We start from the raw sequence: 144,179 nt of genomic DNA, 5'->3' as shown, positions 1-144,179 counted from the left end.
CTCCAGCTGTTGCTAAACTCCCAGCATGCCTGGACAGTCAGTGGCTGTCCGGAAATGCTGGGAGTTGTTGTTTTGCAACAGCTGGAGGCTCAGTTTTGGAAACACTGCTGTACAATACGTTTTTCATTTTTATTGGGGAGGACAGTGTAAGGGGGTGTTTATGTAGTGTTTTACCCTTTATTATGTGTTAGTGTAGTGTAGTGTAGTGTTTTTAGGGTACATTCACACAGGCGCAGGTTTACAGTGAGCTTCCCGCTAGAAATTTGCGCTGTGGCGAAAAGTTTGACGCGGCTCATACTTGAAGCAGGAAACTTACTGTAAACCTGTCCGTGTGAATGTACCATGTATGTTCACATGGGGGGGGGGGGGGGGGCAAACCTCCAGCTGTTTCAAAACTACAACTCCCAGCATGTACTGACAGACCGTGCATGCTGGGAGTTGTATTTTTTGCAGCAGCTGGAGGCACACTGGTTGGAAAACCTTCAGTTAGGTTCTGTTACCTAACTCAGTATTTTCCAACCAGTGTGCCTATAGCTGTTGCAAAACTACCACTTCCAGCATGTACTGATTGCCGAAGGGCATGCTGGGAGATCTAGTTATGCAACAGCTAGAGGTACGCAACTACTTTTCCCAGCATGCCGAGGCAGCTGTTTCGGCATGCTGGGATTTGCAGTTTTGCAACATCTGGAGGGCTACAGATAGAGACCACTGCACTGTGATCTCCAAACTGTGGACCTCCAGATGTTGCAAAACTACAAATCCCAGCATGCACAGACAGCAAACTGCTGTGTGGGCGTGCTAGGAGTTGTAGTTTTGCAAGATCTAGAGTGCTACAGTATAGAGATCACTGTGCAGTGGTCTCTAAACTGTAGACCTCCAGCTGTTGCAAAACTGCAAATCCCAGCATGCCCAGCAGCTGTCTGGGCATGCTGGGAGTTGTAGTTTTGCAACATCTGGAGGGCTGCAGTCTCAGACTGTAGCCCTCTAGATGTTGCTAGGCAACTTATTGGCTTCCGTCGGATCCAGGGAGCCGTCCTTTTCTGCCGCACGACATCGCGGCCCCCGCCGATCACCGCCACCGATCCCGTCCTGCAGCTTCCCCCGACAGGTAGGTGGATCTTCGGCCTTCGATCCCCGTCGTTTCCCCGTTCTGCCTCGCCTATTGTGGGTGGGCAGAACGGGGAAAACGAAAGTAAACCCCCCGTCCCCGATCTGCTATTGGTGGTCGCGTCTAGACCACCAATAGCAGAGATAGGAGGGGTGGCACCTCTGCCACCTCACTCCTATCGCTACAGGGGGATCGTGGGTCAACCGTGATCCCCTTTATATTCCGGGTCACCATAGACCCGTATGACCCGGAATCGGGTCACTTGCGATTTGCGCCGATCACCGACATTTGCACAGGGTGACATTTGCACGGGGTGCCGATATCAGCAGTCACCCCAGTCCGGTCCCCCGTCCGGTGCACGGCGGGGACCGAAATTCCCACGGGCGTACAGGTACGCCCTGGGTCCTTAAGGCCCAGGTACAGAAGGCGTATCCATACGCCCTAGGTCCTGTACGGGTTAATGAAACTGGGCTGCAATACCACACAAAACCTAAGGAAAGGGGGTGTGCTGTTTATGGATGAAATTAGCTCGGTTTTCTTCCTAGACAACCCCTTTTTGCTAAGAGGGTTATCCAGGAAGTAGACTTCAAAAACAAGTATTGTCTTACATCATGTAACTGCTCCAACAATGCATTAAACATCTGTCAAAATAATTTAGAAACCATTTCTATCACATACAATATCATTGGGAGGAATTCAATGTTACCTTACTGACTTCTTACGGCCAGTTGCCTCCTATATATCAAACCAGGCTAAAAATGGCAGCAAAAAAACACTACATACTTCCTCCTCCAACATACAGTGACCCCACGACCTACGATGACCCCGACATACGATCATGTCAACATACGCAGCATCAACATATGACGCTTTTGTATGTCGGGGCCATCGCATAAACGGCTATCTGGCAGCACAGACTGCTTCAGCTGCCACCGGATAGCCGTTTACGGTGCCCCGTGTGGTTCGCTGACGATCACTTACCTGTCCTCGGAGCTCCGGCGCGTCCTCTTCAGGATCCCCTGCATCGTCATCGCTCTTCATCGTTGTCATCACGTCGCTGTGCACGCCGCCCCATCATCCAATAGGAGCGGCGTGCGTAGTGACGTGATGGTGGTGACGGAGAGCAAGGATTCCGGGGAAGCAGAGGCCTTGCCGGAGCGTCGGGGACACCCCGGGGACGTGGCGACAGCAATGGAAGGCGACATCCAGGGCAGCGGTGACGAGCGGTGACGGTCCGGAGCGGCGGGGACACGTGAGTATAACTTCCAATACCAGTGGTCTTCAATCTGCGGACCTCAATATGTTGCAAAACTTTAACTCCCAGCATGCCCGGACAACCGTTGGCTGTCTGAGCATGCTGGGTGTTGTAGTTTTGCAACATCTGGAGGTCTGCAGGTTGTAGACCACTGTCCTCTACTTTACATTGCACGGATCCCTCAACATACTATGGTTTCAACAAACGATGGTCCATTTGGAATGTATTACCATTGTATGTTGAGGGACCACTGTACTTCTATACAAATAAAAACAGACTGTAATATGTACAGATGTATGCATTTAGTCTAAATGTATACGCTAAGAATTCATAGATGTGCACAGAAAAGTCAAACTTTTGTATATACTTTTTAGGTCTACATTTTTTTTAGGTTTACTATGTGCCATGAACAGAGGTTTATACTCTTTCCACGTGCACCAAACAGGAGGAATGATGGATCGCAGTTGACATTTTTGAGAAGCTGTAAGTGACCAAGTCAACTGATAAGAATAAGAAAGTTGTTTGCCTAGGGATATGAAAAGTACACAGACAGAAGCCTTGCAATATCTTTTTTGTACTCTGCCTATTGCATTATGCAAGGGAATGGGAATGTGTTGACAGAATGACTAACCCATGCATTGATATGACTCTTAAGCCACACGATATGTCTGAATTCATAACCTCATAAGAATAAAGAGGAAGAATTCTTGATCTTCTACTGCCTCAAGTCTTGAAATTCTATTGACCTATGAAGCTCTGTTGTTATCAAATAATTATCAGTAGTGTTCAGGAACATCAAGATGATAATACCCTGACCTAGCTGATAAGTCAGCGCCAAACAACGCTTCATTGTCCATGGTACTTTTCTAAGATGACATTTAAATACATGGTACGATTTACTTTACATGCAGTTTAATACAAACAGAATACTGCATGATTATTATAACCATTATTATCAGCAGGGAAACACAAAGTCACCTGATGCCCATATGTAACCAGACTTACCTACTATGCCATAATCTCAGCTAAATTGTCCTCATTATAGCAGATCAAAACCAAGGTGGTGGTTATGTGTTTACGATATAAAATTTTAATGTAGAAAACCTGCAGAATTTATGGGATAGGATTTTAGGAAATCCCTTTAGTAGAAAAAAAAAGACACAGAATCCATACAAAAATTGATTTGCAATGTGTATTTGAAATAAACAGCATATTATTTTACATTGAATGGCCACTTTATTAGAGGATAAAATCTAGTGAGCAAGTCTATTTATCAGTTTTAGTGCACATGTACATTAGAAGGGGATCTGAGCGATTTCAGACAAGACATGGCCGAAAGTGCTAGACATGCCTGATTAAAACTGTCAACCTTGGTTTTTACATGTAACGATGTAAAGAAAAATATCCAGGGAGGGATCTTGTAAAGAAAGGAAACCTGTGGACAAAAGGGGTCTGAGGAGGACATCAAGAATCTTTGCGAAGAGGTGATAAACTGTCGATTAAATTGCTGCCAAATATACAATGCTTCTATTTTAACTGTGTCTGAATGCACAATTGGATATCATTGGATATTCCCAACACTGACTTCTTTTCTACTACACTGACTGCTCCGCCATGCTGACTGCAACTAAAATGCTTACTGCCCCATCCTTAATGCTGCCTGAGTACCTTTTTCTGCTGACTAACCCATCTTTCATGCTGACTGATCAACTAGAAGTACTTCTTAACAAACGGCAGAAATGGAATGGAGTTGGACACGACCACAGGTAAAAGGAACAGGAATGTTTATTGGACCATCATGCAATGCATTTCACCCTGCTCAGGCAGCTTCATCAGGCTAAGTCACTTTCATGCTGATTACCCTCTCCCTCATGCTAACTGTCACTTTCATACTGATTAGAGGGAGGCTGTGATGAGACTAGGGGAGGGGATGGCACTTGGGGGTCTGTGAAGAGATTGGGGGATGGGACTGTACATGGAACCTGTGATGAGACTGGAGGGAGAAGATGGTACATGGGGGCTATGATTAGACTGAGGAGGGGAGGGGATACTGCAGAGACTGGAAAAGGGATGGCACTGGCTATGGAATTTTAAAGTGCTATTTTAGCTTGCTTTCGGCCACAGAAAAACAAAATGAAAGCATGTAAGGAAATAGCACAGTAAGGAGTATAGGGGAAATGTATCAAGACCTGTGCTGAGGAAAAGTTGATCAGTTGCCTATAGCAACCAATCAGATTGATTCTTAATTTTTCAGAGGCCTTTAAAAAAATGAAAGAAGCAATCTTATTGGTTGCTATGGGCAACTGGTCAACATTTCCTCTGGACAGGTCTTGAAAAGTCTCTCCCTATGTGCTTATGAGACTAGTTTACAAGAGTCAGTTTAGGTGATAGAAACACTTTTAGGGTAGGGTCACACGTAACGGATCCGCAGTGTATTTTACGTTGCAGATCCACTGGTGACCCGACCCATTTTTTGCCTAAAAATATGCTGCAAATCCGTTACTAGTGTCGCTACCCTAAGAAGTTAAACAACAATATGATTATTGCTGTATTTAGAAAACATGAAAAGCTATCATCTTTATATCCTGGTTACCTATATGTAAATATATATTACCTATATGTAAAAATATATACTACCATGTTACTAAAACATAGATTTTGTCTCATTTTTTTTTACAACAATCCCTGTAAGGCTGGGTTCACATATATCAGTCGTCCGGCAAAGTTTCCCTCCGGCGTGCACCGGAGGAAAACTGATGCTAGAACTGATCCCATTCATTTGAATGGGACAGTTCACAATCATCCAGTGTCTCAATTTTGACGCCGGATGGTTGGACATGCCGGAGGGCACCGGACAGGGGAACGCAGCTTGCTGCGTTCCGCTGTCCGTTGCCCAGAAACAATGGATGCCGCATGCCATACAAATGATGACAAGTTGTCATCAGTTGTGGCATCAGTTGCGTCGAGATTTAGGCTGAGTTCACCTATGCCGGATGCCGGACATATGTGAACCCAGCCTTACTAATACATTATGAGTTAAATGACTATAGAACATTTTACATCCCTGTGATTGGCTCAAATACTATTGAATAATTTGTTCCTTTTTATTAGACTGCAGTTATGACTCTGTTGATGTGCTTATCATACAAAACCCACAGAGAAGTCAAATGTTTTGTATTTTATTGTATATTATTTAGATAAATATGTTTCTTTGGAAGCCCATCATAAGTGCTTCCTAAGAGAGTTGTGCTATGTTTTGTTTTTATTAGGTTTCTTACTAAATAGGTCAACTATCAGATAATATTATTTTGCACCAGTCCAATAATATAAAGATGATGTTGTTTTAGTTGTCTTTGGTCCAGAGAATAAAGTGTAAAAGGGAAACAGCAGTTTACAGTTCTTCCAGCTATAGATGATGCAAGTATGAGTTTATATTACAATATTTATTTTTATTGCCTCTGCGAGGATAGTGCTGCAGAATGTTTTGCAATTTTTTTTAAGTCTTTAGTTGTTCATTTGCAGTTTAACAATCTTTCATAATCTACAAAATGTATCCAAAGTCTATACATTCCCCCCCCCCCTCTCAAAGAAGAAAAAAAGAAAAACAATTAGCAGAATGTTTTTGATACAAAAAAAGTATGACACATTAAAATTGACTGAAAAAAGCAACAAATCATATTGCAATTCAATTTTAAATATAATAAAATAAATAAATATATAAATAGATTCAGTTAACGCCTTAAAAATTTCCACGTATATGTAGGTTTCTTGGTAGCCAAAGGTGAGGAATTGAATATATTTTCAATTTGTATTCAAATAATTTAGTTTCAAGTTATGTATTTGACTAGAAAAAATTATATTTCTGCATCTTATACAGTATAATAAATATAATTTTTGACATAAAAACATTCTCCATGTGTTCTTCATTAAATCACAAATCACCACATTGCTCTTAAATCTTCTCAAAGCCTAGTGCTGCACCTTTCTGAATTATAGATCTATGAAACTGACATAATACTGTATGATGTCAAATAAAACTGTCTGTAGCGTGATTTGTGATGTGGGATTGTAAGCATCCACAATGTATAATTTTAATAAATTGTAACCCATATTGTTACGCCGAGCGCTCCGGGTCCCCGCTCCTCCCCGGAGCGCTCGCTTCTCCTCCTCCGCTGCAGCGCCCCGGTCACGTCCTCTGACCCGGGGCGCTGCGATCCTGCTGCTAGCCGGGATGCGATTCGCGATGCGGGTAGCGCCCGCTCGCGATGCGCACCCCGGCTCTCCTACCTGACTCGCTCCCCGTCTGTTCTGTCCCGGCGCGCGCGGCCCCGCTCCCTAGGGCGCGCGCGCGCCGGGTCTCTGCGATTTAAAGGGCCACTGCGCCGCTGATTGGCGCAGTGGTTCCAATTAGAGTTATCACCTGTGCACTCCCTATATTACCTCACTTCCCTTGCACTCCCTTGCCGGATCTTGTTGCCTTAGTGCCAGTGAAAGCGTTCCTTGTGTGTCCCTTGCCAGTGTTTCCAGACCTTCTGCCGTTGCCCCTGACTACGATCCTTGCTGCCTGCCCCGACCTTCTGCTACGTCCGACCTTGCTTCTGCCTACTCCCTTGTACCGCGCCTATCTTCAGCAGCCAGAGAGGTGAGCCGTTGCTAGTGGATACGACCTGGTCACTACCGCCGCAGCAAGACCATCCCGCTTTGCGGCGGGCTCTGGTGAAAACCAGTAGTGGCTTAGAACCGGTCCACTAGCACGGTCCACGCCAATCCCTCTCTGGCACAGAGGGTCCACTACCTGCCAGCCGGTATCGTGACAGTAGATCCGGCCATGGATCCCGCTGAAGTTCCTCTGCCAGTTGTCGCTGACCTCACCACGGTGGTCGCCCAGCAGTCACAACAGATTGCGCAACAAGGCCAACAGCTGTCTCAACTGACCGTTATGCTTCAACAGTTGCTACCACAGCTTCAGCAGTCATCTCCTCCGCCAGCTCCTGCACCTCCTCCGCAGCGAGTGGCCGCTCCTGGGATACGCTTATCCTTGCCGGATAAGTTTGATGGGGACTCTAAGTTTTGCCGTGGCTTCCTTTCCCAATGTTCCCTGCATCTGGAGATGATGTCGGACCTGTTTCCCACTGAAAGGTCTAAGGTGGCTTTCGTAGTCAGTCTTCTGTCCGGAAAAGCCCTGTCATGGGCCACACCGCTCTGGGACCGCAATGACCCCGTCACTGCCTCAGTACACTCCTTCTTCTCGGAAATCCGAAGTGTCTTTGAGGAACCTGCCCGAGCCTCTTCTGCTGAGACTGCCCTGTTGAACCTGGTCCAGGGTAATTCTTCCGTTGGCGAGTATGCCGTACAATTCCGTACACTTGCTTCAGAATTGTCCTGGAATAATGAGGCCCTCTGCGCGACCTTCAAAAAAGGCCTATCCAGCAACATTAAAGATGTTCTGGCCGCACGAGAAATTCCTGCTAATCTACATGAACTTATTCACCTAGCCACTCGCATTGACATGCGTTTTTCTGAAAGGCGTCAGGAACTCCGCCAAGATATGGACTCTGTTCGCACGAGGCGTTTCGTCTCCTCGGCTCCTCTCTCCTCTGGTCCCCTGCAATCTGTTCCTGTGCCTCCCGCCGTGGAGGCTATGCAGGTCGACCGGTCTCGCCTGACACCTCAAGAGAGGACACGACGCCGTATGGAGAACCTCTGCCTGTACTGTGCTAGTACCGAACACTTCCTGAGGGATTGTCCTATCCGTCCTCCCCGCCTGGAAAGACGTACGCCGACTCCGCACAAAGGTGAGACAGTCCTTGATGTCTACTCCGCTTCTCCACGTCTTACTGTGCCTGTGCGGATGTCTGCTTCTGCCTTCTCCTTCTCTACAGTGGCCTTCTTGGACTCTGGTTCTGCAGGAAATTTTATTTTGGCCTCTCTCGTCAACAGGTTCAACATCCCAGTGACCAGTCTCGCCAGACCCCTCTACATCAATTGTGTAAATAATGAAAGATTGGACTGTACCATACGTTTCCGCACGGAGCCCCTTCTTATGAGCATCGGATCTCATCATGAGAGGATTGAACTTTTGGTCCTCCCCAATTGCACCTCGGAGATTCTCCTTGGACTTCCCTGGCTTCAACTTCATTCCCCAACCCTGGATTGGTCCACTGGGGAGATCAAGAGTTGGGGGTCCTCTTGTTCCAAGAACTGTCTAAAACCGGTTCCCAGTAACCCTTGCCGTAACTCTGTGGTTCCTCCAGTAACCGGTCTCCCCAAGGCCTATATGGACTTCGCGGATGTTTTCTGCAAAAAACAAGCTGAGACTCTACCTCCTCACAGGCCTTATGATTGCCCTATCGACCTCCTCCCGGGTACTACTCCACCCCGGGGCAGAATTTATCCTCTCTCTGCCCCAGAGACTCTTGCCATGTCCGAATACGTCCAGGAGAATCTAAAAAGGGGCTTTATCCGTAAATCCTCCTCTCCTGCCGGAGCCGGATTCTTCTTTGTCTCCAAAAAAGATGGCTCCCTACGTCCTTGCATTGACTACCGCGGTCTTAATAAAATCACGGTTAAGAACCGCTACCCCTTACCCCTCATCTCTGAACTCTTTGATCGCCTCCAAGGTGCCCACATCTTCACTAAATTGGACTTAAGAGGCGCCTATAACCTCATCCGCATCAGAGAGGGGGACGAGTGGAAAACGGCATTTAACACCAGAGATGGACACTTTGAGTATCTGGTCATGCCCTTTGGACTGTGCAATGCCCCTGCCGTCTTCCAAGACTTTGTCAATGAAATTTTTCGTGATCTATTATACTCCTGTGTTGTGGTATATCTGGACGATATCCTAATTTTTTCTGCCAATCTAGAGGAACACCGCCGGCATGTCCGTATGGTTCTTCAGAGACTTCGTGACAACCAACTCTATGCCAAAATTGAGAAATGTCTGTTTGAATGCCAATCTCTTCCTTTTCTAGGATATTTGGTCTCTGGCCAGGGACTACAGATGGATCCAGACAAACTCTCTGCCGTCTTAAATTGGCCACGCCCCTCCGGACTCCGTGCTATCCAACGCTTTTTGGGGTTCGCCAATTATTACAGGCAATTTATTCCACATTTTTCTACCATTGTGGCTCCTATCGTGGCTTTAACCAAGAAAAATGCTGATCCCAAGTCCTGGCCTCCTCAAGCAGAAGACTCCTTTAAACAACTCAAGTCTGCCTTTTCTTCAGCTCCCGTGCTCTCCAGACCTGACCCTTCCAAACCCTTCCTATTGGAGGTTGATGCCTCCTCAGTAGGAGCGGGAGCTGTTCTTCTACAAAAAAATCCTTCCGGGCATGCTGTCACTTGTGGTTTTTTCTCTAGGACCTTCTCTCCAGCGGAGAGGAACTACTCCATCGGGGATCGAGAACTTCTAGCCATTAAATTAGCACTTGAGGAATGGAGGCATCTGCTGGAGGGATCAAGATTTCCTGTTATTATCTACACCGACCACAAGAACCTCTCCTACCTCCAGTCGGCCCAACGGCTGAATCCTCGCCAGGCCCGGTGGTCTCTGTTCTTTGCCCGATTTAATTTTGAGATTCACTTTCGTCCTGCCGATAAGAACATTAGAGCCGATGCTCTCTCTCGTTCCTCGGATGCCTCAGAAGTTGATCTCCCTCCGCAACACATCATTCCACCTGACTGCCTGATCTCCACTTCTCCTGCATCCATCAGACAGACTCCTCCAGGAAAGACCTTTGTTTCTCCACGCCAACGCCTCGGAATCCTCAAATGGGGTCACTCCTCCCATCTCGCAGGTCATGCGGGCATCAAGAAATCTGTGCAACTCATCTCCCGCTTCTATTGGTGGCCAACTCTGGAGACGGATGTTGGGGACTTTGTGCGAGCCTGCACTATCTGTGCCCGGGATAAGACTCCTCGCCAGAAGCCCGCTGGTTTTCTTCATCCTCTGCCTGTCCCCGAACAGCCTTGGTCTCTGATTGGTATGGATTTTATTACTGATTTACCCCCTTCCCGTGGCAACACCGTTATTTGGGTGGTCGTTGATCGATTCTCCAAAATGGCACATTTCATTCCTCTTCCTGGTCTTCCTTCTGCGCCTCAGTTGGCTAAACAATTTTTTGTACACATTTTTCGTCTTCACGGGTTGCCTACGCAGATTGTATCGGATAGAGGGGTCCAATTCGTGTCTAAATTCTGGAGAGCTCTCTGTAAACAACTCAAGATTAAATTAAATTTTTCCTCTGCATATCATCCCCAGTCCAATGGACAAGTAGAAAGAATTAACCAGATCCTGGGTGATTATTTGCGACATTTTGTTTCCTCCCGCCAGGATGACTGGGCAGATCTCCTTCCATGGGCCGAATTCTCGTATAACTTCAGGGTCTCTGAATCTTCCTCCAAATCCCCATTTTTCGTGGTGTACGGCCGTCACCCTCTTCCCCCCCTCCCTACCCCCTTGCCCTCTGGTCTGCCCGCTGTGGATGAAATTTCTCGTGACCTTTCCATTATATGGAGAGAGACCCAAAATTCTCTCTTACAGGCTTCTTCACGCATGAAGAGGTTCGCGGATAAGAAAAGAAGAGCTCCCCCCGTTTTTTCCCCTGGAGACAAGGTATGGCTCTCCGCTAAATATGTCCGCTTCCGTGTCCCTAGCTACAAGTTGGGACCACGCTATCTTGGTCCTTTCAAAATTCTGTGTCAAATTAATCCTGTCTCTTATAAACTTCTTCTTCCTCCTTCTCTTCGTATCCCTAACGCCTTTCACGTCTCTCTTCTCAAACCACTCATCCTCAACCGTTTTTCTCCCAAATCTGTTCCTCCCACTCCTGTTTCCGGCTCCTCGGACGTCTTCTCGGTCAAGGAGATTTTGGCTGCAAAAAAGGTCAGAGGAAAAAATTTTTTTTTAGTAGACTGGGAGGGTTGTGGTCCTGAAGAGAGATCCTGGGAACCTGAGGACAACATCCTTGACAAAAGTCTGCTCCTCAGGTTCTCAGGCTCCAAGAAGAGGGGGAGACCCAAGGGGGGGGGTACTGTTACGCCGAGCGCTCCGGGTCCCCGCTCCTCCCCGGAGCGCTCGCTTCTCCTCCTCCGCTGCAGCGCCCCGGTCACGTCCTCTGACCCGGGGCGCTGCGATCCTGCTGCTAGCCGGGATGCGATTCGCGATGCGGGTAGCGCCCGCTCGCGATGCGCACCCCGGCTCTCCTACCTGACTCGCTCCCCGTCTGTTCTGTCCCGGCGCGCGCGGCCCCGCTCCCTAGGGCGCGCGCGCGCCGGGTCTCTGCGATTTAAAGGGCCACTGCGCCGCTGATTGGCGCAGTGGTTCCAATTAGAGTTATCACCTGTGCACTCCCTATATTACCTCACTTCCCTTGCACTCCCTTGCCGGATCTTGTTGCCTTAGTGCCAGTGAAAGCGTTCCTTGTGTGTCCCTTGCCAGTGTTTCCAGACCTTCTGCCGTTGCCCCTGACTACGATCCTTGCTGCCTGCCCCGACCTTCTGCTACGTCCGACCTTGCTTCTGCCTACTCCCTTGTACCGCGCCTATCTTCAGCAGCCAGAGAGGTGAGCCGTTGCTAGTGGATACGACCTGGTCACTACCGCCGCAGCAAGACCATCCCGCTTTGCGGCGGGCTCTGGTGAAAACCAGTAGTGGCTTAGAACCGGTCCACTAGCACGGTCCACGCCAATCCCTCTCTGGCACAGAGGGTCCACTACCTGCCAGCCGGTATCGTGACACATATTCATTTCTGTCTGCAGCTTGCACATTACAGTCTATTCCCACTCGCTTGTCTTTGGAATTTATCAAGTACCTTAAGTACAATATACTTGCAGCTGCAGAAGTATTAAAGTACTATTCACAGTTTATATGAATATAGGGGCAGCCATCTTGCCTAAACTTCTGCACTTGACTGTGGTCAGAAGTGTCATAGTTTTATAGAAGCCGCATAGGAAACCTCAGTTAAAAAAAAAGTGCGTTTTAAAAGAGCAGGAAAATAATCGGCAACTCACCGCAACCAGCTGAATGAAATATTCTTTTATTACATACTCACAAATGTGTTACATGGGAAGAGGGTAGTGGGGGGACACAGGATGGCGACCAAGCTCCGTTTCGCACGGTGATCGTGCTTTCTCCGGCCGGAGGAAGCACGATCACTGTGCGAAACGGAGCTTGGTCGCCATCCTGTGTCCCCCCACTACCCTCTTCCCATGTAACACATTTGTGAGTATGAAATAAAAGAAGATTTCATTCAGCTGGTTGCGGTGAGATGCCGATTATTTTCCTGCTCTTTTGAAACGTCTTCATGCACTATTGTCAATCAGAGCACCACCTCCAGCATTCCTAGTCCAAGTCTGCCATTTCATCATTGTTCTATACTCAGAAAGGGAAGCAGTGCCGTGCTGGCTATCTATAAACTGTGCCTAAAAAACAAGTGCATTGACGCCTAACATGCCCGGAAAACCTTTGGAATTGAGAGTAAACATGGCATTGCCATCCAAAGTACAGTTATGTGTATTTTCTGGGTTTAATCTAGTATAATATTTTTACACCGATTGTGCATAAGTACGCTGTTAGAAGTGTTGCGAGAGGAAGTTGACTACATGGTAAGTGACAAATCACCCCTCCCCCCTTAAAAATACGCCCAAATCTTTTAAAATAATATACATATATATAAAAAATATATATATTTGATAATGGAATCGTTGGACAGAATAGAGGACAGAGCACCCTGCCATGTCCTCTGCCAATAAGAATATTAGTGGCAGTACCAGCACCAGTACTGATAGCAGCAGCAACCAGGTGCCCGATGGAAGTAGTAGCAGCTGCGTTAGCAAGCATAAGTTCTCATTGTCGTTTAGTGGTTGTTGGGTTTGTGCACTGACTTGTTCAAATTCTTCTTAGGAGGAAGAGGAAGAGTCTGACAATATGACATTAAGCTAAGTTTCACTGGATTTCTTATCATCTACAATCACATAGCATGGTGGAAATGTCTGTCCTAGATGGTCTGGTTTATCATCTCTGCCTCCCTCCAATACTAAGCAGTAGTTTAGCATTAGCCACGAGGCAAAATTGTTTCACGATCAGCCTTTGGAGTGTGTTGCTGAAGTGGTGAAGGTGAAAGCAGTGGTCAAGTATAGCGCTAGTGAGACTAGCAATTTCTCTAGTGTGTACAGACTTGTTGCAACTCCAAAAAAGGGAACATTTTGTATAATTTTCTCAGATTTCAAAATTTACAAAAGTGTTTTCTTTACTGTTGTCAGATTCCTCACTATTTTGAGACACAGTCACCAATCTTGTTGCAACTCACAAAAAGGAATAATTTTTGGAACACTTGTAAAAAGCCAGTGTGTCTTCCAATATCTTATGTGTGCTTTTTAACAATGGCAGGTATCTTATCTACTCTCCAATATAGCATCAGTGAGAGTGTTCAGCATGGCAGGCATGCATAGAAAAATCCATAATGTCTTCATGTATTAAAACATGGAAAACATCCTATATAATTTAGGGAGTGGAGTGAAAGAGACTAAATTGGAGAACATGAACGGCCTGCGCTAAGCTTTCTGCACCTTGGGAGATTAATGTTTTCTCTACAATGATTGAATGAATATAGACTGTAACTGTCTCTTAACCCCTTAAGGTCACAGCTCATTTTGGTCTTAAAGAAGTTATCCACCATAATGGGATTTTAATATGTACCCGACAGACAGTAATAGACATGCTTAGAAAGGATCTGCACTTGTCTTGAGGCTAAATGGCTATGTTGTGAGAATACCATAACGTTGTGGCTATCTTTTTGTGAACTGGCTATTTCCTGTTGAAGTTTGTTCCCTTAAACTACAAATCCCATGATTCCTTGCTAGTAAGTGTGAGGTCCCTTTTCTCCCTCTTATGCATCAGCCACCCCACCAATAGAAAAACACATGGGATCCCTTCAATGCAATAGACCAGTGTTTTCTGACCGGGGAGTCTCCAAGCTGTTGTGCCCAGCTCCACCCATTAAAGCAAATACAGGCTCCCTCTGATCACCTGACTAGTGATGTCTCGGGCCACACTGCAACCTGGGAAAACCTGACACGACACTCTTTTTGTATGCTGTTAAAAATAAACCTTGGGGCAAAAATCACAGATGATTTGCGAGACAACCATGAAACACAGGTACAGACGCTGTCTTATGAGCTACACTAACTTTACAGCGTAGTCAAATAAAAAAAAAATACAATTTCCTTTTTTTCTCCTCGTCTTCTATAAGGCATACATTTTTTATTTTTTCCATCCACAGACCCATATGGGGGCTTGGTTTTTCCGCAACCAGTTTCACTTTGTAATGAAGATTTTAATTTTGCCATAAAATGTATGGTGCAATCAGAAATATAATATTTGTGTGGGGAAATTGGGGAAAACCACAATTTTGCAACTTTTGGAGGGTTAATATAATACTACCACACACTGCACTCTCTGAATATAACTTGCTGTGCAGTGCACCCTCTGGATAAAATACCCAAATGTATTGTGGCCCATGAAAAAAAACATACCACCCCAGAAATTCCTATACTATATACAATATACTTCTGAAATGCAGAACACTCTGTGCCTTCACATATAGTAATAATGCCTCATCTTGTGCCCCTACATATAATAATTATGACCTGTCCTGCTCCCCCCGCATAATAATAATGCCTTGTGCCCCAAACATCTATTGCCCCCTGTGTTGTGCACCTCACATATAATGCTCCTGTCATATGCCCCACACATATAATGCCCCCTGTGCTGTGCCCTTCACATATAATGCCCCCGTTCTTTGCCCCTCACATATAATTCCCCAGTCATGCGCCCCTCATATATAATGCCTCCATCATGCACCCCTCACATATAATGCCCCGTACTGTGCCCTTCACATATAATGCTCCCGTTCTTTGCCCCTCACATATAATGCCCCCATCATGCGCCCCTCAAATATAATGCCCCCTGTCCTGTCCCCTCAGGGGGCATTATATGTGAGGGGCACAGCACAGGGGGCATTATATGTTTGGGGCACATGACAGGAGCATTATATAGGAGGGGCACAGCACAGGGGGCATTATATGTGAGGGGCGCATGGTGGCGCATTATATATGAGGGGCGCAGGATGGGGGCATTATATGTGAGGGGCACAGCACAGGGGGCATTATATGTGATGGGCACAGCACAGGGGGCATTATGTGTGATGGGCACAGCACAAGGGGCATTATATGTGTGGGGCACAGCACGGGCATTATAAATTGAGGGGCACAGCACAGGGGGCATTATATGTGTGGGGCACAGCACAGGGGGCATAGCACAGGGGGCATCATATGTGTGGGGAAAAGCACAGGGGGAATTATATGTGTGGGGCACAGCACAGGGGGCATTATATCATATAATGCCCCCTGTGCTGTGCCCCATACATAAAATGCCCCCTGTGCTGTGCCCCACACATATAATACCCCCTGTGCTGTGCCCCCCACACATATAATTTATATGTGTGGGCACAGCACAGGGGGCATTATATGTGAGGGGCACAGCACAGGGGGCATTATATGTGTGGGGCACAGCACTGGGGGCATTATATGTGAGGGGCACAGCACAGGGGGCCCCCCTGGCATGTGCTTTTCACATATAGTGCCCCCAACGCTTTGCCCTGCAGCCCCTCACATTAAAAATTCCCCTTTCTCTCCCCCCCCCCCCAAGTTTTTAAATCCCCCTCCCCCTCCTCCTGTACGATATAGTGCCCTTAACAGTGGCACATATTCTGTCCCCCAAATCCCCTGGGCCCTGAGCATACTCTTTAGTACAGTATGCTGGCCACGGGGACGGGATCTCCGGGCGCCGGCGCGATGATGTGACGTCATTGCGCCGGCCTGCAGTGGATCGCATCCCCGCAGCTCACACTCTGTATACTCACAGCGTGTGACAGCCAAGGTTAGTGAATGGTGGAGCGGGAGCTTACAGCTGCGGCTCCACCATGCTAGGGGGCAGCAATCTCAGGGGGGCAATTGATCAGATGCCATGATCAGTATTCATTCACAGCATCTGAAGGGTTCATGGAGGACATCAGCGGGATTGCTGATGTCCGCCTTTATCCAAGAGGACCCGGCTGCTGTTAGCAGCCAGGACCTCATAGATAAAGGCAAATATCAGCTGGTTACAATCACTGTGTTGGGCGATGTGGTGATTGCAAAACTGTGCGCTAAGTCCCAGGGCTCCGTGGCATACATGTACGCAGCTGTGTCCTTTAGGGGTTAAAAGAAGATAAAAACTAAAGTTATAGAAAACTTGTAGAAGTCTTTTGTCTGCGTGATTGTACATGGATTTGTCTGGATTTAGTGGAGTTTAACAGAGCCTTTGCCCTATTCATGCTACACCTGAGCTCTTGAGGCTTCATTGCCACACCCATGTGAATATATCTGCCCCTTGGCTATGTTGCAATTACACATTACAAAAGCAACTTAAATGGGCACTCTCATGAAAAAAAATTTTGCTACTGCAAATATTTACTTATGGTAAATAAAAAATCTTTTTAATATACTTTCTAATGAGGGTGTTACGCCGAGCGCTCAGGGTCCCCGCTCCTCCCCTGAGCGCTCGCAGCATTCTCCTATTCGCAGCACCCCGGTCAGACCTGCCGACCGGGTGCGCTGCGATAATGTTCCCAGCCGGGATGCGATTCGCGATGCGGGACGCGCCCGCTCGCGATGCGCATCCCGACCCACTTACTAGACTCGTTCCCCGTCTGTGCTGTCCCGGCACGCGCGCCCCCGCTCCCTAGGGCGCGCGCGCGCCAGGTCTTTGCGATTTAAAGGGCCGGTGCGCCACTGATTGGCGCATGGCTTTTAATCAGTACCTTCACCTGTGCACTTCCCTATTTATACCTCACTTCCCCTGCACTCCCTTGCCGGATCTTGTTGCCATTGTGCCAGTGAAAGCGTTTCCTTGTGTGTTCCTAGCCTGTGTTCCAGACCTCCTGCCGTTGCCCCTGACTACGATCCTTGCTGCCTGCCCTGACCTTCTGCTACGTCCGACCTTGCTCTTGTCTACTCCCTTGTACCGCGCTTATCTCAGCAGTCAGAGAGGTTGAGCCGTTGCCGGTGGATAAGACCTGGTTGCTACCGCCGCTGCAAGACCATCCCGCTTTGCGGCGGGCTCTGGTGAAAACCAGTAGCAACTTAGAACCGGTCCACCGACACGGTCCGCGCCAATCCCTCTCTGGCACAGAGGATCCACCTCCAGCCTGCCGAATCGTGACAGTAGATCCGGCCATGGATCCCAGCTAAGGTCCCGCTGCCAGTTGTCGCTGACCTCACCACGGTGGTCGCCCAGCAGTCGCAACAGATAGCGCAACAAGGCCACCAGCTGTCTCAACTGACCGTGATGCTACAGCAGCTTCTACCACAGCTTCAACAATCATCTCCTCCGCCAGCTCCTGCACCTCCTCCGCAGCGAGTGCCCGCATCCAGCCTCCGTTTATCTTTGCCGGACAAATTTTATGGGGACTCTAAATTTTGCCGTGGTTTTCTTTCACAATGTTCCCTGCATTTGGAGATGATGTCGGACCAGTTTCCAACTGAAAGGTCAAAGGTGGCTTTCGTAGTCAGCCTTCTGTCTGGGAAAGCCCTGTCATGGGCCACACCGCTCTGGGACCCAAATGATCCTGTCACTGCCTCTGTACACTCTTTCTTCACGGAGATTCGAAGTCTCTTCGAGGAACCTGCCCGAGCCTCTTCTGCCGAGACTGCCCTGCTGAACCTGGTCCAGGGTAATTCTTCTGTTGGCGAGTACGCCATCCAATTCCGTACTCTCGCCTCCGAATTGTCCTGGAATAACGAGGCCCTCTGCGCAACCTTTAAAAAAGGCCTATCCAGTAACATCAAAGATGTGCTGGCCGCACGAGAAATCCCTGCTAACCTGCATGAACTTATTCATCTTGCCACCCGCATTGACATGCGTTTTTCCGAAAGGCGTCAGGAGCTCTGCCAGGATATGGACTTTGTTCGCACGAGGCGGTTTCTCTCCCCGGCTCCTCTCTTCTCTGGTCCACTGCAATCCGTTCCTGTACCTTCCACCTGTGCCAGTACCGAACATTTCTTGAAGGATTGTCCTATCCGACCTCCACGTCAGGAAAGATGCACTCCGACTCCGTACAAAGGTGAGACAGCTCTTGATGTGAACTCTGCTTCTCCACGTCTTACTGTGCCTGTGCGGATTTCTTCTTCTACCTTCTCCTTCTCTGCTATGGCCTTCTTGGATTCCGGATCTGCAGAAAATTTTATTTTGGCCTCTTTCATCAACAGGTTCAACATCCCGGTGACCAGTCTCGCCAGACCCCTCTACATCGCCTCTGTTAATAATGAAAGATTGGACTGTACTGTGCGTTACCGCACGGAACCCCTCTTAATGTGCATTGGACCCCATCACGAAAAGATTGAATTTCTGGTCCTCTCTAACTGCACTTCGGAAATTCTTCTTGGACTACCGTGGCTTCAACGCCATTCCCCAATCCTTGATTTGACCACCGGGGAGATCAAGAACTGGGGTACTACTTGCCACAAGAACTGTCTTAAGCCTGCTCCCTGTACTGTCAGTCAAGACCCTGTGGCTCCTCCGATACCTGGTCTCCCCAAGGCCTATCTGGACTATGCTGATGTTTTTTGCAAAAAACAAGCAGAGACTTTTCCTCCTCACAGCCCTTATGACTGTCCTATTGACCTCCTCCCTGGTACTACTCCACCCCGGGGCAAAATCTATCCTCTGTCTGCTCCGGAAACACAAGCCATGTCGGAGTACATCCAAGAGAATTTAAAAAAGGGGTTTATCCGCAAGTCTTCCTCCCCTGCCGGAGCTCCTTACGTCCTTGCATTGATTACCGCGGACTTAATAAAATCACTGTAAAAAAACGCTATCCCCTACCTCTTATCTTGGAACTCTTTGACCGCCTACAAGGCGTCCACATCTTTACCAAGCTGGACTTAAGAGGTGCATATAATATCATCCGCATCAGGGAAGGGGACGAGTGGAAAACCGCATTTAACACCAGAGATGGACACTTTGAATATCTGGTTATGCCCTTTAAGCTTTGCAACGCCCCTGCCGTCTTCCAAGACTTTGTAAATGAAATTTTTCGTGATCTTCTATATACCTGTGTTGTGGTCTACCTAGACGATATTTTGATTTTTTCTGCTAACCTAGAAGAACCCTGCCAGCATGTACGCATGGTTCTTCAGAGACTTCGGGACAATCAATTATATGCCAAAATGGAAAAATGTCTCTTTGAATGTCAATCTCTTCCCTTCCTAGGATACTTAGTCTCTGGCCAGGGACTCCAAATGGACCCAGATAAACTATCAGCCGTATTGGATTGGCCACGCCCCTCCGGACTCCGTGCTATCCAATTGGGGTTTGCCAATTATTACAGACAATTTATTCCGCATTTTTCCATTATTGTGGCCCCTATCGTGGCCCTAACCAAGAAAAACGCCAACCCTAAGTCCTGGACTCCTCAAGCGGAAGATGCATTCAATCATCTCAAAACTGCCTTTTCTTCTGCTCCCGTACTCTCCAGACCTGATCCATCTAGGCCCTTCTCGCTGGAGGTAGACGCCTCCTCGGTGGGAGCTGGAGCAGTACTCCTACAGAAAAATTCTTCCAGACATGCTGTTACTTGTGGTTTCTTTTCTAGGACCTTCTCTCCGGCGGAGAAAAACTACTCCATTGTTGATCGAGAACTACTGGCCATAAAATTGGCGCTTGAAGAATGAAGGCACCTGCTGGAGGGATCCAAATATCCAGTTATTATATACACTGATCACAAGAACCTCTCTTATCTTCAGTCTGCCCAACGGCTGAACCCTCGCCAGGCTAGGTGGTCTTTGTTCTTTGCCCGGTTTAACTTTGAAATTCATTTTCACCCTGCTGACAAGAACATTAGGGCTGACACCCTCTCTCGTTCATCGGATGCCTCTGAAGTGGAAGCTTCCCCGCAACACATTAGTCCTCTGGACTGTCTGATCTCCACTTCTCCAGCCTCCATCAGACAAACTCCTCCAGGGAAGACCTTCGTCTCTCTACGCCAGCGCCTCAGGATTCTCAAGTGGGGACACTCCTCTCACCTCGCAGGCCATGCTGGCATCAAAAAATCCATCCAGCTCATCTCTCGATTTTATTGGTGGCCTACCCTGGAAGCTGATGTTGTTGATTTCGTGCAGGCTTGTACAGTCTGTGCCCGGGACAAGACCCCTCGCCAGAAGCCTGCTGGTCTCCTCCATCCTCTGCCTGTTCCTTAGCGACCATGGTCTCAGATTGGTATGGACTTTATTACTGACTTACCTTTATCTCATGGCAACACAGTTATTTGGGTGGTCGTTGATTGATTCTCCAAGATGGCACATTTTATCCCTCTTCCAGGTCTTCCTTCTGCGCCTCAGTTGGCGAAACAATTTTTTATACACATTTTTTGCCTTCACAGGCTTCCTACGCATATTGTCTCGAATAGAGCAGTTTAATTTGTGTCAAAATTCTGGAGGGCCCCCTGTAATCAACTTAAAATCAAATTAAACTTCTTGTCTTCTTATCATCTCCAATCCAATGGGCAAGTGGAAAGAATTAATCAGGTTCTGGGTGACTATTTGCGACATTTTGTTTCCTCCCGCCAGGATGACTGGGCAGATCTTCTACCATGGGCCGAATTCTCGTACAATTTCAGAGTCTCTGAGTCTTCCGCTAAATCCCCATTTTTTGTGGTGTACGGCCGTCACCCTCTTCCCCCCCTTCCCACTCCCATGTCTTCTGGTTTGCCCGCTGTTGATGAGGTGACTCGGGACTTCTCCACCATCTGGAAAGAGAATTCAAAATTCTCTCTTACAGGCCTCATCCCGGGTGAAGAAACATGCCGATAGGAAAAGAAGAATTCCCCCCATTTTTTCTCCCGGAGACAAAGTATGGCTCTCCGCCAAGTATGTCCGCTTTCATGTCCCCAGTTATAAACTGGGACCACGTTATCTTGGTCCTTTCAAAATCAAGTGCCAAATCAACCCTGTCTCTTACAAACTCCTTCTTCCTCCTTCTCTCCGTATTCCCAATGCTTTCCATGTCTCTCTCCTTAAACCACTCATCCTTAACCGCTTCTCTCCCAAGGTTGTTGCTCCCACTCCAGTTTTCGGGTCCTCTGACATCTTTTCGGTGAAAGAAATTCTGGCATCCAAGACGGTCAGAGGTAAAAAAAAAATTCTTGTTGATTGGGAGAATTGCGGCCCAGAGGAGAGGTCATGGGAACCCGAGGACAACATCCTTGACAAGAACCTTATCCTCAAATTCTCAGGCTCCAAAAAGAGGGGGAGACCTAAAGGGGGGGGGGTACTGTTACGCCGAGCGCTCCGGGTCCCCGCTCCTCCCCGGAGTGCTCGCAGCGTTCTCCTATTCGCAGCGCCCCGGTCAGACCTGCCGACCGGGTGCGCTGCGATAATGTTCCCAGCCGGGATGTGATACGCGATGCGCATCCCGACCCGCTTACCAGACTCGTTCCCCATCTGTGCTGTCTCGGCGCGCGCGGCCCCGCTCCCTAGGGCGCGCGCGCCGGGTCTTTGCGATTTAACCCCTTAACAACGCAGGACGTATATTTACGTCCTGCGCCGGCTCCCGCGATATGAAGCGGGATCGCGCCGCGATCCTGCATCATATTGCGTCGGTTCCGGCGCTCATCAACGGCCGGGACCCGCGGCTAATACCACACATCGCCGATCGCGGCGATGTGCGGTATTAACCCTTTAGAAGCGGCGGTCAAAGCTGACCGACGCTTCTAAAGTGAAACTGAAAGCGTATTTTGGTCACTTTTTATACCATTAAAAAAATGAATAAAAAGTGATCAAAAAGTCCGATAAAAACAAAAATCAAACCGATAAAAACTTCAGATCACCGCGCAAAAAATGAGTCCTCATACGGCCCTGTACGTGGAAAAATAAAAAAGTTATAGGGGTCAGAAGATGACATTTTTAAACGTATAAATTTTCCTGCATGTAGTTATGATTTTTTCCAGAAGTGTGACAAAATCAAACCTATATAAATAGGGTATCATTTTAACCATATGGACCTACAGAATAATGATAAGGTGTAATTTTTACCGAAATATGCACTGCGTAGAAACGGAAGCCCCCAAAAGTTACAAAATGGCGTTTTTTTTTTTCGATTTTGTCGCACAATGATTTTTTTTTTCTGTTTCGCTGTGCATTTTTGGGTAAAATGACTAATGTCACTGCAAAGTAGAATTGGCGACGCAAAAAAAAAGCCATAATATGGATTTTTAGGTGGAAAATTGAAAGGGTTATGATTTTTAAAAGGTAAGGAGGAAAAAACGAAAGTGCAAAAATGGAAAAACCCTGAGTCCTTAAGGGGTTAAAGGGCCGGTGCGCCACTTATTGGCGCATGGCTTTTAATCAGTACATTCACCTGTGCACTTCCCTATTTATACATCTATTCCCCTGCACTCCCTTGCCGGATCTTGTTGCCATTGTGCCAGTGAAAGCGTTTCCTTGTGTGTTCCTAACCTGTGTTCCAGACCTCCTGCCATTGCCCCTGACTACGATCCTTGCTGCCTGCCCTGACCTTCTGCTACGTCCGACCTTGCTCTTGTCTACTCCCTTGTGCCGCGCTTATCTCAGCTGTCAGAGAGGTTGAGCCGTTGCCGGAGGATACGACCTGGTTGCTACCGCCGCTGCAAGACCATCCCGCTTTGCGGCGGGCTCTGGTGAAAACCAGTAGCAACTTAGAACCGGTCCACCGACACGGTCCACGCCAATCCCTCTCTGGCACAGAGGATCCACCTCCAGCCTGCCGAATCGTGACAGAGGGGTGTGTGCAGCCTTATCCAATCATAGCTCATCTCACACTGAACTGCTCTGGGCTGTGTGTAGCAGAGTAAAGGAGGAAGTTCTTTCCTGTATAGCTTCAGATGATGTCACACCTGCTGGGTAATGCCCCTTCCCAGTCTGTGAATCCGACTGAGACTGATCAGAAAATACAGAGCAATATCAAGGTAGAGAACTGAAAAATAATAAAAGGGGGGGGGCAGGGGGTGGTTTCTCATGATATGGGCAGTGAACTGGGAGGATTATGAAATTTAACAAAATCGTGAGAGGTACTCTTTAAGCTTCCACTTGCTTCTGAATTCTTTACTGCATTTCACATGTTCAATATCATCCTCATTTCTGCATGTAGTTAAAAAAAAACTGCATGACAATAAAGTGTGTAAGACTTTTGAGGCTAAGAAATGTCTAAAGAGTTAAGTGAATTCTTTTCATCATTTCTCTTTTCCCAGGAGTCACTAGGTGTTGAAGATTCATGGCTTATTTCTAGCTCCCTTTTGTAGGTCAAGGTCAATAACGGTAGTCTTTCACAGAAGACCGTATGCAGCGTGTGTCATGGAGCAGACGTGTCAAGATGTAGTCTAATATTGAAAAATCTGATCAAATAAATTGAATTTGGAAAAGGCTGAAAGTAGGGTTCACATCCTATATGGACATGTATCTGACAGGGAAAGTATGTTCTTTTATCTTGGAATTTATCTGCACATTTTTTCCAAAGATTCTAATTTTATATTTGATAATACATGTAGGCTCAAAAGATAAATGATAAGCAGCTGAAAATTATGTACTTAAGAACTGAAGATGACATATCATACTCTCTATAATTTTGGTTACACTGTAAATTTGGACATTTGCATGAGAGTTTATAAAAAAAAGCATTACATTTTATTTTTGAATGTTAAGAAGTATTTAAAGTAAACTTGACATTACTGTAGCAAAAAAAAGCTGCATTTAATAAATTGAGCATCACTGATCAAGATAAGGCCTGTAATTGAGTACCGTATTTATCGGGGTATACCACCCACCGGCCTATAACACGCACCCTCATTTTACCAAGGATATTTGGGTAAAAAAAGTTTTTTACCCAAATATACATGGTAAAATGAGGGTGCGTGTGTGCGCGTGTATACCCCGATATACCCCCAGGAAAGGCAGGGGGAGAGAGGCCGTCGCTGCCCGCTTCTCTCCCCCTGCCTTTCCTGGGGTCTAGAGCCCTGTTGCCGGCCCTTCTCACCCCCTGGTTATCAGCGCCGCTGCCCATTCTGTCCCCCTGACTATCGGTACCGGCGCCCCATTGCCGGCGCCGATAGCCAGGGGGAGAGAAGCGGCAGCGGCACCCATTGCCGGCGCCGCTGCCCCGTTGCCTCCCCCCATCCCCGGTGGCATAATTACCTGGGTCGGGTCCGCGCTGCTCCAGGCCTCCGGCGTGCGTCCCCTGCGTCGTTGCTATGCACGGCGCGGCGCACTGACGTCATGCGCCGCGCCATGCAGCGCATAGCAACGACGAAGGGGACGCACGCCGGAGGCCTACAGCAGCGCGGACCCGACCCAGGTAATTATGCCACCGGGGATGGGGGGAGGCAACGGGGCAGCGGCGCCGGCAATGGGTGCCGCTGCCCCTTCTCTCCCCCTGGCTGTCGGCGCCGGTACCGATAGTCAGGGGGACAGAACGGGCAGCGGCGCCGATAACCAGGGGGTGAGAAGGGCCTGCAGCAGGGCTCTAGACCCCAGGGAAGGCAGGGGGAGAGAAGCGGGCAGCGACGGCCTCTCTCCCCCTGCCTTTCCTGGGGCGGTATCGGCGTATAACACGCACATAGACTTTAGGCTAAAAAATTTAGCCTAAAAAGTGCGTGTTATACGCCGATAAATACGGTAATTTTAAACTTAGGTTGCTAAGATAATTTATCTCAACTTCAGGAGCGCAGTGTAATATCTTAATGCACCAGGGATCAAAATTTGACTGGCTACATCCATAGAGATGGAATGGGCTCATAGGTCTCTAAAGTGGCTTAGTTCATGACACCAAAAGCACAAGGTTATTTTGTAAAGAAATATGTGCAGTATGCATGTAAAAGTAGAAGGGAATATGGAGTAGAAACAGAATTTGTCATCACTTTCATTCTGCTTCAATCAAAAGTCATCAAGGGTACTCTCAGTCCTGGCCACCTAGAATGATAGAGCTATTCCTGTTTGGATATGGGGAGAGATTTGTCAATTAAGGTGGGTAGAGCAGATTGAAGCCAACAGGGACTGCCTAGATGAGTCATGGTTTGGGCAGCATGAAAGTGATGACAGGCTCCCTTTAAATTAATCTAAAGAGCAGATGGGTACAGCCAGGGCCGATGCTACCAATAGGCATTGTAGGCACTGGCTTAGAAAACCCATTATATGGGTTACTGATGCCGCAGAGGTGGGGCCTGAGTCTGTTAATTTCAAATTTTTGGATAGCGGGTGCTACCAATGAGCAATCTTTGTAAAAAATGTCATATATTGTGTTTTTTTTTTTTTTTTGGGGGGGGGGGGGATTGTGAAGCCCTGGTGTGTAGTGTACTAGTGCATCAGCCAACTCCACGCTGTGCCATTCAGCCACTAAATGGTCTCCTCTTGCTGCCAACATGTCCACGTTATGTCATTCTGTCACTATATGGTCTCCTGACACTGATGCCACCACCAGGCTCTATCGTTGTGCTGCTGTGCGGCAGTGATTCTAAGAGTGATGCCGGTAATCTGCATGCTATTCTGAATAACAGTATTATTTCACTACCCCAGCACACTCCATATGCGTTTTAGGACACAGCAAAGTGTTCTATACCCCTATAGAGGCTGTATGTAGGCTAGAAATAGCCTTTTTTTAATATTGATTCACCGCAAACATATTCAGATCGAAACAAACTTTTCGGGAAAAATGAATCGGCCAAATCGAATTTTTGAAAAGTTCGCGGCGAGAAAAAATATTAGGGCTCAAGGTCAAGGACATTAAATAATAATAGTTTTATTAGTAATTATGTTACATAGTTAGTACGGTCGAAAAAAGACATATGTCCATCAAGTTCAACCAGGGAATTAAGGGGTAGGGGTGTGGCGCGATATTGGGGAAGGGATGGGATTTTATATTTCTTCATAAGCATTAATGTTATTTTGTTCCATGAATGTATCTTATCCTGTTTTAAAGCTGTTAATTGTTCCTGCTGTGACCAGTTCCTGAGGTAGACCGTTCCATAAATTCACAGTCCTCACGGTAAAGAAGGCGTGTCATTATGTTATGCACAATAAAATGTTAATTAAATGGGATAGTGGAGTCCGTGTTACACAGGGCCCTTGTGAAAACACGGCATCGACTATATAAAATAATAAAATTGTGAGTACTAAAATATATGGATAAAATATAATATGTTTATATTGTGACCACCATAAAATAATATAATAAATTCTCAATAAAATATATTAAAAAATTCCAAGTTCATGAATATCAGCTCCAGAATCTAAAAGTCAGTTATTTTCCATAGAAAACCAGGTACCAAAAGTGTTTCAATTAATAAAATGTTACTGTAGCAAATCACTTGGCAATTATAGGCATAAGTCTCAAGTATTGTAGCCAATAACAACTGCCAATCAGAGAGATGTAACCAATGGCAACCGTCAGTTTTCACTTATAGGCACTAGTACTTTGCAACCAACAATGTTTCAGCAACAGCAGATCCTGTACTGTAATAAGCAATTGTCGGCAATAGATAATTTGTAGCAATGTATGCTACTTCTATGCTCACCACCCGGGATCACAATCTTGTATCCTTGCTCTGGGCTGCGATGTCCTCTGTTAGCGATGTTCCCGCTCTCGGCGCTGTGAGAGAATACCGCTGGAGAATTGGCCGTCTCCTATAGTGGTGGTGCGGGTACTGGTGGGCTCCGGATCGCGGTGCCTGCAGCGCTTGCAAGGAGGATCCTCTGGAGGTGGCGGCGGCATCCTCGTGGCAGCGAGGGCGCGCGTAAGGGCTGAATATCAGGCTGATTGTCCTTTAAAACAGGTAGCTATCCTGCACAATAAGTGCAGCGATTTAGCTGGATATAGGAATTAATAGTGGTTACAGAAATGTTCACAGGGGGCTCTGGACGCGTTTCAGGACCTTCTCGGTCCTTTCTTCAGCAGAGATGAACATATCTGTAGGGGGGTCAGTGCCTTATGCAATATATAGTGTTAGCTCCTCCTCTATCAATCAGATTGCGTCATATCCAGTGTAAACAGTGTAGTAGGGTGAATTTATGAATGGGGATGATAGTAAACGCTAAAAATGTTGGCAAATGTGCTGTGACATACTTCTTGTATATCAAATATAAGCTATATAAAATATAAATGTCTGGAGAATAATTAAATACATAAATATAGTATTTAGATAAAAAAAACTATATTGATATCATAGACTAAAATAGCGACACTAAATTAAGCTGAATATACCCACATATTTGGAAATGTTGCATGCTAAATGAACTAAATGCAAATATATATGGCTAATATCAGGCCAATAGCTGAACTAATTATATTATAATACTGAATATATATCTAATATATGTGTACATTTGTATAAAGAATACATAGACTTATACAGAACTAAAATTACCTATGTACCTACACCTATGCAAAAAATCAAATAATAGAGCGGCATAAGAATATTTTACTAAATATCATAAAAAATATGCATTTTAAAAAATATATAAAAAAATATACATAAAAATATATAAAAATACGTAAAAGTGTATAATTGCATAAAAATTCAGAGGGTGTGAGAAAGGGCCCGATAAAGGGTCCGTCGGAGTGCTGATAGTACAGCCTGACGCCGACGGTCCGTCCAAAGGGACCCCCCCATGTCTATTCCAAAAAGCCAAACAGTTCCATGTCAGTGTTAAGGCCCCTAGGTGTTAGTGATCCAAATTCTAAGATTTTACGAGATTCTGCTCTTGACATTTTACTTATATAATTACACCTTGGTGGACCTGTTGGAGAGCAATGTATAATCTAAAAAACACTTTTGGCACCTGATTTTCTATGGAAAATAACTGACTTTTAGATTCTGGAGCTGATATTGATGAACTTGGAATTTTTTAGGAATTGAATATTTTTATTGAGAATTTCTTATATTATTTTATTGTGGTCACAATATAAACACATTATATTTTATCCATATATTTTAGTACTCACAATTTTACAATTATATATAGTGATGCCGTGTTTTCACAAGGGCCCTGTGTAACACGGACTCCACTATCCCATTTAATTAACATTTTATTGTGTATAACATAATTACTAATAAAACTATTATTCTTTAATGTCCTTGACCTTGAGCCCTAATATTTTTTCTTAATTTACAAATCTGTTTAACTTTCTGGCAGCAGTTGACTTAAAAAAAAAAGTTGTCCACGAGAGTACCCCTTTAAAACCTCAACCATTCCAGTATTGTGGCCCCCATGGTCCCGACTAGTCTTTGGTAATTTTCCTGCAGTGATCGGATGCTTTACATCCACAAGCCCACTCCAGCCATTCATAGGCTTCATTGCTTTCTTACTGTTTATGCTAGCATCTTCGCTGAGCCCAATGATTGGCTACTGTGATCAAACATATGTATGTCATGTAATTACTGTAGAAAGCAAACAAATATGGGCAGGGACCGTGGTAGCCTTAGCACTGCATTGCAGGGGAATTTAACAGATAAATTATTGTTTTTATAGTTAACTATATTTTCTGCTGTTACATAGCTCCTTAAGGACCAAGTCCATTTTGGTCTTAAAGGGGTACTCCGGCCCTAAGACATTTTATCCCCTATCCAAAGGCGCTGGGGACCCCAACAATCTCTCATTCTGCGCCCTCCTTTGTGAGCTCTCCACAGCGCTGGAGGCTCCAAGTGTAAAGCGTTATGACCACGGCCATTACACCCCCTCCCATTGACTTGAATTGAGGGAACGGGGTGTGACGTCACACGGGGCGGAGTCGTGACGTCACGATACTCAAACCCCATGGTCGTAACGCTTCACACTCGGCGCCTCCAGTGCTGCGGTGAGCTTACAAAGGTGGGTGCGGAATGAGAGATTGCGGGGGTTTCCAGCGATGGGACTTCTGCGATCAGACATCTTAACCTCTATAACAATAAGATGTCTTAGGACCGGAGTACACCTTTAACCCCTTAAGGACTCAGCCCATTTTGGCCTTAAGGACTCAGACAATTTAATTTTTACGTTTTCATTTTTTCCTCCTCGCCTTCTAAAAATCATAACTCTTTTATATTTTCATCCACAGACTAGTATGAAGGCTTGTTTTTTGCGTGACCAGTTGTCCTTTGTAATGACATAACTCATTATATCATAAAATGTATGGCGCAACAAAAAAACACAATTTTTGTGGGGAAATTAAAACGAAAAACGCAATTTTGCTAATTTTGGAAGGTTTCGTTTTCACGCCGTACAATTTATGGTAAAAATGACATGTGTTCTTTATTCTGAGGGTCAATACGATTAAAATGAAACCCATTATTACATACTTTTCCATTATTGTTGCGCTTAAAAAAAATCACAAACTTTTTAACCAAATTAGTACGTTTATAATCCCTTTATTTTGATGACCTTTTATTTTTCCGTATAAGCGGCAGTATGGGGGCTAATTTTTTGCGCCATGATCTGTACTTTTTTTTATACCACATTTGCATATAAAAACTTTTAATAAATTTTTTATAATTTTTTTTAAATAAAATGTATTAAAAAAGTAGGAATTTTGGACTTTTTTTTTCGTTCACGCCGTTCACCGTACAGGATCATTAACATTTTATTTTAATAGTTCGGACATTTACGCACGCGGCAATACCAAATATGTCTATAAAAAAAATTACACTTTTTGGGGGTAAAATAGGAAAAAACGGACGTTTTACTCTTTTATTGGGGGAGGGGATTTTTCACTTTTTTTTACTTTTACTTTTAAATTTTTTTACATTTTTTTACACTTGAATAGTCCCCATAGGGGACTATTCATAGCAATACCTTGATTGCTAATACTGATCTGTTCTATGTATAGGACATAGAACAGATCAGTGTTATCGGTCATCTTCTGCTCTGCTCTGGTCTCGATCACAGACCAGAGCAGGAGACGCCGGGAGCCGGACAGAGGAAGGAGAGGGGACCTCCGTGCGGCTTTCTGAATGATCGGATCCCCACAGCAGCGCTGCGGGCGATCCGATCATTCATTCAAATCGCGCACTGCTGCAGATGCCGGGATCTGTATTGATCCCGGCACCTGAGAGGTTAATGGCGGACGCCCGCGAGGTCGCGGGCGTCGGCCATTGCTGGCAGGTCCCTGGATGCGATCAGCAGCCGGGATTAGCCGCGCATGACACGGGCATCGCTCCGATGCCCGCGGTTATGCACAGGACGTAAATGTACCACCGCACCAGGACGTACATTTACGTCCTGCGTCCTTAAGGGGTTAAGGACCAAGCCAATTTTCATTTTTGCACTTTTGTTTTTTCCTCCTCCCCTTCAAAAAATCATAACTACTTTCAATTTTGCACCTACAGACCCATCTAAGGTATTGTACTTTGTAATGTAATCAATCATTCCATAACAAAATCTACGGCAAAGCAAAAACATATATATTTGTGGGGTGAAATAAAAAAAAAAGCCATTTTGTAAATTTTGGGGGCTTCTGTTTCTATGTAGTGAACTTTTCTGTAAAAATTACACCCTATATTTTTCTTTAGGTGCATACGGTTGCAAGGATACCCAATTTACGTAGGTTTTATTTTATTTTACTACTTTAAAAAATGTATAGCTAAATGCACCAAAATTAGTATGCTTACAAATGTTCTCCTCTGACCCCTATAACTTTTTTATTTTTCCACATACAGGGCTTATTTTTTGTGTTGTGATCTGTAGTTGTTATCGGTACCACATTTGCTTTGATGGGACTTTTTGATTGCTTTTTATCATTTTTTTCTGGTATATAATGTGATTAAAATCTGAATTTTTGGTGTTTGAATATTTGGTGTTTATGCTGTTTACTGTGCGGGATCATAAACATTATATTTTAATAGTTTGGACATTTTCGCACATGACGATACCAAATATGTAAAAAATATATATTTTTTTACAATGGAAAAAATAATTTTTTTTTAGCAGAGAGGGTTTCATATAATTTTTGAAACTTTTTTTTTATTTTTTTATTTTTTTTACACTTTTTAAGTCCCTAAAGGGGACTTTGGTATGCAATCAGCATTATACAGTTTTATCGGCTATCCACTGATCTAGCCCGGCTAAGCCTGGCTACATCAGTTAGATCGGTGATCAGCGGCAGGAGGCAGGTAAGGGAACCCTCCTACACTGTTTTAGCTCATAGAACCCCCACAGTTACATTGCGAGGGTTCCGTGAGACCCTCTGAGTTACCAATAATCTTTCACTCTAGACGCCATAATTGGCATTGATCACAGCGTCTGAACGGTTAATGAACAGCAAGGGCAGGATCATAGCTGGTTGTCATTAGCAGTGTGTGTCCAGCTACTGATAGTAACCAACACTCATTGTTCTAGCGCAGCTCCTGCACTTGCTTTAAAGCAGCTTGAGGATTCAGGGCATACAGGTATGCCCTTGGTCCTTAAAGAGCAGGACACAAGGGTGTACCTGTACGCCCTTTGTCCTTAACAGGTTAAAGGGGTATTCTGGTGGGAAACAAATGTTTTTAAATCAACTGGTGCTAGAACTGGTGCTTCTTTTTATAAATAGTAATCCTTCCAGTATTTATTAGCTGCTGTATGCCCCAGAGAAAGTTGTTTAGTTATTTCCGGTCTAACTACACTGCTCTCTGCTGATACCTCTGTCCATGTCAGGAACTGTCCAGAGCAGGAGAGGTTTTCTATGGTAATTTTCTCCTGCTTTGGACAGTTCCTGACACGGACAGAGGTGTCAGTAGAGAGCACTGTGATCAGACTGTAAAGAACTACACAACCTCCTGTGTAGTATACACAGGTGATAAGTACTAGAAGGATTAAGATTTGCTAGCAAGATAAGGTAGGGACTAGTTTATATATCACACTATGAAAGTCACAAACTACCCCCTCCCAAATCCTGCAAGGAAAGCAAACCCACAGCATGAAAATTACATAAGCACCTTGCAAGCAGGATAGGGGAGGGGGTAGCTTCTACTCCTCAGTGTGACTTTGACACTGGGCGTAGGAGCTACCCTCTCCAGTATACTGCAAGCAAAGTGTACCCACAGCATTAAAAAATATATAAACACCTTGCTACCAGGATAGCGGAGAGGGTAGCTTCTACGCCTCTGTGTGACTTTGACACTGGGGCGTACAAGCTACCCCCTCCCATATTGTGCAAGCAAAGTGTACACACAACATGCAAAATACATCAGCCATTTGCTTACAAAAGTGAATTTAACCTAAAAAAGATCAAAAAACAGTCCAAGAAACTTCAGAACATACAATCCTGCCAAGACACTCTGCCAGCTTCTGTCAGGAAAAACTTCAAAATCGTCTCTGAGACGCATGACGGCCTGGGTTGATCTTCTTGATGCCTACTGTAGTCCATGCAGAGCTGCTTCCACTTCTTCTGGATCACTGGGGGGGGGGGGGTGAGGCTCCTTGGTTAGGATGAAGTTGTGGAGAACAATAGCTGTCTTAACCCCCTGATCAACCACATCCAGGTGCAGTTGGATTGGCCGTGTGAAGATTCGCCATTTGCCCGCAAAAATTCCAAAGGCACACTACACATAGCCTCTTGCACGTGACAGTCTGTAGTTGAAGATCCGGTGGCGGATCGAGTCCTCGGCTGGAGTAAGGCTTCAGCAAGTTGGCACACATCTGGAAGGCCTCGTACCCAACAAAAACAAAGGGCATTGGAGGTCCATCAGTCCCAGGAAAGGCCCTTGCTTCAGAAAGTCCCATCTGATCAGAGTAGATCTTCCTCCCATGGCAGAGTTCTTAAACACACGGGAGTTGTTGGTTCTTCCATATGACCCAATGTCCACAGCAATTAATTTGTACTGCGCATCCGCAATGGCCATAAGTATGGTGGAGAAGAACCTCTTGTAATTGTAATACTCTGACCTGGTGTACGCTGGCTTCTGGATCCTGATGCATTTCTTGTCAACTGCTCCAACACAGTTTGGAAACTGTGTGACTTCCTGGAACTTCTCTGTGATGCCAAGCCAATGTTCTGCTGAAGGATGTGGAAGAAAGTCTTCTAGGGACTCATTAGGGATATAGGTTGAACTTGATGGACTCTGGCCTTTTTTCAACCTTATTAACTATGTTACTATGTTACTAGAAGGCAATCCCACAGGGCCTTGCAGGTGATCCGGACAATCCCAGAAATGGTGGAAATTCCCAGGCGAAACTGGAAGTGGAGCGACGAAAAACTCTCACCAGATGCCAGGAACCTGAAAGTAACAAAAAATTAAGTAAAAAAAAAGTGTTTTAGTATTTTACAAAACACATTTGATGAACACTGAAAAAATATTATAGGATTTTGACTACATACCGGTGAGGAGTTCCTCTGGCAAGATGCTCCTTCTGAAATGGATGTCTTTGCGACAGATCCTTTCACTGATGCGTTAGAGAAGGTTATCAAAAGTTACTACAGACATCCTTAGGTAGCTTGCAAACTTCTCTGGGTGCTGGTGCAGCTCCACATACAAAGTACTGTGCACCCCATAGGTCATCTGTGCTGCAGTGATGGATGGATCCAATATCGTCAGCGACGTCTCTCATTATCTTGGGATCTTCTACTTCTTCTTTGGGCATGTCACAGCAGCATGTCGAAACTGTAGGAAAGGTGGATGGGAAACATGGTGAAATTCGCAATGGTAAAGTCTGACAGCAAGAAATCCAAGCAGCAGTACTCCCCCTCTCAATGCTGAAATTCAGACTGGTGTCAGATCATTGTGGCACCCTTTTATATCCTTCCTTTGGAGTAGGAGTTGGAGCTTCAGGTGTTGCAAGGTGTGACAGGTTTATAAAAAGTCATAACGGATGTAATAACGGGTACTAATGGGTAAAAACGGCCCGTTATTTGAAAGATTTCACAGTTCCAATAACGGGACTTTGAACCCTTATCACCCATTATTTCATCAATTTTTTAATGATCCATTAATACAGATAACGGGTAAATACACTGTAGTGTTAAAGGAGCCAAAGAGTTTCTGCACTCCAGCATATTGCAGCTCCATTCTGTGCAGAGCCGAAGGTTATGTTATGTTATATTGTGTGGAAATCGCATGTTGTATAATCACAAAAGAAGGATAAAACTTACAACATATCACTGAAATAAGCAATACTTACTGAAACATGTTTAGCTATCAGTTCCTATATATCACACCACACAAAATACTCACACTCCTCCCAACCCCAACATCACAAGGCCAGACCATATCCTACAAGAATTCTAGATATGACCTATTAGGCTAGATAAATCATATAATGTTATTAAAGGCTCTATTTTAATGTCCCATTAAAGGGATACTCCACCCCCTCCTATAGGCTTGCATTGATGGGGTGTGGCCATAACGCCACAAGCCTCCAGTGCTCGCTGCACCCAACGCTCTAAATGAACACTGGGTGGAGCAGGGAGATTGCAGGGGTCCTCAGCGGCGGACTCCCGCAATCAGACATCTTATCCCCTATCCAAAGGGGGCATGGCTGTGACATCATGAGTGGGGGTGGCCATTATGTCACAAGCCGCTGCGCCACATCGCCAGTTATCCGACAAGGAGAGAAGTTTGCTCCATGCACCCCAGACATCTGGTGCATGGAGCGAACTTCTCTCCATGCCGGATAACTGGCGATGCGGGGTGGAGGCTCGTGACATTATGGCCATGCCCCACCCATGATGTCACGGCCACGCCCCTCAATGATAGTCTATGGGAGGGGGCGTGATGGCACGAGCCTCTGACGCTGCACCCAATGCTCTAAGTGAATGCCGGGTGGAGCAGGGAGAGGGGATAAGATGTCTAGGGGCAGAGTACCCCTGTAAGTTCAATGGTAAGTTTAGCATACAGGCAGCACCATTCCTCCATTCTAATACGTAGTATAAATGGGAAAAAAGAAATCCTCTTATAGAAGCGATGCAGATCCCAAGTGAATCCATTGAAGATCAAATGTATGGTAAATTAAACTGTACAGGAATTATATTTCACAAAGTTCAAAGATTTACATCACACGTGAATCTGATGAAGAGGTATCTTTCCATTTCTACAATGTTTCTCTAAGGATTGGATGCAACCTGTTTCTGGTGACCCCAACGCTTGTCGGCACTTCCCTGTACCTTTTCTACCCTAGCGGCTAATGAGTAATTAAGCAAATCGTGACCTGTAGTCAAACAAAACTTTGGGGGGGGGGGGGGGTCATTTATCATTGTTTTCTTTGGAAAGTGAGTTGTGAAGCCTTTTATTTTTGTTTCAGTGTTGCCTATGTGCAACACATTTATCATAGTACTCAGGGGGGTTGATAAATTTGGCGCCCAAAAGCAAAAAACAATAAATCACTAAATCACACCATTTTGCATGTTTCTTTCTCCTCTTTGCGACTTTTCTGCACAAAATGCGACTTTTTGTGAGACTTTTTAAAAGTGCTTTTTTTTGGACTTTTTATTATACCTATGTGCGACATTCGCAATTCATATGTTTGTGACCACTGCAAGTGGAAACTGAAAGTAGCTTAAGCCGTGTACCCACAAAAGTCACAAAAGAAAAGTGCTTAGGCGCACATGCAACATTTTGTGCGCCCGGTGTAAGCAAGAAAAAAGCTCTAAATTCAATCATAAATCTCCCCAGTAATCTTTATCCATTAATATTACCAAAGCTATCATGATGTGTTCCCTGCCATAGTAAAGATCCTTATACAACATCTCCACAGATTAAAGTGGCATACTAGCTATTTAAATGAATGCTCATCCATTTAATACCAGAATTTGAGGGGTCCACCTGGGAAAGTGTAGCTTTCTGTGAGTAGCTTTCCCTATACATTAGGGGGTAATGAATGCCCCCTCCATCTGTTTACCCTAATAGAACATGTAAAAATGGGTTGCCTTGATAAGAAAATGTATTTAAAATCTTAGAAACGCAATGTCCTTGACTGTCCTTGAAATGAACCTTTATTATTTCTATTCCTGTCCGGAATTTGTTTTGATAATCTCAATCGCCGCAGGGTAAGCACCACATAGCATTCTTCTTTTATATGATTCCTCCTGATCTTTCCGACGACTGATCTTTTACCTCCCCAGCTCCCATGCTCAACATATTCACACACACACATACACACACACACACATATATATATGTATATAATGCACGTACATAAAGGTGAGCATATTGCTTCTACTCTACTACTTCATTGAATAAAGCTTCTCACTATACATACTGTAGCACCTGTACTAATTTTTCTTATTCGTAAATTGACTTACTCAACACGTAATGGAAGCATCACAGATGGAGGGTGCAGATTAGGCCCATTGAAGTGGGGTAATCTTTGTTCAAATATGTTGTTTTTATTGTCAAAATATCCTGCAAAAATCTGAGTTTACACTTGTAATATCTCTTGCAGCGTATATTTCCCCTAGGAAAAAATGGCTGTGTGAAAATACCCTGACTATTCAATAGAATTGTTGGTGCTTTCATAGGAAAGGTTAATGATATGTTAACTAAATCAACCTTTATCTCACAGGATTACAGTGTTTACTTCTACAGAAAAGCCAAACTTCTCTATCTCCATGGACAACAGTACCCTTAGCAACATTTTACTCACTCATATAACAAGATAACAGGTATATAAGCAGTGCAGAAAAAGGCATGAAGGTACCATAATTGTTTATGCCATATCTTATGGTGGTATGTAATACATGGATTATGCTAATTATAAAAATGTTGCTTCCCAGCATTATAAAGATCAAGTTACCATAAATATTATCCAATGTAGATAATGACAAAAAATATAAATTCAACATAAAAACCTTATTGAAACATACATTTATTACATTGTTTTCCTTCAAAATCTTGATAGATAATGATTAGTAATGAGTGAGCTGAGTCCAGCAAACCCGGTCTAGCTCTTTGAGGTGCAGTGACTTGCTGAACTAATGAACATTGCCAGGCTAGGCTCGTGTGAGACTGGCAACAGCGGTAATCATGGTAGAAGGGATGAGGAACACATGGCGTTTTGGATCAATAAAAGGAAAAAGTATTGGGAACTTTCAGATAACATCAGGGTAGCATAGCATACTTGGCACATATCAGTAAGATCACATGACCCCAGGTTATTCAATCACTGCTTCCATTTATGTGTCGTACAGCTCCCAGGCCAATTAGGACAAAGCATAGGGGTGGGTTTAGGAGGCTGATAAAGTGCTGCATTGTGGCCACCATTTTGAAAGAAAGCTAAAAGCATTAGTAAGAACTACGGATGCCAGGAAACCTTTACAAATGTAAAATAGTTTGTAAGCAAGATGAGCAAAATATTAATCAGTGGGCTGACTTCGGACAGTGACCTCCTGTGTCCAGTTGATGCACTACAAATCCCAGCCAGAAATGAACGAGCCCATAAAAGCTATTTAAAAGCGTTGAGAGTGAACATACCCATCTAAGGCTTCTTTCACGCTGTGTGTGAGGCTCTATTACAAACGGACGTTAAGGGCACTTTTTTTCTTCTTCACTTTTAGTGCCATTAACATCCGTTATTGTAACAGAGCCTAACGGTAGACATAACGGGCAAAGAGGATCCTATTCACTTGAATGGGATTCCACTTACGACTGTTATTATTCCCGTGATTCCGACAGAGGATAGCAGAAATTTTTCTTCTAATGGCCAGTACACTGACTGGTACCAATGTCAGTGTGAAAGAAGCTTAAGGACAAGTTGCGTCTATTTTCTGGGTTTAATAAAAAATACAGTATTCCTACCTGGGTAACTATTAATTTACAAGCATTGAGATTGAATATGGCATAGCCATAGAAAGACAAATTCAGGGTTTATTGATCATATAGTATTTCTATCTGGGTTTCACATAATGAACTAAAACAACTCTCAACAGTTCATCACTGCCTCCTGTCCTGTCCATTGGCTACTACTACTCCCACCAGTCCATCACTGCCTGTTCTATGCTGACTACTACAACTTACAATAGTCCACCACTACCTGCAGTAAGTAGGCTTCTACAACTTCCACCAGTTCACCACTGCCTGCTGTAAGTTGGCTACTATAACCCCCACCATATCACCACTGCTTGCTGTCCGCTGGATACTACAACTCCCACCAGTCCACCACTGTCTGTTGTCCTCTGGCTACAACTACCATCAGTCCACTAGATTTAAACAAGCTTTAAGTTATCATGGGTTACTGCATGCCGCCGTGACATTAACTTGAAATTAAAATGACTTTAAAACTACTTGAATCCATTTCTAGGTGACCCAACAGTGTTATACAGGGAATGTTTAACTTGTGTTCTGACGCTTATTTTATTGCCAGATAGTGGAAAACTTTTTCAGAAAGTTTGGAGAGCCCGCCAATCCAAACTTTAAAAAAGTTTGCTCATCTCTTAATAATAATCAGTATCCAATCTTTGCTAGATAATCTAAATGATTATTAGAGAATATATTAACCATTTTGTCTGTAATAAAGATGTGTACATATTCTTTGTAATGTGGAGCTTTTTTCACAATTTGCAATTAAAAAGAACAAGCTCTTTATCAGCTCATTGTCTTCCTGGCTTTATATTTTACTTTGTTAATATTTTCATTTTACTTTATTCTGTTGCAGTTTTTCTCAATAGCATTTTAAACCGAACATGAAAGATAGAAGAGTAAAGTACATCTCTTATAATGAAAACCCATTGCTATGGTGACCGGCGTCCACTCGTGCCATCAACTGAAATGGAGATTGCATTATATGCCAGATGATTAGCGGGGGCTGTGCAGGAAGATTTAGCTGCTGGATTATTATATCGGTATTCTTTACCAGTTTGTGTCTAAGATTCATTTAATGTTCATCCTGGGATTAGGTAAAATGTTAGCAATTAGAAAGCGTGCAATGTGTTACAAATACACTGCTCCAAAAAAATTAAGGGAACACTAAGATAACACATCCTAGATCAGAATGAATGAACTAATCGTATGGAAGTCTGGATATGGAGTCACACTCAAAATCAAAGTGAAAAACCAACTTTGATGTTATATCCTTAAAACAAATCAAAATGTGGCTCAGTAGTGTGTGTGGCCTCCACGTGCCCGTATGACTTCCCTACAAAGCCTGGGCATGCTCCTGATGAGGTGGCTGATGGTCTGCTGAAGTATGTCCTCCCAGACCTGGACTAAAGCATCCACCAACTCCTGGACAGTCTGTGGTGCAGACATGGGGTTGGTGGATGGAGCGAGACATGATGTCCCAGATGTGCTCAATCAGATTCAGGTCTGGGGAACGGGCGGGTCACTCCATAGCATCAATGCCTTCCTCTTGCAGGAACTGCTGACACACTCCAGCTACATGAGGTCTAGCATTTTCTTGCATTAGGAGGAACCCAGGGCCAACCGCACCAGCATATGGTCTCACAAGGAGTCTGAGGATCTCATCTTGGTACCTAATGGCAGTCAGGCTACCCCTGGCAAGCACATGGAGGGCTGTGTGCCCCCAAAAGAAATGCCACCCCACACCATTACTGACCCACCGCCAAACCGGTCATGCTGGAGAATGTTGTAGGCAGCAGAACGTTCTCCATGGCATCTCCAGACTCTGTCACATGCGCTCAGTGTGAACCTGCTTTCATCTGGGAATTGCCCAGGGTGCCAGTGGCGAATTTGCCAATCATGGTGTTATCTGGCTAATTCCAAATGTCCTGCACGGAATTGGGCTGTAAGCACAGCCCCCACCTGTGGACGTTTGGCCCTCATACCACCCTCATGGAGTTGTTTCTGACAGTTTGAGTGGAAACATGCACATTTGTGGCCGGCTTGAGGTCATTTTACAGGGCTCTGGCAGTGCTCCTCCGGCTCCTCCTTGCACAAAGGCGGAGGTGGCGGTCCTGCTGCTGGGTTGTTTCCCTCCTACGGCCTCCTCCACATCTCCTGATGTACTGGCCTGTCTTCTGGTAGCGCCTCCATGCTCTGAACATTACGCTGACAGACACATCAAACCTTCTTGCCACAGCTCCCATTGATGTGCCATCCTGGATGAGCTGCACTACCTGAGCCACTTGTGTGGGTTGTAGACTTCGTCTCATGCTAACACTAGAGTGAAAGCACCGCCATCATTCAAAAGTGGCCAAAACATCAGCCAGGAAGCATAGGAACTGAGAAGTGGTCTGTGGTAAACATCTGCAGAACCACTCCTTTATTGGGTGTGTCTTGCTAATTGCCTATAATTTCCACCAGTTGTCTGTTCCATTTGCACAACATCATGTGAAATTGATTGTCAATCAGTGTTGCTTCCTGAGTGGACAGTGTGATTTCACAGAAGTGTGATTGACTTGGAGTTACATTATGTTGTTTAAGTGTTCTCTTTATTTTTTTGAGCAGAGTAGGAAATCACAACTAATTCCTCACTTTAATGTTATGGAAAGTTTTTGGATAATGCTGTTAGGCATATATATATATATATATATATATATATATGTGTGTATATATGAAACCAAAAAATATTGCAGCACTACTCAGCCTGTATGTGGTTGGTGCCAGGGTCCTGATCTCTTGATACAAGTCCACTTTAAATAGAAAACCATAGATGGTGGCGCAGCACTCAAGTATCCAAGAAAAATAGTGAATTTAATTCTGTCACATCAAACAAGCAACATTTCTACTCCTATGGAGCCATTTTCAAGCTTGTATACATACATACATATATATATATATATATATATATATATATATATATACAATTGTAACAACAGAATACAAAGACTTTGCGCACTCACCGCACAGTATGTGACTCAATGCTTCTAGTCAGAGAGGCCGACAGACCCGGGCAGCAGACAATGCATAGCGCTCAGATAGCGAGGCGATTATCGGCAATTTCGTGCCGTATGTGCTTCTTCCGGCCACATTGAGTTTAGAGCAGTCCCCACTCAACAGGGATAGCCTTGGGTTCATACCCCTTTGAGAGTAGTGGCAATCACCTCCTTGACAAGCCATAAACTAAGATTGTGTTTGTAGATTGTCAAAGGGTTGCTCTGAATGGACATGAACCTGATGCTCCCCCGTTGAGGGCTGATTGGTGGAGAATAGATTGCCCAGTTAACAGTCTTTGGTAATATTTTATTTCAGTGGTGCTCTTCTCCAGTGGTTCTTGAATGTGGCACAATATAGCACCTCCTCTATGTTGTTGGTGCCTGATACATCTATATAGACACCACTGTAGATAAGCACATACACACTGGGAAATATTTTATTGGGGGGAGCAAAGCTGGGTGACAGGTTCACTTAAAAAAAGCATGCTTTACAAACAATTTTTTTTAGGCACCAACAAAATAGCAGCAGCTGTGAAATAGGTGTTTTACCTTGTAGAAAGCCCAAAAGAGAAATCAGTTTTTTCACAACCTGCATCAAATTTATATATAAATTCTCTCTCAAGTTTCAAGTAAAGAAAAAAAAAAAAAGATCAAAAGAAACATTGCTGGAAGGATGAAATGATGAATCACTGGAAAAAAATGCATTAGCATCAACAATGGGATTAATTAGGCTGAAGTTTTACAAGACAGGATTCTACAGACGGTAAATTGATACATTAGTTCTTTGTTTGTTGCCCTTTTGAGCCAAGAGGTGATTAGTCTTCGAGGGTGTCCATAATATTATGCTCTTCCAGTATAATACCGTAAGGTCTTTAAATGGGGCTCTGACCGAAATATTGTAGTTTTTTTTTTTTTTTTTTAACCACATAATAGAGTAGAAATTAAGTAACGAATAAGAGCTCAAAGGATGAGTATACCATCTGGCTGCGAGGCAAATGTCAATGGCACCTAATGAAAATCTTCTAATTTCTTCTACAAATTAGGATTATGTGCTATAGTCTTTATTATAGACAGCTGCTGTCATAGACTGATATAGCTCTGTGGTAAATTCTCTGATAACAAAACCTGTTGAAACCTAAGGGCCACTTCAGCCCTTCTTCCGATGTCCATAAATTAGTTGAAAAATAATTAAAAAAAACTATTATTCAACAGCTGACTCAGAAAATTTCTAGAGTGTATGTTGAGTCCCACTGAGAGAAAGTTGCAATGTAAATGCAAGTTATTATTACTTCTATTTCCACGCGGAAAGCGCTCAATCATACAACATTTTTGTGTACTTTGAGCTTTTCTCTTTATCTTACATGGAAAAGCTAGGATTTTGGAATGCTAACCCCACACAGAGATCTAACTCCCATCTTGGAATATCAATATTCTTTTCATTGCGCAATAGTGACCGTGGTGTTTCTATGAGGACTTAAAGGGGTACTCGGGTGGAAAACATTATATATTTTTTTTAAATCAACTGGTGCTAGAAAGTCAAACAGGTTTGTAAATTACTTTGATTAGAAAAAAAAACTTACTTATCAGCTGCTGTATAATGCCGAGGAAGTTGAGTTGTTCTTTTTAATTTGACCACAGTGCTCTCTTTTGACACCACTGTTTATGTCAGGAGCTGTCCAGAGCAGGAGAGGTTTGCTATGGGGATTTGCTCCTACTCAGTTCCTGACATGGACAGAGGGTTCAGCGGAGAGCACAGTGGTCAGACTGAAAAGAACAACTCAACTTCCTGTAGAGCATACAGCTGATAAATGCTGTAAGCTTAAGATTTTTTAATAAAAGTAATTTACACATCTGTTTAACTTTCTGGAACCAATTGATTTAAAAAAATATATATATATAGTTTTCCACCGGAGTACCCCTTTAATATTCACAGTTTAGTACCTGATCCTTAAAGGGATCTGGTTCTAGTTCTGATGATTTTTTTTTTTCTCTTAGTAGCCTCAATACCTTTTTGAAGCTAGGCCTCATGTTCTCTTATCCCTTTTTCAGTGCTTTTTACTTGTTTAACCCCTTAACGACACAGGATGTATATTTACGTCCTGCGCCGGCTCCCACGAAATAGCGGGTTCACGGGGTCACGTGATGTTGCCGCATCTGAAGTGAAAGTGAAACCTTCCCAGCAGCTCAGTCAGGCTGATCAGGACCACCGCGGTGAAACCGCGGCATCCCGATCAGCTGTACAGACGCCAGGAGGATCCCTACCTGCCTCCTGCGTGTCCGATCGGCGAACGACTGCTCCATGCCTGAGATCCAATCGAGTGGCGATAACACTGATCCATGCCATGCTATTGCAAAATACATGTAAAGCAAAAAAGATATCTTTAGTAAAAACCAAGCCAAAAAGTATATATACCGAGATGTACAAACACTCCATCCTGTTTGTGACTATTTGCATCTTTGCTGTTTTTGGCCAGTAATTCATTGCTTACTTGAAGGAGGGGTGCTGTCAGGAGGGGTCCATGGGTTCCATCAGTTGTGGAAGTAGGTTCCAGTAGGAACTCTTTTTAATTGTTTTTAAGTGTTTGTACACCTATGTAAATACTTTTTTGCTTGTTATATATTTTTTTGGGTTGTACATGTATTTTGATGTGCGCCTTTTTAGTGTTAGTCCTTTTTTACTTTGATATTTTTGCATGTAGTATTGTCTACACCAGGCAGCACCCTGTATCTAATACTGTTAGCTGAGCCCATCCCTTCATTGTATATTATGAATTATAGGTCAAATCCCTTTCGCCTTACAGCAATATTTAGAAAAAAAAATTTTTTTTAATAAGAAAATGCATCAAAACTGCACATAATGGGAACTGAACTCAACCTACATGAGTCTAATCAGTTCACTATAACTAGTAAGCACAAGGCATACTCAAAAACATGTATCCTCTAATAATATCCTGTGCTGCAATATATAAGCAAACAAATTCTCAGACTGCTTCTGTCCATATTAGGACATCATCAGGAGTCAGCCAAATAGCCATCATTCCTCCTCCCTCATCCTCAACATCAGAATAATCTCGCCTCCTCCGTCGTACATTATGTTGATCTCTGTCCTCCCTCAGCCAAATCTCTCTCCTCCTTCAGACATAAACAAAATGCTCCCACATTACACCCTCAGATTAACCTCCCTCATCCCTCAAACCTCAGACAAACCTCCGTCATACCTCAGACAAACCTGCATCACACCTCAGACAAAGCTCCATCATACCCCAGACAAACCTCCGCCACACCTCAGACAAACATCCATCATACCTCAGACAAACCTCTGCCACACCTCAGACAAACCTCCATCATACCTCAGACAAACCTCTGTCACACCTCAGACAAACCTCCATCATACCTCAGACAAACCTCCCTCAAACAAATCCCGTCACACCTCAGACAAACCTCCATCATACCTCAGACAAACCTCCGTTACACCTCAGACAAACCTCCGCTACACCTCAGACAAACCTCCGTCATACCTCAGAAAAATTTCCCTCAGCCCTCATCTCTCAGCCAAACCTCCATCATGCCTCAGACATCAGCAGAACAGCCGTTAACATTTTCCTTGATTCGTAGAAAACTGAGAGCGCATGCGCAGCATTCTGCTGACAGCGTAGGGCTAAGATAGGCAGCTTTAGGAGTGTAGCCCTGCGCATAAGAGGGCATGCGCAGCTTTCCTCTGCTACGCAATTTGCATATGTTACCGCATGCGCAGTTGTTCAGAGTAGTCTGTAGAAAACTGTGTGTGCATGAGTACGTAGTTAGAGTAGGTAGCAGGCAGGGAGAGAGGGAAAAGATTGTAGGGTTAGCGTAGTTTAACATGGGAGCTGTAGTTTAAAACAGGTATAGAGTGGTTAGCGTAGTGTTAGTGCAGTTTTAGCGTATTTAGCGCAGTGTAGTTTTAGCGCAGTTAGCGTAACGTAGTGTAAGTGCAGTTTTAGCATATTTAGCGTAGTGTTGTTTTAGCGCAGTTTTAGTGCAGTTAGCGTAATTTAGTGTTAGCGCAGTTTTAGCGCAGTTAGCATAGCGTAGTGTTAGCGCAGATTTAGCCTAGTTAGCGTAGCGGAGTTTTAGCGCAGTTTTAGCATAGTAAGCATAGCGTAGTGTTTTACACAGGTGTAGTGTAGTTAGCATAGCGTAGTGTAAGCGCAGTTTTAGCATAGTTAGTGTAGTGTAGTGTTAGCTTAGTTTTAGCATAGGTAGCGTAGCGCAGTGTTAGCGTAGTTAGCGTAGCATAATTGTACTTTTACACAGGTTTAGCATGGTAAGCGTAGCGTAGTGTTAGCACAGTTTTACACAGGTATGGCTTTATTTAGGGCTGGGGAGGGCTGGTAACAATGGTCCTCGCCCATCCTGGTAACGTCAGGCTGTTGCTGTTTGGTTGATATCTGGCTGAAAATGAAAAGACGGGGGGCCACACACATTTTTTTTATTTTATTTAGTTTTTATTTTTAAAAAAGGGTGTGGTTCCCTGTCTTTTCTTTTTCAGCCAGATACCAACCAAATAGCAACAGCCTGATGTTACCAGGGTGGGCAAGGACCATTGTTACCAGCCCTCCCCAGCCTAAATAATGCCCGCTTGTTACTGCCTAGGCCAAAGAGCGCCATATTTGGCGCTCTGGGCCTCTTAGTGTCGGCTCTTCCCGATACCTCTGTGGTGGTGGGTACCACGGTAATAATTGGGGGTTAGCGCTAGCTGTTTCCATTACTAAGCCTGTAAAGTAATAAAAAAAATAAAAAATACACACACGATAAAACATTTTTATTAAGAAAAACACTTCCACAGCCCTTGTTAACCATTTTATTAAAACAAAATAAATAAAAAAAATTGGAGGTCATCGTCGTAGTCCACCGAATCCGACGTATTCCTCCGCATTCATGTATCTGAAACAGAAGAGAAAAAAAACACAAAAAATGGGTTAGTAAATTTTTGGGGGTTCTCCCCCTGGAGAGACTAAGTTACCACCCCTGTTCCAGCTCTGTCATCTTCCTGTGTTGCTCCACATCTAGTGACGGAGCAGGAACAAAGGTGGGTAAGTGGCCTTCTGATCACTGTATACAGCCACCTATATAGAACTAATGGACTAATTAGTGCAGCTCAGGGCGCATTCACCTCTGCTACATTAACGTAGCAGAGCGCAATGGTCTCTATTACTTTTGCAAAACTACAACTCCCATCCTGCCTGGACAGCCTTTGGCTGTCTGGGCATGCTGGGAGTTGTAGCCCCTTCACTGTATGACTAAGCTAAACTACACCCTACGCTACACTCTCTAAACTGCTCTTTATCTGCCTGTAAAACTAAGTTAGCTACACTACACCTGTTATACACTGCGCTAAAACTACGATAACTATGCTACACCTTTGTAAAACTTTGCTAACACTACGCTACACGAACTACACTACACCTGTGTAATACTACACTAACACTACGCTACTCCAACTATACTAATACTACGCTATGCCAACTACGCTACACCTGTGTAAAACTGCGCTAACACTTCGCTACGCTAACTACACTAAAACTGTGCTAACATTACACTACACCTGTGTAAAACTACGCTAACACTACGCTAATTACACTAAACGTGTAAAACTACGCTTACACTACACTACGCTAACTACGCTAAAACTGCGCTAACACTACAGTGCACTAACTACGCAAAATCTGCACTAATGCTACGCTTCACTAACTAGGCTAAAACTGTGCTAACACTAAGCTACGCTAAATACGATGAGGCTGCGATAACAATACGCTACGCTAACTATGCTAAAACTGCGCTAACACTACACTACACTGATTACTCTATACCTGTGTAAAACTACAACTCCCAACATGCCTGGACAGCCTTTAGTTGTCTGGGCATGCTGGGAGTTGTGGTCCCTTCACTGCAAACATGCAAAACTACAACTTCCAGCATGCCTGGGTATGCTGGGAGTTGTATTCTCTTTACTTTAAAACCTATAACCTACCTCCTTTCACTATAAAACCTAAGCTACACTAACTGCTAGAGATGAGCAAACCGAATGGGACGAATCATAATTTGTTCCGAATTTCATGAAAAATTTTATTCCGACCGAATCCGAATTTCCACTCAATTCGAAATGACGGATTTCTTCATTAACTCCTTTTTATTATTACTCTAAGGCTAGGATTCCACTTTCACAGGAGTTTTTGCTGTAAATTTTTTTATTTAGCAACATTTTTATTTTCTATGACACAATTAGAAATACTTTTTAAACACGGACCAATTCATGTGGGGGCGGACAGGAACCTAAAAATTTAGCCAACAATAATAAAAATGTAGAAAGGGGCCATTTAAATGTACAAATAATATATTTTTTAGAATTCATTTTGTTAAACCTTTTATTAGTAATGTATTTTAATTATGTGTTTAATAAAGTGCGTGTGTTTTAAACTTTTTTCACTTTTTTTTCACTTTTTTTCTTTTAATTTTTTAGGTAGTACTACAACTCACGACATGGAACAGACTGTTTCATGATGGGAGTAGTAGTACCTGTACTAATAGACAGATCGCCCTGGGTGTCACCTCTGACACCCGTTTTGATCCTCCTGTAAAACGTATAGATGCGGGCGGCCAGCCGCTCTTCTGCTCAATCCTGCACTATGTTCTGCGATGTAAAGTTCTTTACATCACAGATTCATATTTCCCACAGAGAGCTGTGATTGGCCAAATGGTTGCAACCAATCACAACACTCTGCTGGAAATATGAATAATAGGTATATATACCGCCATGCAGGGGACCAGAGAAGAGCAGCCACGTCTCCACATCTATACATTATACAGGAGGATCATAACAGAAAAAGAGAATGGAGACACTTGTAATGTAAAAATTACATAATTTTATTAAATATACATTAAAAAATTGATTAATTTAAAATCACAAATAGGGAGAAGCATCCACAAAGAGGAGAGACAAAGCCGTTGCTCACAGACAGATCCACATTAATAAGTTGTATAAGGAAAAGTAACATGGTGCATAGTCACACATGTGTGCATTAACAGCACATATATAGGCACAACAATGCTCTAATTATCATACAGTACAATGCACACAGTGAAGACAATAGGCATACCAAACTGCAACATCCGGTTCCTAACAGGGTCTGCTGGAGCAAATGCCCAGGTGGGTGCTGAGAAGACACCCCCCCCCCCCCCCCCCCACGTTGGCAATCGCCGCATATCGCTGGTGAATTCAGACCGGCGATCTGTGGCGATTCCGGGTCATACGGGTCTCTGGTGACCCGCTGACCCGGAAAATAAGGGGGATCCGGAGAGTCCAAGACACCCCCGATCTCCCTGAAAGGATAGGAGTGCCACCCCCCCCCTATCCCTGCTATTGGTCGGTCAGAAGCAACCGACCAATAGCAGATTGGGGGGGGGGTAATGTTCGGTTCCCCCATTTTGCCCACCCACAGTGGTGCGGGCAGAACGTGGGAACTGTCCTGTGACCGGTGCCAGAGGTCCACTTACCATCGGCGGCAGTGGAGGCAACCATCGGCGGCGGCAGTGGGCGGCGATGACATACGGCTGGCTCTCTGGTTTAGACTACGGAAGCCAGTGAGTTGCCTAGCAACATCTGGAGGTATACAGTTTGGAGACCACTATACAGTGGTCTTTAAACTGTAGCCCTCCATATGTTGCAAAACTGCAACTCTCAGCATGCCCAGACAGTTGTTTGGGCATGCTGGGATTTGGAGTTTTGCAAAAGCTGGAAGGCTACAGTTTGGAGATCACTGTGCAGTGATCTCTAAACTGTGGCCCTCTAGATCTTGCAAAACTACAACTCCCAGCATGCCCGGACAGCAGTTTGCTGTCTGGGCATGCTGGAAATTGTAGTCTTGAAACATCTGGAGGGCCAAAGTTTGGAGATCACTGTGGGATCTTGCAAAACTACAACTCCCAGCATGCACAAACAGCAAACGACTGTCTCGCCATGCTGGGAGTTGTAGTTGCGTACCTCCAGCTGTTGTATAACTACATCTCACAGCCTGCCCTTCAGCGATCAGTACAGTACAGCCAACCAGTGTGCCTCCAGCTGTTGCAAAAGTACAACTCCCAGCATGCACGGTCTGTCAGGGTACATTTACACGGGCGGGTTTACAGTAATTTTCCTGCTTTAACCCCTTAAGGACCGGGGGGTTTTCCGCTTTTGCATTTTCGTTTTTTGCTCCTTGCCTTTAAAAAATCGTAACTCTTGCACCTAACTTTTGCACCTACAAATCTGTATTATGGCTTATTTTTTGCGCCACCAATTCTACTTTGTAATGACATCAGTCATTTTGCCCAAAAATCTACGGTGAAACGGAAAAAAAAAATAATTGTGCGACAAAATTGAAAAAAACCCCGCAATTTTGTAACTTTTGGGGGCTTCCGTTTCTACGTAGTACATTTTTCGGTAAAAATTACATCTTATCTTTATTCTGTAGGTCCATACGATTAAAATGATACCCTACTTATATAGGTTTGATTTTGTCGGACTTCTGGAAAAAATCATAACTACATGCAGGAAAATGTATACGTTTAAAATTGTCAACTTCTGACCCCTATAACTTTTTTATTTTTCCATGTATGGGGTGGTATGAGGGCTAATTTTTTGCGCCGTGATCTGAAGTTTTTATCGGTACCATTTTTGCATTGATAGGACTTATTGATAAAAAGTGACCAAAAATGCACTATTTTGGACTTTGGAATTTTTTTGCGCGCACGCCATTGACCGAGCGGTTTAATTAATGATATATTTTTATAATTAGGACATTTCCGCACGCGGTGATACCATATATGTTTATTTTTATTTACGCTGTGTTTTTTTTTTTTTATTGAAAAAGGGGGGTGGAGTTAAATGATATTCATTCACTTTTTTTTCACTTTTTTTTTTGAAGTTTTATAGGTCCCATAGGGACCTATAACACTGCACACACTGATCTTCATCATTGATCACTGGTTTTTCATAAGAAACCAGTGATCAACGATTCTGCCGCATGAATGCTCATGCCTGGATCTCAGGCACTGAGCAGTCATTCGGCGATCGGACAGCGAGGAGGCAGGTAGGGGCCCTCCCGCTGTCCTGTCAGCTGTTCGGGATGCCGCGATTAGCCGCGGCTATCCCGAACAGCCCGACTGAGCTAGCCGGCAACTTTCACTTTCACTTTTAGCCGCGCGGCTCAGCTCTGAGCGCGAGGCTAAAGGGTTAATAGCGCGCGGCGCCACGATCGGCGCTGCGCGCTATTAGAGGCAGGTCCCGGCTTCAATATGATGCCGGGCCCGCCGTGATATGATGCAGGGTTACTGTGTAACCCCGCGTTATATCAGAAGAGCAGGACCAAGGACGTACCGGTACGTCCTTGGTCCTTAAGGGGTTAAGTTTGAGCTGTGGCAAATTTTCCACCTCAGCACAAACTCCTAGCAGGAAACTCACCGTAAACCCCGCCTGTGTGAATGTACCCTAAAAACACTACACTACCCTACACTAACACATAATAAAGGGTAAAACCCTACATATACACCCCCTTACACTGTAAAATGAAAAACGTATCGTACGGCAGTGTTTCCAAAACAGAGCCTCCAGCTGTTGCAAAACAACAACTCCCAGCATTTCCGGACAGCCACTGACTGTCCAGGCATGCTGGGAGTTTTGCAACAGCTGTTGCAAAACCCTGCACCCTGTTTGGGAATCACTGGCATAGAATACCCCTATGTCCACCTCTATGCAATACCTAATTTAGTCCTCAAATGCGCATGGCGCTCACTCACTTTGGAGCCCTGTCGCATTTCAAGGAAACAATTTAGGGCCACATATGGGGTATTTCTGTACTTGGGAGAAATTGTGTTACAAATTCTGTTGTTGCTCCATACTTTTTATTTTCACAAGAGGTAAAAGGAAAAAAAGATCCCTAAATTTGTAACGCAATTTCTCCTGAGTATGGAAATACCCCATATGCTGCTGTAAAATGCTCTGTGGGGGCAACACAAAGGCTCAGGAGTGAGACCCCATTTTGGAAACTACACCCCACACGGAACATAACAAGGGGTATAGTGAGCCTGAACACCCCACAGGTGTTTGCCAAATTTTTGTTAAAATTGGATGGGAAAACAAACAAAAAAAAATTAAATAACTAAAATGCTGGTGTTACCCTAATTTTTTCATTTTCACAAGGGAAAATAGGAAAAGAAACTCCACAAATGGGTAACCCCTTTTCTTCTGAGTAAGAACATACCCCATATGTGGATGTAAAGTGGCTAACTACAATGCTCAGAAGAGAGGGAGCGCTATTGGGCTTCTGGCGAGAAAATTTGTGTGTTTAAAAAGCTTTCATAGTGCCAGAACAATGGACCCCCCCCATATATGACCCCATTTTGGAAACTACACCCCTCAAGAAATGTTATAAGAGGTACAGTGAGCATTTACGCCCCACAGGTGTCTGACAGATTTTTGGAACAGTGGTCCGTGAAAATGAAAAATTTTATTTTTCATTTGCTCAGCCCACTGTTCCAAAGACCTGTCAAACGCCAGTGGGGTGTAAATGCTCACTGCACCCTTTATTACATTCTGTGAGGGGTGTAGTTCCCAAAATGCGGTCACATGTGGGGGGGTCCACTGTTCTGACACCACAGAGGGGCTTTGTAAATGCACAAGGCCCCCGACTTATATTCCAACCAAATTCTCCCTCCAAAAGCTCAATGGCACTGCTTCTCTTCTGAGAATTGTAGTGCGCCAGCAGAGCACTTTACGTCCACATATGGTGTATTTCCATACTCAGAAGAGATCAGTTACAAATTATGGGTGGCATTTTCTCCTATTATCCCTTGTAAAAATGTAAAATTTGGGGGGAAAAATGCATTTTAGTGATTTTTTTTTTCATTTCCACATCCGACTTTAACGAAAAGTCGTTAAACACCAGTGGGGTCTTAAGGCTCACTGTACCCCTTGTTGCATTCCCTGAGGTGTGTAGTTTCCACAATAGTATGCCATGTGGGGTTGTTTTTTGCTGTTCTGGCACCATAGGGGCTTCCTAAATGTGACATTCCCCCCCAAAAAAACATTTCATTCTCCAAAATTCCATTGTCACTCCTTCCCTTCTGAGCCCTCTAGTGCACCCACAAAACACTTGACATCCACATATGAGGTATTTCCTTATTCGAGAGAAATTGGGTTACACATTTTAGGAAGATTTCTCTCCTTTTACCCCTTGGAAAATTTCAAAAACTGTGTCTACAAGAACATGCAAGTGTAAAAAATTAAGATTTTGAATTTTCTCCTTCACTTTGCTGCTATTCCTGTGAAACACCTAAAGGGTTAACATACTTACTGAAAGTCATTATGAATACTTTGAGGGGTGCAGTTTTTATAATGCAGTCATTTATGGGGTATTTCTAATATGAAGGCCCTTTAAATCCACTTCAAAACTGAACTAGTCCCTGAAAAATTCCGATTTAGAAAATTTTGTGGAAAATTGCTGCTAATTTTTGAAGCCCTCTGATGTCTTCCAAAAGTAAAAACATGTCAACTTTATGATGCAATCATAAAGTAGACGTATTGTATATGTGAATCAATATATAATTTATTTGGAGATGTCCATTTTCCTTATAAGCAGAGAGTTTCAAAGTAAAAAAATTTTTTTACATTTTTTTACCAAGAAGTATCGACAAAATGTTACCACTAACATAAAGTAGAATAAGTCAGGAAAAAACTATCTCAGAATCAGAAGGAAAAGTAAAAGCATCTAAGAGTTATTAATGCTTAAAGTGACAGTGGTCAATGTGCAAGAAATGGCCGGGTCCTTAAGGAGAAAATGGGCTGGGTCCTTAAGGGGTTAAAGACTTGGTTGGGTACCACGGCATCTACTCTACCTGTTATCTTCCCTTCAGTTTCACATGCTAGACAGCAGATTCGCAGAGTCGGTAGCAAGTCCATCTTTCAGTATGTTGTCTTTAACCCCTTAAGGATGCAGGGCGTACCTATACGCCCTGCGCCCGATCCCGGTGTTTAAAACGGGGTCACGCCATGACCCCGCATCACAACGGGTTGGTCCCAGCTGCTAATGATAGCCGGGACCCTGGGCTAATAGCGCAGGGCACAGATCGTTGTGCCGCGTGCTATTAACCCTTAAGACGCGGCGACCAAAGTTGATCAAAAAGTAAAGTGAAAGCTTCCCGGCAGCTCAGTCGAGCTGATCGGGACTATCGTGATAAAATCACAATTTCCCGATCAGCTAGGACGCAAGCGGAGGTCCCCTCACCTGTCTCTGTCGCGTTCCATTGGCGTTTGATTGCTCCGAGCCTGAGCTACAGGCTTGAGCAATCGAGCGTCTTTTACGCTGATCCATGCAAAGCTATGGCTTTGCAGGGATCAGGGTAAAAGATCAGTGTGTGCAGTGTTATAGTCCTCTATGGGAGTTATAACACTGCAAAAAAAAAAGTTAATGTTATTTTTAATAAAGGTCATTTAACCCCTTCCCTAATGAAAGTTTGAATCACCCCCCTTTTCCCATAAAAAAAACCTGTGTAAATAAAAATAAACATGTGATATCGCTGTGTGCATAAATGTCTGAACTATAAAAATATATCATTTATGAAACCGCACGGTCAATGGTGCACGTGCAAAAAAATTCCAAAGTCCAAGATAGCGTATTTTTGGTCACTTTTTACATGATAAAAAAATGAATAAAAAGCAATCAAAAAGTCTGATCAATGCAAATATGGTACCCATAAAACCCTCAGAACACGGCGCAAAAAATGAGCCCTCATATCGGCCCGTACGCAAAAAATTTAAAAGTTATAGTTGTCAGAAAATGACAATTTTAAACGTATAAATTTTCCTGCATGTAGTTATGATCTTTTTCAGAAGTACAACAAAATTAAACCTATATAAGTTGGGTATCATTTTAATCATAAAGACCTACAGAATAAAGATAAGGTGTCATTTTTACTTCAATTTTGTCACACAATTAACTTTTTTTTCCATTTTGCCATGGATTTTTGGGTAAAATGACTAATGTCACTGCAAAGTAGAATTGGTGGCGCAAAAAATAAGCCATCATATGGAATTTTACGTGCAAAATTGAAAGCGTTATGATTTTTAGAAGGTGATAAGGAAAAAATGAAAATGCAAAAATGGAAAATGGAGTCCTTAAGGGGTTAAAGAACTTGCAGGACTACTTTACACCTTTTAACTCCTTAAAGTCTGTCAATTCTGCATGGTTGACAAGGTATTTGTTATGCCGAGCGCTCCGGGTCCCCACTTCTTCCCGGAGCGCTCTCAGCGTTCTCCTGTTTGCAGCGCCCCGGTCAGACCCGCTGACCGGGAGCGCTGCAATAATGTCCCTAGCCGGGATGCGATTGGCGATGCGGGACGCACCCGCTCGCGGTTCGCATCCCGGCCCGCTTACCAGACTCGCTCCCCGTCTCTTCTGTCCCGGCACGCGCGGCCCCGCTCCCTAGGGCACGCACGCGCCGGCTCTCTGCGATTTAAAGGGCCAGTGCGCCACTGATTGGCGCCTGGTTCTAATTAGTGTGTTCACCTGTGCACTTCCCCATATAACCTCACTTCCCCTTTCCTTCCTTGCCGGATCTTGTTGCCAGTGTACCAGTGAAAGCGTTCCTTGTGTATCCCGAGCCAGTGTTCCAGACCTCTTGCCGTTGCCCCTGACTACGATCCTTGCTGCCTGCCTTGACCTTCTGCTACGTCCGACCTTGCTCTTGCCTAATCCCTTGTACCGCGCCTATCTCAGCAGTTAGAGAGGTTGAGCCATTGCCGATGGATACGACCTGGTTGCTACCGCCGCTGCAAGTCCATCCCGCTCTGGTGAATACCAGTGGCAACTTAGAACCCGTCCGCCGGCACGGTCCACGCCAATCCCTCTCTGACACAGAGGATCCACCTTCAGCCTGCCGAATCCTGACAGTAGTTTAAGTTTTCTCAGAGAGTCCTCTCTATGGTGCACAGCTATTTCTTATACTCTAGATTTCAGGGAGCAGGAATAGAGGCAGGAATATTCCTTTCTGCTGTACATTCATGGCTTAGAGAGTAGAGATTGCACACACAGTTATTGCTGGAGAAAATAGTACCATCTTAAGCAGGGTTCAGTGTAAGCAGTGCAGGGGATGATTTATTGTATAGTACTATACATGGGGACATTGGAGGTAGGATTGGGTTTTCGATGTGCAGCGCCTGCTCGGTGCAGTGTTAGTTGAAAGGAAACAAACATTAGAAGAGTGGTGTATAAGTTAGCTATGTATTACAGTCCCGCTCTCGCTGCTGATATCGTGAGTTAACATACTGCACCAACAAGATCTTCATGATAAAAAACACCATAGAGTTGAAACTAACAGCCACAAACACACATTTTTGTCATGAGTTCTTAATAGTTAAATAGAAAAGCATCTGTAAATATAGACAATGCTTATGTATGAGTGGAGGAGTGATGGGAACTGTAGTCCTTTTCAATGTAACCAACAGAAGGAATTGTCAGCATGAAAACAACTGAGCTGCACAGAGCTAGGCAATATGAGGAAAAATAAATTAATTAATTCTGTCTTAGGTGGCATCATTAAGTGAGCAAATATTTAGGTATTACACTATAAAGTAGACTTTTAAATGGAATGTGTCATCAACATTATTTTAAAAGTAAACATGTAGTTATTTCCCCTCCATGAAACCAGTAGATAGCTAAGACGCCATTGACAATTGCTGAAGCTCAGCTTCCCCCTTACTAAAGAATGACATCTGAAAAGGTCACAGAGAATGTCCATGTCATGTCTGGCCTGGTCTGTGTTCACACACAGCTATTGAATTTGCTGTGTGTGAACAGTTTTATGTTCCCTGGTCAGGGAATAGTTAATGTCTCTGGCTTTTTCAGCCTCAGCCTCTGTTGTCCAATAGCCTTTAGGGTGTGTCTACTTAAGTTCAGCACTGAGTAGCTTCAGTGCTGGTGATACTTCATTTGGACTTCATTACATCTTGCTACTGCCATGCTGCTAATGGAGGCTTTTGTTGAAACTCTTCTTATTTGAGCTTTTAATCTACCATCTCTGTTTTAGCATGCCCTTAGTATTTTCTGGTTTTAGCCATGTTAGGTGACATGCTCTTAGCTCTGACCACACTGGTGAGTGTGCCGCTGGCCAGTAGTCTATTTGTATTTATTATTAATGGCTACTTCGATAGTGAAATGGAGTGTCCAGTGTGTGTCCAGTGTGAACAGTGTCCTATGTTTGCATCCCTGTTACCGCTCCATGGGGACCCAGAGGGTATTGCTATTCCTGCATCTACTGGAGGTGCTCTGAAGGGATTGCGATTTTATTCCTGTCTTGTGTTCAGTGTGAACAGTGTTCTATAAATATATTCTGTGTTTCTAGGCATCCCTATTACCTGTCCATTTTAGAAGTAGAGCAGGAAAAACCCCTCAGGTATAGCGCTGAAGACTCTTGTAGACAGATGAGGCGGATGCCAAAGGTAATAGGAAAGTCCTCAGCAGGACATTTTATAAAAAAAAATCAATAAAATGGACAAGATTAGGTGTTTCGGGAGGATCCCTCCCTTCCTCAGATCAGAAGGAAGGGAGGGATCCTCCCTTTGGCATCCGCCTCATCTGTCTACAAGAGTCTGCAGCACCATACCTGAGGGTTTTTTTCTGCTCTACTTCTAATATTGACTCCAAGGACGACTTGTTTCCTCCTGCAACCCATCGGCATAGCAGCGACTCGCACTACAGTACCCAGATTATATTGTGGGTGATATGCTTTTTTGCATAGATCTCAAGGTGAGCGGCCATCTATAAGCCCCGTGGGGTTGCCCCCCCACCCACCACCCGATCTATTTAGGGTAAATATACGAGGCACCGTCCGTCGGCCCTTTCTTTTCTTTTCTCTACAGATTATTACCTGTCCATGGGGACTTCATGTCTACTGGAGGTTTGCATAGGCAATGCAAATATTCCTGTTTGGCGATAGATCCCGTTTACCAGTCCATGGGGACTCAGAGGGTATTGTTATTCCTGTGTCAACCGGAGGTTTTTCTAGGGGATTAAGCTTATTCCTGTTTTGTTCTGGAGTATGTTCAGACAAATCCGTTTTCCTGTCTGGTGTTTTGAACTCTATATGTTTATTAGTTCTTTATTCAGATCTCTGGAGTTCTGTACATGGCAACTGATCTATAGTGTCCTCTGTTCATGCCCACTGAGTCCTCTGTTCATATCCGCTGATCTAGTGTCCTCTGTTCATGACCGCTGATCCATAGTATCCCCTGTGCTGCTCACTGATCTGTGTCCTCTGATCTTAATCTGTTATAGAGTTCTATGTTCCTGTTATGTTTCTCGTTTGTGTTCCTGTTATGTTTATCGTTTGTGTTTTTATTAGGCCCCTGCACTTTAGTTCAGGGTGGGACCGGCGCCCAGTTGTCGATCCACCGGTTAGGGTGGATGGGAAAGTATGCAGGGAGAGCGGTTTTAGGGTCAGTTTCGGGCTCACTCTCCCTGTCCCCCGGTCAGTCCCTGACAGTCCAGTATTGTTTACAATTAATGTGAATGCGATGGGTCAATTTATAGTTGTCTTTGATCCATGGGGCTTGCTGTAAAGCATATATCTAATTGCTGGTAAAACAGCTTAGGAAAGATGGCTTCCCCCTGTAATAATAGACAAAAAATATAGAAGCAGAAAAAAGATCATGTTTTACTCTCTGTCTCTAATCAGTAAAAATTTTTAAAAAATGTAGGTAATGCATTCACTTAAAATGTTTTATTATGTCCTTTGTGATAAGATTCTGTATATTCTGACAGTTCTTTGAAATATGGTGACTAGGTTGAGAGTAAAAATTACAGTATTTTTAAGCTGAAACTTCTTGGAATAGCAAACTGCTGTCTTGTAAAATATTTGCTCAACTGTAAGTTACAAAGGAATTATTCGTTGGATTCAGTCCATCGCACAGCACCCAAAATCAGTCAGTGCTGCTTCATCCAATGCCCAAAGCCAAGCTATTGAGAAGTTTTAATCTTAAAATTGGCAAGAACCTTTGGAAAGATTGCTTCTAACTGTGTAATACAAGGAGAATAAAAGGCAATTTCAGCTAATGGAAAATTCTTCCTGAAAAGCATTAAAGCAACCCTCTGATTTTCCATAAAAAGTTTACATTAACTGCTGAATGTAAAATTAAAATACCTGTTGCCCTCCTTTCTGCTTCTTCTGCTCCTTTTTGCATCTTTCTGCTCCTCCAATTCAATTTATGTAAAATGTACAGGTTCTTCTTAGAATACCCATTGCACAGTACATTTCAGTAGTCTGAGACGTGCCTCTCCCAGATGGATCAGGGCTGATGATGGCGTTCACTAAACAAATTTTTTTTTGTTCTTTTTGTCTATTTGTTTGGGAAATTTGTCATGTCATTTTGAACACGGTAGCACTAATTGAAAGTAGGGTCACACATAACACATCTGCAGAGTATTTGATGCTGGGGATGCGCAACTGCCCATCCTTAGAGTGTGCCTCCAGCTGTGTCCGTATGTCCTGCTAGCAGCAGCAATCTGCCGCTAAAAGTAGACACAGAGGGAGCTGTAAGTTGAGCATGGATGTGCAGCTCTCCCCACATCCTGGGTGCTCCCCCTGCTCCCTGAGCTAGGCCTAAAGCAGCTGCAATATCTGGAGTACATTGCGGCTTGTGGCGGCAGATTGCTGCTGCGAGCAGGACACACAGGCACAGCTGGAGGCACACTCTAGGGTCAAATACGCTGCAGATGCGCTACGTGTGACCCTACCCTAAAAAATTTCAGCAAGCCCAGGATGTTAAAGGGGTATTCCAGGAGTCAAAAGCACCCTCCTTGTCTCCACTTTGGGTGTGGTATTACAACTTGGCTCCATTCACTTCAATAAAGCTGAGTTGCAGAACCACACCCAACCTTGAGACAAGAAGGGCGCTATCTTTGAAAGAAAACAGGCCTGGTTTTTTGATTCCTGGAATACCCCTTTAACATGTTTTGGGCTTTCTCCCAGAGATCTGTATATAGTAGATTTAAAAAAATAAAATAATGAAAAGTAAACTATTGGGGAGATTTATCAAATCCTGTGTAGAGGCATAACAACCAATCAGATTGGTTCTTTCATTTTTGAGAGGCCCTTTTAAAAATGAAAGAAGCAATCTGATTGGTTGCCATGGGCAACTGGTCAACTTTTCCTCTGTACAGATTTTTTGTTATATAAATGTCCCCCTGTATGTGTAAATACATTGTGGTCAATTTTTCCACTTCATATTAGTATGTCAAATTCACATTTTTTAAAATGTATTATTATTATTTTTAGACATTTTTGTGTGGTTTTATAGTGTTTTGAAAAGCAGGGAAAAAAAACATATTGTAACTGACCCATGAACTACATGGAGGGAATTTGACTGTGATATCTGCAGCTGACACTCAAGGTAATGACTGACATCGCTGTGATTAACACCAATTGGGGCATTTTAACAGTCTGGTTGTGCATCATTGCCATCGGCAGCCCAAGGCCTTTGCTGAACCTCAGTGCCTGCCATGATTGATCTGCTAATTAAGCTGGAGCAGGCTGTACCAGCAGAGCACCAATAATATAGATCAATGCAGTGCATATGCAGTAATCTATGTAAGTTGTCAAATGAAAATCATCCCATTAACAAAAATTCAAATTTCCCCATTTTCAAAAAAAAAAAAAAATTTTTTAATTAAATCATAACATTTCAGATCCCTCCCGGTCAACAGCATAAATGGTAAAAAATACCAAAGTCCAATATTACTAACTACTAAATTTACTGGTCATTAAATTTTGGCCGCATTACATTCCAGAAAAAACTCAATATAAAGTGATCAAAAACAAGTCAGAACAAGGTGAAACACAGATTTTTCTTTTTTTTTAATAGTACAACAATATTATCCAAGTTTAACATCAGTGATATTGTACTGACCCATAGAATAAATTTAAGTCAACAGGGAAGATCCCAAGCAATCTCATAAGAAGCTGGTGCTGTACGGTGCTGAACGGCATATGGAATTAACTGTATTGAAATAAAAAATGTGTATCAATCAGTAGACTACAAGAGGTGTATCCCTCTCTTCGTCAGGTCAGATATGACCCTTTACATGGTTGATAAATTAACCCTTTACATGCTAGAGGATTAAATTCAGAGACTTTAAACCTGTATTTAGCTTCTGAGGGGACCAAAACCTCCTCTCATATGGAAAAGATGCTGTATTCTGAATTGTGAACAGCCTTTACTGTGCCTTACAAAGACTATATCCTGTTCTTTGCGAGCACAAAGAATTACTTCAGTTAAGAAAATTATTTGTTTCCAAGTTCACAATCATGTATGGCTGCCATTTTTTGCCCAACAACCTGCACCCAGACACTACAACCATAGTTGTACCCCAGGTTTTTAAGGTCATAGAATGTTTGCTTAAAATAACATCCAAATGATGTACACACATGTGACAGCAGACCAGGTCATCTTCTTCCAATTCTGCTGCTCATGTACTCTCTATAGGCAACTTTGTAGGTGGACAGGGGTCAACAGAGGTGGGTACAGAGCCCCATACACTGCATAGTTCACAGACAACATTGCCATAGCCAACATAAACTATTTCAGTATTTTATGCTATTGAAGTTATTTTGTGGGTTTGGAGGCTAGCTTTTGCTGTCCATGGCTTTGGTGCTCATGACCTTGTTGTTGGTTTCCTGGTTATCTTCCCTTGGACCACTTCCTCATTGAAAAATATTGTGAATACTTGACAAGAGCTGCAGTTTTGGAAATGCTCAAACCTAGTAGTGTAGCCATGACAATTCGGTCATATCCTATAGACCTTTATATTATTCCTGCTCCAAATACATCTATATTAAGATGTGAATTCGGGTAGAAAAACAGACATGGTGCACATCTACAATCTTGTATAATGATCTGATTGCTTCTCAGCATAATATCAAAAACTATTTCCCCCCCTGTGGGCATTGGTGTCACGGCGGTGGTGGTCGCCGCCCGGTGCTGCGACATTTTATGCTAGGGACGTTAGGGACCCACTCTAAATAGGTGGCCTTGACGTGGCGAGTGGGCTTGTACTTTTTGATCAAAAATGTATACTAACAACCTGTTAGTTTTTGATATTATGGTGAGAAGCAATCAGATCATTATACAAGATTGCAGATGTGCACCATGTCTGTTTTTCTACCCGAATTCACACTGTGATTTCTATCCCCTCCTTTTTTTTGTTTTAACATGTGCTGCACTCTTCCCCACCCCCTCAGCCCAACCCTATATAAGTAGTAGTTAGCTACACATGGGTCATTTCTTTCCTGGCAGCCTCCCAGTCTGACTGGGAGAGCATGGTAAGTGAGCTATTGGACCTTGTTCACACTGGTGTGGTGCTGTGCGGCATCCGTTGCTGCCGTGGCGCCATGTCTGCGGGGGGTGCGGCCCATAGACTGGTTTGAGTGGCATTGGGGCTGCTCTGCCGGTGGGTCGTTCCCCCCTGTGGGCATTGGTGTCGCGGCGGTGGTGGTCGCCGCCCGGTGCTGCGCCATTTTATGCTAGGGGTGTTAGGGACCCACTCATGGCCTTGACATGGCGAGTGGGCTTGTACTTTTTGATCAAAAATGGATACTAACAACCTGTTAGTTTTTGATATTATGCTGAGAAGCAGTCAGATCATTATACAAGATTGTAGATGTGCACCATGTCTGTTTTTCTACCCGAATTCACATCTATATTAAGACCTGACTGCTTTCTTGCTGCCTAATAAATCCCACAGCTTGAACACTGTAAAGAGAGAATAAACATACACTTAACCTGCCAGTGGGTTTATAGTGAGGGTTTTTATAAAATGTACATTTATAATGTCTACTCTAGGGGGGGGACTTATTAAGACTGGCACCTCATATGCCTGTCTTAAATAATCTCTCACAATACTCGTACATGCCACCATTTCGACCATGCCCCTTTTCAGTTTTTTTTCCCAAGGATTGCCCTGTATTTGGCTCCATCCATCTCTCCCCAATTCTGAACACTTTCCCTGTACCTGCTAAAGAGAAGCATCCCCACTGCATAATATCACCACCATATTAACTGTAAGAATGGTGTGCTTAGGGTGATGGCCATGATACCACACATAGCTTTTTGCAATGAGGGCAAAAAGTTTATATTTTGTTTAATCTGACCAGAGCACCTTCTTCCACATGTTTGCCGTGTCTCCGACATAGTTTGTGGCAAACTCCAAACCTGACTTCTTGTGACTCACTTTCTATAATTACTTTCTTTTTGCCACACTTTCATAAAAGGCCAGATTCGTGGAGTGCATAGTTGTCCTGTGGACAGATTTTCCCACCTCTTTCAAAGTCACCATGGGCCTCTTGGTTGCTTCTGATTAATTTTCCTTGTCTTGGTAGGTTTGCAGTTGTGCCATATTTTTATTTTCTGATGACGGATTTTTTAGTGCTCTGTGGTATATATATTTTTTATAACCTACTTCTGCTTTGTACTTCTCCACAACTTTATCCTTGCTCTATTTGGTGAGCTCCTTAGTCTTCATGCTGTTGTTTGCTCAGTAATGCTTTCTAACAAACTCTGAGAGCTTCACAGAATATGTGCATTTGTACTGAAATTAAATTGCAGACAGGTGGACCCTATTTACTAATTATGTGACTTGTGAAGACAACTGGTTGCATTAGATCTTTGTTAGGGGTTTCCCAGTGAAGGGGGTAAGCACCTATGCGCTTAACACTTTTCAGATATTTATTTGTAAATCATTTTGAAATCCATGTAAAACTTCCCCCACTTTTAAATGATGGACTATTTGGTGTTGGTCCATTATAAAAAAAATCTCAATAAAATAAATTTTACTCTGTTATACCATAAGTAAATGTAGAAAAGTCCAAGGGGGTCAATAGTTATAAAAGGCACTTACCCTTTAAAACACATTTCTAGAATACTTCTGCATACTCAGCAGTCACAAAAAAAACCTTGCCAAATACGGTGTGCAAGAGTCTGTAGTCTTCTGGCAATAAGTCTCGTTTTTGGTTCTGTAGAAAACAGAATAACCTCCACCGCCAGAGATGCAAGACTGGCCATGAGAAGTGATCCAAGTTCTCACTAAAATGTAGCAAATCCTTGAAAAGACAACAGGAAGAATAAAGTGATTATTTATTCATCCCAACATGTGGTATTTCAGTTAACAAAGCATTTATCAAGCATTCTTTTCCTGGCATTGTTTCCTGGCACTGTCAATACCAATATTTTTTTTTTTTTTTTTTAACACAGACAGAAAATTGTGCAAGCTAGTAGAACTTTTGATAGAGTGTGTAGTGACGCTTAATGGCCATAATTTATTTCATAGTATATTGCTGCCATTCAGGAGTTCTGTCACTTTTTTTTCAAGAATAACCCAGCATATTTTTGCTGTTAAAACAATGGCAAAATGAAAGGAATCCTATTAAATGCATTATGAGTCAATGTGGTCCCTCTGGCACAACATGGTTTCCGTTGAGTAAAAAAAAACATGATACAGAGCTTGAAATGCTACATTTTTATTTAGACATTCTAAGGCTGTTTTCACATTAGAAAATGTATGTGTGTGCTATACTTTAGCATACCAGCAGAGAGGTATGTGGACTTACACCATGGCCTACCCATGCCAGGGTTTATTAAACAAAATGGTTGCAATTTAGTTTTACTAGTGACTACCTTCAGTCCTTAATTCTATTTATACTGTACTTTGTGGCTATAGCATATATATATATATATATATTTATATATATATATATATATATATATATATATATATATATATATGCTTTTACAGCTGTATGTGTTTGAAAGAAATTGGCTCAATCTAAAATACATCCAAAAATACCGCTGTATCTAAAGCCACATTTTGAACCAGAAAATTGAGGACATTTCATAAATTACAGCTGTGACATTAGTAGGATTTGGACAAAACTCAATAAACATTTTTATTTTCATGTGACAATACTTGAGAAATGGTACAATGTAAAGTAGTAGGAGTGCACAGTCTGTATAACAGCATTTAACATTGTGTCCACTCATAACTCAAAGCCATTAATGTCTAAACCTTGGCAACAAAAGTAGGTACAGCCCTCAGTGGTAATTTCCAAATTGGGGCCAAAGTGTAAATTTTTTGTGTGGCCATGATTATTTTGCAACACTGCCTTGAATGGGCACTGTAAAGCAAAGAGAAAAACAGGCGCTCCCTTGTGAAGAACCAACGGATCACAGGTGTGTGAGAGGGGGAGGGAAAAGTAAGGCTCACCCTGCCAGGTTGTGCGTACTCCCACACAACCAAGATGTGCGTTTGGTATGATGATCTCAGTCTGCAGCCTTCCCAGAAATGGCGTAGAGATGTGAGGTAAACTTCAGAAACGATGGGAATATCGGCGCTGACCAAGGAGAGGACAATAGAGCCAGGTGTGTAGCGAACAGATTTAATCCAATGCGACGCGTTTCACCGCGCTTGCGCGGTTTCATCAGGCATTCCTGAGATGCCTGATGAAACCGCGCAAGCGCGGTGAAACGCGTCGCATTGGATTAAATCTGTTCGCTACACACCTGGCTCTATTGTCCTCTCCTTGGTCAGCGCCGATATTCCCATCGTTTCTGAAGTTTACCTCACATCTCTACTTGAATGGGCACTGTCAGATCCAAAAACGTTTTAGATGTTGTTACTGGTGAAAATTTTAATTTTTGAATATTTAATGAAGAAAATGGCTACAAAAAATCCCACCACTAGTGGTCCCCATACCTACTTGGCCAGTTTTAAAGAGTGTAAGAACAATAACACCAAATCTAAGACACATGCTCCCCATCACACATGAGACCTTATAACACTAACAAGTCAAATGACAGTTGTCAAATGACAGTTGGTGACAGCAACATTAAACACTTTCATTCAGAGTGTACTCACTACTTTACATTAAAACACAGTGTAATTTCTTGTGTTGTCACATAAAAAGATCATAAAAAATGTGAGGGATGTACTCACTTATTAGAGATACTATAAATCATTGTCAAAAAAAACAATGTGTGAACATAGCCTTTAGCTGCTCCTTCCTATGCTGTGTCTCTACTAAAATATATGTCACCAATAACGGTCATGAGTATTTGTTTTTAAATGTAAAACAATTTCTTGAACACATGAACAAAATTGAATAAGTAAACCTAAATCTACCAACCTAAGCAAGTATAATACCATGAAGCAGAAACTTAAAGATGTAAAAACCATGTAGGTTGGCTCATGATATAGTACCTAAGTCATTTTCATGTGGTGTTACTCTGACTTATGGTAGTAGACTTGAGAGAAAAAAAAGTTATCTTGTGTAAGTCAGCTCTTGATTCCTATTTTAGCCCTGAATGCTTGCATTGCCTAGCAGTGGAAATGCTGCCACTCTATTGTTGTCTAGAACTCCTCATGACCATCACACACAGACACCCTAGGATGAGCTATTTTAAACTCCTTGCACTTGATGATTTCCAAAGTATTTAAACAAGACTTTGCCTTTCTTCTGGTCCAACACATTTCCCTCTTAAAATAATGAAAGGTTCATCAGGGGACCAAACAAACAGACATAAGAGTATAGTACATCCACTCATAATGGCTTCATCACTACTTATAACGTTTAACAAGGATTATTGTGCCTGCATAAACAATATAATAAGCTAACAAACTATCATTTTCTCATTCGTCAGCTGATTACTGGGCCTTTTATATGGATCAATTATCAAAGATTCCTACAAATGTTTATTGAGCTGATAACCAGCCTTGTGTACAAGATCCTTAAGAGATAGGTGACACCCAGAGTAAAAGGGGCCGATACAGGTTCTTGGTTTTAACATAAGTAAGTTAGCATATGCTGTTGTTTTAGTTAAAAACAAGGGAATTTTGTGAATCATTTATCTTTTACATTTGATATGCAAAGCAGAATAAAATTATGCAGGTAACTTAACAGAGTGCAGAAAATGAATTCAACAGTCAAACAGATTCCATACTACTTTACTCCAGGGAAATAGCACAACTTTAATTGTCTCTCAACATGAACATAGACATTCATATTCCTCCTAACAGCAACAACTACAAGCTCTAGATTAATATGGTTATAGCTTTGACTCTGACGTCAATTATTTTAATTCCGCTCACTGTTTTGAACTCAAACATTGCAATATGCTTCAAGCATCATGTAACATGGTTAAATACATGACCTTTTCCAAAATGTCAAGAATCATTCAGCCTTCAGGCACAATACTTGAAGGTGTGAGTCACAGGATTTGGCTACTAAATTAGTTGTTTTGAGCTGAAGTAGGTGCAATGGAATGGAAAGTATTACATTGAGAGATGAGTGAATTTTTTGAAAAATTCGATTTGGCCAAAATCGCTATTAAAAATGGCTATTTCTGGCCTACAGAGAGCCTCAATAGGGGGTGTAGAACACTTTGCCTTGCTATAACACGCATAGGGTGTGTGTTGGGTTGGTGAAATAATACTGTCATTCAGTATGACATGCAGATCAGAGGCATTGCTATGAGAAAATCTGTCATAGAGTGGCACAATAACAGAGCTTGGAGGTGGCATCAGTATGAGGAGACATATAGTGGCTGAATGACACAGCGTGCAGGTGGCGGCAGCATAAAGAGACAATATAGTGGCTGAATGACACAGCGTGGCAGTGGCGGCAGCATGAGGAAAACATATTGTGGCTGAATGACACAGCCTGGAGTTGGCGGCAGCATACAGTGGCTAAATAACACAGCCTGGAGTTTGCAGCAGCATGAGGAGAACATATAGTAGCTGAATGACACAGCCTGGAGGTGGAGAAAGCATGAGGAGACCATATAGTGGCTGAATGACAGTGTGGAGGTGGCGGCAGCATGAGGAGACCATATAGTGGCTATATGACACAACCTGGAGGTGGAAGCAGCATGAGGAGAACATATAGTAGCTGAATGACACAGCCTGGAGTTGTCAGCAGCATATATTGGCTGAATGACACAGCCTGGAGTTTGCAGCAGCATAAAGAGAATATATAGTGGCTGAATGACACAGCGTGGAGGTGGCAGCAGCATGAGGAGAACATATAGTGGCACAATGACATAGCGTGGAGGTGGGGGCAGCATATAGTGGCTGAATTACACAGCCTGGAGTTTGCGGCAGCATGAGGAAAACATATAGTGCCTAAATGACACAGCCTGGAGATGGCGCAAGCATGAGGAGACCATATAGTGGTAGAATGAAACAGCGAGGAGGTGGCGGCAACATGAGGAGACCATATGGTGGCTGAATGACACAGCATGGAGGTGGAGGCAGCATGAGGAGAACATATAGTGGCTGAATGACACAGAGTGGAGGTGGCAGCAGCATGAGGAGAACATATAGTGGCTGAATGACACAGTGTGGAGATGGCGGCAGCATATAGTGGCTGAATAACAGCCTGGAGTTTGCGGCAGCATGCGGAGAACATATAGTGGCTGAATGACACAGCGTGGAGGTGGCAGCAGCATGAGGAGACCATATAGTGTATGAATGACACAGCCTGGAGTTTGAGGCAGCATGAGGAGAACATAGAGTGGCTGAACGACACAGTATGGAGGTGGCGGCAGCATGAGGAGAACATATAGTGGCTGAATGACACAGCCTGGAGTTGGCTACAACATACAGTGGCTGAATGACACAGCCTGGAGTTTGTGGCAGCAAGAGGAGAACATATAGTGGCTCAATGACACCGTGTGGAGGTGGCAGCAGCATGAGGAGACCATATAGTGTATGAATGACACAGCCTGGAGCTTGAGGCAGCATGAGGAGAACATAGAGTGGCTGAACCACACAGCATGGAGGTGGCGGCAGCATGAGGAGAACATATAGTGGCTGAATGACACAGCCTGGAGTTGGCTACATCATACAGTGGCTGAATGACACAGCCTGGAGTTTGTGGCAGCAAGAGGAGAACATATAGTGGCTGAATGACAGCCTGGAGGTGGCATCAGCATGAGGAGAACATATGGTGGCAGAATGAGACAGCCTGGAGCTGGCAGCAGCAGCATCAGGAGTTCTGAAAGTTACCTGGTGACAGAGCAGTGCGGTGGGTGGCAATACCAGTATCTGGTGACAAAGGTGGGTGAAAAAAGGAGAACTTTGCACCAGATTTGTGGAATCACGCGGGTGGCAGGATCAAAATAGTAGCTGAGGCAGGCAGAAGAAGACTGTCTCTTTTGTAAAAATGTTATTGTACACAAGTAAGTATTGAGGATATGCATTACGTAAAACTTAGCTTTTAACAATATGCTTAGGATAAAATATATGGACCTAAAATGTTTTTTTTTTTTTATCAAACAAAAGGAAATGTGTTAAAAAAATTCCATGTGTCACCTACAAGACCAAGTATTAATGTGATGCAAAGACCTCTAAAAGGTGGAAGGGAACAACATATGGTCCAATGTAACCGGTGGGGGTAAAAACTTTCCCTGTAAGGCCCTGCCATTCCCAGGGTTTTTAGGTGGAAATAGGGACTGGTTCCTGCGTGGGGTTGCCCTTTTTAAGAGGAGTAACACTTTCCTCAAAAAAGGTGGTAGAAAACAGCACATTGTTTATTGTTGCAGGTGGGGGTAAAAATTTGCCCATGTAAGGCCTTAGTCTCACCCTATTAATTCCCTTCTTGGCAAGTGTTACTCACCCTAAAAAGGGCGGCCCCACACAGGAAACTCTCTCTATTTCTACCTAAAAACCCTGGGAAATGGCAGTGTCTGTAGGTGGAAATAGGGAGAGGTTCCAGTGTGGGGTCGCCCTTTTTTAGGGCGAGTAACCCTTGTCAAGAAGAGAATAAATAGGGCGAGAGTAGGGCCTTACAGGGGAAGTTTTTACCCTCACCTCTTACAATGGACCCTACGTTGTTCCCTTCCACCTTTTAGAGATCTTTGCCTCACATCAATACTTGGTGGTGTAGGTGGCACATGGTGTTTTTTGCACACCTTTCCTTTTTTTGATTAAAAAAAAAATTTGGGTACATATCTTTTATCCTAAGAAAAGTTTAATTTTACGTAATGCATATCCTCAATACTTACTTAAAAGCAAAAAAGAGGTACAAGAATAATACAGTGACCCCACCCCGACATACGATGGCCCCGACAAACGATAATTTCAACATACAATAGCCTCTCAGCGGCCATCGCATTTTGAAGGCAGCATCAACATACGATTCTTTTGTATATCGGGGCCATCGCATAAACTGCTATCCGGCAGCGCATACTGCTTCAGTTGCTGCCGGATAGCCGTTTAAGGTGCCCCGTGTGCTGCGGTGAGTGTCACTCACCTTTCCTCGACGCTCCGGACCGTCCTCTTCAGGATCCCCTGCATGGCCTTCATCGTCATCACGTCGCCGGGCGCTCTGTCCCATCATCCAATAGGAGCGGCGTGTGCAGTGACGTGATGGCGGCGATGAAGAGCGACGATCCAGGGCAGCGGTGACGGTCCGGAGGGACGGGGACACATGAGTATATCTTTCTATATTATTATTGCATGTATCCCTCAACATATGATGGTTTCAACTAACGATGGTTCATTTGGAACGAATTACCATCATATGTTGAGGGATCATTGTATAGGAATCCAGTTGACCACTGTACGATTAAAAAATAACTCAATATCCCCGCAGTCATTTTCACAAATATAAGTCAAATTCAAAATTCTACATTACCAATCGCCTTGCTCAAATTTTCATATTATGAAAAAGTGTTGTAAAGTGCCCATAGTTTCTCTATTCAAGTCATGAACCTAATGTGACTTAAGAAACTTGTTTCTTGATATCTCTATCCTTTGCCTAGCTCCTTTTCTTTACCTTCTGTGTATTCACTCCTGCTCAGTATTCCATACCATCAAAGGATGTCCCTAAAATGTTCTTTCTTTGGTCTTCTAATATCTTAACCCTTTAGCTTGACTTTTTACTTATAGCACTATGCATTACGGGCAACACAGTAGCTCAGTATCTAGAATTGTTGCTTTACAGCGCTGGGGTCCTATGTTCAAATCCTACCAAGGGCAAAGAGTTTATAAGGCTGGGTTTACGTATATCAGGCCTCCAGCATGCACTGGAGGGAAACTGATGCTAGGACTGATCCCATTCATTTGAATGGGACAGTTCCCAATCATCAAGCATCTCAGTCTTGACGCCGGATGTTTGGACACACTGGACAGCTGCAAGTAGAAGAATATTCTCTAACGCAGTTTTAGCAATAAATGCTCATAACCTCTTGCTGATAGCTCGTAAACATTAAACATCTGGGCGGTCAACAGTTACCTCTGCAAAGACATACCTGAAAGTCCTAAAGACTGTTTTGCAGCTGCCTTTATTGTGCTGAAAGAGAGGAGAGCCATCTCTGTGAGAGAAGGCTGGGATGGTGTATTACCCAGTTCAGTGCTGCAGAGAGTGTATTCCTCCCCATGAAGGTAAAGACAGAAAAAATGGCACAAAATTATTGTGATTGCTTCAATATCCAAATAAGAAGCTTTTATAGCTTTGAAATCTGCATTTACTAAAATATATGAAAATATGTCTGGTTAGAAAGGGGGATAACAAGCCCGATCTGGAAGCAGTTATTCATGGTTGCATATGCTTATGGTACCCAGTTGTCCACGTGATTGGGATATAAAGTTCCAATCCAGCCAGCGATCACAATGGAATAGAAGTAAAGTGATTAGTAATTATAGAGCGGCCTGAAGATTTTTACAAGCCTGTCATCCCTAATACAAAGCGGGCATTTCATCCTGCATGTGATAGAAAAGGTTTGACCCCTTATGTTAATAGTGACATACAATTTTTTGATTTTTCGAGCTTGCTAATTAAATTTGTCAGTTCTGCAGAACACAAGTATATTAAGCCGAAAATATCAAATGCATTAATATTAAATTTTCATCAAATTAGGAATACATTTTCTTTTCATTCATCCAAGCTAAAGACAAGAATTGGCAATTACCATTCGTTTTATAACCCATGAAGTAGATTTCAGCAATACTATTGTTATTTTAGTGTCATTTATAGTGTTTTACCAAAATGTAAGAAAATCTGTTTCTGAGAAGTTAAAATACATTTTGGTATAGCTTTGGTATAGCTTAGCTTGCTATTGATAACAATGCACTTATTATGATGAAGAAACAGATGGTCCAGCGCAGGATAACGTGCAATAAAAGCCAAAATTTATTGTAGATTCAAGCCACAGGGTGTCCTTTTATTGCACGTTATCCTGCGCTGGACCATCTATTTCTTCATTGCTACCTTGGTGTTGGTTCACACAGTACCGTGCGGCAGGCGTCTGGCTGGAAGGGTGAGCTGAGTTACCTTATACTCACTTATTACGATATACCCAATTGATAGACCCAAGCCCTAATGTCCAAAACCTTGCACTATAGTGGTCAGTTTAGATTTTTAAACCAAGGTAGAAGGTTCCAGTGTCTGTGTGGAGCAGCTGGCACCAGCCAGGGATACGGATATTCCAAGGTATGTTCAAGGTAGAAGCAAATGTAAGTTTTATTGGTGGAATAAGACCTTAAAGGGGTACTCTACTGCCCCAGCTTTCAGAACATTTTGTTCCGAATGCTAGGTGTGGGCAGCAGAGGTCGTGTTGTCACGACCGCACACACCTTTTATAGTCTTATTGCCCCATTAAAACTTACCAATTACAATTTATCTCCCTCTTCTAGATTGTGAGCTTATCAAAGCAAGCATTATAGTGGGTGCCAACTGGCAAGTAGGACCAAGGTAGACCAGTGAAAAATGATACCAAGGTGGGTTTGATGTGACTGCATACCATTAATTTGTACTGCCCATCAATGTGTTTCAAATTCTTTATTAGACATATGTGAATAAGAAGTAAAATGTAGTGTATATGTTGATTACAAAATGATAGGTCAAAATAACATTAATCTAAACATAAAATAATGACATAAAACATTTCAGTTAACAGAACTGCTCATTTCATAGATTACAGACCTCTCTCCCTAGCTCACACATTTCCATAAATTGGCTGCAGCATTAAAATGTGTAGTCTGTGGTTGGAATGAGGGCAACTAACTATAAAATTGATGCTAGCATGCCCGCAGTGTGGAAACTGATAAAATAAGTAAAGCCAAGTAAAGAATATTTTCATGTATTAGAATGAATTTGACTCTGATTTAATACATTTATCTGTACTAAAAAATTATAATAATGGCATAATGATTTTTCATCAAAGTCCGGTTTATGGAGAATTATTGCCTTAAAAAAAATCCTAATTGAATGGGCTTTATCATTAGTGTGTCTTTAATTATTGTATCAAAACTGCAAATTACTATTTTTTTTATATTTTAAAGGGCCAGTCCACTTTATGTTATCACAAGCTTGTCAGAGAGATATGTTACAGTATAATATATACAATGTATTGGTGGTTGTGGTGCTTGGTACTGGTCAGAAATACTTGTAACTTGAAATGTTGCACAACTGTTTCAATGCATCTTTGCTAATGTTAATGTGAGTAGAAGAGTTTTAAAGAGGTTGACTGATCAAGACGACATATATCCATATTCACTATTAGGCCCCTGAGACCCCCCCTCCCCTATCAGGTCGAGTGGAAAGCTCAATGCTGGATTATAATATGGGTGGTTTAGACAGCTAATTTGTTCATAATATAATCTGTACCTGAAGAGGGAGAATGGGGCAACCGTACCTGGAAATTCTAGCTACGTCATCTATTCAATTCTCTATTCTCTTCACCATGGATTTTGAGCTTGCCTCAGATCATGATGCCGCTCGACAAAAAGTTCCTCCCCATCTGACATCAGAAGGAGCACGTTCTCATCTATGAACTGCTTTCAGTGTAGGCATTGGGAGGAAGTTTATCATTGAGTTTACCCTGGTTTTGTGGGGTAAATTTGTCACACAGTTTGTCTCAGATGCTGTTTAGAGACTTTTCATTGCGACTTTTGCTTTAGAAGTTTAAAAAAGTTGTGATTTCAGTTGATATCCAGCAGTGGTCAGGAATGTATCTTGTGAGACTTTTCAGTTTGTCGCACTGTTTGGCCCAACTGCCCTAGCTGGGGCACAAATCTACGCCAGCCCTGACTTGGCTTAGAAACGAACTGTGGACGGCATAATTAAAAAGTTGCATATTGGTCGCATAAGTTAAAAAGTTGCACAAAAAGTTGCAGAGGAAGCATCATATCAAGTAGAGTACTGAAGTAAGAAATGTGATCAGCACCTTATTTATCACATGCTCTGCACCATGTATTAAATTTGGTTCAGGTACACAGTTATTACCACACAAATGAATGGAGTAAAAAAAAAAACATGCACCTACACCACTCTTGATGAATTTCCACAATTGACTCAAGCTTCCCTCAATGAGGATCATAATGGAAACCAGGGAGCTCACTACTGAAGGTAAGGAACCTCCAGCTAGCAAGTTTTGGCTCTGTGAACCGCCTGCAGGAAATGATACAGTATTCTCTGAGCATAATGGGAAAAGGGCTAGCCTCCCCCCTCCCATATTACAGAGGTATATTATATACCAGTGATGGCGAACCTATGGCATGAAGTGCCCCCTCTGTGGGCACACGGCCATAGTTCGCCATTAGCCCATTCGGAACATCCCTGTGTCCCGAAAGATCTTTTTGTGACACAAGGATGCCCCGGTTACCTTTTTGTGGCCCCGCATTAACTTTAAAAATGCAGGGGCTGCCAGGAGGTAATGCAGGGGCCCAAAGCAACAGCAGAGCAGCAAGGAGGAGGATGCGCACGCATGGTAAGTTACCTGTATGTTGTACGTCATCTTCAGTGTTCCGACCACCACTCCTCTGGTCCTTGGACCTACTGCTATGGCCAGGAACGGTGGTCAGAACACTGAAGTGGGGCAGTACACAGGCATACAGCCTCCAGCCATACACTGTATATGGCTGAAGGCTGTATGTCTTTGGGGAGCTATACTGCACCTAATGTGGGGGAACTATACTGCACCTGATGTGGGGGAACTATACTGCACCTAATGTGGGGGAACTATTCTGCACCTAATGTGGGGAGCTATACTGCACCTAATGTGGGGAACTGTAATGCACCTAATGTGAGGAACTATACTGCACCTAATGTGGGGAACTATACTGCACGAAATGTGGGGAACTATACTGCACCTAATATGAGGTAACTATACTGCACCTAATGTGGGGGAACTAAACAGTACCTAATGTGGGGGAACTATACAGCACCTAATGTGGGGGAACAATACTGCCCCTAATGTGGGGGAACTATACTGTGCCTAATGTGGGGGAACTATACTGCTCCTAATCTAGGGGAACTATACTGAACCTAATGTGGGGAGCTATACTGCACCTAATGTGGTGGGAACTGCAACCTAATGTGGGGGGACTTATACTGCCAGCGTAATGTAGGGGAACTGTGCTGCCAATCTAATGTGGGGGAACTACAACCTATTGTGGGGTAACTATAAACTAGCAATTAAAAAAAAAGTTTGGATAATTGAACGCTGTTGTTGAGTTCTTCTTTTAAAACAAAAGATGTCAAATAGTTATGGCAACTGTATGAGTTTTTCTAAACTTAAACCTCAGTATTCTGATTTAATTCTTGTGCTGTCACTTTGAGGGAAAAAAAAGTTGGCGTGCTTTACGGTTTGGGCACTCGGGCACAAAAAGGTTCACCATCACTGTTATATACCAATGTTACTATCTTTGGTGTTAAAGAAGGACTTAAAAGATCCTGTTAGCTTGATGCATCATCATCATCTGACCACTGAAACAAACTAAAATGGTGTAAGTAGATACCGCATTTCACTATCCAAGTTAAGCTAAAATTACATTAATAATGCATTTCTGAGTCTGTATTATAGCTTAATGGGGCACTTCGCCCCTAGACATCTTACCCCTATCCAAAGGATAGGGAATAAGATAGATGCCTGATTGCAGGGGTCCCGTCGCTGAGCACTCCTGTGATCTCTCCTGCAGCACCCAGTGTCATCTGCTTCACTGAGCGAACTTCACTCCCTGCCTGATGACGTGCGAAACAGGGGCCAGAGTATCATGACTTCATGGCCCCTGCCCCCTCGTGATGTCACGCCCCACCCCGCTCAATACAAGTCTATTGGAGTGGGCGTGACAGTCGCCCCCCACTCCATTGGATAGGGGATAAGATGTCTAGGGGCAGAATATCCCTTTAAGTTCTCATGCTTACTTTGGGTCTAATCACCTGCACTGAGGTGGCGCCCAATAAGGGGTACTGTGCATAGGGTTTTTGGTGTTTGTGACTCCATGGCACTGTTAACCTACACGGTCTGAGAATACATTATTTTGCTGGAGGTAGCAGAACTTAAACAATACAGTCTCTGGTGCAGAGGGATGGGTGGAATGGAACCCAGGGAGCCTTTAGCCTAGTTGGGAGCTGTAGTGGCTGATGAATGCAGCTTTAAGATTAGAAGCAGCACACGCTGAATTGGAAGACTTAACTTGACTGACTGACTGACTGAAGCAGAGATTTCTCCAAGTACTTTGCTTACCACCAGAGTTTAGTAGACTTCTCTTCTTAGCTTCTTCTCTCGGTATGCTAAGCTTACAAGCTGGAACACACTTTCCTCTCACTCTGAACTTCTGACTAGAACTGCACTCTCCTCCCTCCCTACACTACATTAAGAGAAAGGTTTGGGGGTCTCCCATTGGGCAATCAGAGCCACCCAGTCACTCTGCCACAGGCCTTTAAGGGTACAGTACATAAACATAACAATGAATCACATTTTTACAGCTTAAACAATAGAGCAGTGGGTACAGTAAGCTGTCAGACAGGGTGTCTGAGGCAATCTCTAGCCATTGGACAGCCTTTGGTGCTAGAACACCCCACTGATAGCACAATAGATCCCTATGATAGATCTCCATGATGCATTTCAGGTCATTAGACCTGCACACAAGCCAGGAGTTGGAGACATAATATTGATGCAAAAATATGCTCTGGGTGGGTGTCTCAGCACCCCTTCCACAGCATGTGATTGACCATTAAAGGTCCTGCAGCTATGACGAGCCGAGTCTTCTCCCTGGGGGTGTTATTCCTGCAGGACCTTCTGTTTGTTGACCTGTGTAGAGGAAGAGAAGTTCAGTTGCCCATAGCAACCAATCAAATTGCTTCTTCCATTGATACAAGGACCTTTGAAAAATGAAAGAAGCAATCTGATTGGTTGCTATGGGAAACTCCACCACTCTTCCTCTACACAGGTTTTGAGAAATCTCACCCATTGCATCCAGCTTGCTCTTCTGTCCAGCAACTTAGTAGCCACTGGGAAAGCTTCTTTCTAAGGACTCCAATGCCAGCATGTAAATGGTCAGCATATAATTCTCTGTTATCTGAAATATATGGCTGGCTACAGCATCCCCTAGCAAACAGTCACCCGAGTTTTCTAAAACCTGCTCACTGGACCAAATTCAATTTATCAAGGGGTTTTCTACATAAGACAACTTCTAAATGGGTGTTCCAGTTTGGAGTTTATTACTATGTATTTGTTTTCTGTGAATCAGCACAATTGTGATCATTATAAAACTGTCAAATACCCAGATACACAGAGAACTGTTGTTCATGTATAAATAAAGTTCCTCTTGAGTGCTGCATTTTTATCTTCCAATATAAAAGTTAAGTACCAATAGAATACTAACCTATGGTGTCTGGTACACTAAAATAATATTTTCAGACCTAAACCTGTCAAAAGCACAATCTTTTACCATATGTACATTTCACACTGTATATCTGGATACATCTTCTTCTATACAGATATATAGAGCAACAATATATGTGTAAATAGAGCCTTGGACACACAATACATTCTGGATTCCATTGCCAGACTGTAAATGGCCATAAACGAAAGCCTATAGCTTGTACATGTGCGGTAAATGTCTCTTTTGATGATAGACATTTTATATAATTAATAAACAGACTGTAGTACCATTAGTCAGCACCAAGGACAGCGTATTCCTTTATAAAGTACTTTAGTTATCAGATGAGTCCATTATTGTATAACATCTTGTACGTGTACATTTTCTTGCTATCACTTGTCTATTTGCTATAACTGAAAAACAATCTACTAATTGAACCGTGAAAAGGATTTTTCCAGGGATTTAAATATGGAGTGATATTGAATAATGAATCTAGCAATGACCTCGGAACTCACGCTTCACAAGCTAGAGATAGTCTGCGTGCAGAATCTGTGTGTGTATCCGCATTAAAGATCCTGCTCGATCACATATATTCTGATTATTTTCCTCAGTACTATCAGCAGAACCTGCATTTCATTTAACCTCATTAGATGGAAGTGGGGCAGCATTTTGTGCCCTTCTTGCTTTCTGAGTACTTGCAACCTCCTACGCAGACACCCACACAGAGTAGCTTTTAATGCATGGGGTGATAAATGTTAAATCAGCCGGAGAAATTGTAACATCTTTGTGGTCAACCTTCCTGCATCTTAAAATTTAATTGATGTTCATACTTCATGGCTAGGGACAAGTGAACTATGGTTTATGCAGACATAGGCATGACATGAATCTTAACTAAGAAACGAATAAACAAAGTCTTTAAGCCATATGCACACTTCATATTCTCATGGAGAAATAACATAACCTGTTTGCCTACACCCGCAAAATGAACACTTTTGCCTATTTGCGTATATATGAAATGGCAGTAAGTCATTGTGGCATTAAAGGAATCCTGTCATCAGCGTCATCCTCACAACCTGTTCCTACAGGCTTGTAGTGCAAGTTACACTGAATAAAATGATACTTACCCTTGCCAAATCCATTGCTCTGTTTCGCTGTTATGCTATTTATGCAGTTGTGGCTTGAGGGAGGGGCTGAGCTTCAGGACAAGAATGACCTCAGAGCTGCTGCTGCTGCTTTCTCTCACCGGTGTTCTGAGGTGTATGCGGCTGTTGGGTGGCAAGGATGCAGAATTCTTCAGGGTGCAAAAATGACCGGCAGAGGGAGAAATCAGTAGCAGCTGTGACATCATCAGACTCCTGCAGCTTCACCCGTGCTCCAGGTCTGCAACTGAATGAGAAACTTAACAGCAAAACAGAGCGACGGATCTGAAGGGGTTAAGTATCATTGTAATCAGTGTCCCCTGCACTACAAGCCTGTTCCAGCAGGTTGTGCAGGTGACACTGACGACATTGAAGACCTAAATAAACTGGGACAAAGAGGGGCTTAACTACTATATGGGGATAAAAGGGGTCTAACTACTATATGGAGACCTAGAGAGGCCAAATAATTTATTGGAGCAAAAAGTGCACACTATGAATGTGTGGGGCAATACAGGTTAGTAGTTTGTATAGATGTGAATAGGGTGCTGTAGCGAGAAGCCTAAAACATTTTTCCGGTAGATCCTATGGAAAAGGTCCGTGGTCTGGAAAAGTCTTCATGATGTCCCAGGCGTGATGGAGAAGAAAAGGTAACATATAGGGTGTATTCACACGTACAGTATCCTGCCCATATTTTACGTATTTTGAAGCTGTGCTCAGTCAATTAATTTACATTGAAATCTGCAGCTTTAAATCATGTGCATCAAATATGCTCAGGATACTGTACATGTGAATAGACCCTAAGAACTCCAATCAAAGAAGGCATCAGTAAATAAATTGGGGCTCAGGGTCAATGAATAAGGGAAAATGTTTTATGTATTTAAGGTAAAAATTATACACAATAAATATAGTAGTGGTCTGTGACTCACAGGGCCCTTGTGGGTCAATAGAACCACAGATGGTATAATATATATATAAAATGATAGATATATCAATCAATAGTAAAACAACATAAAAATATGTCTTAGTATAAAGTAACCACAAATGGTAAGTACAGCCTGGATGGGTATAGGGCAAATGGATACTTGTTCGGAAGTGATGCTATTTTGACAGTATTAGATAACTGTTGCATAAGTTATTATAATCCAGGGGAATGTTTTAGATAGTAAGTGCTTTCCCTTTTCAGATGTATAAGATAACAGCGCTGGTTGAAATAAATGTATCTGACCTGTAATAGTTTGTATCAAATAGTGACCTTGCGGTGATGTACGTAACAATCCTATGCCAGAGAGCCTGCTGCAGGAGACTCGGCCGTCTCGCAATTATGCAGCGGTGAACTGGACTTCGGGGTCACAGATTGCAGTGCTGAGGTATAAGGATAGTCAGAAAAATACCTTGTCGGTGAGCGATGGTCTCCGGTGAGGTCCCGGCTCTTTGGGCAGAGAGTGCACTGCTAGAGACTCGGCCGTTCCAGGTCTGCAGCGGGGGTAGTGGGCTCACTCGTTGTGGGCTGCAGCGGTTCTCCTGTGGATAGGGGATGGACAGGCAGGTAGTGTCCTCGTGGCAGGGTGGTGCGCACTGTCCAATAATAATGGACAAGTGTGTTATCGGTCAAACAAGGCATCACCTATGATTCACTAAGAAAAAGTATAACCTGTGAGTCATTGCATGTAACTGTATTGTAATCACTTATATAGTCTGCAGAACAAGTTTAGACTTATTATCCATCACTATAAAGTCATTGTATAGGGAGAATTTTGGTCTTTGTAAAATAAATGTTATTCAGTAACAGTATGTTAATAATATTCATTCACAATGTTGTGATAATGGTAGTTGTTATGATGTGGTGGTATTATTTGTCCTTTGTATTTAGAGGTATACAGTAGTATGATGCATGGACATTTTTTGTTATATTCTCTGTCAGTACTGTTACAGGAGGGGTATAGGGAGGTGAAATTAAACAGGAGGTGCTGTGTGTTTTCCCCCCAGACTAAAATTTGCTGATATCTTTAGCCAACCCATTCTGCCTTATCTCAGAGATGCCCCTGAAGATTGATATCTTTGGATTTTAAGAGCTAGGGTGGCAAGAAAGAGTCACTGATATTCTTCTGTAACCAGTCCATGACTAAACAACCCTTATGGCATGGTGCTTGGCTACAAATGGTTGGCCACAATTCTAAGCCCTACTGTCCAAATAATCTGAGGACCATGGGTATGCCAAAAACATTATCCTACTAAAACACCCCTTCCACCAGCATGAACTATTGACACCTGACAGGGAGGGGTGTGTGTGCAAAACTTTGACCCTTTTATAAGTGTGGTGCAACAGAAATCTGGATTAATCTGAACAGGGGAATGTTTTTCTACTACTCTGTGATTCCATGTTTGCATTTTTTTTTTTTTTGTCCACTAGAGTCTTTCCTCTCTGTATCTGTATCTGTATATTCACTGAAAATGTCTGAGCACCACCTGTTTATCTGAATAATTCTTAAAGGGATTTTCTAGAGAAAGATAATTGTTGGCCTATCAACAGGTCCTAGAATGCAATGAGGCATGTATAGCTTCTCCTCACCGGCTTAGATCGATGTAGGCCTTTCAGTTACTGGTACTCTTATGAGTAAAGATGTAACTCTCTTGGTTACTGAAGAAATCTCCTTTAGTCGTACACTGGTAAACCTGGACACATCTGTAGTCTTTACAGAGCCTATGGCTTTATACGCTCCCAGAATGGTCTAGTGTCCTAAGCTAGAGGAGAGAGGGACTTTATATGCCTCATCTCCTCACACTATAGAAAACTCCTACTACCAACAGAATATCCTCTCTCAGGCTTAAAATGAGAGCAATGGATCCTGCACTGCCCGGGGCTTCCCATTCTTAGTCTGTCACAACTCACTTGCTCTTTATCTTAAAAAAAAAAACAACTACTAGGCCTCAGCAACACTCTTAGTACATGAAGGCAGTAGTACATTGTCGAAGGGCAAATACAATGAGGTACTTGGAGATGACTCATCCGACAACCATAAAGCAACACGAAAAACACACAGTGGGACTTTGCACTACTATTATATCACTGTCCATTACAGGGTTAAATGCAATTATAGAGAGGACTTTTGATTGGAATAAATCCAAAAATCAGGACCACAACAGACAGTCAAACAATCCTCGAACCAAACAAGTATTCTTTGAAAGACATGTCAAAATAATAACATTAGCATAGCAACAGTTTACATAAAGAGAGAAATACATGGTGCTTGCTAAACCAGGAAAGCAAAGATGTGAGCGAGACATGCACCGTTGTGCTGAGTTCCATTAGCTGTATTCATACTGCTTCTGTATAGTGCTTCTAGATTGCAAAAAAGAAATACCTATTTAGCCTCCCCTCTACAGTCACAATGTAGCTAATATTTTAAAAGCTTCCATAATATGAAGAAAAGTAGTTGATTGCTGAGGTAAATGGGATTAATATTTGGCTTCAGTCACTTACTGTTGAGTCTACTTGATATGATTGAATCTGTATTATTTTTCTCTTCAGATGATTTTCTTTTGTCCATCGATTATTCACTTGATGGAAATGAAACATTTCCTTACTGTACACAAGTCAGACTTGAATGTAAATTCTCAAGGCAGGCATGCGAAATCTCAAACACCAATGTACTAAACTCATACAGGAATAAATAGCGGCTTCCAGCACCTGCTTCATCTCGATTTGCATATTCTTTGTAGCCAATTTTAAGAATATGCCTGAGTTAGGTTTATGAATATTAATAAGAGACCACAGAGCTGCCAAAATCATTTTAACTTTTAGTGCATCTTAGTTTTAGAGGTAAGTCAGTTTATAGAGAGGAATAAAGGCACGAAATGTCTTCTTGTTGTCCTTGTGTAGCTTTATTTTTGGAGAGTTTTAGGTTAATTTTTCAGAATGGTGTATCAGCATTATCACAGTACCATAGCTCCTCATTAGCCTTTTCATTAGCAGAGAAGATCATGCATATATAATGAAGTGCTGGCAGAGTGAGTCTTCATGTTTGTTGTAAAAACAAAATTCTGCATTTTAATTCTAGTGATGTGATGAAGGAGATGAAATCTCAATGTCAGCACAAGGGAATAAACTTCAGATCATAGAGCTGCTCTGTAAAATCGCATATGCTCACCATTTGCATCTCTTAGATGTAAGTCAACCATGCACTGGTCAAATTGCTCCTGTGACAAGCGCCATTATTTCCAAAGGCTAGAGTTCCACTACAAATGACTAGAATCATTATGGTGTTTTAAAGCAGTTGGTGTTTCAGGAAGGCTGTATAAGCAGAGTGCAGAAAACACTGATCAGTGCTATGCTATGGCTTAACCTTTGTCGGCAATCGAAATAAGGCATATCATAGTCCCCTATAGTGTCTTAAAAACTGCGTATAAAAAAAAAATATGATTGTGAATATGAAGAAGCACCCCCTTTCCCATTTTATAAATAAAAGCATGTAAACAAAGATAAACAAATGTGGTAGCTTGGGGGGTGTAGGGTTGAACAGGGGTGTTGCAATGTAGTGTTGCTGGGTATAGGATTAACTCTTGATTGTCGTGACGCCAGGGTGCGGGTTCCTCTGTGTATATATATATATATATATATATATATATATATCCTACCACCACCTGTCCCAAGAGTGATAGGGAGGAATAAAGGATTGTCCACAGCCGGAATTGTAATAAACTTGAAATAACTTTACTGCAGATTTTATGCAGGATGCAATTATCAACAGTCTTTACAAGAGGACCGGGATTTAGGCTCCTCACAGGTTGGCTGGGACTTTGTAGGAAATAAGCTTTGATTCCTTTTGTACGCGGTTCCACTGAATTTAGGGGTATGTTTAGGTTCAGTAGTCATGTAGGATTTGGTAGGATGGAGTTGAATTAATTCACGGTTTAGCATGCGCCTGAAGTGGAAGGCTTCAGGCCTAGATTGTCTTGTCACTGCAATCACAGATCTGCTCAGTCTGGTAGTCCGGAACTAAGAGATAGATTATTGGATACAGCGCTCTTATATACAAAAGGGGCAGGATCAAAGTGTATTCAAACCTGTCAGTCCTAGTACAAAGCATTATGGTACATCCCATGACCTATCACATGACCCAAAGGTCCCCAAACCTGCCTGTCCTAGTACAAAGCATTATGGTACATCCCATGACCTATCACATGACCCAAAGGTCCTTAACCTTAGCATGACAGAATTATTAAATATCACATGACCTAAGGTCCTGTACATTAATTACACTATACTAAAATGTATTAAATATAAAAAAATTTATGACATTAGGAGGCGATTAGTGGTTAATCCACCAAGAGAGCCCTATCAGCACGTAGGAACTCTGACTATGGGGACCAATGACTAAGGTATGGGACCAGGTCCAGTACTGGGACACCACACAAACATTTGGTATAGCTAATTAAACCGCATGGTAAATGGTGTTAACATGAAAAAATAATGACTTTTGATCACTTCATATATTAGAAAATAATTATTAAAAACAGATCAAAAATCCCCATATAAACAAAATGATACTGCTAAAAACAACAGATCACAGCACAAAAAATGAGCCTTCACAGAGCTCCGTATTTGCAAATAGGGCAAAATAGGGCAATTTTAAAGGGGTCATCTGGTGGGAAGGGTTTATTTATCTATTTATTTTTTGTGAACTATGCTCATTCTTCAGTACATAAAAAAAAATAAACCTCCATATTCCTTCAGGGCTTCTGTGGCGCCTTTGGTGTCCTGCACTGGTACCCAGTGCGATCCTTATCCTCAGCTGTAGCATGACATATTGGGTCTAAATAGCACACGCTTCAGCTCAGCGAATAGATGGCCACAGCCCATGTTGGCGGCAATAGCAGCTCTGTGGGCACCCCCCATTTTCCCAGGGCCAGTGGTAGTAGCAAGCAAACTGACACACCTGGCATCATGCTGTTTGTGTGTCCTATGCTTCATGTCCTTCACTGCCATCTGGTACTAGGAGGTTGTACGCATCGTGACATATTATGTACAACGGCTACAGGAGTGGACTTCTATGTAGTAGAAGCCTGCCCTAGAGGACCCGCTTCATATAGTAAAGTAATACAAACAAGTACAGTACTTATAGTTTTGCACATCCACCTTAGTGACCAACTGCCCACTAGACCACACCATATACTGACTGTAGTGATATTTCTATTGCACCTGAGGGTGCAGATTTGCGGTTCTGGAGCAGAAGCTTGTTACATACTGCGCTCCAGCGGTTAGCACCATATCCCCGGTCTCCGGGGGGGACCTGGATTCGCATTGCTGGACGCGCCCGCATGCGAATCCCGGTCCCCCCCGGAGACCGGGGATATGGTGCCCGTCACTTACCCACGTCCACTCCTGCTGCTTCGTCTCATCCTCGGTGTGCGTGTCCCCGTCCCTTAGGGTGCGCGCACATCGGAGCTTTGAAATTTAAAGGACCAGTGCGCCCATAATTAGTAAGCGCACCTGAACACTACATTATAAATCCCTGCATCTCTCCCACATCCATGTCAGATCTTCAGTGCTCATTGCCTAAGAGAAAGCGTTCCCATTGCCTGTTTTGCCTACCCTTATTACTAGACTTCCTTGCTACATTTTTTGACTATGAACCTTTGCCGCCTGCCTTGACCTTCTGCTACATTGACTACGCCTCTATCTCATCCTCCTGTACCTTGCCTTGCCCAGTACCTGTGTGGTTGAGCCGTATTGGGGGTAGCGAACTGGGTGCCGACCGGCTGCAGAAAATCCATCCTTCCTTGCAGTGCGCTCTGGTGAAGACCAGCGGCAATTTAGACTCCGCTCCTCGATAAGGAAAGAGTCATCAGCCACACAGGTAGAGGAACCATGACCTGCTCCGTAACATCCGCATCCAGGTACGTGACAAAGCTGTCTCGTCCAGCTTTTCCAGGCTCCTGAATGGCAAATATGCTTGGAACTGTGTGTGGCAATCAGACCCTGTAATGATTACAGAATCAAGGGTCATTACAGGATCTGACTGTCACACACAACTTTCCCAGTCTCCTGGATGGCACATCTGCTTAGTACAGCAACCACATGGCCACCATTACTAACCTGGAATATTTGTGGGAGCGGGCGGGATTGGAATACACATGTTACTGGACGGGGTGGGAGCAAGATAAAAAACCAGTCCCGCACAGGAATATTATATATACTGTAAATGTAGCAGCTTACAATGAAGAAAATCTCACTAAGTAGATTCCAGGAGTCTGTGATATCATCGCATCACCTCTCCTCTCTCCTTTATACAAAAAATGCATCAATTTACCAACAACCAATAAACAGGTCCTGCAGGGATCCCAGTGAGACACTGCACATATTTTATACATGCAGCCAAGGGCAGCCTAGATTTTGCAAAAGGCAATGGTTTAGACCTGCAAAGGTGGAGAGCAATTTCTGCAGTTAGTGACTAGAGCCACCTTGTGAGTTAACATAAAAGGTGGCCGAAAATAACCCAGAGACCCATAACAACAGAAGTACAGGCTGACAGCCCATTCTCCATTTTGGCTCAAAAATGTTGGGTCCTTGGTAAAATAACAGTAATGTCTGTGTCATTCTGAGGGATCACCCTTTTTTTTTTTTTGTTAAACTCTTTATTTCAAATGTGCTAGTTTACAAAATATTCAAATTATCAAAAAAAAAAAAAAAAGGAAAAAACCTCCAAATAGTGCATTACATACAGATAGGTAAACCCTTCTCCCTCCCCCCCCCCCCCTGAAAAAAAAAAAAAAAACGTTCCCCTTCCCCCCACCAACCCCCCCCCACCCCCTCTCTCCTTACTATCCAGCCCCTTTCGTCCTATTATACTTTTAATTACTTCCCTCCATTCATATATAGATGGAATATCTGGAGATAACCATTTTCGGATAATTAATAGTCTAGCAGAGAAAAGCCTACACATCAATTTCCTCTTTTCCCCCTTTGGCAAATTTACATTACTCTCATCTCCCATGAGGACTAATGCCAGGTTATCCCTTACCTTATATTTCCCTTTTTCTAATAGGGGGGAGAGGGGACAACACTGTCTAGTTCCGTGTGAAAGAACAAAACTCTCTGAAGCACCTCCCTAGCCTCCGCCTCCGAATTTAATAACTTAACTAAATCTATAAACCCTTTCCCAAACCCCATCCTGGCGAGAACTCCCCAAAGAAAATCCCACTCCACCCTGTCAAACGCTTTAACCGCATCTAATGACAGGATGGAGTGGGATCCTACACCTCCCCCGAGCTCTATATTAGAAAACACCTTGTGAATGTTGTGTTTTGTCATCCTACCAGGTATAAAACCACACTGGTCTTCATGCACCAGTGCGGTAATCACCTTCTGTACTCTCAGAGAAAGGGTTTTGGCCACGATCTTTGTATCCGTATTTAGTAATGAGATGGGCCTATATGACTCCATTAAAGTTTTATCCTTGTTTGCCTTTTGTAGTAGGATTATCTCAGCTTCCCTCATGGATTTGGGAAGCTTCCCTTCTCTACCAGCTGTTTTGACGGTTCTCAACAGTTCGGCGAGCAAAACTTTTCTGAATTTCCTGTAAATTTCAAAGGGAAATCCGTCTCCCCCAGGGGAAGTGTTTCCCGTAACTGACTCTAGGGCCATCTCAAGCTCCCTTAAGGTCACTGGTTCTTCTATGACGTCTTGAAGCTCTTCTGGCACTTGTGACAAAGCGATATCTACTAAGTACTTTTCTAGTTCCCCCTTTGACCTAATAAGTTCTGATGTGTAAAGCGTTTTGTAAAAGAAAGCAAACTCCCTCCTGATCTCCTCAGGCTCCCTACACATGCAACCCTGACTACCCTTTATTACAGCAATATAGTTAATTTTTTGTTGGTTCCGAATTATATTCATTAGTCTCTTATTGGGTTTCCCTAGCTCTTTAACTCGCTGCTGCCCATAGAACTTCATCTTATTTTTACTTTTCTCCCTTAAGTATCTATTTAATCTATTTTGGGCGCCTTTCCACCTCTCCTCCATTTCAGCATCTGTGGGGTTCATAATGCAGCTATTCTCCAGTTCTACCGCCTCTTTTACTAGCTCCTCTTCCTTTTTTTTAAACTCTTTCCTCTTTTTCAATATGGCCCATAACAGTTCTCCCCTAAGAAAGGATTTTGCGGTATCCCATACAATCTGGTCTGGTGCGGAGTCCCAATTAATACGAAAAAATTCCTCCATACGCTTCTCAATGCTGCTGGTGTCAGTCAATTCCAACCAATACGGGTTAATTTTCCTCATTTTCGTATCTAGCCCTTTGTTTGCCCCAACTATAATTTCTAATGGGGAGTGATCTGAGATGCACCTAGTCAGGTACCTAATTTTTTTTATATGGATGACTCTTTCTTTATTACCCAAACCCAAATCTATTCTGGACAACGTATGAGATGATTTATTCCATTCATCTAATCCTCCAGAGGTCCGCAAACCCCATTTCCCTACACATTTTTGCCAAAGGGGACCCAGGGTTCCTAGCTTCCTTACCATCCGTTCTTAATCTGTCCATATTTTCTTCCATAACACAGTTAAAGTCTCCCTTGACTAAGACCGGACAGTTTCCCTGCTCAAGCAATACTCATAGATCATCTCTAGAACCCTAGGTGAAATCGGGGGCGGGACATATATGAAGGCAATTATACACACTAAACCCTCTAATCTCCCGTGTAAAACAACAAATCTGCCTGATGCATCTATAAATGTGTCCAAAGTTTCCCACTTCACCTTCCTGTGAATAAAAACAGATACGCCCCTTGAGTGTGAAGTAAAGACTGAATGGTAGCTATGCGACCACCAGTTCCTATTCAAAGTATGTTTGCTGTAATTTGTGAAGTGTGTTTCTAAAAGTCCCACAATCCCCGGTAAGTAATTTTTGATAGCATTCACAACCATTAACCTTTTGACTCGATCTCCCAACCCCCTAATATTCCACGTAATTATTCGTGTACCCATCCAAAATACCTATAAAAAATTAAAAAAAACATGATACTTTACTTTTCCCAAACTTACCCTAAAAAATGTTAAACAATTTGTATAATAGCCCGTCACCTTATAGCCCGTATTATACCCCGAGGAGAGCACCGCAATCCCTTTAAAGTATTTGAGATGCATATATTATAAACCCCTGCTGTCTAATTCCATAACAAAACCAGTACATCCCAGGGAGACCAAAAAAAAAAAAAGTGTGAGAGAGAGAGAGAGAGGGGAAGAAAAAAAAAAAAAAAGCAGGGGACACCCCAACCCCAACCACCTCCCCCTCCTTGCAACCTGCCCCAAAAAAGCTGGCAGATCTCTATCCTAGCATTTTATCCCAGCCTTGATTCCTACATAGCCCCTTTTCCATTAATCAACAGTAACATTTTTTAGGCCCTTTTTGTCCATCCAAATTTTGGCATCGCCTGCGTTATAAAAAAAAAACAGTATGGTCATTATAAATCATATATTCAAAATAATTTTTTTTAATTCACATATACAATATGTCTACTTTATGTTTGCATCATAAAATTGACGTGTTTTTACTTTTGGAAGACATCAGAGGGCTTCAAAGTTCAGCAGCAATTTTCCAATTTTTCACAAAATTTTGAAACTCTCTTTTTTTCAGGGACCAGTTCAGGTTTGAAGTGGATTTGAAGGGTCTTCATATTAGAAATATACCATAAAAGACCCCATTATAAAAACTGCACCCCCCAAAGTATTCAAAATGACATTCAGTCAGCGTTTTAACCCTTTAGGTGTTTCACAGGAATAGCAGCAAAGTGAAGGAGAAAATTCACAATCTTCATTTTTTACACTCGCATGTTTTTGTAGACCCAATTTTTGAATTTTTGCAAGGGGTAAAAAGGAGAAAATTTTTACTTGTATTTGAAACCCAATTTCTCTCGAATAAGCACATACCTCATATGTCTATGTAAAGTGTTCGGCGGGCGCAGTAGAGGGCTCAGAAGGGAAGGAGCGACAAATGGTTTTTGGGGGGCATGTCACATTTAGGAAGCCCCTATGGTGCCAGAACAGCAAAAAAAACCACATGGCATACCATTTTGGAAACTAGACCCCTCGGGGAACATAACAAGGGGTAAAGTAAACCTTAATACCCCACAGGTGGTTCACGACTTTTGCATACATAAAAAAAAAAAAAAAAATTCCCTAAAATGCTTGGTTTCCCAAAAGTTTTATATTTTTAAAAAGGGTAATAGCAGAAAATACCCCCCAAAATTTGAAGCCCAATTTCCCCCGATTCAGAAAATACCCCATATGGGGGTGAAAAGTGCTCTGCTGGCGCACTACAGGTCTCAGAAGAGAAGGAGTCACATTTGGCTTTTTTGAAGGAAATTTTGCTCTGGGGGCATGCCGCATTTAGGAAGCCCCTATGGTGCCAGGACAGCAAAAAACCCCACATGGCATACCATTTTGGAAACTAGACCCCTTGGGGAACGTAACAAGGGGTAAAGTGAACCTTAATACCCCACAGGTGTTTCACGACTTTTGCATATGTAAAAAAAATATTTTTTTTTTTACCTAAAATGCCTCTTTTCCCAAAAATTTAACATTTTTAAAAAGGGTAAAAGCAGAAAATACCCCCCAAAATTTGTAACACAATTTCTCCCGAGTACGGCGATACCCCATATGTGGCACTAAACTGTTGCCTTGAAATACGACAGGGCTCCAAAGTGAGAGCGCCATGCGCATTTGAAGCCTAAATTAGGGACTTGCATAGGGGTGGATATAGGGGTATTCTACGCCAGTGATTCCCAAACAGGGTGCCTCCAGCTGTTGTAAAACTCCCAGCATGCCTAGACAGTCAGTGGCTATCTGGCAATACTGGGAGTAGTTGTTTTGCAACAGCTGGAGGCTCCGTTTTGGAAACAGTGGCGTACCAGACGTTTTTCATTTTTATTGGGGAGGGGGGCTGTGTAGGGATATGTGTATATGTAGTGATTTTTACTTTTTATTTTATTGTGTGTTAGTGTAGTGTAGTGTTTTTAGGGTACAGTCACACGGGCGGGGGTTGACAATAGTTTCACGCTGGCAGTTTGAGCCGCAGCTCAAACTTGCAGCCAGATACTTACTGTAATCCTCCGCCTATGTGAGTGTACCCTGTACGTTCACATTGGGGGGGGGGGGGGGAACATCCAGCTGTTGCAAAACTACAACTCCCAGCATGTACGGTCTATCAGTGCATGCTGGGAGTTATAGTTTTGCAACCGCTGGAGGCTCCGTTTTGGAAACAGTGGCGTACCAGACATTTTTCATTTTTATTGGGGAGGGGAGGGGGGTTGTATAGGGGTATGTGTATACGTAGTGTTTTTTACTTTTTATTGTGTGTTAGTGTAGTGTTTTTAGGGTACAGTCGCACGGGCGGGGGGTTCACAGTAGTTTCTCGCTGGCAGTTTGAGCTGCGGCAGAAAATTTGCCGCAGCTCAAACATGCAGCCGGATACTTGCTGTAATCCTTCGCCCATGTGAGTGTACCCTGTACGTTCACATTGGGGGGGGGGGGACATCCAGCTGTTGCAAAACTACAACTCCCAGCATGTACGGTCTACCAGTGCATGATGGGAGTTGTAGTTTTGCAACAGCTGGAGGCACACTGGTTGTGAAACACAGAGTTTGGTAACAAACTCAGTGTTTTGCAACCAGTGTGCCTTCAGCTGTTGCAAAAGCTACAACCCCCAGCATGTACGGACAGCGGAAGGGCATGCTGGGTCTTGTAGTTATGCAACAGCTGGAGGCATACTACTTTGGCTGGGGATGCTGGGGACTGTAGTTATGCAACAGCTGGAGACACACTGGTTTGCTACATAACTCAGTGTGCCTTCAGCTGTTGCAAAATTACAACTCCCAGCAGTCACCGACAGCCAACGGGCATGCTGGGAGTTGTAGTTATGCAACCAGCAGATGCACTACTACAACTCCCAGCATGCACTTTAGCTGTTGGTGCAAGCTGGGAGTTGTAGTTACATAACAGCTGAAGGTACACTTTTCCATAGAAAAAATGTGCCTCCAGCTGTTGCAAAACTACAAGTCCCAGCATGCCCATAAGGGCATGCTGGGAGTTGTGGTGTCTGCCTCCTGCTGTTGCATAACTACAGCTCCCAGCATGCCCTTTTTGCATGCTGGGAGCTGTTGCTAAGCAACAGCAGGAGGCTGTCACTCACCTCCAACAATCCAGCCGCATGAGGTCAGTCCCTAGTCGTCGCCGCCGCGGCCGTCGCTCCTGGGGCCCCGATCCCAACATTGACGCCGGGGATCGGGGTCCCCAGCACCAGGGGTGCACGTCCCGCACCCGCTCACGTCCTCCGGAAGAGGGGCGGAGCGGGTTGCGGGAGTGATACCCGCAGCAGGCGCCCTAATTGGTCGGCCGGTAATCCGGCCGACGAATCAGGGCAATCGTGAGGTGGCACCAGTGCCACCTCACCCCTGCAGGCCCTGGCTGTTCGGGGCCGTCGGAGACGGCCCCGAACAGCCTGTAATTCTGGGTCACCGGGTCACTGGAGACCCGATTGACCCGGAATCTGCCGCAGATCGCTGGACTGAATTGTCCAGCGATCTGCGGCCATCGCCGACATGGGGGGGCATAATGACCCCCCTGGGCGATATGCCCCGATGCCTGCTGAACGATTTCAGCAGGCATCGGGCACCGGCTCCCCTCCAGCTAACGTCCGGAGTCCTTAAGGACTCAGAAAAGGGGACGTTTGAGTACGTCCTGCGTCCTTAAGGGGTTAACAACGATAAGATAATGCTATTCCCAGACTATGCTACTGAGACCCAGAAGAAAAGGGCACTATTCATGAATGTAAAGAGGAAACACGCTTTTACATCTTATATATATGCTCTTATTTAAAGTGTTCATAAACAAAATATCTAGTACAAAGAAAAAAAAAAAATATATATATATATATATATATGCAGATAGGGTCAGGCTGCTCACCACTCTCGCGTTTGCTGCGCTATCTCGTGCTGCGGACACCGGTACCGCTCCCGGCTTAGTAGAACTCAACCTCACAGAAAAGAAAACGTCCGGCACTCGAGAAGATGCAGGTAAAACTTGTCAATGGCTTTATTCACACGCTTAGGCAGGACACAATCTGACGCGTTTCGCACCCTCAGGTGCTTAATCGTAGATAGACATACATTCAATAATGCAGGTTAAAATACACATGAGTTTGGTCACATGACCACATGGATCTTAATTAAAAACAGTTGGTTACAAAACATGGCATTGGGAATCATGATCACATTTAATCGTTCAGAGAGAGTTCACACCAGGATGCAATCAATGCGGCTTTCACATGTTAAGTAAAATTTCAAACTTGAATGGTCCAAAGACTATTCTACCAATACTACCGATATTCATATTTATTTAGGGGTGCATATTTAACCGCAATAAGCAATTTAAACTATATCTACACATCAAAAAATCCGAGATATATTTCGATTTATATATAAAAATATCTCGGATTTTTTGATGTGTAGATATAGTTTAAATTGCTTATTGCGGTTAAATATGCACCCCTAAATAAATATGAATATCGGTAGTATTGGTAGAATAGTCTTTGGACCATTCAAGTTTGAAATTTTACTTAACATGTGAAAGCCGCATTGATTGCATCCTGGTGTGAACTCTCTCTGAACGATTAAATGTGATCATGATTCCCAATGCCATGTTTTGTAACCAACTGTTTTTAATTAAGATCCATGTGGTCATGTGACCAAACTCATGTGTATTTTAACCTGCATTATTGAATGTATGTCTATCTACGATTAAGCACCTGAGGGTGCGAAACGCGTCAGATTGTGTCCTGCCTAAGCGTGTGAATAAAGCCATTGACAAGTTTTACCTGCATCTTCTCGAGTGCCGGACGTTTTCTTTTCTGTGAGATATATATATATATATATATATATATATATACACACATATATAAACAAAAGTGCTGGCTGACTTATTCTTTTGTCTGTATTACACATACGGGGGAGTGGCTACCTCCATGTTGGCCTTGCACCCCACCCACCTCTATCAGATGTGTATATAAGGTGTCTTGGATGCTCCAGATCCTGCCATGCTTACTGAACTGTTCACACAGAGGCATATTCACAGTGTAGGGTCCCTCCCAATGAGGCCACCTTATCGCGGTGGGACGGTCCAAGCTATTTGACCGCCGGCGGAGACAAATTTGCGAGCTAAGTGCCTCACTATCTCATAGTTTCACATTTGCATCTATTACACGATAGCTGTATAGCTCTCCATGTTTTATCTGCATGTCCATGTTTCACCTATATCCTTGTGCTGGCAGTGTGCTGCTGCATTCTTCTGTTGCTGCATATTTAGCCTAGTAGCGTGCACCTGCAGGCCAGGTCCATATAATAGTTTGGTATCAACTAAAGTGCTGGCTGACTTATTTTTTTGTCTATATATATATATATATATATATATATATATATATATATATATATATATTTATATAGATATACAATTATAGTAAGATTTTTTTTGTTTATATTAGCATTGCTCAGAGGTGCATACTGTAAATGGGCATTTTCCAAGTTATTGGCTGTCTACTGTAGCATTTTATGGCCTGTTGTTATCCCCAGACAAAGAATGTCGCTAATCCCTAGTGCACGTAGAGGCCGGCATTTATCATTGTAGGTGGAAGTGAAGCTTTTTTTCTACACCTTTTTTTTGTGTACTGGTAATGTGTAGGAGCACAAAGGAAATAACCTCCTGCTGCAAACCAATAGAGTGGGGAGTAACTTTTACTACTAACCAAATATTGTAGGTTACACATCTCATTCCTGGGAAACAATTGTAAAAACAGTGTATTGCCAGACAATAGATCATATAGTGACCCAGATTCAAAAACGAACTTCGATCACCAATGTTAGTACAGATGATGGATACACTATACACATAACCGGTTGAATGGTTACTCATGACCTATAACACAGTATGTCATGGGTAAACCCATGACCTGACTCATTGGTTTCTCGCGTCTCTGCAGAGATGTAACGGAGTCCTCTGGGGAAACCTGCTGACAAAGGCGGAGCCACAGTGGTCATGGATCGGGGAAAATATATCAGAGAAGCTGAACGTCAGCTTAATGATACATTCACCTATTTAAGACTTAATACGGATCCTACTCAGGAAATTGCCAACAAAATCAAAAGGGTATTGGATGCGGCCTTGGACTCCTGTCTCATAGATAAATCCTTATTTGACTTTTTGTACATTTCTCATCCTGTGATTCCTATGCTATATCTGCTCCCAAAGATCCACAAATCGCTGGTGGATCCCCCTGGTCGGCCTATTGTATCAGGCAGGGGATCTGTCACCAGCGGTTTGTCGATCTTTGTGGAGCAGATTCTCCGCCCTTATGCCACCCGGGCGAAATCTTATCTTCGTGACACGTCAGATTTTCTGTTGAAAATCATGGATTTATACGTTCCGGATGGTACTATATTAGCTACCTTGGACGTGGTCAGCCTGTACAACTCCATCCCACACGATGGAGGTGTGCAGGCTGTACGATCCAACATCTCACCTGATTTCTCGGTCAGTAAGACGGATTTTGTCATTACACTTTTGGAATTGATCCTTAAAAATAATTATTTTCTATTTAATGATAAGTTTTTTCTGCAGACCTCCGGCACCGCCATGGGCACGAACGTGGCGCCCACGTACGCCAACGTGTACATGGCGGTGCTGGAGGAAACGTCAGTCTATGTGTCCCACCACTCCAGCTTTTTGCTGGGGTGGTGGAGATACATAGACGACGTCTTTTTAATTTGGAATGGGACCATGGATGCTTTAACTGAGTTTGTCGACTACCTGAACTTGGTTGACTTACACATCAAATTCACGCTACATGCATCCACCACTTCGGTTAGCTTCTTGGACACACGGGTTATTATTGAAAACAACAGACTGACCACTGACATTTTTGTTAAAGAGACAGATTGTAATTCGGTACTACATTTTGACAGCTGCCACCCCCGCCCAATGGTGCGTTCACTCCCATATAGCCAAATGCTTAGGGCGAGACGCATCATTGAGGCGGAGGACAAAACCGACCATGCTCTAAATAAGATGATTTTTAATTTTTCCAGACGGGGATATCCAAAACAATTACTTCATAATGGCAAAGAAAGAGTTCTTGCCACAGACCGTAAAAAACTTTTATCTGAGTCTAGGAAGAGAACAGGCGAAGCGCGAGTAGCCTTCGTATCCACCTATGGTGAACATTCCAAGTTGATAGCCAAAGCCCTCAACAAGAATTGGAATATTCTAACCAGAAGCTTCCCCAATATACCGGAGTTCGCTACAAATCCACTTATTTCATATAGACGTCTCCCTAATTTACGTGACAAACTCGTTAAAACAGACATCTCTCTCAATATGCCCTCCCAAAAGTACCTGACGGTCAGTAATAAGGGCTCTTATCCCTGCTGTCGGTGCACGAACTGTAGTTACATGGACAAAGGTCCGGTATTTGTACATCCCACTACTGGCAAGCAAATCAAATTACATTACTATCTGACATGTACATCAAGTTTTGTCATATATGTCTTGAAGTGCCCATGTGGTCTCCTATATGTTGGGGAGACCACATGGGACTTCAAAACCAGATTTAATCAGCACCGCTATTGTATACGCAAACGGAGACTGGATTTACCAGTGTCCAAACATTTTGCTGAGGCGCATCATACAGAAGGCGACCTTAGATTCATGTTGTTGGATTGTATTCCACCTTTGAAGAGGGGAGGTGACCGTGTGAGCGTACTAAAACGTCGTGAGCTCAAGTGGATCTATGAGCTCCAGACCCTTCGGCCGAAGGGCCTCAATGTTGACTTCACGGTCACCCAGCAAATATATAATGCACAATGAATATGTAGTTAGAGTGGCGTCTGACCCTTGTTTTGCCCAGGGATCCGGTGGTTATCATTGTTCTGATTGGGTATTGATAATAGTGATCTATCTTGAATAATGATATGAATTTATTTTATTTTAATGATTTTTTTCATTTTTTTCGTTTTCTCATAGGGATCAGGTGCAGTCGGTGGCTGAACATATGAACCGAAGCGACAGCGGTCCCCTTTGAAATTTATTTTTCATCACACTGTACTGTACATTAATCACTCTGTTTGTAAAGGAACGGATTCACCCATACTGGAATAGATTACTAACATCCAATATGACTTATTATCATTTATTATATTTATTATTTATTATTATTTTTGATTTTTGATCTTTTATTTATTTTTACTTTTGATTTTAATTTTTAACTCTATTTTATTCATTTCATTACCTCTATATTATTATTTATTTGGCTTAATAATACTTTATTTTTATTTTTATTTATACTTTATTTTATTTTTATTATTTTTATTATTTATTTTAATTTTATTTTTATACCTTATGTTGGGGCATTCCTCTCGTTGAGCAGGTTGACGATTTATAATAAATCCTGTGGACATGATCATGTTCCCCTGCGCCTGTGTATTTTATGACTGAGTGGCACTCTCGTCCATGTATTGGTAGCCCAGGTACCAGAGCGCCCCCCGACGTCAGTGCCCGGGACCCTTAGTGGCCCTGTGACATGCGACCGGGTGATCCCCTCTGGGTCCGCAAGGATCGGGCGGTGGACATTGGGACTCCCTGGTGGGCTAGAGAGATATATGTGCCTAGTATGATTGCTATGCTCAGGATGAGTGGGGACTATAGTACAGTTTCTTTACCATCGATACTGCGCTGACTAGCGCCTTGCCAACACTTTATACAGCATTGCCCTACAGTAAGATGGCCACCGCTATGCGATTTGCAGCGGTGCGCATGCACCTCCGGCCAACATACTGACACTACACCGATAGTGCTCTGGTTCCATTTGAGTGATTGGTCCGTTCCTTTACAACTTTATTTATACACACACTGGCGTCCGTCGCCATGACATTGGCTGTATCGCTATACTGGCGTTCGCCGCCATTACACTTGTTACACATGGGACACGCTTCCTCGGTGAGTGACGCCACACACCTGCCCTGAATCCCTATGGTATTTAAGTTGTTTGTTTACATACTTTACTGTTTTTATATTTTATACCATTCTCTGTTTTACCTATGTATAAGATCTGCATAGAAATGTTTTTAATATCACTCACTTGTATCTGGATGACTATTGTACATCCCCTAATAATTTTTTTGATGCACTGTATGCACTGGCACTTTATGAATGTTTACATATCTATAATTGTTTGTAATTATGATTGATTTATTTCACCCTCTATATATACTGCGCTGTGATCACTGTTATTTAGCTTGAGAATGGTGTTGTGAGAACACCGAAATGTCGCTGCTGTTTGCTTTTGGAATAAAGCCACTTTTTTGATATTTTCACTACTATTGAGTGCTGCGGTCATCCTTTATGTTTTATATATATATATATATATATATATATATATATACACACATATATAAACAAAAGTGCTGGCTGACTTATTCTTTTGTCTGTATTACACATACGGGGGAGTGGCTACCTCCATGTTGGCCTTGCACCCCACCCACCTCTATCAGATGTGTATATAAGGTGTCTTGGATGCTCCAGATCCTGCCATGCTTACTGAACTGTTCACACAGAGGCATATTCACAGTGTAGGGTCCCTCCCAATGAGGCCACCTTATCGCGGTGGGACGGTCCAAGCTATTTGACCGCCGGCGGAGACAAATTTGCGAGCTAAGTGCCTCACTATCTCATAGTTTCACATTTGCATCTATTACACGATAGCTGTATAGCTCTCCATGTTTTATCTGCATGTCCATGTTTCACCTATATCCTTGTGCTGGCAGTGTGCTGCTGCATTCTTCTGTTGCTGCATATTTAGCCTAGTAGCGTGCACCTGCAGGCCAGGTCCATATAATAGTTTGGTATCAACTAAAGTGCTGGCTGACTTATTTTTTTGTCTATATATATATATATATATATATATATATATATATATATATATATATTTATATAGATATACAATTATAGTAAGATTTTTTTTTGTTTATATTAGCATTGCTCAGAGGTGCATACTGTAAATGGGCATTTTCCAAGTTATTGGCTGTCTACTGTAGCATTTTATGGCCTGTTGTTATCCCCAGACAAAGAATGTCGCTAATCCCTAGTGCACGTAGAGGCCGGCATTTATCATTGTAGGTGGAAGTGAAGCTTTTTTTCTACACCTTTTTTTTGTGTGCTGGTAATGTGTAGGAGCACAAAGGAAATAACCTCCTGCTGCAAACCAATAGAGTGGGGAGTAACTTTTACTACTAACCAAATATTGTAGGTTACACATCTCATTCCTGGGAAACAATTGTAAAAACAGTGTATTGCCAGACAATAGATCATATAGTGACCCAGATTCAAAAACGAACTTCGATCACCAATGTTAGTACAGATGATGGATACACTATACACATAACCGGTTGAATGGTTACTCATGACCTATAACACAGTATGTCATGGGTAAACCCATGACCTGACTCATTGGTTTCTCGCGTCTCTGCAGAGATGTAACGGAGTCCTCTGGGGAAACCAGAGAGGAAAATTGCATGAAGTACAGTTTTTATACTATGGTACAATTATAGTGTAAATCAAAAATAATGTATCCCAAACAGCTAGATGTGAGTCTGATACTTATAATGTTTGTTACGCCTAGCGCTCCGGGTCCCCGCTCCTCCCCGGAGCGCTCACGGCGTCTCTCTCCCCGCAGCGCCCCGGTCAGTCCCGCTGACCGGGAGCGCTGCACTGTCATGGCCGTCGGGGATGCGGTTCGCACAGCGGGACGCGCCCGCTCGCGAATCGCATCCCAGGTCACTTACCCGTCCCGGTCCCCTGCTGTCATCTGCTGGCGCGCGCGGCTCCGCTCTCTAGGGCGCGCGCGCGCCAGCTCTCTGCGACTTAAAGGGCCAGCGCACCAATGATTGGTGCCTGGCCCAATTAGCTTAATTGGCTCCCATCTGCTCCCTGCCTTTATCTGACCTCCTCCCATGCACTCCCTTGCCGGATCTTGTTGCCTTGTGCCAGTGAAAGCGTTTAGTGTGTCCAAAGCCTGTGTACCTGAACTTCTGCTACCCATCCTGACTACGAACCTTGCCGCCTGCCCCCGACCTTCTGCTACGTCTGACCTTGCTTCTGCCTACTCCCTTGTACCGCGCCTATCTTCAGCAGCCAGAGAGGTGAGCCGTTGCTAGTGGATACGACCTGGTCACTACCGCCGCAGCAAGACCATCCCGCTTTGCGGCGGGCTCTGGTGAAAACCAGTAGTGGCTTAGAACCGGTCCACTAGCACGGTCCACGCCAATCCCTCTCTGGCACAGAGGATCCACTACCTGCAAGCCGAATCGTGACAGTAGATCCGGCCATGGATCCCGCTGAGGTGCCGCTGCCAAGTCTCGCTGATCTTCCCACGGTGGTCGCTCAGCAATCGCAGCAGATTGCCCAACAAGGACAGCAGCTGTCGCAGTTGACCGCCATGTTACAGCAAATTCTGCCCCTGCTACAGCAGCAACCATCTCCTCCGCCAGCTCCTGCACCTCCTCCGCAGCGAGTGGCCGCTCCTAACCTCCGCTTGTCCCTGCCGGACAAATTTGATGGGGACTCCAGACTCTGCCGTGGATTTTTGTCTCAGTGTTCCCTGCATATGGAGATGTTGTCAGACTTGTTTCCTACAGAACGGTCTAAGGTGGCGTTCGTAGTAAGCCTTCTTTCAGGAAAGGCCTTGTCTTGGGCCACACCGCTCTGGGACCGCAATGATCCTGCCACAGCCACAGTCCAGTCCTTCTTTGCTGAAGTCCGAAGTGTCTTTGAGGAACCTGCCCGAGCCTCTTCTGCTGAGACTGCCTTGCTGAACCTGGTCCAGGGTAATTCTTCCGTTGGCGAGTACGCCATACAATTCCGTACTTTTGCTTCTGAACTATCCTGGAATAATGAGGCTCTCTGCGCGACCTTTAAAAAAGGCCTATCCAGTCGCATCAAGGATGTGCTGGCCGCACGAGAGATTCCTGCCAACCTCCAAGAACTCATCCATTTGGCTACCCGCATTGACATGCGTTTTTCTGAGCGACACCAAGAGCTCCGCCAGGAAAAAGACTTAGATCTCTGGGCACCTCTCCCACAGCATCCTTTGCAGTCTTCGCCTGGGCCTCCCGCCGAGGAGGCCATGCAAGTGGATCGGTCTCGCCTGACCCAGGAAGAGAGGAATCGCCGTAGAGAAGAAAATCTCTGTCTGTACTGTGCCAGTACTGAGCATTTCTTGGTGGATTGCCCTATCCGTCCTCCACGCCTGGGAAACGCACGCACGCACCCAGCTCACGTGGGTGTGGCATCTTTTGCTTCTAAGTCTTCTTCTCCACGTCTCACGGTGCCCGTGCGGATTTCCCCTACAGCCAACTCCTCCATCTCAGCCGTGGCCTGCTTGGACTCTGGTGCCTCCGGGAATTTTATGTTGGAGTCCTTTGTTAATAAATTCAGCATCCCGGTGACCCGTCTCGCCAAACCGCTCTACATTTCCGCGGTCAACGGAGCCAGATTGGACTGCACCGTGCGTTACCGCACAGAACCCCTCCTGATGTCTATCGGACCCCACCACGAAAGGATTGAGTTCTTCATCCTCCCCAGTTGTACCTCTGAGGTCCTCCTCGGTCTGCCATGGCTCCGGCTTCATTCCCCCACCCTTGATTGGACCTCCGGGGAGATAAAGAACTGGGACTCTGCCTGCCATAGGAAGTGCCTCTCCCCCCCTCCCAGTCCCGTCAGGCAAACCTCTGTGCCTCCTCATGGCCCCCGTCCTGGTGTCACACTGCCCCGTGCCAGGCTTCGCCCTCTGCCCTTCCTCCCCATTCCCACTCCTGCTGTACTGCCTGCCGTTGAGGAAACCCTCCATTTTTTCCCGGTGTCCTCATCCCAGGGGAGGCAGTTGCCGGTCAAAGAAAAGGGGAGACCTAAGGGGGGGGGTACTGTTACGCCTAGCGCTCCGGGTCCCCGCTCCTCCCCGGAGCGCTCACGGCGTCTCTCTCCCCGCAGCGCCCCGGTCAGTCCCGCTGACCGGGAGCGCTGCACTGTCATGGCCGTCGGGGATGCGGTTCGCACAGCGGGACGCGCCCGCTCGCGAATCGCATCCCAGGTCACTTACCCGTCCCGGTCCCCTGCTGTCATCTGCTGGCGCGCGCGGCTCCGCTCTCTAGGGCGCGCGCGCGCCAGCTCTCTGCGACTTAAAGGGCCAGCGCACCAATGATTGGTGCCTGGCCCAATTAGCTTAATTGGCTCCCATCTGCTCCCTGCCTTTATCTGACCTCCTCCCATGCACTCCCTTGCCGGATCTTGTTGCCTTGTGCCAGTGAAAGCGTTTAGTGTGTCCAAAGCCTGTGTACCTGAACTTCTGCTACCCATCCTGACTACGAACCTTGCCGCCTGCCCCCGACCTTCTGCTACGTCTGACCTTGCTTCTGCCTACTCCCTTGTACCGCGCCTATCTTCAGCAGCCAGAGAGGTGAGCCGTTGCTAGTGGATACGACCTGGTCACTACCGCCGCAGCAAGACCATCCCGCTTTGCGGCGGGCTCTGGTGAAAACCAGTAGTGGCTTAGAACCGGTCCACTAGCACGGTCCACGCCAATCCCTCTCTGGCACAGAGGATCCACTACCTGCAAGCCGAATCGTGACAATGTTAAGTATGCCGATATAGTGGACCTTATGCTGTGGGAAATAGAAAAGCTGCAAGACTCCAAGTACCTAAAATGAAAAAGCAAACATGGGGTGGGGTAGACATAGGACATAATAACCTTGAAAATGGTGTCCATTTAAAAAATAGAACCTGTGTCCCCCAGAACCTCTACACAGTAAATGCTGTAATGATTTACCTGCGGAGAAAAAGCACAGAAAAAGCCCCGTTCACAGAATGTCCTGTAAAGTAAATGGGAAGGAGAAAAGCTGTGTTCCGCAAAGCGGACACTCATGGTCATATTGTCTGGCTATTTGCTTAAGTAGTGAGGTGCATACCTGCATTAGCAGGGAGCCGTGACATTCGGCTGTACTGCACACACCATGAGAAAGTGGCGTCTGACGTTATATCCAGTCGCCCGAGCAGATGCGTCAAAATGCTGCGCCGCTGTCTGATGCATCTGATAGGCACGGCTAAGATATAGTATGTGCATGTGCTTATACGCTGGCGATCCGGCAAACGCACTACTTATGGCTCAGCTTTCTCACTGAACTAATGCAAAATATATATATGGTGCCTTAATACATACTCTTTACACAATCTTAGGGAGTGTCAGAACGTGGGAAGCCAATGAAGGTGCCCTATTATATATGAGATGGGCACATAACATATTGAATTGTGATCCCACGTCCCGACCAATACTCCCAAAAAGGAAAAAGGGAATATTATATATGATTATAGTAAAGGGAAATTAATAGAACACTGTCTCCAGGGGCAGGGCGGCCCTAATGGGGGTACAGGAGGGGGATTGATATGGCCCTATCGGGCCTATCCAATCCCTGTGCAAACATAACATACTCTATACCTAGGCAGGATGATCATCCCTGAAAAGGGCGGTCCTGCTCCCGAACCTCCTATGTGGCCTACCAACCCTAACTTGTGATGGTGACACTAACTCAGAAGGCCATCTACGACCCTCGCTCAACTACCTGTCATCAAAATTGGGAGACTGTGAGTAATATGGGGATGCTACTCACAAATAACAGGCAAAACTTAGCTGTTCAATGAGACCTGCTGGATGCACAGTATTGAGACGATATATACAGCGGCTCTCCTTCTGCAATAGCAAACTGTCAACATCCCCCCCCCAACCGATCGTGTAATACTTTCTATTCCAATGAATTTGAGCTCTTTACTATTTCCTGCATGGAATGAATTGATATGCCTCGCTATGGGGGTATCACAATCATGTTTGATGTCTCCAAAATGTTCCAAAATACGCGTTTTGAATTCTCTCATAGTCTAAGACCACATTCACATGTTACCATGTAAATGACATATCGGGTATTACAATTAATAAATTGTCGGATGTTAATCCCAGTGTCCCTAGGTGCAAAAAAATTATTGGTTTTTGAAACATGAGAACACACCTTGCAGTGTCCACAAGGGAAACTGCCAAAGAATCTGGAGGCCCTACCTAGCCATGTCTCCCGAGAATTCACATTGGGAGCTAAATGACTCTGTGTTAGAATGTCGCCAAGGTTGCATCCCCTCCTACATGTGACCAGGGGGACATCTGATATTTCTCCCCAGAGATCCTGGTCCATCTTAACCCCTTAAGGACACATGACGTACTGGAACGTCATGTGTCCACTCCCGATCTATAACGCGGGGCCACGGCGTGGCCCCGCGTCATAGCGGGTCGGGCCCGGCCTCTAACAACGGCCGGGACCCGTGGCTAATAGCGCGCGGCATTGATCGCTGTGCCGCGCGCTATTAACCCTTTAGACGCGGCGTTCAAAGTTGAACGCCGCGTCTAAAGTGAAACCGAAAGCATCCCGGCTAGCTCAGTGGGCTGTTCGGGATAGCCGCGGTGAAATCGCGGCATCCCGAACAGCTGACAGGACAGCGGGAGGGCCCCTACCTGCCTCCTCGCTGTCCGATCGCCGAATGACTGCTCAGTGCCTGAGATCCAGGCCTGAGCAGTCATCCGGCAGAATCGTTGATCACTGGTTTCTTATGAGAAACCAGTGATCAACATAGAAGATCAGTGTGTGCAGTGTTATAGGTCCCTATGGGACCTATAACACTGCAAAAAAAAAGTGAAAAAAAAAAGTGAATAAAGATCATTTAACTCCTCCCCTATTAAAAGTTTGAATCACCCCCCTTTTCCAATAAAAAAAAAAACACAGTGTAAATAAAAATAAAAATAAACATATGTGGTATCACCGCGTGCGGAAATGTCCGAATTATAAAAATATATCATTAATTAAACCGCTCGGTCAATGGCGTGCGCGCAAAAAAATTCCAAAGTCCAAAATAGTGCATTTTTGGTCACTTTTTATATCATTTAAAAATGAATAAAAAGTGATCAATAAGTCCTATCAATGCAAAAATGGTACCGTTAAAAACATCAGATCACGGCGCAAAAAATGAGCCCTCATACCGCCCCATACACGGAAAAATAAAAAAGTTATAGGGGTCAGAAGATGACAATTTTAAACGTATTAATTTTCCTGCATGTAGTTATGATTTTTTCCAGAAGTCCGACAAAATCAAATCTATATAAGTAGGGTATCATTTTAATCGTATGGACCTACAGAATACATATCAGGTGTCATTTTTACCGAAAAATGTACTACGTAGAAACGGAAGCCCCCAAAAGTTACAAAACAGCGTTTTTTTTTTCAATTTTGTCGCACAATGATTTTTTTTCCCGCTTCACCATAGATTTTTGGGCAAAATGACTGACGTCATTACAAAGTAGAATTGGTGGCGCAAAAAATAAGCCATCATATGGATTTTTAGGTGTAAATTTGAAAGAGTTATGATTTTTTAAAGGCAAGGAGCAAAAAACGAAAATGCAAAAACGGAAAAACCTCCGGTCCTTAAGGGGTTAAGGATGTCCCAATGTCTACAAAGGATCTCTCTGACCTGTGGTGCATATTCATCAAAAATTGCTATAACCCTGGTAATATTATTTATCACGTCATGATGTCTAGGAGTGAGAAGGGTCTCTTTCGGAGTCTCAAGTGCTTGTTTGTATGCGGTTTTGAGGACATAATCCAGATATCCTCTATCCCTAAAACGTGCCCTTAGTTTCTTTGCTTCATTGACAAAACTCTTCTGTTTGGAGCAGTTCCACCTGAGGCGGAGATACTGCCCCCTTGGAATCCCCCTTTTCAGGGTGCCCGGGTGGCAGCTCTCCCACCTCAGGAGACTGTTGGTCGCTTTGGATTTTCTGTGGATAGTGGTGCTAATGTTGCCATCAGGTTCTTTATGAATAAGGATATCCAAAAATGCTAATTGAGTCATACCGATCTTTTAAATAAAATGTAGTCCTATATTGTTGTGATCAAGAGAATACACAATCTGTATAAATTCCCGATTTGAGTCATACCACAAAATAAAGATGTCTCCAATGAATCTGGCCCAAAGAAGGGCCAGTTCATTGAAATGTTCCCTCTCATCGCTAAAAACACAGGTGGCCTTCCACCAGCCCAGGAGCAAGTTGGCATATGTGGTGGCTCAAGGGCTCCCCATAGCCGTGCCCTTGAGCTTGTGGAAGATCTTACCGTCAAACAGATAATAGTTTTGTGTAAGGATGTATACCAATAATTGTAAAATCAGTCTGTTATGTGCCTCTAAATGAACTCCCCTAAATGACAAGTAGTGTGCCACTGCCTTTAATCCCATTTCATGGGGGATAGATGAGTAAAGTGCGATCGTTCATTATCGTCTAACAAGGAAGTCAAGTCTCTTGCAGCAGGGAGTTCATTAATCCCAATACCTAATTCCATGCATTTTCTCCTGTCATTTTGTTTGAAAAAACTTCTTCCATTTTAATTTCCTTATGAAGAGATGGAGGTCCTTAGTCCAATTAAATGCATCAAAGTGCGTGGTTGGAACATATGAGTGGCCACGACTCAAGACCCGCATCTATGCATCAGAAATAGAAAAATGTGACAAATTCACAATCCTAAGAGTACTGTTATTATTCCTAGATATAGAAGATGACCAGAATGGGGTAGAGGTCCCTGTTCCCTAAAAAAGAGGAGGAGGGAGATTGTGAGGAGGAAGTGCCACCAGTCCATTCTGTATTGTTGAACTGGTTTCTGTTGGAATCTCCTCTATTACGAGCTTCACCTCTATTCCTCCTACTTCTGTAGCTACCCCATCCTCGTCCGCCTCTATTGGTGAACCTATCACTATCCCCTGCTTCGGTGTCAGAAGAAGATATTTCTGTGTCTGTCTCACGTGGAGTGTGTGCCTTATCAAACACACTGTAGGCCCTATTTTCTCTAAGCTCTTGTAGATCTATAATGAAATTAAAGTGTTTTCTCTCTTTCAGTAGATACTGGAACCTCTCAATATCCCATAGGATAACATATATCAATGATTCTGCTGCTTGACTGCTCATGCCTGGATCTCAGGCACTGAGCAGTCACTCGGTGATGGGACACCAGGAGGCAGGTATGGGGAGCCTCCTTGTGTCCTACAGCTGTTCGGGATGCCACAATTTCACGAGGCGGTCCCGAACAGCTCACTGAGCTCGCCGGGGGTAGTTTAGTTTCACTTTAGACGCGGTGATCAACTTTGAACGCCGCGTCTAAAGGGTTAATAGCGTGTGGCACCATGATCAGTGCCGCATGCTATTAGCCACGGGTCCTGGTCATTGTTAGAGGCCGGGCCCGACCCGCTAGTGGCCGACCCGTGGCCCCGCGTAATAAAAAGGGAGCACACTCAGGGCATACAGGTACGCCCTTGGTCCTTAACAGGTGTGCGTAGTCTAGGTGCCAGAAGTATGGGAATCCTCAGGCCCCTTGGAACTATATTATGTTTGATATCATTTTCAAATCCTTGCACCTCCCAAAAGGAAATTGCATACTGTTTGTGGCACGTGACCAAATCTTTCAATGCGACCTTCAATGAGGGGGTAAATTTAGGTTGTGGAAATGCTCTCTCTGAAAACATCTCTTTTGCCTCCGACAACCATTCAGCAAGGTTAGGTGTCCCTGTGCAAAAATGTGAAAAAATTATTTGTAGCAGTCTTTCTAATTTTTGTAATGTGTAGGAGCACCAAATTTATTAAATAGTCAGAGAGCATTTGATAAATTTTGTGCAGTTAAACATTTTCTGAAATTTCTTTCTTCGCATACACCAAAAAGCTAAGGTAAGTCTGGGCTGGTGTAGTTTTAGAGACTTTTCAGTGGCTTTGCACCTTTTTTGCACTTTTTCACAAAAAGGCGCAGTTTATAAAACCCTTCCATATCATGTGTATTGCCACAATCAGTAGACTGCAACTCAAAATCAGCAGAAATGTGTAAACCAAAAGGTTTACAACACAGCAGGCTTGTGGCTGTCAGGTAAATTACGATTCACAAACTTGAAAATTTGAAGGTATAAACAAGGAAAAAAAACTAAAGTGAAGGACACAGCAAAACTAATATAAAGTCCAGAGTCTGGAGGCACAGATGCAGGGGGGCACTTCCCTCATAAAAATGTAAACAACAGTGAAAAAATTGTTCCAGCTCATGAGAAAAAAAACAAAACAAACATAATTATTATTATTTCATATTACCCCTTAAGGACATGCGCCATAAATGTGTACTTCACGCACAGGAGCTGTGCTCGCTTCATTCACAATGGGTCCAGGCAGCTGTCAGCGGCCACGGACCCACTGGTAATGGTTGACATCAGCGATCATGCTGATGTCTGCCTTTAACCCCTCAGATGCAGAGATCAATACAGATCACAGCATCTGCGGCAGTGCGGCACTTAAAATGCGGCGGAGATCAGATCAACCAAGATGTCCCAAAACCATGTGGTCAGTGTAGTTAAAATGGCTGACGACCCATAAGCCTTAGTAAATATTTAAAATGGCTGCTCATCATGTGGTTTAGTAAATATCATATACTCACAAAGCCACTGATTTATTAGACAACAACTAAGCAGACCTACTGGAACACAAATGCATTCATATGCTCCCTAAAGGCCAACCAATTACTTAGGAATTTTGGAAGAACTATTTTCTAATATCCAATGCACAAATTAACACTAGACATACTCGAATACTTTAACGAAATTTGTTGGTTTTTACTATTTTTGTAGTCCACTCGGACAATATTTTAAGATGATTGCATAAAGAATATAATAATTTTTTATCTTCCTACGAGAGTGCCGGATTTCCTTTACAGATTTTTTTCTCAATTGCTACCACACGTGGCTGTATGTTTCCCATGCATCCAACAGGAGGAGCATTATCTAGGCCTGTCACGAAGCTGGGTGAGCTGAATTTTTCTTATATTTTTTCTAACAGAAATATGGTATATGGAAATGCAAAATATTATATTGGGTGTATTTAGATTCACATTTTCAACCCATTATCATTCTATGACATATATGGTAGTCACTGGAAGGAGTATGTTAAGAGCAGTAGTCTCTTAAAGGAGTAGTCCGGCACGCACTTTTCTCATTTTATCCCGTCTGGGCTGCAAAATAAAAGAAAACAAACTTTCTCTTACCTGCCAACGAGCCCCCGGAGCTCCAGTACACTCCGGTACAGGTGTTCGATCCTCGGGCTGTTTGCTTCTTACTTTCAGTTAGCCTGGCACATCACACGGAGCTTCAGCCTATCACCGGCCACAGCGATGTCCCGCCTCAGCTGGTGATAGACTGAAGCTCTGTGTGACGTGCCAGGCTAACAGGAAGTAAGAAGAATACAGCCCAGGGACCGAACACCTGTACCGGAGTGTACCGGAGCTCCGGGGGCTCGTTGGCAGGTAAGAGAAAGTTTGTTTTCTTTTATTTTGCAGCCCGGACGGGATAAAGTGAGAAAAGTGTGCGCCGGACTACTCATTTAATGTTTGTGCCTAGGATTGGGACTTCAGAAAGCCATGGTTCCAGTAAACCACTTAAAGGGGTACTCGGCCCCTTGACATCTTATCCCCTATAAAGGAGGAGTTTATATATGAAGCCCTCCCTAGTACCAGGTTGAACACAGTATATACTCATATTTTTGTAAATTTTTTACATATATTTTTATTACTATTTATTGTACATGGAATTACCTAGGTATTGTGCTATTTGTTAATATTTTTATCTTATCCCCTATCCAAAGGATAGGGGAAAAGATGTCTGATCGTGGGGGTCCTGCCGTTGGGGAACCCTGGGATCTCGGCTGCAGCACTCCTCTGTCATTACTGCACAGAGAAAACTCGCTCCCTGCGTAATGACAGGCGATACACATATATATATATATATATATATATATATATATATATATATCCGTAACATTCAAAGTTTGCATTTACACATTCACTTGTAACACCCATTATAGTCAGTATTATTATACCTATGTGGTGTCTCGGTACCGCATCCTATACGGTACCTGTATAGAGGTCCCCAAAGCCAGAGTCCCTAGACGTATTGCACCCATCATTCCTTGTAACGGTGAGTGACAGATATTCGGACCAATGAAACGGCCCTGCCCATATAAGGGAGCGTGGCCATTGTTAGCTCTCTCTTGTTCCTGGGCTGTGGACAGGGAAGGATCTGCGCTGCTGTCATCAGTGAGTTTAGGCCCGAGCCTTGCGGGGACGGCTGATCTCTTCTAAACCATGAGTGTATCAATCCCTAAGCACTCCGTAAGATCACCGGACCTTATCTATCCCCTAAATCTGGACGAATCTTCGCAATTAACCCTAAATTCAGAGACTTATAACACAAGTCAAGGTCCGCAACAACTGTCAGTCACTGAAGTGTATGGAGACTGTTTGAATGAGACTGTTACTGTTCATTGGATGTACCACAAGTCTTTAAGTAAAGTTTATCCAAGTTCAAGTTCAACTCTCTTGTGGACCTTCAGTCATTATTTGCAAGCACCTATCGTTACTGGGAAGGGCAGCAATAGGCCGGAGAATTACCTCAGCATACTAGCCCTCAGCCTGGCATCACAAACAATAGGGTTAACCTTAACCCCTGATATACTGAAGCAATACCTTGACTACACTACCCCTACCCCAGAGGCCTACCACACCTAACACGCAATAAATTAGATTTTACACGTATCTGTAACAATTTTCAGATCATCCATTAAATCAATAAACTAGTTTTATGCGTATATATCCGTAGCAAACTTCACATCTAACACATCACACATTTCCCAAAAGGCTCAAATTTATATTTATGTCTATCCAGACACATACTTTACATACAATATGCACCTTAAAGCTTCCAGCATTTCATCTATATCGATTTCATTTATATTGATCTTGTGTACACACTGGAGTACCCGCAATCCAGGAGCCATTGCCGTCTCAGTTGAGAACTAAAAGCACGCTCCACCAAGCACATTGGCACCACTGGCAAGCCACAACAAACACAGTCCAGCAAATCTCACCATCGGTATAGCCGGTAAGAGGCACATTGTCTTTAGACTGTTTTTTGTGTCTAAAAAAGGGGCAAAAATGGCAGGGTTTTTTGTGCCTTTTTTTGCCCCTTTTTGTTTACACATTTCTACTGATTTTGAGTTGCAATCCACTGATTTTGGCAATACACATGATATGGACGGGTTTTATCAACTGCGTCTTTTTGTGAAAAGGAGCAAAAAAGGCGCAAAGCCACTGAAAAGTCTCTAAAACTACAGCAGCCCAGACATGGTGTAGCTTTTTGGTGTATGTGAAGAGTGAAATTTCAGAAAATGTGACCTGCACAAAGTTAATCAAATTCTCTGTGACCATTTAAAGGGTAGCTCCCACCAACACTCTTTTTTTTCTGTCCCTGCCTATTGCCCTTCTATCCCTAACCCCCTCCATGCCTTTATTTTTATATTTATTGACTAATAAATGCCATTTCAGGTCTGATCGCGGGGGTCCTGATGCTGGGGACCCAGGATCTCGGCTGCAGCACCCACCTGTCATTTCTGCACAGAGCAAACTCTCTCTGTGAGTAATGACGGGCTTCATGGCTCGCGAGTTGGCTCTGTGCAGTAATGACAGGTGGGTGCGGCAGCCGAGATCCCCGGGGTCCCCAGCGGCGATAGGATAAGGGATAAGATGTCTAGGGGTGGAGTACCCCTTTAAACTTCTTAGATTCCAAAGTCAATAACTGACGTTTGTCAGTCAATCACACCCCTAATAAAGGCCCTCAGGGCTTCTATTTTAGCATACGTATTAGGCCAAAGGCAGGAATTAATAGTATGCCTGTCAATGATATGGTGCCAGGCATATATATTGCAATGCATAAGTATTGCAGTACAGTTTACCAGTCATCATTCTCTAGTGTGAATAAAAAAAAGTTTAAAAAAAATTTAATAAATTGTTTAAAAAAAAAAACAGAGAAAAGAAATAGCTCTAATGATGTAAAAATAAAAAAGTTACGGCTCTAAGAAAGTGAAGATAAATAAACAACTACTCAATTTTTTTCCCATTGCATTAAGTCATCTCCAATTTTCCATTATTTATTATTGTGTCTCTTCAGGTTCTATTTAAAGTCAAGTCTCCTACATACACATTTTGTTGATAAGTGATAATCCCTTGCGGTTACAGAAGCTGCAGAGCATCATCTTCGTCATTAAAGAGAACTGGAATTTTAATGACTTCCATAATAAAAATCTAGTATTTATTCCTAAATAGCAACCCAACTGAGATAATGCAATCCCGTAGTTTAATAGCTCCTATTATGCTAATCCCATAAAAACATGGAATATGTGAAAAGTGGTGATGGTTGAATTAATGTGGTTAATCAATGAGAATGCGGCCCGCCAGCCCCTCGTACAAGTGTAATTAATGACGGACAGTAGAACAACCCTCACCACAAATGGAAGCGGCTTACACCCAGTCTATTCATTACATCCTAAGTATTGATGTATCATTTGATTTCTCTTTGAATAAATCTCTTCAGAATAATAAAATGACCCATTTGTGCAGCTGTGAACAGCTCTGAGGTTTCAACAAGGTACCACATCAATTACATGGCATCCTTAAGACTTGGTTTATATAAATTAGCTTGAGGAAGGAAAAAGATGCATCTTTTTATGAGAAGTTCAGACAGCATTTGAAGCATACCGAGGAAGTTTAATAGGCTACATTCCATATTAATTATCAAAAGGGAGAAAATATTTTGCCCTTATTTATAATCACAATTTTCTCTTCCGTTGTTATCCCCTTAAGGAATAGCCTATTTTGGGCTTTAAAGGGGTACTCCACCCCTAGACATCTTATCCCCTATCCAAAGGATAGGGGATAAGATGTCTGATCGCGGGGGTCCTGCTGCTGGGGACCCCCCGCATTTTACCATGCGGCACCACCTGTAACGACTTCCGGAACCGCTGGAGGCCCTCAGGCTAATACCATCCCGACCACGGGGACATAAGGTCGTGACATCATGACTCCGCCTCCATGTGACATCACACCCCGCCCCTCAATGCAAGTCTATGGGAGGGGGCGTGACAGCTTTCACGCCCCCTCCCATAGACTTGTATTGAGGGGGCGGGTGTGACGCCACACATGGGTGGAGTCATGATGTCATGATATTCCGGAAGCCGTTACAGGTGGGTGCCGCATGGTAGAATGCAGGGGTCCCCAGCGGCGGGACCCGGGGGATAAGATGTCTAGGGGCGGAGTACCCCTTTAAAGACACAGCTTTTATTTAGATTTTTGTCGCATTCCGAGAGCCGTAATATATTTTTTATTTTTCAGTCAGTGTAGCTGAGTCTTTTGTTCGTATGAGTTGTATTTTTATTAAACCACCACCAAGACAATGGAAATGGGCTCTGCGCAGCGCAATGCAGAACCACCAGTGTAACCCCCGGGACCAGGAGTAAGCGTTTTCCACTGGGGTGCCAGGTAATCATACAGGTATAAAAGCATGTGATATGAAAAACCAAAAGGCTGAAAGAACTTCCTGCACTCACCAGTCTTGTTAAAGTATGTAGACTGGCTTTATTCATCCAATTTTTGTATAACAGAAAAACTTCACCTGATGCTAGGAGGGAGCAGGCCTGAACTGGAAGAAGCGTCATTGACACGAAACAACCTGCTGTTCAGTGATACGCTCTTGCTCACGACTTCGCGCTGGCTGCCTTCCTTAATCCGGTGAAGTTTTCCTGTTATAAGAATATTGGATGAATAAAGCCTGTCTACATACTTTAATAAGACTGGTGAGTGGGGGAAGTTATTTCTGCCTTTTGGTTTTTCATACCTATTGAATTGTATTTTTTAACCCCTTAATGATAATGGACGTAAATGTATGTCAGGATGCGCTGGTTCTTAGCGCACCATAACGTACATTTACATCATGTACATTACCGCAAGCACCAGGTCCTGGCTGCTATCAGCTGCTACACAGCAGGTCCTGGCTGCTATCAGCAGCCGGGGACACTCCGGTAATTGTGGACATCAGCGATCGTGCTGATGTCTGCCATTAACCCCTCAGATGCCGTGATCAATACAGATCACGGCATCTGCAGCAGAATGGCTATTGTAACAGCTGATCTGATCGCCTGCAGCATGGATCAGCTAAGATGGCAGATGGAGGTCCCCTCACCTACCTCCGCTGCTCTCCCAGGGTCTTCCGCACTGATCTGCCTTCCAGCAGACTAGACCAGAAGATCGTCGATAATACTGATCAGTGCTATGCCTATGCATAGCACTGAATAGTTTTAGCAATCTAATGATTGCAATAGATAGTTCCCTATAATGTCCCATAATGAGTAAAAAAAAAAAAGTAAAAAAAGTAAAGAAAAGTTTTTAAAAAATTTTAAAAAATCCCCTCTCCCAATAATAATTGAAATCACAATTTTCCCCATTTTACTCAAAAGCAGCATCATAAATAATCATTATTAAACATATTCGGTATCGCTGCATGCATAAATGTTCGATCTATCAAAATATAATGTTAATGACCACTTACAGTAAACATAAAAAAAAGTCCAAAATTGCTGCTTTTTGGCCACATCACATTGATGAAATAGCGACATATAAAAGAAGTACTAAAAAAACTACAGGCCATGGCACAAAGCATGAGCCTTCACACAGCCCCATATACGCAAAAATGGGTAGTCAAAATAGGGAAATTTTAAACATACTGATTTTATAAAATAAAAAATAAAAAAAGTTTGAGATTTTTTTAACCAGTTGGGGACAGAGGGCGTACAGGTACGCCCTGGTGTCCAGGTACGCCCTGGTGTCCAGGTACGCCCTGGCGTCCTGGTACTTAAGGACCGAGGGCGTACCTGTACACCCTCCGTATTTCCGATCACCACCGCTCGCCGGGTGGTGATCAGACCAGGATGACTGCTGATATCTATCAGCAGGCATCCCGTGCAAATGCCTGGGGGGTCCTGATTCAGACCGGCGATTTGCGGGCCAATCAGGTCACTGCCCACTGATCGAAGTCCGGGCAGAGCATGGGGGACATAGCCGGTGGTTAACCGGCGGCATCTGATCAGCGGCGGCGGCATGGGAGTGGCAGCGGCAGCAGCAGGAGGCATGCTGGAAAGTACGGCGGGGGAGGAGGCTGCAGTGAAGGTCGCTGGTAAGTGATCTTCACTGTGGCCTTCTAAAAGTTGCAAAACTACAACTCCCAACATGCCCAGACAGCCAAAGGCTGTCTAGGCATGCTAGGAGCTGTAGTTTTGCAATATCTGGAGGGCCAAAGTTTGGAGACCACTGTGTAGTGGTCTCCAAACTGTGCTCCTCCAGATGTTGTAAACCTCCAACTTTCAGCATGCTCTGACTGCCTGGGCATGCTGGGAGTTGTAGTTTTGCAACATCTGGAGTGGCACAGTTTGGAGACCACTATTTGGTGGTCTCCAAACTGTAGCCCTCCAGATGTTGCAAAATTACAACTCCCAGCATTCCCAGACAGTCAGAGCATGCTGAAAGTTGTAGTTTTGCAACATCTGGAGGACCACAGTTTTGAGACCACTACACAGTGGTCTCCAAACTGTGACCCTCCAGATGTTGCAAAACTGCAACTCTCAGCATGCCTGGAAAGTCTGGGCATGCTTGGAGTTGTAGTTTTGCAACATCTGGAGGGCTACAGTTTGGAAACCACAATTTAGCTGTCTCCAAACTGTTCTTCCCCAGTTTTTGCATAACTACAACTCCTAGCATGCCTTTCAGCTGTCAGTGCATGCTAGGAGTTGTAATTTTGCAACAGCTGGAGGCACAGTGGTTGGTAAACAATGAGCTATAGTCTGTTTCTTAACTCAGTGATTCCAACCTGTGTGCCTCCAGCTGTTGCAAAACTACAACTCCCAGAATCCACTGACAGACCGTACATGATGGGAGTTGTAGGTTTGCAACAGCTGGAGGCACACTGGTAGTAATCACTGAGTTAGAGTCTGTTTCCTAACTCAGTGGTTTCCCACCAGTGTGCCTACAGCTGTTGCAAAACTACAACTCCCAGCATTTACGGTCTCTCAGTGCATGTTGGGAGTTGTAGTTTTGCAACAGCTGAAGGTTTGGGGCGCCCTCCCCCCCCCAATGGGAATATACAGGGTACATTCATACAGGCAGGGGTTTACATTGGGTTTCCTTCTACAAGTTTGAGCTGCGGCAAATTTTCCGCCGCTGCTCAAACTCCCAGTCGAAAACTCACTGTGAACACCCTAAAAAATCGAAAACTCACTGTGAATGTACCCTAAAAACATTACAAGAACTACCACATAATAAAAAGTAAAACATTACATATACACCCCCTTACACTCCCCCCCCCCCCAAAAAAAAAGCAAAAAAAAAACATCTCATACGGCAGTGTTTCCTAAACGGAGCCTCCAGCTGTTGCAAAACAACAACTCCCAGTATTGCTTGACAGCCATTAACTGTCCTGGCAGACTGGGAGTCTTGCAACAGCTGGAGGCACCCTGTTTGGGAAACACTGCTGTAGGGTTTTGGTAGAGATACGCCCCATCCTTGTATCCGGGTCCGCTTCAATTGCAAATTCCTCATTTAGGCTTCAAATGTGCATGGCACTCTCTCACTTCGGAGCCCTGTCGTATTTCAAGGCAACAGATAAGGGCCACATTTGGTGTATTTCCGTACTCAGGAGAAATTATGTTACAAATTTTGGGGGCTTTTTCTCCTTTTACCCCTTATGAAAATGTGAAGTTGGGGGTTACCCCAGCATGTTAGTTTAAAAAAAAAAATGTTTTACACTAACATGCTGGTGTTGCCCCATACTTTTCATTTTCTTAACAGGTAAAAGGAGAAAAAGACCCCCAAAATTTCTAACGCAATTTTCTTCCGAGTACAGAAATACCCCATATGTGGACATATATGTGGACGTGTATGACTAAGGTCCAGTCTTAGGACCGAAACGCGTCACCCTGTCAAGTTCTCCTGGTCTTTGTAGCTTTTATTGGAATAAACATCCTGCCTTCTGACATTCGCGCTGGACATTTTGCCTTTGTTCATTGTTTCCAGTCGGTGCTGCCCACGCCGGTCCTGGCACGACGGGCTGAGGGAGTGAGCTGGACTATAGACACTTTTGCTTGCAGTTAAACATGCTGGTGTTGCCCCATACTTTTCATTTTCTTAAGAGGTAAAAGGAGAAAAAGACTCCCCAAATTTCTAACGCAATTTTCTTCCGAGTACAGAAATACCCCATATGTGGACATAAAATGCTCTGCGGACGAACTACATGGCTCAGGAGTGGAGAGTGCCATGTACATTTGAGGCCTAAATTGGTGATTTGCATAGAGGTGGTTGGTCGTTACAGCGGTTCTGACATAAACGCAAAAGAAAAAAACACCCACATGTGACCCCATTTTGGAAACTACACCATTCATGGAACGTAGTGCTGGCCAGTTTTTCCTTTACGATATGAATTTTTCACATTCCGCAATACTGTTTCGGTAGCAACCAACTCTAATGTGTGATGGCATAGAGAAACGTCCAGCCGGACAGCGTCTCTGGGAAGTGTAGTCCGAGCCGCACTAAACTGACTCTGAGGAGTTGAGAGGGGATTACAACTCCCGACGGGCATGTGACTTCGGGGCGGGCGTGGGAAACTCAAGCAGAACTACAGAGATATGGAGGAGAGTTACTGGGTGGCCTGACTGAGACCCGGGTACCATGGTGAGGACCCCCGACCACCTGACACTATACTGAGGACCCCCTCCCCAAAATACCGTTAAATACAATGAAACCGCCGTAATTTAGAAAAATAAAGTGATATACATTTTTGGTCATACCGCCCAGCCCTAACGGAACGTAACAAGGGGTATAGTGAGCCTTAACACCCCACAGTCTTTGACAAATTTTCGTTAAAGTTGGACATGAAAATTAAAAATGTGTTTTTTTCCCCCTGAAATGCTGGTGTTACCCCAAATTTTTCATTTTCACAAGGTGTAATAGAAAAAAAAGCCTCCCAAAATTTCTAAGAACATATCCCCTATATACCCCATATGTGAATGTAAAGTGCTCTGTGTGCGAACTAAAATGCTCAGAAGAAAAGGAGTGCCATTGGGCTTTTGAAGAGAGAATTAGGCTGGAATTGAAGGCCATGTGCGTTTAACAAAGCTCCCATGGTGCCAGAATAGTGGACCCCCCCACCTGTGACCCCAATTTGAAAACTACACCCCTCAGGGAATGTAATAAGGGGTACAGTGAGCATTTACACCCCACAGGTGTCTGACAGATTTTTTGAGCAGTCATCCGTAAAAATGAAAACTTTTGTTTTTCATTTGCACAGCCTACTCTTCCAAAGATCTGTCAAATGCCAGTGGGGTGTAAATGCTCACTGCACCCCCATTAAATTATGTAGTTTCCAAAATGGGGTCACATGTCCACTGTTCTGGCACCATGGGGGCTTTGTAGACGCACATGGCCCCTGACTTCCATTCCAACCAAATTCTCTCTGCAAAAGTCCAATGGCGCTCCTTCTCTTCTGAGCACTGTAGTTTGCCCACAGAGCACTTTACATCCACATATGGGGTATTTCCATACTCAGAAGAAATGGGGTTACACATTTTTGGGGCTTTTTCCACTATTACCCCTTGTGAAAATGAAAAATTTGGGGTAACACTAGCATTTTATTGAAAAAATATATTTTGTTTTGTTTTTACGTCCCAATTTAACAAAAGTTTGTCATTCTCCTGTGGGTTGTTATGGCTCACTGTACTCCTTGTTACCTACCTTGAGGGGTGTAGTTTCCAAAATAGTATGCCATGTTTTTTTTTTTTTACTGTTCTGGCATCATGGGGGCTTCCTAAATGCGACATGCCCCCCAAAAACCATTTCAGCAAAAATGCCATTGTTGCTCTTTCCCTTAAGAGCCCTCTAGTGCACCCACAGAGCACTTTACATCCACATTTGAGTTATTTCCTTACTCGAGAGAAAATTAATTACAAGTTTTGGGGGGCCTTTTTACCCCTTGTAAAAATAAAAATATAGGGCTACAATAACATTTTAGTGTAAAAAATGGAGATTAGATTTTCTCCTCCATTTTGCTACTATTCCTGTGAAACACCTAAAGGGTTAACAAACTTTTTGAATGTCATTTTGAATACTTTGAGGGGTGCAGTTTTCATAATGGGGTCTATTATAGGGGGTTTCCAACATAAAGACCCTCAAATTCACTTCTAAACTTAACTGGTCCCTGAAAAATTCTGATTTAGAAATATTCTGGAAAAATTGGAAAATCGATGCTATAATTTGAAGCCCTCTGATGTCTTCAAAAAGTAAAAACATGTCAACTTTATGATGTAAACATAAAGTAGATATATTGTATATGTATTAATCCCAGAGTTATTAATACATAAAGTGATAAAGGTCAGATTTTCAAAAAAATGCTCCCGTCCTTGGGGTTATAATGGTCTCCGTCCTCAAGGGGTTAAATCAGTACAATAGTAGAAAAGTATGTAATCATGGGTATCATTTTAATGGTATTGACCCACAGAATAAAGAAAAAAATGTTACTGTAAAGTGTACAGCGTGAAAATGAAACCCTCCAAAATTAGCAAAATTTCCTTTAAATTTCCCCACACAAATAATAATAGTTTGGGTTTGCCATACATTTTATGGTAAAATGAGAGATGTCATTACAAAGTACAATTGGTTGTAGAAAAAACAAGCCTTCATATGGGTCTGTGGATGGAAATATAAAAGAGTTATTGATTTTTGAATGAGAGGAGGAAAAAAGGAAAATGCAAAAATAAAATTGGCCTGGTCCTTAAGTCCAAAATGGGCTTGGTCCTTAAGGGGTTAATGGCTTTAAAATAAAATTGTATAAAATAAGGTGGTTATGAAGAAATGCATTCCGCTATTGCGTTTGTGGGCTTTAATTTATGGAACTTAGCATGTGCTATAAATAACATTAGATCTTTATTTTCTAAATTGTGTACAGCAATACTACATTTATATATTTTTAATGGTTAGGCCAGCGGTATTCAACTGGCAGACCGCGGTCCAAATTCGGATGCCAGTTATCCGGACCTCCGGCCAGTTCAGGGTACCGCCTGGAGGTGGCAGCCGCTGTCCTGGCTTTCATATGTATTGGTGTCTTTTAGACACCGATACACATGAATAGCTGAGGGCTGCCGGAGCAAGGGAACGCTTAAAGGGGTACTCCCCTCGAAAACTTTGTTTTTAAAACAACTGGTGCCAGAAAGTTAAAAAGATTTTTAAATTACTTCTATTAAAAAAATCTTAATCCTTCCTGTACTTTTCAGCTGTTGTATGCTCCACAGGAAGTTCTTTTCTTTTTGAATTTCCTTTCTGTCTGACCACATTGCTCTCTGCTGACACCTCTGTCCATTTTAGGAACTATCTGTCGCAGGATAGGTTTGCTCTGCGGATTTGCTCCTACTCTGGACAGTTCCTAAAATGGACAGAGGTGTCAGCAGTGAGCACTGGGGTCAGACAGAAAGGAAATTCAAAAAGAAAAGAACTTCCTGTGGAGCATACAACAACTGATAGTCTTGGAAGGATCAAGATTTTTTAATAGAAGTAAATTACAAATCTGTTTAACTTTCTGGCACCAGTTGATTTAAAAGAAAAATGTTTTCCAGGGGAGTACCCCTTTAAGAACAAACATGTTCACTCTTTGGGTGGACATCCATTCTGCTGGTGGAATTCCACCGGACTGCCTTGTCATCTAGAGAGATGGCGCACATCCGTGCAGTCCTACTGCCAATGGTTTCAGTGGTGCATGCAGCAAGCGGACATTCCACCAACTAAATGTCCACAGTGTGGAGAAGCCCTTAGGGGTCTGCAGGAAGAGGGAGAAATGGGTCTGCGGGAAGTACAGGGGTGAGATTCTGACAAACAGAGGAAACAGTTTCTGACAGTAATATTTTAGAGGTCATGATGTCTGACAGGGTTATAATGATTATTGTTTTCATACAGAGGATGAGGATCTGCTAACAAAGTGACCAATTATGTCCGGGCATCAGACTCTGCAGAGAAGATGGAGCTGAAAGAAGACAAAGACCAGAGGACGAAGAAAAGTAAAGGCAACAGAGAAGACGTCTCCTGTGAGTCATTATACAATTGTCAAATCAGGTAGAACAGAGGGTCCACACCCATAGCCTTATTACAGAGGACATGAGAACATTATAAAACTAGGAGCAGGTTGAAAACTGCAAATTAGGAAGGCAGAAAATTAAAGAATAAAAAAGCAGCCAGCTTGACTGTGTTTGGCTTCTCAACCACAAGCAGGCTGTAAGGGGTTGGGGAGCCCTCTTAGAAAGATGGAAAAACCCTTAAGGTGTTGCAGCACAACTCAATTATTTTCACTGCCTGGCATCAGCTATGAAACTGTGATATATTAATAAACTAGCAGAGTAACTGATGTTGCCTGGTTTTTCTCTGATGTCCTTGTCCTTATATCTCGTCCTCATATCCTATCCTAATCTAATATCTGGACCTCATATCCTATTCTAATTTCCTGACCTTATAACTCGTCCTCATCCTTATATCCCATCCTCATTTCCTGTCCTCATATCCCATCCTCTTATCGTGTCCTCAAATCTCATCCTCATATCTTGTCCTCATATACTATTCTCATATCCCATCCTCATATCCTATTCTAATTTCCTGACCCTCTATCCAATCCTCATATCCCATTCTCATATCCGACCTCACATCCCATCCTCAAATCCTATCCTTGTCCTTATATCTTGTCCTCATATCCTGTCCTCATATTTTGTCCTCATATCCTCTCCGCATATCCCTATTCTTTCAAATGAATAGGGTCAAGCCCCAATACACATGTGCAAAGAGTTTTTGGAAGAAAACATCTATGTTCTCTATGTTCCTGGACAATTCCTTTAACGCCAACATATTAGTGAATTATAAGTGAGCCTTGTGAAATAAAAAGTCAAATAAGCTATTGTATGAAAGCAGAAGACACTTAGTGTTCCAATCACAGCATTATACTCATAAAGAACAGATAAAACAGTCCATCAATTATATAGAAAAATTCAATAAGCAAAAGGAAAATATTAATTGGCTGCACAAATTGCAAATGAGGAAACCATTTGTGACTTTGGATGCCCCTGAGTATGGAGCATTAACATGAAATGACAGATATTCAAATCAATAGACAGAGAGGCATGACAGCAGCATGATGGATTAATTGCTCAATAGTTAGGACTGCATGATGACAAGTAGGAGATTAATCCGACTGGAAGCACATTCTGCTTAATTTATCTGTAATCTGCCCAGATATTGATTTTATTGCTTTAACTGTGTTTTACAGGAGCCCAGTGGAATCTAAAAAAGCAAATGAGCACAATTTTTACATTTAATGATGAGTTCTTTGAAGGTTTTAACCAACAAGCACATTACTTACAAATCAGTCAATCCCATTTATTGAGCCCTAGGCCTTGAACATTCTCGGTTTCCCTATTAAATCTTAGAAAAAAAGGAATTATTTTTTGTTACCAATTAATTTACTTAATTCAATAAATGCATTTACTTAAATATAGAGAAACATACTTTTTCCACCCAGCATTTTTTCTGATTATAATATGTGTATTCTATTTTCTTTAACCCCTTAGCAACAATTGGAGTAAAGTACACCCTGATGCCCTGGTAACGCACCAGGCCTTACATTTATAGTCTAAGTAGCATTCCGACTATGAAGCGAACACGGGACCTGTACTTGCTTCATAGTCAGCAGGTCACAACTGCTATTATTCTGATGCCCACCATTTACCCTTTAGATACAGTAATCAATACTGATCACAGCATCTAAAGTAGTTTTGGTACTTGGATACACTTATTGGACCACCCGCAGCACGATCTCGGGGGTCCATTGAGTGAAAATGGTGTCTGAAGCTCCACTTACCTGCTTGGTGCTCTTCCAGGGATTTTCTTGTAGAGTCTGCCCACAGAGGCAGGCCATCACAACCCAAGTTGGCTGTATCTTCAAGGCCTGTCCTATTTCAATGGGTGGAGTGACCGTTGAGGGGGAGGGAGATCATTTTGCAACTACTTGTATTTTTGCAACAGCACGAGGCACCAGGGAAAAAAAAACACTGGTCTACTACATGGAATGCAGCTCATTTGTGTTTCAATGGGTGGGGTGGCTGATGTGTGGAAGGGAGAAAAGTGACCTCACACTTACAAACAGGGAATTGTGGTTGTGGAACTTGAGGTTGAACAAGGGAACTCAAACAGAAAATAGCCAGTTCACAAAAAGATAGCCACAGCATTATGGTAATCTCACAACATAGACATTTAGCACCAAGACAAGCACAGATCCTTTCTAAGCTTGTCCATTACTGTCTAGCAGGTAAGTATTAAATCATCTTATGTATGGTGGATAACCCCTTTAACCCCTCTAGGACCATGTACCCCCTCGTCCTTCTCCCCTTCTATGACGCAGGGTCACGGCTGACCCCACGTCAAAGCGGGGTGGTTCTGATGGCTAATACCGGACATGACCGGTTGCAGTGATGTCTGACATTTACCCCTTAGACGCTGCAATCAAAGTTGATTGTGGCATCCAAAATAGAAAGGAATGCATCCCGGCAGCTCAGCGGAGCTGATCGGGAGCACCGCGGGGAAACCGTGGTGTCCCGATCAGCTTAGAGGATGGCAGGAGGGCCTTTACCTGCCTTTCTTTGCTGTCCGATTGTTGCTACGATGCTCCAGCACCGCTCTGCAGGCTGGAGTAATTGAGCACCAATAACACTGATCAGTGCTCTGCTATGGTATAACATTGAACAGTGTATGCAATCAGAAGATTGCATGTAATAGTCCCCTATGGGGACTATAAAATAGTGTAAAATAAAGTTTAAAAAAATATAATAAATGTGAATTTACTTCCCTAATAAAAGTTGCAATCACCCCCCTATTCCTATTTAAAAAAAAAAAATTGTAAACAAAAATAAACAAACACATGTGGCACCGCCACATGCATAAATGTCTGAACTATAAAAATATCACATTAATTAAACCACATGGTCAATGGCAAAAAAATTCCAAAGACCAAAATTGCGTATTTTTGGCCACATTGAATACCCTAAAAAATGTATAAAAAGCAATGAAAAAGTCCCATCAAAACAAAAATGGTCCCAATAAAAACTTCAGATCATGGTGCAAAAAATTAGCCCGCAAATGTTTTTTTTCTGGCTTCTCAGTAGATTTTGTGGTGAAATGTTTGATGCTATTACAAAGTAAAATTGGTAGCGCAAAAGACAAGCCCTCAAATAGGTCTGTAGGCGGAAAACTGAAAGTGCTATGATTTTTAGAAGGGGAGGACGAAATAAGATAACCCATGGTCCTGAAGGGGTAAAATCATTATAAGGGTAGACGTCTTGATTTAGTTGATGGAAGAGCAGCATTAGATTTGAGGTGCAGCAGACATTTAGACATAAGAATTCAAAGTCACACAAAAAAAAATGTTTGGGTTACATTGGGATAGTTGTAGGTTTCTTTTGTACTATGTACAGAGGTCACTGTGCAGGCAGAATAAGTAGGAAGGTGGATATGAGCAGCGACCATCATTGTCAATACTGTGACTCTACTCTAGGTTTATGATAGAGATGTTACTTTTTATTTACTTTTTATGTCCTATGATGATAAAAGGTGACCTTATTCTTAATGTATGTAGCATAGCCTAAAGAGTCACCCATAAAAAAACAGAGGGTGAGATCAAGGCAACACCAGAAGCAAAGCCTACAAAAAGGCATTTTTTTTACACATACAATGGGGGAGATTTATCAAAACTTGTCCAGAGGAAAAGTTGTTGAGTTGCCCACAGCAACCAATCAGATCGCTTCTTTCATTTTTAACAAGGCCTCTGCAAAATGAAAGAAGCAATCTGATTGATTGCTATGGGCAACTCAGCAAATTTTCCTCTCCACAGGTTTTGATAAATCTCCCCCAATGTGTTTGTGCAAAAATGTGTACATTTTTTGCTGACCCTGTGACGCTCTTGCCAAGTGCGTAGACAGTGGGGCACGACATTGCGAGAAGGGGAACACACCTAATAGAAATAATTTGCAGTAGAGATCTAGGCCAATTCTGAGCTGGTGCAGATTTCTGAGGCTCTGGCACAGACAGACAGGTAGATGTGCTGAATTTCTTGAGAGGCGCATTACAGCATGGGTAAGAGCCGCAGCATTGTACTTAAGACTTGTCGTGATAAATTCCCCCAGGAAGTTGCATTATATTATAGGTAATCCATGTCTCTTGCCATATTTCAGAACTTTATATATAGAAAAACACCAACAAATATCACACACACTAAACAGCCATAAAATTAAAGCTTCCCACCTGGTATGGTGATCAGTGTACTGATATAGTGGCCACCAACATTGTCTGTGGTGTGCTATTCATTTTCTGTGGCACTGTAGGTGATGGCTAATGTGGGGTCGCTTTGCAGGCAGTTGTAGTGTAGGTAAGTGGGTATGAAGGCATATTCACAACTACAGTTTCCTGGAACCGGGTACACATATTGGGGGACATGTATCATTTCCAGTGTATAATAGAAGTTTTTTACCCCTCTGCCTGTTATCTAAATTTGGTGCAGCTGCGTTAAATTTATCATTCTTGCGCAGCTACTTTCTTGAATTGCGTTTAAATTTAGATTTCTCCTCAGAGCATAAATTTACACTGCAGCTCTATTTAGTAGGAGCTTTGTCTGCAGCGTATCTGCACCTAAACAGTAATTGTGTCCTTGTTATTAGTTTTAGAATTTTTTTTCTTCATTATGTAGAGTTTTAATCTCACAATAATACCACTTTTTGAGCCCAATATCAATTATATTCCAAACCAGTGTGCCTCCAGCTGTTGCACAACTTCAATTCCCAGCATGCATGGTCTGTCAGTGCATGCTGGGCATTATAGTTTGGAGGCACATGGGTTGGGAAAAAGAGTTAGGAAACGAACAATGTTTCCCAACTAGTGTGCCTCCAGCTGTTGCAAAACTATAATTCCCAGCATGGCCAGACATGCTGGAAGTTGTATTTCGGCAATATCTGAAGGGTCAGATGTTGACGAACTACAACTCCCAGCATGCTTGGGCAGTCTGGGCATCCTGGGAGTTGTAGTTTTGCAACAGCTGGAGGTCCACAGTTTGTAGACCACTGTATAATGGTCTCCAATCTGTGGTCTTCCAGATGTTACAGAACTACAACTCCCAGCATGCCTCGACAGAGTGGGCATGCTGAGATTTGTAATTTTGGAACATCTGGAAGAGCACAGATTGGAGACCATTATACAGTGGTCTCCAAACTGTGGCCCTCCAGATGTTGCAAAACTACAACTCCCAGCATGCCCAGAAAGCCAAAGGCTTTCTGGGCATGCTGGGAGTTGCAGTTTTGAAACTCCCAGAGGCAGCAGTGAGATCGCTTTACGGCGATCTCACTGCTGCCAATGAAGATGCCGCCCTGCTGCCGGAAACTCACCGCTGGGACGCACCACCCCCGGGACCGCCTGGAGGACGCCGCTCGCACCGAGACCGCTCGGGACACCGCATGGCCGGGTAAGAGACGCCGGGGGACGGGTAAGGGACACTTAGCAGAGCGGTGTGTGTCCCGTTCCCCGTGATCCGGACTCACACACCACGCTGCTAAGTATTCTCATAGCGAAACTCTGCTATCAGCTAGTCAGATTTGACCCCCCGTGGTCACATGGTAAGATGGCTGGCTATCAGTGATAGCCACCATCTTACCGGGCGCTGGGGAAAAGTATAACGGAAAGCAGTAAATTTTAAAAATAAAAGTAGAATGATCTACAGTGTTAAGTGGATTACAAAGCTATTTTAATGTTACGGAGCTTGTTCAATGATAAGTAAGATATCAAACATTTCCTATGTAAATGTATTAAATTGTTGGATCATAAAATAACAATATCAATATACAAGTGATCTAATGAATAACTGAACTGTAAACAAATATTCTATATGCAAATTATTTTAAAAGTGCTTTGGAATAACCAAGGAGTAAAAATATAAAGCAAACCAAATGAGGAATGGAGATAGGAAAGTGAAAACATTCTGGTGGTTCCTTAGTAGAACTTTCCTTCAGAAATAGAAAGGATTGCTACGTGCAGTTAAAGTTGGCTTATATTTGCTGGGAAAAAGACGCACTTGCGTCAACATTTTTGGTGCAAAGGAAAAGTACGCAGGTGATAAATCCATGTGTACTGTATATGCAGCTCCAAGGTACCCTGATTCAGCCATATCTGGAGGACATGCTCTACCAAAACGTGCGCAAAAAAATGCGCAAAAAAAGGGCTTGCGCAAAATTTTGCGCAAAAAAAATACACACAAAACAGGGGTAAAATCTTTGATACATGTCCCCCATTGTCTTGAACATTTATATGAGGTAACATGGTTGTTTGCTCATTAGTCATATTAATAGGATAGTGTGACTACAGTTGTAGTGTACTATATAGTGATGTGAGCAGTGATGCATTGAGTACTGTATGCATTGCTGCTCACCACAAATTTGCTGCACTCCCTAGAAGGAAGACAGCTTGATAAGGCTTGCAGTGCTGCTTTCTTTCTCCTACTGGCAGGCACTGGAATAATTTCCAGCCTTAGCCAGAGGCAAGCACACAAGAAGGGAGCCCGGAAACAATCTACAATTTTGTAGGTGTGGTGTATTACAGACTAAGTGCAACATGTACCGCATGTCTGAGGGCCCATTCACACAGCAGAATTTCAGTGTGGAATTCTTCTTGTAAATTCCATCTCAGCAGCCTCCGGTGGTTTTCAATGGGATTCTGCTGCACACTGCACATGTCCACCCAGAGAAATTCTGCCATTCACATGTACATAATCCTCAGTGGCTTTTCCTGCTACTTCAATGGGTCTGCAGCAAATCTGCAGTGGAATATCCACAGCAGATTATGTATATGTGAATGCACGTTAATAAGCAAAACAGGTTGCAGAACATATCTAATTTATGTCCCTTTTGCCCTTCCCTGCACCAAAGGGTCACCCTTCATGCCACCCTACATAAGGTGCCTTACCCTCCTCTCCACTTGTGCACAAGGTGCCTCTCTTTCCTTAGCACCAGGCATCTCTGTAATTTCTAACATAACTGTCAGTTCATTTATTTTAACCAACTTTGGAGTGCTGTCACTTATTCTACATGTTCATAGCGACCAGCTGTAACAACTGTGCTCTATCCCATCGGGCACCTACATAACCAGCCTAGTGATACTCAGATCAAGGGATGCACAGCCAGTGGATTTATAAAGATAATAAACACCCACTGGCCACTTTATTAGGTACACCTAGTTATGGTTTGGACTCCCTTTTGCCTTTATTCTCTATGGAATACTTTCTACAAGGTACTGGAAACATTCCTTCGAGATTTTGTTCCATATAAACATGATGGCATAACACAGTTGCTGTAATTTTGTTAGCTGCACATCCATGTTGTAAATCTCCCGTTCCACCACATCCCAAAGCTCCTCTATTGGATTGAGATCTGGTGATGGTGGAGGCCATTGGAGTACAGTGACCTCATGTTCATGTTCAATAAACTAGTTTGAGATAATATGAGCTTTGTGAAATGGGGCTTTATCCTGCTGGAAGTAGCCAATCTGCTTCAAGGTTCAACATCTTATGCGTTCAAAGATGGTATTCTGCATAACTTTGTTGTAACGAGTGGCTATGCTGTTGTTCTTATGTCATCCCAAACCAGTCTACCTATTCCCCACTGACATTAGCAAGGGGTTTTCATTCACACAACATTTTGTCTCTTAAGGACATCAGACGTAAATGTGCGTCCTGATATGCTGGGACTTGATGTGCATTAGGAATTACATTTACGTCCTGTACATGATGCGAGCACCAGAGTGGTACTTGCAACATGCACTGCAGATCCATGCTATCAGCAGCCAGGGATCCGCCGGTAATGGCAGACATCAGTGATCATGCTGATGTTCGCAATTAACTCCTCAGATGCCGTGATCAATACAGATCATGGCATCTGCAGCAGTGCAGATGGCGTAGGTCCCTTCACCTGCCTCAGCCACTCTCCAGGGGTCTTCTTTTCTGGTCTGACATTAAGCAGACCAGAGAAGTAGATCACCGATAATACTGATCAATGATATGCCTATGCATAGCACTGAACAGTATAAGCAATCTGATGATTGCTGTAAATAGCCCCTATGGGGACATAAAAAGTGTTAAAAAAAAAGTGTGAAAAAGCTCCTACCCCAATAAAAATTTAAATCACCCCTTTTCCCCATTTTACTCATCAAATGGTGAACATCGTAAACATAACATAAAGAAAGAGTGTCCAACATTGCTGCTTTTTGGTTACATGAAATTCCCCCAAAAAATTATAAAATGCGATCAAAGAGTCCCATATATGCAAAATTGCTGCACAACATAATTATTGTGAAAAAAGTTTGAGTTTTTTTAAAAGCAGTAGAATAATAGAAAGATGTATAAACATGGGTATCATTTTAATCATATTGACCCACAGAATGAATAAAGCATGTCATTTTTACAGAAAATTTGCTAAATATTAGTTTTCTTTTCAATTTCCTCACACAAATAAGTGAAATGAGGGAACCAAAAGACAGAGGGAGCTCCCTTGTGTAGAATTTCAATAAACGTGTGTACCCAATCGCGACACCAAATGTGAGGTATTCACCTATTTTTTTCTCTCTTTTGTGGCTTTGTGATTCAGTCTCTGGTAGTTACAGATTGGGGTCAGAGTGCAGCATTTTTTGCCTACAGTACAGTTGTGCCTATACATAGTACAACTCTAGCGTATGCAAAAAACGGTGGGAGAAGCTGCTGCACTCTGACCCTAATTGGTAACTACCAGAGACTGATTCAACAAGCGATTTTGCGAATATTTTGAATCTAGTAATTTATATTCGTAATGGCGAATATTCATTTATTTTATTTTATTTTTTTATGCAAATGTATGCAAATATTTATGCGAATATCGGCACTTCAAGATTGGACACTGATCCCTCCATTCTTTTAGGTGAAAGATATATATAAAGAGTTTTTGCATGAAAAAAAAAGAGAACGAACATAGCGAATATGCAAATTTCGAAAACATAGGAAGAATATTCGTCCATTTATTCGCAAAATATCACAAATTTGAATATGGCCCCTGCCGCTCATCACTAGTCTTTAAGAGGTTAAACCATTCTCAGTAAAACGGTGAGATGGTTCTACATGAAAATCCTAGAAGATTAGCAGTTTCTGAAATACTCAACAGCCCTTCTGGCACCAACGGCCATGTTACACGTACAGTCCCCAAAATTCCTTTTCTTAGCCATTCTGATGCTCAGTTTAGACTTCAGCAAGTTGTCTTGACCAAGTCTACATACCTAAACATTTAGCTGCTGCCATGTGGTTTGCTGATTAGCTATTTGTGCTAACAAGCAATTAACCCCTCAAGAACCAAGCATTTTTCTATTTTTGCACTTTCATTTTTTCCTCATTACCTTTTAAAAATCATAACCTTTCAATTTTGCACCTAAAAAAACATATGAGGGCTTTTTTTTTTGCGCCACCAATTCTTCTTTGTAATGACATCAGTCATTTTACCCAAAAATCTACTGCGAAACTGAAAAAATTATAATTGTATGGCAAAATTGAAGAAAAAACGCCAATTTGTAAATTTTTGGGGGTTCCGTTTCTACGCAGTACATTTTTTCATAAAAACAATACTTTATCTTTATTCTTTAGGTCCAAACGATTAAATTGATACCCTACTTATATAGGTTTGATTTTGTCATACTTCTGGAAAAAATCATAACTACATGCACGTAAATTAATACATTTAAAATTGTCCTCTTCTGACCCCTATAACTTTTACATTTTTCCGTGTACGGGGTAGTGTGAGGGCTCATTTTTTGCGCCATGATCTGAAGTTTTTAGCAGTACCATTTTTTTTATCTGACTTTTTGATAGCTTTTTAGTCATTTTTTTATGGTGTAAAAGGTAACCAAAAATACGCTATTTTGGAGTTTTGATTTTTTTTGCACGTATGCCATTGACCATGCGGTTTAATTAATGATATATTTTTATAGTTTGGACATTTACGTACGCGGTGATACCACATATGTTTATTTTTATTATGTTTAAATATTTTTGGTACGGAATTTGGGAAAAGGGGGTGATTTAAACTTTTAACAACTTTGACAGCGGTGATCTAAAGGGTTAATATCCGGCCGCATTTTGGCTATTAACCTCGGCCCCCAGCTACAGGAATCAGCTGGGGGACGGCCGTTATGATGCAGGCTTGAGTCAGGAGCCCGCGTTATACCCTGTTAATGGCACATGGACGGGTTAAACACCTTGTACCTAATAAAGTGGTTGATGAGAATACTTGTCCCCATTGTCAACAAGGAGTAAATATGGTGGACACAGTTCAGTCCAGTTTTTAGATTATGCATTATTTGTAATATGATCCTATTCCATTAAATACTAAAGTCTGACTACATTCAAAGTAGTCTCCTTGTCCGGGACTGACCAGGGGACAGGGAAACGGATGAGTCTAAACAGACTCCAGGAACAGACAGGAATATAGCATAATCCCCCAGAACCTCCAGTAGACACAAAGTCCCCATGAACCGGTAACAGGTATCTATCGCTAAATACAAATAATTGCAATCCCTCAGAAAACCTCCAGTAGACATGGAGTCCCCATGGATAGGTAACAGGGATGCCTGGTTACAACTCAAAAAACAGATACAACAGGATATAATTATAGAACACTGTTCACACTGAACACAAGACAGGCATAATCCCAATCCCTCAGAACACCTCCAGTAGACCCAGGAATAACAGTACCCTCTGAGACAGGTAACAGGGATGACTAGTTACAGAAACGGATAAAAGCAAAAACACAGTGGGAACCGATACATAGCAGAAAGGATAAACAAATCCTAAAACCGACTATACTAACACGGATTAAAATTTACTAGAGCATGCAATCTAACCATGGATAAAAGTCCAGCAAATATCATAGATAAATACAAGGTGTCTGCTAAAACAGAGATAGTAGATTAAAAGCTCAAACAAGGAATGTTTTACCAAAGGCTTCACATCACAGCAGCATGTTCAGCATGTTAGCAGCAAGACATCAGGAAATCCATATGTAATCACCAGCTCAGAGGCTAAACTGAGCTGATCTTAAAGGGGTTATCCACCATAAAGTGATTTTAGTATGTACCTGGCAGACAGTAATGGGCATGCTTAGGAAGGATCTGCGCTTGTCTTGGGGCTAAATGGCTATGTCATGAGATTACCATAACACTGTGGCTAGCTTTTTGTGAACTTGTATTTCCTGTTTGACTTATGTTTTTTGACTACAAATCCCACAATGTCATTTTCCTCCCTCTCACACATCAGCCACCCCACCCCTTGAAACAAAAGACCTGTGGTTTCAACCAGGGTGCCTACAGCTGTTGCATTAGTTGCAGATTGATCCCTCCACCCATTGAAGCAGACAGGCTTCCTGTCATCAGCTGACTAGTGAGTCAGGTCTCGGCCGCATTGCAAGCTGGGAAAAATCAGAGACAACAGTCATTTTGTATGCTGTTAAAAATAAATAGTGGGGTGAAAATCACAGAAGAATTGTAAGAAAACCGTCACACACTGGTACAGACACTATATTATGAACTACACTTACTTTACAGCCCCTGTAGCATAGCCAAATAAAAAAAAATCCTGGAATACCCCTTAAGTAACCAAACCCAAAGAGCTATTGGATAGAAAGCCGAAGGCTTCAACTATTCCCTGACCGGGGAACATATCACTGTTAAAACACAACCAAATCCAATAGCTGTGTGTGAACAGACATGACACTCTTGTTATTATAAAATAGTTTATATTAACCCTTCCGGCTTTATTTAAAACAGAGCGAAACATTAACAATATTGCTTCTGATCTGTAACAACTTACAACACAATTATATTAAGTGTTTTCTTCAAAGAAACAGGTGTGATATTCTGAGCTCCACAGTAATTCTACTGCCAAGGGCATGTGTCATTGGTGTAACTATGGAAACCGGTTAAGTGGAATAAAAGAACAGATATGGGCTTTCACGGGTTACTACATTAGCTGCAAATACATGAGCTGCACACAATGTAAAGAGAACATAAACACCTACCTTTAAGGAAAAGTTCATATTGGTCAGATAAGCTGCAGAAAATGTCTTCAGAAAAATCTACCAGACAAATTTGCATCAAATACTGCAGATTTACCATTGCAGAATATTTAATGCATGATGCAAAAAATTCACAGTTGCAGATGTTGCTGTATATTAGCAGGTAGTGCAGCAAAACCCAAAACAATACTTTGTTTCAGATTTTAATTTCCCATTAATGTCATTGGGGAATATCTGCAACAATTCTACAAAACAAATATAAGACATAAATTTGTGCATTTATTAAATTTGTAGAAAATATTTTGGCTACAAATTGATAAGATTTGTTAAATAAGCATAACTGGTTTTTCTTTTAATCATATAATTCAAATTTACTCCATCTGTCATGCCCCCTCCCATAGACTTGCATAGCGGGGGTGAAATGGGGGCGGAGTCATGAGGTCACGATACTCTGGCCCTGTTGTCGCCACCCGGCTGTTTGTGAGTTGGCACCGCGACGTGCAGCTCAATCAGGTGGGTGGCAAATACAACATTGCAGGGGTCCCCAGCGGCGGGACCCCTGCGGTGAGACATCTTATCCCCTATCCTTTGGATAGGGCATAAGATGTCTCAGGGCCGGAGTACCCCTTTAAGACTCAGAGCAAGCACAGCAATAAGCCCATTTTGCCTCTGAATCAAGATGAAAGGCAAGTTGTATATTTATAAATCAACTAAAATACAGTATCTCACATAAATGAGCACATTTTTGTAAATATTTTATTATGTTTTCATGTGACAACACTGAAGAAATGACACTCTGCTACATTGTAAAATGAGTGCTCTGATTATGCTCTGTTTCAGTATGTCACAGTACATGTTGGCATTTATGGTTCCCTCAATGAGCTGTAGCTTCCCATTGCCAGCAGCACTTATGCAGGCCCAGACTATGGCATTCTCACCACAATGCTTGACTATAGGCAACACACACTTGTTTTTGTACTCTTCAACTGGTTGCCACCATACATGCTTGACACCATCTGAACCAAATAAGTTTATCTTGGTCTCTTCAGACCACAGGACATGGTTCCAGTAATCCATATCCTTAGTATGCTTATCTGACAAGCCCCCACCCCTTAACCTCAGCAGCAATGCTGGGAGCACTCGTGCATCAATTTCCCAAAGATTACATCTGTGTATAATGCTGAGCATGTGCACTCAACTCCTTTGGTTTACCACGACGAGGCCTGTTTTTAGTTCAACCTGTCCTGTGAATCCACTATATGGTCTTGCCCACCATGCTGCAACTATTTTAGGGTCTTGGATATCTTTCTAAAGCCTAGGCCAACTTTATGTAGAGCAACAATTTTTGTTCAGGTTCTCAGAGAGTTCTTTGCAGTTAGATGCCATGTTAAACTTCCAGTGACCAATATTAGGCAGTGTGAGAGCATTAACACCAAATTTAAGACACCTTTTTCCCATTTACACATGACTCCAGGGAGGAAATATGGCCCAATTTGGACATTTCGGGGTGTACTCACTTTTGTTGCCAAAGTTTATGCATTAATGGCTGTGTTTTAAGTTACAGTATTTTGAGTGGACACAACATTAAACACTGTTATACAGGCTGCGTACTTACTACTTTACATTTCTTCAATGTTGTCACATGATATTTACAAACATCTAAGGGATGTTCTCACTTATGTGGGATACTGTAGGTAAACATAACACATACTCAAAAGCCTATGGTGCACTATATAATAATAAAAAAAAAAAAATCCTGTGGGGCTTCTTTAACCCCTTCCCTCTTTGGCCATTTTTCATTTTTTCACTTTAGTTTTTTCCTCCTTACATTTCAAAAATGATAACCCTTACAATTTTGCACCTAAAAATCCATATGAAGGCTTATTTTTTGCGCCACCAATTCTACTTTGTAATGACATCAGTCATTTTACCCAAAAATGTACGATGAAATGGAAAAAAAATTAATTGTGCGACAAAATGGAAGAAAAAACGCAGTTTTGTAACTTTTGGGGGCTTCCATTTCTACGCAGTATCACCTTATCTTTATTCTGTAGGTCCATACAATTAAAATGATACCCTACTTATATAGGTTTGATTTTGTATTACTTCTGAAAAAAAAAATCATAACTACATGCAGGAAAATGTATACGTTTAAAATCGTCCTCTTCTGACCCTTATAACTTTTTAATGTACGGGGAAGTTTGAGGGCTAATTTTTTTGCACCGTGATCTAAAGTTTTTATCGGTACCATTTTTGTTTTGATCTGACTTTTTGATCAATTTTTATTCATTTTTTATGGTATAAAAAGTGACCAAAAATATGCTATTTTGGACTGCACTTACGCCATTGACCGTGCGGTTTAATTAACAATATATTTTAATAGTTCGGACATTTACGCACGCAGTGATACCACATATGTTTATATTTATCTATACAGTTTTTTTTTTTTATGGGAAAAGGGGGGTGATTCAAACTTTTATTAGGGAAGCAGGTGCATGGGGCCGAAAACGTCAAACTGCCGCTCAGCCTATTGCCGGCCGAGTCGGGACTTCGCTGCGGCCGGTGAGTGCAGTATGAATCGCCGACCACCGGCAACCAAGAAGAGGATCGTGGCGGTGACCAGAGCGGATTACTTGAGGCACCGGGGGAGCTAAGGAAGGTATGTATTTTTTATTTTTTTACTGCCGGGAGTATGACTGGCAAATTTCCTATTCCGGAGTTCTCCTTTAACTTTTTGTTTCCACTTTTTTTGCAATGTCATAGCCCCCATAGGGGACTATAACATGCAGTACATTGATTCAATACACTGATCCCTGCCATTGCATTGCAATGCATTGATCAGTGTTATCGGCAGTTGATTGCCAGGCCTGGATTTCAGGCTTGGAGCAATCAATCACCGATCGGACATGCAGGAGGCAGGTAAGGCACCCTCCTGTTGCGTTCTAGCTGATCGGGACATCACGATTTTACCGCGATGGTCCTGATCAGCCCCGACTGAGCTGCCGGGAAGCTTTCACTTTCAGTTTAGAAGGGCGATTAAATTTGATCACCATGTCTAAAGAGTTAATGCTGGACATCAGCCCGATCAGCGATGTCTGGCATTAGCCATGGGTCCTGGTTGCTTATAGCAACCGGAACCCACCGGGTATGATCCGCGCTCACCTGCTGAGCATGTACCTCGGGAGCCGCTTTTGGACGTTTATAAACGTTGATATGCGGCAAGGGGTTAAAAACAGATCCCCTTGTCCAGTACTTTTTTCTGCTGTCTATAGCAAATAGTCCCCTTTAATATATGTCAGTAAGAGACAAATATAGACATGTATTGAGGCTTTTTGCAACATCAGACCACAGATTGTATGATGTTATGGAGGGCGGGGGGGGGGGAAGAAATCCCCATGCATTCATTCTGTACTGTATATAATTGTGTTTACATGGCTTTATAACATTGCATTACATATACTCTCTGTATCAAAACAGAACATAAATGATAGGGCTATAAGAGGGCAAATTATAAGACTAGCAGTAGGAAATGGAGAAAACATTAAATCAAAAATATATATTTTCTGAATATAAAGAAAAATACCATAAATTGCCATAATTACAAGATATTAAGCTAAAATATTGTGTACTAATGAATATTTGTGGTTAGTATTTATTACAATTTGTACACAAAATCTGTATGACACAGGGCCGGACTGGCCATCGGGCACACCGGGTATTTTCCCGGTGGGCCGGGCCATCTGGGCCTGCTCTTAATACTAAAAAGCCGCAGCTTCCAGCCACAGCTATAAGAGCTGTGCCCAGGGCCACCATCAGGGGGATACAGCAACTGACAGGTCGGGCACAGCCTGAGTCTGAGAAGTGGCTGCTGCTGCCAGAGTCTCTACTAACAGTTTCCCCTCTTCAGATCCTTTTTAATCAGCACAGGGGAGGCACTGACTCTCTGGGAGGAAAAGAGCAGCAGAGAGCAATGGTCCTCCCTCCTCCCCCTCATGATCCCCTGTGTGCAGTCCTATTGGTGGTCCTACTCCACCACAGACCCCGAGCTGCCCAGAGGCACTGGGAAAAGGAAGCTCTCTCCTGCCCACAGCTGATGCCATGTTTAGTAAGTAACTTTCTATATCTCTCTCTTCTTTCCATTTGTCTGTCTCTCTATCTATCGATCTCAGTGTTTTCAAACAGGAGTGCCTCCAGCTGTTTCCTAACTACAACTCCCAGCATGCCTTTGGCTGTGTGGGCATGCTGGAAGTTGTAGTTTTGCAACAGCTAGAGGCACACTGGTTGGTAAACACTGATCTATCTATATATCTATCTCATATCTATCTATCTATCTTTCTATCTAAAAAAAAGACCAGGAGAGCAGCACAACTAAAGTAGTCCAAACATAGATTGGTTAGGGACCTTGGTGAGAGATCCACAGTTGAATATCAATGCCAGACACCAGCAGCACACAGAACTTGGTGCAAAAAAAAAAAAGTAAAAATGTATTGCATCATTCCAGTGTTACAGAAACAAAGTTTCTGCGACCTCTCGTGAGCTTGAGAATGGCTGCGAGAGGTTGCAGAAATGTTGCTTCTGTAACACTGAAATGATGCAATAAATGTTTACTTTTTTTTTTATTTTATTTTTTTTGCACCAAGTTCCATGTGCTGCTGGTGTCTGGCATCAATTATCTATCTATCTATCCATCACCTATCTATCTATCTATCTATCTATCTATCTCCTATCTATCTATCTATCTATCTATCTATCTCATATCTATCCATCTATTTATCTATCTCATATCTATCTATCTAAAAAGCGAAAAAGAGCAGCACACCCACCACAGGTAAATAAATATAAGGGTGCACACAGAATCTTGAACCTTGGTTAGGGCTTCTGATGCATAAAAAAAGGAAGCTCTCCACAGCACTCCATAGATGAAAAAAGGTGAATTTAGTCCATAAAAAGTGCCTTACAAAGTGATGTTTCAACCAGCTCTACCTGGTCTTTCTCAAGTTGTGCACATAGTTGTGACTGCAACATATATATATATATATAAGGGCATCCATCAAATCATATCATTCAATTTGTGCAATGAATACATAAAATTCATAATCAATTCATACAATCTGTGCAGAAAAAACTGTAAAGTGCATAACATTATCAAGGTGCATATCAAATACATATATAAAAAAGTATCCATACAGTGCATACAGTGTAAAAATCCTGGAATACAGTTAATGATCCTATTCAAATCACCTGTACTGATTAAATACATGATTCGTCAGAGATCACACTCACCAGATATTAAAGGGGTTATCCAGGAAAAAAAAAGTTTTTTTTTAATATATCAACTGGCTCCAGAAAGTTAAACAGATATGTAATGAACTTCTATTAAAAAATCTTAATCCTTTCAGTACTTATGAGCTTTTGAAGTTGAGTTGTTCTTTTCTTTTCTAAGTGCTCTCTGATGCCACGTGTCTCGGGAACCGCCCAGTTAAGAAGCAAATCCTCATAGCAAACCTCTTCTAAACTGGGCGGTTCCCGAGACATGTGTCATCAGAGAGCACTTAGACAGAAAAGAACAACTCAACTTCATAAGCTCATAAGTACTGAAAGGATTAAGATTTTTTACTAGAAGTAATTTACAAATCTGTTTAACTTTCTGGAGCCAGTTATATATATATATATATATATATATATATATATATATATATATATATATAAGTTTTTCCTGGATAACCCCTTTAATGTAGATGTAAACATTCAAAGCAAATTCACCATAGCCACGCTAGCGTGATGTAAAAATTACTATGCATGCGCGCCCGTCTCCTGAGTCATATGACGTGACGGACTAAGGGAGCCAATGAGTATGTGGCATAGTGTAAAGTCATGAATGGAAACCAGGCTATTCACCACTGCACCGCCGCAGTCTATCTTGGTGAGCCCATGCTATTTTCAACTGCGCCGCCGCAGTTTGACTATGAGGCACACGTCACCATCTATGTAAAGGGCGCACAATGTAAAATGACTATAGGCATACCACTGGTGTTATTTTAAGTGTCTGCAGTCACGATCAGAAATGGAATAAGGTATATTTTCTGATATAAAATATTGTATGCATAAATTTGTCCCCATCTATCAAGCAATATTACACACATCCACTTATCGTCGGTTTGGGTCAGTGTGAGGCATGGCTACGTATTGCCGCAGCCACGCATCACACTTTGTGCAAGTCCACACAGCATCCTGTGAAGAGTGAAGTCCTGACAGCACAGTGGCGTAAAAATTTTTGCAGACGCCATTTTTTGTTTTCTGTTATTTTGAAAGTGTAAATGATGGAAATAAAAATCTAACTTTTGTTGACATATTATAAGAATGTCTAATCTGTAATTTGATGCCTTTTGGAGATTTTTCCTTGGCTTCTTTATGCTCAGTAATACAAATTTTTACCTGGGGTGCCCAAACTTTTGATCCCCACTGTATATGGGCTTTGTATGGGGGATATTGGTCTATTTTCAGTGGTTTTTATACAGTCACTATGTGGTGGTAATGATAGTGGCCATGGTGTGGCAGTATTATTCTTACTTGAATATTGGTATTATTGGTAATATTGGTCTCAGTATTGAGGATTTGGTCGGTAACAGTATGATGTTAATATGCATGGTGATAATAGTCCTCCTTGTAAACTGGTATTATTGATAATATCGGTCTCAGTATGCAGGATTTGGTCAGTAACAGTATGATGGTAATATGTATGGTGTTATTTGGTAACTGTATGATTTATTTAGAGGAATTTGTTTTGATCATGGGAAATTGTCTTAAAGTGTTTTCCAGGCATATATTATTTAAAAAATATATGTGTCCACAAAATCCAAAAATGTGTGCAGAGAAAGGTTGCATCAGTGTTTTTAGCATTATTATGCACTATGTAAGTGTATGAAAAAGTGGCTGTTTTGCACAAAATATGTTGAGAAAAAAAAGAAAAAATTTAGCGGCCGCGACATGTCACTTATTTACACAGCTGTAAAAAACGTGTCCTTTTTTTTACATATTGTGTGCACAGAACTAAGTTCCCATACTATTACATAAAGCACATTAATAATAAAAATACAGACATATAATACTGAAATATTGCTCTTTCTTCGATTTCTAATATAATGTATTCATGTACAATATTTTTGTGAATATAAAAAAATATATAATAAAAAAAAGTACTCAATGTTTCTAAGATTTTGCGGATCCATTTTTTAAAAATGAAATACACTTAAAATACACTGTGTGTGATCATAGCCTGTATAGTGTGTGTGTGTGTGTGTGTGTGTGTGTATGTATATTTAGTAAAAGTAAAAGTACTAAATCTTGTCAGCTACAACAGCATAGAAAATAGTTGGAGCATCAAAGCCCAAGGATAGATATTTTAATGGTATTTGATACACTATATTATTGTGAGTAAATTATGCCTGGATTCAAAAGCTAAGACCTTGAGTCTGGCTTTCCCCGTCCATGCCTACTGATTGATGCTTTCTCTGTATACCCGCTGATAGATGACAGTATTCAATCAATGTGTGTGGGCAGGGAGAACCATAATTCTAGGCATAGTATTCTGTGTTGTTCCTATAGACGACTTTCTTCAAAAATTACTGCTTGCGCAGCATGCTACTGCACAATAGTGTTGCTCACGAATATTCGCAATTCGAATATTATTCGCGAATATCGCATATTCGCGAATTCGCGAATTTCGCGAATATAGCGCTATATATTCGTAATTACGAATATTCGTTTTTTTTTTTTTTTTGTTTTTTTTTCACAGTACGCATCACAGTGATCACCCCTCTCTGCTTCCAGCTTGTGTGGTGTAAAGAAGGCTCTAATACTACTGTGTGAGACTGGCGCGCGAAAATTCGCATATGCGAAAATTAGCACATGCGAATTTTCACATATGCGAATTTTCGCGTATGTTAATTTTGTATATGCTAATATGCACATATGATAGTTTTCGCATACGCGAATGTTCGCATATGCAAAAATAAAACGGGAATATAACGAATATGCGAATATTCGCGAATATATGACGAATATTCGTCCATATATTCGCGAATATTCGCGAATTCGAATATGGCCTATGCCGCTCAACACTACTGCACAATACAATAGAGGGAATTTATCAGAACATGTGTAGAGAAAAAGTGGTGCAGTTACCCACAGCACCAATGAGATCAGATTGCTTCTTTTATTTTTCAGAGTCTTTTATAGAAATAAAAGAAACCATCTTATTGGTTGCTATGTGCAGCTGCACCGTTCTTTCTCTACACAGGTTCTGTGAAATCTACCCATATATTCCTATAAAACATCGTAGACTTTGGTAAACGGCAGATGTTTACAAAATACCACATATTTTATTGAAATAAACTCAAGACAAACAATAAACAAAGCCACATATAAAATACATTACAGGAAAATGGCAGTATGAGGTTTTGCAAAGTATCACTCTTCTTCTCATGGATAGCATTCAGCAGGTACTAATATCTGGTTAATTGTCAGGCAATACTCATACAAACGTGTACCAATCTAAAAATCTATGAAGTGCTACTGCTTAGCTGGGCCAGTGTGCAGAGGATGATATATATGTATATATATATATATATATATATATATATATCCCCTTCCCTCCTTAGGACATATGCGCATGTCTTGGGGAGGGGGAGAAGCTACGTATCGGGATTGTGAAGTCATCTCACACTGTAATGCGTGGCCCCTGACTGGAGTCAACAACCAGGGGCCGCAGCTAATAGCCTGCAATGGCTAGTGCCACTGCGAGGCTATTAACCCTTTAGATCCTGCGATCAACGCTGATCACTAGAGATGGGTGAATGTTTCAAAAACTCGATTCGGCCGATTCGCCAAATTTTATGAAAAAATCTGGTTCGATACGAATATATTCGTGGCAAATTGCTATTAAAAATGGCTGTTTCCATTTCATTTACAAAGAGCCTCAATAGGGGTGTAGAACATTTTGTCTTGCCGTAACACGCACAGGGAGTGTGCTGGGGTAGTGAAATAATACTGTTATTCAGTATGTCAGGCAGATTACAGGTGTCGCTATTAGAATCACTGCCGCAGAGCGGCACAATGACATCCAGGGTCTGGATGTGGCAGCAAGGTCGGGAGACCATTTGGTGTCACAATCAAAGAGATTATAGAGATATTTTAAATGTCAATTTAACCCCTTAAGGACGCAGGACGTAAATGTACGTCCTGGTGAGGTGGTACTTAACGCACCAGGACGTACATTTACGTCCTGTGCATAACCGCGGGCATCGAAGCGATGCCCGTGTCATGCGCGGCTGATCCCGGCTGCTGATCGCAGCCAGGGACCCGCCGGCAATGGCCGACGCCCGTGATCTCGCGGGCGTCCGCCATTAACCCCTCAGGTGCCGGGATCAATACAGATCCCGGCATCTGCGGCAGTGCGCGATTTGAATGATTGATCGGATCGCCCGCAGCGCTGCTGCGGGGATCCGATCATTCATAACGACGCACGGAGGTCCCCTCTCCTTCCTCCGTCCGGCTCCCGGCGTCTCCTGCTCTGGTCTGTGATCGAGCAGACCAGAGCAGAAGATGACTGATAATACTGATATGTTCTATGTCCTATACATAGAACAGATCAGTATTAGCAATCATGGTATTGCTATGAATAGTCCCCTATGGGGACTATTCAAGTGTAAAAAAAAATGTAAAAAAATGTAAAAGTAAAAGTAAAAAAAAGTGAAAAATCCCCTCCCCCAGTAAAAAAGTAAAACGTCCGTTTTTTCCTATTTTACCCCCAAAAAGCGTAAAAAACATTTTTTATAGACATATTTGGTATCGCCGCATGCGTAAATGTCCGAACTATTAAAATAAAATGTTAATGATCCCGTACGGTGAACGGCGTGAACGAAAGAAAAAAAAGTAAAAAATTCCTACTTTTTTTTAAAAATGTATTAAAAGTTTTTTTATATGCAAATGTGGTATAAAAAAAAAGTACAGATCATGGCGCAAAAAATGAGCCCCCATACCGCCGCTTATACGGAAAAAAAAAAAAGTTAGAGGTCATCAAAATAAAGGGATTATAAACGTACTAATTTGGTTAAAAAGTTTGTGTTTTTTTTTAAGCGCAACAATAATATAAAAGTATATAATAATGGGTATCATTTTAATTGTATTGACCCTTAGAATAAAGAACACGTCATTTTTACCATAAATTTTACGGCGTGAAAAACGAAACCTTCCAAAATTAGCAAAATTGCGTTTTTCGTTTTAATTTCCCCACAAAAATAGTGTTTTTTGGTTGCGCCATACATTTTATGATATAATGAGTGATGTCATTACAAAGGACAACTGGTCGCGCAAAAAGCAAGCCCTCATACTAGTCTGTGGATGAAAATATAAAAGAGTTATGATTTTTAGAAGGCGAGGAGGAAAAAATGAAAACGTAAAAATTAAATTGTCTGAGTCCTTAAGGCCAAAATGGGCTGAGTCCTTCAGGGGTTAAGATTTTGAATAAATTAACAAGTTTAATGTGCCAGCATTATGAGGAGATCACATGGCGGCACAATGACACAGCCTGGAGGTGGCGGCAGCCTATGTAGGCCACAGAGTAGCACAATGACAGAGCCTGGAGGTGGCAGCAGCATGACGAGACCATAGGGTAGAATAATGACAAAGCTTGGAGGTGGCAGCAGCATGACGAGACCATAGGGTGGCACAATAACAGAGCCTGGAGGTGTCAGCAGCATGGGGAGACCATATGGCTGCACAATGACAGAGCCTGGAAATGGCAGCAGCATGAGGAGATCATATGGTGGCACAATGACAGTGCCTGGAGGTGGCAGCAGCAGCATCAGGAGTCCTGAAAGTCACCCGATGACAGAGTGGGGAAGTGGGTGGCAATGCCAGTACCCGCTGACGAAGGTGGGTGAAAGAAGTAGCACTTGGCATCAGATGTGTAGCATCAGGCGGGTGGCAGGATCAAAATAGTAGTTGAGGCAGGTAGGTAGAAGAAACCGGTCTCTTTTGTCAAAGTGTTGGTGTGGCACCTTGGATAATCTAGTCTGATGCATCAAGCATTGATGGGTGGAAATCCTGGCTCATCCATGCCTTATTCATCTTCACAAAGATCAGTCTCCACATTTTTGGTGGACAGGTGAGTTCTCCTTGGGGTTACTATGGCACCCGCCATAAACACTCACTCTGATGTCACACTACTGGCAGGCAGGACAGTTTTTCCAGGACAAACTCTGCTAGTTGCGGCCATAAATCAAATTTGGCTGCCCAGAAGTCCAGCGGATCTTCAATGTGGGATAGCAGGGTCATGTCCAAGTATGCCACTACCTGCAGGTTCAGGTCCTGCTCAAGGTCTACCTGCTGCTGCTGATTAGTTGCTTCACTATGCGGGTGAAGAAAGCTACTCCTCAATGACTGTAGACTCAGGCTGCTGCTGATGGAGCTGGTACTGCCCCTGCCACGCCACCCCTCCCCAGCAGCCATGGCAGTGGAACGTGAGCGCAGAAGGCCCCCCCGTCAGACCTGCGAGAGGATGGACGATGGCACAAATAGGCATTGGCCAACTGACTAAGTAGGATCTCTATGTAGTAGGTCAGTTTGTCCTCCCTCTCAGTGGGGAGTGCATCTCCACTGCATACTGCCATGGTGTGTCTAGATCCTCTGTCTCGTCTTCCTCATCACCCTGTAGTTCTTCTGGCTGCTCCTACTCCTCTTCTCCTGTCAGCTGAGTATAAGAACCCCCCATTTCACTACACATTAGCTGTGCTCCACTGTCCCCCTCCTCCTCCTCTTCCAGTTCAGAACCCA

The 144,179-nt window shown here is 43.0% G+C and overlaps 1 long non-coding RNA gene across 1 annotated transcript; it reads right to left on the bottom strand.

Moving 5' to 3' along the window:
• Nucleotides 1–46,001: 46,001 nt before the first annotated feature.
• Nucleotides 46,002–132,406, bottom strand: LOC130369510 (uncharacterized). The gene is made up of 4 exons (XR_008892795.1): nucleotides 132,348–132,406; nucleotides 79,458–79,700; nucleotides 63,167–63,368; nucleotides 46,002–46,127 (listed from the first exon to the last, which is right to left on the bottom strand). It is a non-coding gene; the product is annotated as an uncharacterized LOC130369510 (long non-coding RNA).
• Between the last annotated feature and the right edge of the window lie 11,773 nt (nucleotides 132,407–144,179).

The sequence above is a fragment of the Hyla sarda genome, chromosome 4 (assembly GCF_029499605.1).
Source record: "Hyla sarda isolate aHylSar1 chromosome 4, aHylSar1.hap1, whole genome shotgun sequence".
Taxonomy (NCBI): Eukaryota; Metazoa; Chordata; class Amphibia; order Anura; family Hylidae; genus Hyla; species Hyla sarda.
Note: the sequence above shows the minus strand (reverse complement) of the source record. Positions and strands in the feature narration are given on the sequence as shown.